This window comes from Equus asinus, chromosome 25, assembly GCF_041296235.1.
Source record: "Equus asinus isolate D_3611 breed Donkey chromosome 25, EquAss-T2T_v2, whole genome shotgun sequence".
Classification (NCBI taxonomy): Eukaryota; Metazoa; Chordata; class Mammalia; order Perissodactyla; family Equidae; genus Equus; species Equus asinus.
In genome coordinates this window covers 27,637,698-27,781,558 of record NC_091814.1, presented here as the reverse complement: position 1 = coordinate 27,781,558, position 143,861 = coordinate 27,637,698, and the positions used below count along the sequence as shown (strand labels likewise).

The window sequence follows — 143,861 nt, the reverse complement described above, 5'->3', positions numbered from 1 at the left end:
GGAAAGCCATAGCTCTGTACCATATTTTTTAACAAGGAACCCTATTATAATCACGTTTGTACTTCTAGCACTTAGCACAACATCAGGCATATAGACATTCACAAATATTGCTTGAACTAAATGGAGTCATCCAGGCTCTGCCATTTACTGGCTGCATAAACACCAGCAAATGAATTAATCCAAGTGATGGAACACTTGGTGTTTATAGAAATATGAACACTGTTTTCGACTATTGAATCTCATAGTGGGAAGATAAAACTAGCAGTGGAGACTCCTTGGGGCAAGAGCCTAAATTACTGTTTGATATCCAAGGGGCCTTGAGGAGAGAACACTATGGAAAAAAACCAAATTAATGTAGAGCAGTTGAGGGTCATGTCTTGGCCAAGGCTGAAGATCAAAGCAGGTTTCTGACTGTCCCAAAAGAGTTCATATGATGGGTGAAGTATCAAAGAATCAAAATTTTGCCAATCATACTAAAAGATGGGCTAGAACCCAAAATGCAAATAAATACAAAATGTAACAGAAATAAATATTAATCCAGCATATATTTGCTTTCAAAAACTTCATTAGGGTGGGATAGCCAGAGAGCATGTAAAAGAGCCTGCTCATTGTTTTAGTCAGAGATTTATTATAAGGAATTGGCTCATGTTGATACTGAACCTCTTAGTCTCCAGTTCATGTGCCCGGTGTGCAGTAAGCCAATCACTGAGACATGGGTGATTGGAGGTAGAGAAAGTTTTATTCGAATTGGCCAAAATGAGAAGGCAGGAGGATAAGTTCTCTCAAATCCACCTTGACAAAAGAAGAAAGCAGGGTTTTTTCAATAGAGCTAAGGGTCTTGGGAGGAGGAGTTTCAGAGAAACAAAGGGGAAGTCCGTGTTTCTTTCACTCCAGATAAGCCCCTGGGCAACCAGACTTCTGGGTGTCAGTGGCAGCTGGGGGCTGGTTATCTGGTGGTCGTGACTTCCTTAACGACATTCTTTTCTTCTGCAAAACAAGCTCATCAATCCTTGTGACCTTTGAGTCACCCCTCTGGTTAATTAAGAAAATAGCAAATAACAAGCTTATAATGATGCATGAGTTAACTTCTTTTCATCTGTGTGTTGGGAACAAAGTTGAAGGGAAACCATGTTCTTATTGAATATTTACAGTAACTCTCACGTACCCGGTTCAGCATGCTTATGGAGGCTGGGAAGTTCCAAGATCGGCAGTCAGCCAGTTGGTGGCCCAGGAGAGTCAATGGTATACAGTTCCAGTCCAAAGTCTTGAAAAGCAGAACTGATGGCATGAATTCCAGTCTGAGCCAAAATCTGAAGGCAGAAGAAGACCCATGTCCCATGAAGACAGTCAGGCAGAAAAAGAGAATGAGTTCGCCCTTCTTCAGCCTTTCTGTTCTATTCAGGCCTTCAATGGTTGGAAAAGGCCCACTCACATTGGGGATGGCAATCAGCCTTACTGAGTCTACCAATTCAATTGTTAATCTCATCCAGAAATACCCTGATGGCCATACCTGGAATAATGTTTAAGCAAGCATCTGGGGACCCTGTGGCCTGGCCAAGTGAACACATAAAATTAACCAAACTCATGTAAAATAAATTTGAAGTTCTTTTTAAAGTACACTGAACTATTTTTTCTCCTCTCTCTCCCAAACATCCTTCAAAATGATAGGAAAAGTATGAGAAAGGTATAAAGCTATAACGACATAGAGAAAGGGAAATAGCGCATCACATTCTGAGTGGTTTCAATCTCCTTATGAAAGGTGAAAGGAGTAGTCAGGAGTGGTAACTAAAGAAGCAAGCTAACACCCCAAAGAGCTATCTATCTGCCTTGCAGGATGCTGCAGGAGTTCAGACTCCAAAATGCTAGTTACTACAGGGGGCAGGAATGAGCTATGGAGCTGGAAGTAGTGGAAGCAATGGAAAGTTTTCATCAGATGAAAGGGTCCCCTGCTCACATAGCTCTCTCCACACTCTCTGACCCCCTACAACTGCTCTGATTCATTTCTTTCTTTTTTTTTTTTTAAGATTGGCCCTGAGCTAACATCTATCGCTAATCATTTTTTTCTTCTTCTTCTTCTCCCCACAGCCCCCCAGTACATAGTTGTATATTCTAGTTGTAAGTCCTTCTAGTTCTGTTATGTGGGATGCCACCTCAGCATGGCCTGACCAGTGGCGCTAGGTCTGTGCCCAGGATCTGAACCAGCGAAACCCTGGGCTGCCGAAGCAGTGCATATGAACTTAACCACTCAGCCACGGGGGCCGGCCCTGCTCTGATTCATTTCCAATACATTTTCTTAACTAAACCATGTATCAACTTTTTAAACTATTATTAACACCACATTTATTGAGATGCATTTTACAACCAGTGACAGCACACCATGGGGAGAACCTCCGATCTGGGGACCTCTGGGACTGTGTGGTTGATGGCGAACAGACATCCACCTACTGTTTAATCTCCCTTACTGCTAAAGATTTCCACCCGAAGGCCAGCTAGGAGCACTCAGAATAAACAAGGACATGCCTTCACCTTACATGTTGCTTCATTTCTTTCTTTCTGATAATTTTTTAAAGTTATGTACAAGTTCAATTTATAATTCCACCATCCAGAAGCATAAACTGTCAACAAGTTGTGATATTTGCTTCAAGGCTTTATTTTCTTTAAATAAAGAGGGAATAGACAGAACTAAAATCTTTTAAAATGACCGTTTTCATTTCTATTCTTTTCGCATTTTCAGCACATACAATCCCTATTCAGATTTTGGTATGTGGTTTATTTCCAGATCTTTTTTTAATAGATTCGCATACACTGGATTCATAAAAAGTATATAGTAATTATTCATATATGTTTTGATTTATATATATGGTAATATAATCTCCATCTTACTTTTTTATTCAAAATTATGAATTTTTTGTTTTTGATTTTAGATTACAGTGACAGCCAGTACTAATAGAATGTTTTCTATGTACTAGGAACTTTTAAAAACATGTTTCATACATTTTCATATTTAATTCTCACAATAAATCTATAAGTGGCATAATTATCAGCATTTTAAAAATGAGGGAACACTGAGATCTTTTAAATGGAGATGAAATTGTTGAGGGTTGAAAAATATCAATACTAACACAGCAAGTGTGGAGCCTACACTCTACTTCTAGCTTATGTTTTTTAATTGCTGGAGAGAATTTATCATAGGCACAGATAAGTGCATTTCTCTATAGACCAACTGTTGACTATTTAGGTCACTTTCATTTTTTTGCTTCTGGAGTAGTTTCTCTATAATGTGTTTTACAAAGTGAAATTACTAGATCTTGAGATATAATACTACAAAATTATAAAGTGGTCAGACCAATTTAGATCGCTAGCTGAAATGTATGAAAGCATCATTTTCCTCTCATTTTTCCCAATACGTAATGTTTGCCAAGCTTTAATTTTTGCCACTGCCAGGCAACAAATATCATGCCACTTAAATTAATTAACTAATTTATTTAGTATCTTTCTGATTACTAGTGAATTTGAGCTTCTATTTACATTTGTGTTGGCCATCACATTTTTTTTCTTCCACTAGTTGTGTATTCTTTTTTTTTAGAGGAAGATTAGCCCTGAGCTAACATCCGTGCTCATCTTCCTCTATTGTATATGTGGGAGGCCTGTCACAGCATGGCTTGATAAGTGGTGCATGGGTTCACACCTGGGATCTGAACTGGTGAACCCCAGGCCACCAGAGCAAAAGGTGCACACTTCACCGCTGTGCCACCGGCCTGACCTCTAGTTGTGTATTTTTAGTTTTTAAACAATCTTACTATTTTGCTGATTGTTTTTTCAATATTGATGTGAGAGAAATATTTATATAAATAATGAAACTGAAAATGAGAGAAGGGAGAAGAAAGAGAAAAGTAGAATTAGATCATTGATTGTTGTATAGACAATGGGTTACAGTTAAAAGACACCAATAAAATCTGATAAACCAGATATTAACAGGTTAAATAAGAAAGAAGGAGATGAGAAGCACTAAGAACAGTATACATACAAAGGTAACCATTAGGGCAAAACTACAAGCCCTCCTAAATACTAAAATTAAAGAAAAATTATAGATTAAAGAGTGAAAAATACACATTTCGTGGAGAACAAAATACAGGAAATATCACAAAATATACATAATTATACAATATTGTGACAGAGTTGAGACCAAATCTATAAGTCATATCAAAAATTGAATAAGTGTAGGGGCCGGCTCTGTGGTGCAGTGGTCAAGTGTATACTTTCTGCTTCAGCGGGCCAGGGTTCGCTGGTTCGGATCCTGGGTGCAGACCTACACACTGCTTATCAAGCCATACTGTGGCAGGCTTCCCAGGTGTAAAATAGAGGAAGATGAGCACAGATGTTAGCTCAGGGCCAATCTTCCTCAGCAAAAAGAGGAAGATTGGTGGCAGATGTTAGCTCAGGCCTAATCTTCCTCCAAAATAAAAACCTGAATGAGTATAAATCACCTATTAAACGTAAAGTTTTCATTAAGCTCACAAAGTAAGACTCAACTGTATTCATTATACAAGGAATACACCTAAAATGAAGTTATTTAGAAAGGTTAAAAATAAAGAGATGGACAAGGGTACAGTGGACATACAAAAAGAACAAGAAAGTAAGAGAAGTAATTCTTATATAAGACAAAGAATTCAAGCCAGAAAGTATTAAACATGACTTTTTAAAGCTTAAAATCCACAATAATTCACAAAGAAAATATTAAGATTATAAATATTTTTCCACCAAATAACACAGCAACTACCTTTCTGACAGATAGAAATGCACTAGTAAGCAGAGACTAACACCCCACTCTTAGTACGAGAGATAGGACAAAAAATAAATGTGGAGATAGAAGTCCAAGAACACAAAAACAAAAATGTAGTTCTTATGGATATCTATCAAACTCTACACACTGACGACAGAGAATATATCTTCTTCTCGAATGCCTACATAATATACTCCAAAGAATACATTATCATCTCAGAAATAGTTTACAAAGAAAATTAGTACATTCTATTAAATAGAAATATTACAATACTCTGTGATTACAATGAAATAAAATTAGAAGTGATTAACAAAAACACAAAGGCCCTTCCACCTGGAAATTCAAAAATCTTCAATTAAGACACTTCTGAATGAAAAGAAGAAATACAAATTGAAATTATGGAATGTCTGAAAAGTAATGATTATGATAACACTACATTATTCTAAAAACTATGAGATACATTTAAAGTAGTGGTCAGAAAAAAACCACAGAACCAAATATTTTCAATGGTTAAAATGAAAATAAATTAATTAAATACCCAGCCCAGAAAACTACCAAAAGGAACAATGAAAGAAACAAAAAGCTCAGAAAAGAAATAATAAAGATAAAGGCAGAAGTTAATGAGGTGGTGAGAGAAAAATAGGACACGATTTACAAACAAATTCCTGCTTTTAAAAAAAATGAACAAAAAAGCCACTAGCAAACTTAATCAAGAAAAAGGGAGCAATCCCACACAAATTAAGAACTGACAGGGAGGAAAGAACCGATTAAAGAGGAGAAATTTTTTAATGAGTTTTTTTTCAGACCTCTGTACAAATAACTTAAAAATCCTAGATGAAACGGATAATTTTCAATGGAAACATTATTAAAATGGACCCCATTTAAGGCATAAATCTTAAACAGCCTAATCTCCATAGGAAAAAGTGGCAAAAGTGGGCACAAGGCCCAGATTATTTCACAGGGGAATTCAAACAAACTTTCAGAAAATCAGATACCCCCAATGCTGGCTATAAATTGTTCCAGCACATTGAAAATGAAGGAAAACTTTCTAATTCCTTTTATGAAGTACGTTTAATATTAATATCTAAATATAATAAAGACAGTGCAAAAAAGGAAATTGCAGACAAGTATCACTCATAACTATAAATACAAAATACTAGATAAAATACTAGCAGAATCAACATTAAGAAAATCATACACTATATCAAGTGAATTTATTCCAGGAATGCAAGGTTGGTTTCATATTAGTAATCCATTAATATCATATACCATATTAATAAATCTAAATGGCAAAATTCATATGATTACCTCTATGGATGCTGAAAACAACTTTAACAAAATTTAACATTCTTTTTTTCTTTCTTTAATTTTTTTTTGCTTGAGGAAGATTGGCTCTGCCCTAACATCTATGGCAATCTTCCTTGATTTTGTATGCGTAATGCCAGAGGCTAAACCCCAGGCTATTGAAGTTGAGCACACAAACTTAACCAGTATGCCACCAGGCTGGCCCCCAAAATCCAACATTCTTCATAAAAATTAAGAGTTAACTGACATTTCCTTAACAAAGATATATATGTACATTTTTACATATTTTTATATATTTATATAAATTTATACATATATGTATTTGAAAAAGACATACTAAAAAAGGAAATTAGAGATCAAATCTGACTACAGATCTAGTGTTTCCAATGCAGAAAATAAGGAATAAGGCAAAAGGATGCCCTTTTCAATATTGTACTTGAAGTATTTGATAATGTAATCAAGAGAAATTAATTAGAGGCATAAGAATTGATAAAGAAAAAGAAAAATCATCTCTGTTTGTGGAAGACATGATAGTAGACCTCAAATACACTATAGAATCAATGATAAAACAAACTCAAGCAATAAAAAATTCAGTAAGTTCTCATAATATACAATTAACAAGAAGTTGATCAGAGGATATAATGGTATAGAGAGAATCCGCTTACAATAGGAGCAAAGAAAATTAAAATTTAGGAACAAACTTAACAAGAAATGTATAAAACCAATACAAGGAAAATTTTACAATGTTCCTGGCAGACCCAAAAGTTGATTCAAACAAGTGGAAAGACATCCCTCTCCTTGAATAGGATGACTCAACACTATAAAGATGTCAGTTCTCCTTAAGTTAAATTCTAAATTTAACACAGTCCTCATAAAAATTCCAAAACACTTTTTTAAATGGAGTTAGACAACTTGATACCAATGTTCAGTTTGACAAGAGTAAACATGCATGAATAACAAGACATTAAACGTACTACAGAGCCTATATAATTAACGCAGTTGAGTACTGCCATATGAATAGACAAGTATACTGGCAAAATAGAACAGCTCAGAAAAAGGCTCAAGTACATATGAAATTTCAGTGCATAATAAAGATTTCTCAAAACACTGAAACCAAAATAGACTTATAATAAATGGCACGGGGACAATTGGCTTGCTATTTGGAAAAAGGTAAAATTAGATCCATACCTGGTATTTAAGAATACACTTAAAAAGGATTAAGGATCTAATAGTACAAAAGGAAACCCGGAATACTAGAAGAAAACATGGGTGGATTTCTCTTTAACCTCATTGTAGGGAAAGGCTTTCCAACTATGGCTCAAAATCAGAAGACAATAAAGGAAAAGATTGGTAAATTTGACTACACACAAAAAAAGTCATGACAAAAATCCCTAAACTTAAATCAAAAGAAAACTGACAAACTGGGAGAAAACTTTAGCACATATCACTGTCATAGGGCTAATAGCCCTAATTTATAACGATCTTTAAAAATTGAGGTCAAAAGGACCAACATCCAATAGAAGAAATTGGGAAATGACATACTGACCAATGGTTTTCAAAAGGATCAAAGTCATGAAATACAAAGAAAATTGAGATACAGTCATAGATTGGAGGAGGCTAAAGACACATGATGACTAAAGGCAACATGGAATCCTGGATTGGATCCTGGATTAGAAAAAGGACATCAGTGGAACAACTGGAAAAATTCAAATAAGATCCATAGATTAGTTAATAGTGTATTACTGATGTTAAATTCCTAGTTTTGATCATTGTACTTTGGTTAGGTAAGTTTAACATTAAGGGAAGTTGGGTGAAGGGTATATAGGAACTCTACAATTTTGCAACTTTTTCATAAGTCTGAAAGAATTTCAAAATTAAAATTTTTTAAAAATAATTATTTATATATTCTGATGCTAATCCATTGTTTTACAAATATATTCTCCCATTTCGTAGCTTATCATTTTACCTTCTTTATGGGATATTTTGATATGGTATACTTTGTTGGTCTTATATAAAAAGCTTTCACTATAACAAACTCATAAAGATATTCTCCTAAATTTTTGTTTAATAATTTGATTTTTGCTGTTTACAATTAGGTCTTTAATCCTCTTGAAGTCAATTTTTCTTTCTAGAATAAGACAGACTAATGATAGTCTATTTTTTCCATATGGAGAATTATTTTCCCAGCCCCATTTATGTTAGACTATTTTTAACCCATTGATCTGTAATACCGGCTTTATCACAAATCATGTTTCTATGTATACTTGGTCTATTCTTGTCTATTGCACCAATTTAGTTGCTCCTATTCCTATACCAATACCACACAATTTTATTTATTACATATTTGTAATATCTTGAAAATAGTAGGGTAAGTATATCTTTGGATCTTTTTAGGAATTATCCTGACTACCCTTGTACATAATTTACCTTTCATTTTATAAATTTAAGGATCAGCTTTTGAAGTTCTCCTAACAATCTTGTTGAGATTTTGATTAAAATCATATTGACTTAGTAGATTACCTTGTGGAGGATTGATAGTAATAAGTTAAATTGATATATCAAGGTTTGTCAATTTCTATGCTGCCAACTCCCAACAGTAAAGTTACAATAACTCTCCATTATTTCAATCTTCTTTTTGCCCTTCAGTAAAATTCAATAAATTCTCCCTTATAGTCACACGTCCATAATTTTGGTGAGGTTTGTCCCTTGATACAACGCATTTTTTTTATTGCTATTTTAAGTAGATCAAAGAAAAAAAACTCTGATGGAAATAAGAAAATATTTTTAATGGATAAAGTAAGGAGTAACTTTTCCTCTCTTTCTATTCCCTAGTATAGTTTATATAAACGAGAGATTACCTGTTCTGTAAAATTTTAGTAAATAAAACTTGAAAAACTAATTGGGTCTGGTGTTTTTGGAAATAGTATATTTTATACCACCACTTTAGTTCCACTAACAGATACAAATTTAATTTAGTCTTAGACTTCGTCTTGGGCCAATTTGCGTTTTTCTGAAAAATTGTCAATTTCTTCTAGGTGTCCAAGTTTATTTGTATATCTCTTGAATTTTTAAAAAAATTCTACTTTGTATTTTTATGCCTCTTTACTCCTAGTATTGTTTATTTCTTTTAAATTCTTTTCATCTTGATCAGTCTTTTCGGAAGTTTATTCTACCTTGTTAGCCTTTTCAAAGAACTAATATTTGTTAGTGGTGACCATCTCTTTTGTTTTGTTTTCTACTTTTTACTTTGTGTTTGTATGTTTATTGTTTCCTACCTTCTATGTTCTTAGTCTTTGTCCTATTGTGATATTTTTTAAATTAGCTTGTAATTTAAACACTTGGATAATTTCTATTCAGTTTTTCTTTGATTTGAAGCCATAAATTGTCCTCTAAATATTATTTTATCTGCTTTATATGTGTTGACATATTACTGTGTAAATATTTTATAATTTTCATTGGAGTATCATTTTAACCTATGATTGCTAAGAAATGTGGGTTTTTAGCTTTTTTTTATGGTGGACTTGTAATTTAATTGCATTGTAGTTGAGATAATGTGTTCTGTAGATTTTAAACTCTGTTGAAATTTGTTGTCTACTAGTCAATTTTTGGTAAATAATCCTCAATGCTTGGGAAAATGTATGTTTTCCTTTTGATGGGTACAGGCAAGTTTCTATACATCTCTATTACTGTAATTATTCATTTTATTCAAACCTCTCGATGCTTGTTTATTTTGTCTATTTATCTAGCAATTCTTGATGGAGATATTTTAATACTTCCCAAGATGACACAGATTTTTCAACTTCTTCTAGTAACTGAGACAGCATTTGCTTTGTACATTATGAAGCTAAATTGTTAGATGCCTACAGGGTCGTGATCATTATACCTTTTAATTGAGCAGGGTGTTTTTGAAATCTGTAGATAATATCTGTCATTGTCTCCTTCAAAGAAATTCCTCATGATTTTTAATTCCTGCCTGAGATTTCATCTTTGGTGGAATTACCTCCTGTGGGAGTTTTCTCCCAAGAGTGTCCTGGGTTTTATAGACTACAAAATGGTCAGAGATCTACATTGTCTGCCAGGCTCCACTGGATGCACTGGTTTTAAACCAGGTCCTGCGTTGGTGTGTTGGCTGGAACCTGGAGGATGGGGTGTGGGAATGAGTAGTTTAAATCTGGATGGTGTGTGTGGAAGACCCACACTAAACGCACTAGGATTCCTGAATTGAGCCAGGAGGGTATACTTTGTTTCAAGTTTTATCCCAGCTAGCTGACTGGGAGAATAAGTTGAAGATCACAATTTCAGAGAAGTTGTGGGTGTGGTACTCCAATTTTAAGAAATTTGCTTGTGAAGGGGTATTGAGGAAGTTGAAGCAATGAGTAAAGGCTATTCTTTCAAGAAGTTTGGGGGTGACTGGAAGAAGAGACATGATATGATAACTTGAGCAGCAATAACATTAAGAATTATTTTTAAAAGGATGAATGAGATGTGAACATGTCTACAGGGTGAATAGAATGGATAAGCTAAGATTTGGAAAGGGGTAAGTCTATTTTGACACCAAGTGGAAGGAAAATGAAAAGATATTTCAAAGAAAATTTATGGTGAAGGGAACAGAAGATGAGGAGGCTGCTTTGGTGGCCTCAGTCCTCTCAACTGAGGAGGTGAAGGCTTAGAAGCCTTGGAACGATTCTCACGCACTCTTTCCATTCTGTTCATGGAAGAAGTGTAACCAGAAACCCCATATTTTATTAAACTATTAAGTATTTTGATAGATGGAATTCTCTTTTAAGGATGGCCTCACTGTATGTAACTCAGCTGCAGAACAAGATGGTTCCCCTGGAAATTCCAGGAGTCTTTCACTATGTATGTTAAATCAGAAGTAGGATGGAGTTGCATCTACACTCCATGTTTTTTGCCTCTAGAAGATGCTGAAAACAAGGAGTCCTACCCTGTCTCTAAAGGGAACAGACAGCCAACATAGTTCTGTGAGAGCTGTTTTTCTGGTATAATTACCCTAACGTCGTATTTATCCTCAAGGTCAGTAGTGGCTGTTAAAAAGGCTGTCCCTTTCCCTGGAGAACAGCATCCTCCCCTCACAAATAATTTCTGCTGGAAGAACATTCTGTAAGTCCTGTTCTCACTACAAATATTATCCAAGTTAGCACTGGAGGACATTTTAAAAACAAAGCTTTTCTTGATCTTTCTGAGCCAAAATGCCTTGGACTTCATTCCCTTTCCACAAAATAAGCAGAATCATTTGGATGGAGGATTTGTCTTTCAATGCTTAATCTCCATCTTCTTCACAAGTGTTTTAGTTTTGGTTCTCACATATGAAGGATGGATTTGGATAGACGACCTCCAAGTTCCCTTCCATTTCTAATGTGCTGGGGCTCTTTGAACCTGGGAGATCACAGCAATTTGTGTCTTATGTCCATAGTATAGTCTATGCTTCTTGAGGCTAAATAGGGAACACGCTCCATCCCTGGCTCCCCCGAAGTGTGTAGGATGGCGTGCTTGTATCAGTAAATCTCTGTTAGTGAAAATATAAATGAGTTAATTAAATAAATGGCAATACCTCCAAATATCATAGCATTGCCCACGGATACCACCTTCATGAGAATTAGAAAAGACAGGCCATTCCAGGTGGATGAAACATCTAATTGCATGGCTTAATTGGTGGAGCACTGGCTGAGTTTCACCCCCAGCCTCTTCTCTTGGTCACATGCTCTTGTGCAGTGTACAACCTCTACAGCTGTACTGAGCAGCCCTGCTGCTGCCATACATCACCTTACCTCCTGTGAAGCCTGAAGAGCAGACTCCCTCATAGCTCCCCAATAGGTCTACATGTAACCTGAGGGGACCGCTGTCCTGGGAAGCACCATGCCACTAACCCAAGCATCTAGACCACAGCCACAAATAATACACACCCTCCTCTGAGATACTATTAGGGATCAACATCATCATGCCGCATGTCCCTGTTTACCTTAGGCACCTGCAGAAGTAAAGCCTTGCTGTTCATCAACTCTTAACCTCATACTATTCTGACCCAATCCCTTTTCCTCTCACAACCATCACTAGCCCTTCTCTTGCTCTGTCTTTACAAACTAACTTACTTTCCTTATCTTTAGCTTCTTCTCTTATCATTCCCACTGTTTCATGGTCTTAATTGAAATTAAGCTGCTCCTCAAAATTGCAATTTTTTTTTTTTTTTGCCAATTTTCTTTTGTTTTGTTTCCTTATCTCCAGTGGATTTCAGGATCAAGAGGCAATTTAGTTTTCTTCCCTGCTATACATTGTGACTTCAGGATTCATCAGCCTCCTTGCTCTCACAAAATCAACTTGTCCTCTAGCACTCACATCCCCTGGATATGGACACGGTAGATACTACTAGTTGCCTATGCATTACTCATTCTCTTTTTCTTTTCAAAATAGAAACCGGATTCTGCATGGAGCAGCAATATGCCCAGCTTTATAAAAAAAAATTAAAAATTAAATTTCCCTTGCAGCTAAAATTACCCAATTACATAGTTTTATCTAATGTGGTGGAAGCAGACATCACTGGATGGAATTTGCAGGAACTCATTTGAAAGGGAGGCTGACTCAGCTGACTCTGCTTTGGTCCCTCTCCTTTCCCTTCTGACTATAACGACAACTTGATGATGTATGTAGCATTAGGTTGGCATTATGTCTTGGTAACAATGAGGCAGCGGGCATGAGGGCAAAAGACACAAGCTAAAGATGCTTTAGAGGAAAGAACAAAGGATCTTGTTGGTATAAGCCTGAAAAGCCTACATCCAGACTTCTGGTTATGCCAGAAAAATAGAACTTCTCACTTTTTGTTTTTAATAGTTTTTTTTTTTTTTTGAGGAAGATTAGCCCTGAGCTAACATCTGCTGCCAATCTTCCTCTTTTTGCTGAGGAAGACTGGCCCTGAGCTAACATCCGTGCCCATCTTCCTTTACTTTTTTATGTGGGACGTCTACCACAGCATGGCTTGTCAAGCATTGCCATGTCCACACCCGGGATCGGAACTGGCGAACCCTGGGCCGCCAAAGTGGACCGTGTGCACTTAACCACTGCACCACCGGGCTGGCCCCTGAAGAACTTCTCATTTATTTAAGCCACATTTGAAGCTGCATAAAACATCTAACTTCTCCTTATTCTCCAAGGACTTTGGGTGTGAGCTCACAATCTTCCTCTAGCACTCTGTACCTTGATTCCTGTCATCATTCATTGTGATATCAGGATGTGGGCGGTAACCCAATCAACATTTGCACCTATGGATTCTTTTTAAAACTCTTTTCTAACCAGCTTTTTCTCACTCTACCAAGGACTCACTCAGGATTTCATCATAACCAGAAACTGCACCAGCTCCAAAATCTCAAATCCAAACTTTCCATTTTCAGACACCATCTCCTGTTCCTCAAGATTGTTGATCAAGTAACCCCATTAAAATAATCTTTTGACCTTATCAGATGATCAGTCTAGTGAACTCTCCACTTTATATATAAATACACATCTATATATCTACATCTATACGTATATATGTATAAGCAATCTAAATCTAGTTTTGTATATTTGTATATTTAAAACATATATAAAATGGAATGATTTGGAAACTTTCTTTTTTCCTCAACTTTAGACTTTTGAGATCTCTCCATGATGATTCATATTTACCTACATCATTCATTGTAAATTTTGTATTGTATTCCATAGTGTGTATTCAAAATCATTAATCTGAGAGTCTGCATTGTATGCTGATTAGAAGCAGGGGCTCCGGAGCTAGGCTGCTCGGGTTTAATGCAAGCCCCTGTCATTTACTAGCTGTGTGAATTTAGGCAAGTTATTTAAACTCTCCAATGTCAGTCGCTTCATCTATAAAATGTAGTTCATAAATGTAGCTCCATTTTTGGATTAAACGAATTAACCTACGTGAAGCACCCAGAACCTTCCTGGCCTACTGTAAGCACACAGTACTAGTGTGTCAGTAGGAAAACAGATGGCACACTCAAATTAGGATAGTTGGAAGAGGGCTTACTTATAAAAGGACTAATTACAAAAGTGTAGGCAGAGAGTAGGGAAACCACAAGGAATAGTACAGTAACCCATGGCAGCAGGAGAGAAAGGGGGCTCTTAACACTTTCAGGCAAGAACAAAAACAAATATATGATTAGGAAACAATAAATCATTGCAAATAAATTCAGATCTGCTCTGTTCCCCTTCCCAATCTCCTTCCCCTCCTTTTCCCAAGAAAACCATTATTAGGCATTTGGTTTGTATCCAAACTATATTTTAAAACTTTTATACATACACATATGCAGACTCTTAAACCTCTTCAAAGAAACAGGTTACTGGAACCCAGAGTAGAGTCATGCAAGGGAGGCCTCCTCTAAGAGGAGCAGTGTCCTTCCATCGAAGGACACAGCCAGCTTGACGTGCCTTCAAAGAAAGGGAACCAGGAGACTATATACTCCCATCTCTTTCTTTTCTCTTCCATCAATCTCCTTCCAGGGCTCTCTATCTGCCAAACCCAACCAGAAGCCAGAGGGCAAGGAACCTCTTCTTACTGGCCAATCTCCCTGGACAGACAGTGTTTGGAAAGAGAGCAGAATAATTGAACAGCTTACTACATTTGTCCTCCCTTCCCTTCTCCCTGCTTATAATGTCCATCTGATGCTGGAAGTAGCGCAGCATTGAGCAACCTTGAAGCAACCAACATGAGTACAAAAGCCACAAGCTAAAGATGGTTTAGTGGAAAGGAAAAGAGTCCCTGTTGCTGTTGGTGTCACACTGCCATTGAAACAGTCCAGAGAGCTTACGTTCAAAACTTCTTGTTATGTAAGAAAGACAAAACTCCTAATTTATCTAAGCCACATTTTGAAATTAAATGGAATAACTTCCTTCACCCTCACCCTCCTGGTTTCTCCTCCTCAATCTCAAAATTCTTTGTAGAGAAGGAAGGCATATTCCTCTGCCATCTAGGTTCTTCTGGTTGGTCTAAGAATTAAGTTGACGTGAGAAAGAATAACAGGAGACAAATCAAACAAATTTAATGATAGGTATACATGAGAGAAACCCAGGAAAACTGAGTAACTTGCCAAAATGGCGAAAGCCTCACCTTAAATACCAACTTCAGTTAAAGACAAAGGAGGATGTTAGGGGTAGTAGTTTTGGAATTCAAAGGGGAGGAAGGCAATTCAGATGGAGAAGAAAAAGCAAGTGTTTGGCAAGTGAATGGTTGCCATAACTTGCAAAGACAGTGAGACCTGGGGAGGACTTTGATTAAAAGGGCCTTGCTAGCTTCCTCCCTGTCTATCATTATACTTATTTATGATGATAGCTCCTTCCTGAAATAGGCTTTTTGTCTTAAATTTTTTTAGGCAGTTAGGGGAAAGGTCAATGTTTCTTTCTGAGTCTTTTCTTCTTAAAAATAATAAAGCCGAAGAGAGACATTTGGGGTGGTAAATTCTGATCCTTCTCTCCTTTAACTCCTGGCTCACAATCTTCTGCAAGAATTCTGTAATTGGTTCTTGTCATCATTCACTGTGGCCTCAATATTCATGTGGAGTTCCCAGCTAGCATTCAGACCTATGAATGTTTTTTGAGAAGAGTGGAAAGTGAATCTGGAGGGGAAAATATAAGATATCAAATGCAGTCTGTCCCTCTTACTCTTCTGTGTTCACTCTTGTCCTTTGTCTAGGGGAGAATTTGCAAGCTGAACACAAAGTACAAAGTCCTATCAGCTAGCATATTGTGGGGACTGGATTTGGCCACCCCAAGATATGTCTCTTTGGCATGAGGATTATTTGAGGCTGATTGCTTTTGATAAACTGGGACAGGGAAGGAGGCTCTGAGGAGTGGAACTTGCTTGCCCTTTGTTAGGAGACATTTACATTGTAAAGGAAATCTCTATCTGTAAATGTGCCTCCCTCTCTGTACCAGGAAGAAGAAAGGGAATGACCTTCTCTCTAGAAACTCTTAATCAATGCCAAAGGCAAGGACTTAAATCTGTATTTTGTTTACTGTACTTGTGTGGTAATCTCCTATGATCAACTCCCCCTCCCAACGTTGGCATTTCTTTAAGGATTAAGCATCTTTCCTTAGGCTAGGAACTGATTGCTGCACTCACCTGTGACCACCCAGCTCAAGACAATAGACTTGCCTCCTGCTGTGTCCATCAATCGCTGTGCTGACAGGGCAATCTTGTGACTATTGTGGGAGGGACATTTCAATCATATGTGAAATATCCTGTTTGGGGGTATATAACCACTCTGTACACCCCACTTCTTCGGTGCCCTTTCTTCCTTCAGGAAGAAAGGCCCCGGGCCATGGTCCTCATAAAGCTTTGTTTAATTTTCTCTTGCTATTCTGTCTCATGTGAATTTAATTCGTTCTCCAGCCAGACGAACCCACATTATGTAGAGGAAAAGTCTTCCTCCCCTACAGTATCATCATGGGGAGAGACCAATTCATTCGTATGGTGACCTAAAACAAAAAATGTTATTTGACATTGATATATTTCAAATGAGGAACCAGAGAGAAAAGGAAGAGAAAAAAATTGTTTAACATAAAACATAGCAGCTACGAACTCTGATCTAAGTTTGCATCATAGCTGCCTTCTACAACACGTTATATCTCGGACAAGAGAGTAATAAAGCATGTCCTAATGGATGCCCTGGGTTCCAATTATAGTCCTTTCTGCCACCTTTGTAACAACTGAATTTTTTGCTGGTCATTAAGATCGATCACTCAGGCCAGTAAAGTAACTCCCTCTCTGCCTATTGGCTTAGCAGCATGAAAAGCCCAAAATGACCAGAAGGCAGTCTCCACTTCCAATTTCTTGGAGACTTGGAGATATTTTCCAGTGAAACTATTCTTTGGCACTAGGATTTCCAAACCCACTAAGCCTAAGGTCAAAGGGCAGAAAACAAAAATTGATTAACTGAGATGGTAAGTGTAACGGTGAGTGGAGTCATTTCTGCCTTCACTTCTTGGTTCCTGAACCCATGCATTATATTTATGGTGGGGCTGGCCCTATGGATAGTCTGCTGGTTAAGAGATACACTGCATCTACCAGCACAGTATTCCAGCATTCAATGAATCAAGCTCCAGCTGATGCTGTAACTATGCCCTCACCATCCCATTTAGCTGCTCTATCAAGCCAGCTGCTTCTGTGAAGTGAATTTCATGGGTGTGAGCCATTATCACACTCCTCTTTTGTCATACAATGTAATCTTTGATTGGAGGCAATGCTGAATGGGATGTTATGGTGATAAATAAGGTATTTTGTAAGATTGAAAATGGTAGTGCTGGCAGAAGTTCTGCAGGCAGTGAAAGTAAACTCATATCTGGAATACAGATCTATCTCTGTGAGTCAAAGTGCCCCCCTCTCTCTCACTTTCGCCAGTTGTGGTAATGACCGTAACAGGACCTCAGTATTGGCCTCTGCTGTGGGCAGGTTGAATATTTTCACCCGGTGTCTGGAGAAGGTAATATACTTCAAAATGCACACTCAGAAATACCATTTCACCTTCTACATTCCTGTGAACTGTAAACTCTTCATAGACAAATTTTTAAAAAGAAAGAATTGACGAATTATACCATTTGGATCTTCTGACTAGAGTAAGCATAATGATCTTTTTAAAAGTCATACGATCCCTTCTCTCTATATGTAGGCCCATCTTTTTCTTCTTTTCTTTAGCTTATCCATCAGTGGAGGAGAAGATACTAATCTGATTGGCTAAATCCCAAGGAATGGATCAGCATGGGTACTAGTGGTCAGGGGACCTCACATGTGGCCTGCCTTCATGTGGTGACCTGACTTAAGCAAGACATGATCGTTCAGTGTATGCTGGCCTTCATCTCTCATCTCTTTTCCGCCTCAGGCCTGCATGCAGGGTGTATTGAATCAGGGCCTCTCTTAGGCCTGAGGTTTCTTCCCTTGCCTTCCCTTCCTTTTCCTCTCTTCTCTTTTCTTCTCATCTCTTCTTTCTGCTCTCTCTTCTCTTCTCTCTTCTTTTCTCCTCTTCTCCTCTTATTCCTTCTCGTATCTCCCTCTCTTGATGGGATTCAGAACATACTACCCCCAAATGTGGAACCTTGGCATACTGAGTATTTTCAGCCAAAGAATTTGAGGAAATGACAGAAGCAGGAAGGTCTCTCTGAACTTCCCCCACCCTTCACCCATGAAGCAGATCATAAGATGTTCATGTGAGAGGTGTCCTTCCTACACCTGGAGGAAGGGAACACCCTTATGTCCAAGATGGAGGGACACCAAGAAGAACTCAAAGGAACAGGTCTTGCAAATTTTCCCTCACTTTACTACACTTAGCTTATACTCTTTGTCCTCCCATATTTCTCCACAACTTTCCACTCTTCATCAAACCTAAGGTAAAAACACTCAGGTTTAACCATCTCTTCAGATCTTCATTTCCTTATGAGGGCTCCCATGTCACATAAAACTTATATTAAATAAATTTCTATGCTGCCCTCCTGTTAATCTGTTTTTGTAGGTTTAATTTTCAGACCCAGCCAGGGACTGTAAGAGAGTTGAGGAAAACTTTTTCCTCCTCTACACACTTTATTCTCATCCATCTCTTCCTCTCTCCTTCTCCTCTGACCTCAGGATAGATGGTGTCACCTACAATACGTCAAGTCCTCAGGACACCCTGCCGACAGCTTCTCTTCCTGTTCTTTCCCCTCTGCTATATATCTGTGTGGATAAGATTTTTAAAAATCCAATTCTTTCTTCTTAACTTACTTTCTCTGTATGGCCAGCCAAAGAATGGTAAGATCCCAATATTTAAAATGTTCTTAACCAGACCTTTAACAAAGTTTTCGTTGGGGGACCAAGAGCTAGCAGAGTTATCAACAAAATAATACTCCTGGTTTCCTTTCTGCTGGTGATTCTTCAAAACCTGGCCAGAGTAGGAATATTCACTAGAGTATTTTTCTGGCCATCCTGGGTCTTCTGACTATAATAGTCCTAACTTTCCATTCTAACCCCACATAATTTTCAACAAGCACCAATAGTATAAAATACACTATATCTTTTTTTTAAAAGATTTTATTTTTTTCCTTTTACTCCCGAAAGCCCCCACAGTACATAGTTGTATATTCTTCGTTGTGGGTCCTTCTAGTTGTGGCATGTGGGATGTAGCCTCAGCGTGGTTTGATGAGCAGTCCCATGTCCGCTGCCCAGGATTCGAACCAACGAAACACTGGGCCGCCCGCAGCAGAGCGCGCGAACTTAACCACTCGGCCACGAGGCCAGCCCCCGCTATATCTTAATTTAGGTGTAAGTACAGGTTTCCTTTTTCACTGTGTTTATATTTTAAACCCACTCTCTAATTATTTTGTGAGAGATTTATATTTCTGCTAAATAATTCATACATTAGCAAACACACAAGAAGATTTCTGATAATGACATAATAAATAAATGAGGTAGGGCTACCCATTTCATCCTCGATGGATGTCAGGTATATTCTTCACTGACACTACCTGGAAAACATTTCTCTAACAAAGGCCACTGAATTTTACCTTGATCCTACCTGCAGTTCTTCAGTGATACCACCGTCTCCTACCCAATCCACTGGGCTCGGAACATATAACTGTTTTGAGGAAACAACTTAGTTTTACTATAATGCAGGAGCATTTCAAAGTCAAACTATACACAAGTGAGGGAAATCATAAATTTTACCCGGTTTAGTTCTCTTAAGTCAGTTGGGAACATTGTGCTCTCATCAGATGTCCCAGAAATCATGCCAGGCAGATCTCTGTCCCGTGGCCTGTCGGCCATGCAGCTAATCAATTCTTTAAAAGGCCATACAGAATTCAAGTAAGGAATTAACAGATAATTCAAGCCATTAAGAAAGCTTCATTCTCAGAAAGGCAGGCGGCTTGGATCGAATCCAAGGCAGTTCCTGAAACTACTGTTCTTCCCAGCAGGCCAGGTAGCATGGTGGTTAAGGAACACAAGATCCACTCCTGGCTCCAGAACTATAAAATTAGAATAATAATACTTCCTACCTCACAGGGTTCTTGTGAGGCTTAAATACAATAATGCATGTTAAATATAACATAATGCCTGGCACATAATAACGGCTCATTAAATGTTCATAATTGTTATTCACAGCTTTGTACAAAATCAGAACCAATTACCTTAGTCTCCAATAAAACTTAAGTATCATAGAAACCCTTCATTTTAATACTTTAGAGGCCTCCATACACACTTATATATACATTCAAAATAACTTGAAACTTTACATGGAGTTTTGGACCCTAACAAGAATTTGGCTCTTGATCGACCTCTGTCTCGCTCAGCAGACAAAGTTAAGAAAATCAAAGCGTCATTAAAACAGAAATGCCAGGATGTTTATACCTTTTCTGTTTAGCATTTCAATCCTTTATTTATTTATTTTAACCTGCTTTTTCCACTCCCAAATCTCTCACTCCAGATTTCCACAGAGAGAATTTAGTCCTCTCAATCTTCTGGGAAAATTTCAAAAAAAGTTATCAATATAACTTAAATCTTTTAGAGAAAAAACAGAGTCATGAACAACTAATGATCCAATAAATGCCAGGATTGTCATGGGGGTGAAAGGAAATTAGCATTTATAGTAGTACCAACTCACAATAAAGGGGACATTGGCCCCTTTTCTCTTCCTGAAAAGATCAAGAATATGGAGGTCAGGTGATCTTTCCTTGTCCTTAGATTCAGTAAAGATTTAATAAGTCCTCAATGCATGCCAAACCTTTCCTCCAAATTGTTTAAAGTTTTTTTTAAAAAACAAGACAATTTAGGTGATACAAACAAACTTTATTTAACACTTCATGAAGCAGGCAGTTTGCATTCTCAAGAGCCCAGAGAACCGTGAGGCAGGGGAGAAAACAGCAAGTTTTTATAGAAAATGAATAAGGAATAAAAAAATAAAAAATGAACAAAGAACAAGGAAAACATTCAAGTTACTCGGCTGTCAGGAATTGGTAGCTTGGATGGCGCGACTTCTGAGCAGATGGAATCCTTACAAAAACATGAAGCTTTAAATGTGTTCTGGTTTGCTGACACAATCTCCCAGAATCAGTTAACACTCAGCTTACTGAGGAAAGGTCATTGTTAGGTTAATTAGAGATTTCAACACAAGGCAGAAAAGACTTGCCCAGCGAGCTGAAGGCAGAGTTTAATACCTGTTTCCACCAGCGTTTCCAAAAGTGTGTTCAGTGGAGCATTGGTTCTGTAGCATGTTAGTGGGTTTCTTGTCAAAGAAGTTTAGGAACAGCATTTAAAACTAAATTAAGCAACTCTTTTCACCAGGACTTCTTAGAGTTTTAACTGTGCTAACGTGGGAGTCAGGGAAGGGTCCACAAACTCACATGGGGATGGGCTGGTTATATCAAGTGTCAGGGCTAGAGACAACACCTTCAGATTGAAACATTGTTCAATGCTCGCATGCCATTTCTTGTAACTGCTTTGACCACTGCACCTATTACCAACCACCTTGACATTACTTGCATGACCAACAGGTGTCTGAGTTCCACATCAAAGACAAGCTCCTTACAGATAAAACCAGGACAGACAGAAATGGGGCTCATCGTGTCTGGCTTTATTTTTTTTTAATCTCAAAAACCTATGCAAATAAAAACCTCTTAAAACAACAGTAAGAAAACAAACATTGCATTTTAAAAATGGGCAAAAGATGGTGAACAGGCACCTCACCAAAGATTATATAGATGAGCAATAAGCATATGAAAAGATGATCTACATCGTACAAAAAAATGAGATACCAACACGTCCTTCAGTAGGTAAATGGATAAATACATAAACTGTGGTAAACCCAGACAATGGAATATTATTTGGTGCTGAAAAGAAATAAGCTATTGGCGACGAAAATAATCCATAACCAATCTATCAATGAAAATTTGGGTGAGTTTATTCTGAGCTTAAGTCTGAGGATTATAACCTGGGGCCTTTCTTCCCGAAGGAAGAAAGGGCACCAAAGAAGTGGGGTGCACAGAGTGGTTATATACCCCCAGAGAGGATGTTTCACATAGGATTGAAATGTCCCTTTTACAACAGTCGTGAGACTGCTCTGTCGGCACAGCAATTGATGGAAACAGCAGGTAGGTCTTCTGTCTCAGTGAACACAGCAGGGTGGCAGTCTGTTGTCTCCAGCTGACTGGTCACAGGTGAGCTGGCTGGTCAAAGGTGAGTGCAGCAATCCGTTCCTAGCCTAAGGAAAGATGCTTATCCCTAAGGAAATGCTAATGTGGGGGGAAGTTGCACCTTTATCTCAAGGGCCTTTGTTCTGGCCGTAGGAAATGTCTAAGCAGATATATAATGCGTGCTCAATAGCCACAGTCAGGCCCTTTTGGAAAAAACAAAGTCAGGCCGAGTTAGGTTTATACCAAACGGCTTCCTCATATATTCCAATATATCCTATTGCTTGCCATTTTTATTTGTCACTATCAAGCCACACAATAGACATGGAAACTTTAAATGTATATTACTAAGTGAAAGAAGCCAATCCGAAAAGGCGACATACTATATGATTCCAACTATATGACATTTGGGAAAAGGCAAACTACAGAGACAGTAAAAGGATCAGCGTTTGCCAGAGGGCTGGGGAGAGAAAGAGACAAATAGGCAGAGCACACAGGACTTTTAGGGCAGTGAAACTCTTCGCTATGATACTATAATGATGAATACTTGTCTTTATACATTTGGTCAAGACCTATAGAAAGTACAACATGAGAAATAAACCCTAATGTAAACTATGAACTTGAATTGTTAATGTTTCTGTGTAGGTTCATTGATGTAACTAATGTACCACACAGGGGAGAAGTATGTGGGACCTCTCTCTACTTTCCACTCAAATTCTCTAAAAAATAAAGTCTATTAATTAAAAACATTATACACAGCTTTTTAAAAAATGACATTGATCTAGTCAGCCATGTTTGCTGTCATAAAGAAGTCTATGCAATTACAAAATATTTCACATATTGTGTGAACATTATTATAGACCAACATCATCATTAAATATGCATCTGTGTAAGGCTCCCTGCTAAGTACAATGCAAAGGATTTTAATTAAAACAAGTATAATCCCTACACTTTGGGAATCAAGTTCACTCAAATAATACTCTCTTAAAAAGAAAATTCCCTGATACTTTGTTTTAAATATAGAGAATACATTGAACAGCTGGATCCCATTCAATTGACATTTTCATTAACCCTCACGAATTATCAACTGTACAAGGTGAATCCTAAAGAAAATTGAGTTAATCATCTTATATTTGTCATCTGTTAATTTAAACCAGGTCTGAGTTTTTTGTTTTTTTTTCCCCCCCGAGGAAGATTAGCCCTGAGCTAACATCTGCCAATCCTCCTTTTTTTTCCTGAGGAAGACTGGCCCTGAGCTAATATCTGTGCCCTTCTTCCTTTACTTATATGTGGGATGCCTACAACAGCATGGCTTGCCATTCGGTGCCATGTCCGCACCCGGGATCTGGTTTTGTTGATAATGATTCTTTTTTTTAAGGATTGGCACCTGAGCTAAGATCTGTTGCCAATCTTTTTTTTCCTTCTTCTTCTCCTCCCCAGCCCCCACCCCACCCCGGCCGCCCGTACAGAGTTGTACATTCTGGTTGTAAATGCCTCTGGTTGTGTTATAATGATTTTTAGATATTGTTTATATATGATGACTGAACACATTGTCATGGATTTCAATTGTATTTCTACATTTATCATTTGATTTTTAACCTTATTTATGGGGTCTTTTTCTCCAAATAATTTCGTGAGTCACAGTTTTTCGTCTTTTTATTATAGTTTCTGTCTTGGTGTAATGCTGTATTTTCTTTTAGTTCCTTATATGGTTTACTATTTTAAATTTCTATCTTCAGTTCATCTGGAATTTATTTATTTTTGGATGGTATTTAAAAAGTGTTTTGCCAATTATCTTCACTACACAGCTTTTTTTTGTAAAAAATCTATACATAGTTTTTTTTCTGCAACATTGACAAGGTGCTGCCTCTGTCAGATGATAAGACTCAACTATTCAATCCACCTTCCCTGTGGAACAGAAGAAAAAACACTCATGCCTTTACTGTGGGTCTTTTGGCTGAAGGAACGAACACTGGTTGCCATAGAATGTCTCCTGGAGGACATCATCACTTGGCACTTATATCACTTGAAAGAGGAGAAATTTGGGGCATAAAACAGAGAGCACTATTGGTGTCCTTCCGTATGTTCTTTCCTACTTTGAAATTTTAGTAGACCCACTGCTAGATATTGAATTAATTTTGAGTATTTTAAATATTAATTTTCACGAATTAATAAACATCTATAATATCAGAATTATGTTTTTAATATTTTCACAACTGTATTTCAATCTAATTTTTCCTGCAACCCTATGCATTTTATTTTATGCACTTAAAAACATTATTCTGTGTCTACAAGCTTCACCAAAGTTCCAAGGGGGTTTGTGGCATAAAAAAGATTAAGAACGTTTGTTTATCTCCAGTAAAGTCAGTGAGAGAGGAGATGGGGAGACAGGAGATTTAGGAACGGGATTGTGATAAAAGAGAAACATTGCCTCAGGCCAATCCCTAGTAAGTGTTTTCCACCCTACAAAAGGGACAAAGGTTTTTCTTGTGAAGATGCATCTGGGAAACAGCTGGGGACCAACAAGTAGATTATGGTGGTGCCTCCACACTCAGAACTATTGTTTAAAATCGCCTCAAACTGAGGTCATTAATGTGAGGGCCAGAGAGGGGTGGGCTGAAGTCAGAAAGCTTGTTGCTGGAAGCCTGGAATTCTCAGACTCAAAGACTCTTTCTGGACAGAATTTGTGGCTCTGAGTAGAAATACATAGATTAGCAGCTCACTAAGTTTTTAGAATATTTTTATTTGTTTTACTCTTTATTGAAGTGTAATACGTATACAGAAAAGCATTATAAAAGTACAGATCTGTAAGTTTCCACAAACAGAACACACCTTAGAACCAGCACCCAGATTAAGAAATGGAGCATTAAGAGCTCCTCAAAGGATCCCCTTGTGCTCCCTTCCAGTCATACTCTTCTATTCTGACTCCTAACAGCATAGTTTGGTTTTGCCTGTTCCTGGACTTTTTATATAAACGATATCATATGGTGTGTACTCTTTTGCATCAGGCTTCATTAAGTTTTGGAAATTAATCCATATTTTTGCATGTTTGTTCAATTGCATCATTGTATAAGTAGAAGTTCTCAAAGTAGGACTGAGGGACTCCTGGGGTTCCTGGGATCTTTTCAGTGTCCACAAGGTTTGGACCTTTTTCATAGTAACACTAAGAGGTCGTTTGCCTTTTCACCCTGATTCTGTCATGAGCGTCCAGTGGAGTTTTCCAGAGGCTACATGATATGTGATGATGGATGTATTCCTGTTTAAAAAAATTTCTCAGTTTTAATTTCCAGTAAATGTTAATAGGTATAACCCACATAAACAAAAGCTCCTCGGATTCTGCAATAATTTTTAGAATGTAAAGAGGTCCCGAGACCAAAAAGGTTGAGAATCAGGACTGTAATTGCGGGACTATACCACAACTTATTTTTCCATTCCATTGTTGATGAGCATTTGGGTTGTTTCCAGTTTTTGGCTGTTATGAATACTGCTTCTACAAACATGTCTTTTGGTAAACACATGGACTCATTTCTGTAGGGTATATATACCTAGGAGTGGGGTTGCCGGAACAGAGTATATATTTAGTTTCTAGTAGATACCACCAAATAGTTTTCTAGAATGTCTGTAGCAATTTACACTCCCACCAACAATTTATGAGTTTCAGTTGGTCTACATTCTCACTAACATAAGGTATTGTTTATCTTTATCATTTTAGCTATCCTGGTGGTTGTGTGGTGGTATTATATCAAGGTTTTATTTTGCATTTCTCTAGTGACAAATGAAGTTGAGAACCTTTATATATATATATATATATATATATATATATATATATATATATATATACATACACACACCATTTAAATATTCTTTTGTGAATTATTCAGCTATCCTACATAGTTTTCTACTGGGTTGTGTATCTTTCTTTTTGATTTCTAGGAGTTCTTTTCCCTTTTAAATATTTTTATTGCATCTATTGAAATGATGATGTTTTCTCCCTTTTTTTTTTTGTCAATGTGTATTACATTGATTGATTTTTAAAAATTAAATCACCTTTGGGGCTGGCCCCGTGGCCGAGTGGTTAAGTTTGCGCGCTCCGCTGCAGGTGGCCCAGTGTTTCGTCGGTTCGAATCCCGGGCACGGACATGGCACTGCTCGTCAGACCACGCTGAGGCAGCGTCCCACATGCCACAACTAGAAGGACCCACAACGAAGAATATACAACTATGTACTGGGGGGCTTTGGGGAGAAAAAGGAAAAAATAAAAAAATCTTTAAAAAAAAAACAAAATTAAATCACCTTTGAAAATCTGGATTAACCCTACTTGGTCATGATGTGTATCCATTCTTTGTAGAGTGCTGAATTTGATTTGCTAATTCTTCAAAAGGCTTTTGCATCTATGCTCATGAGAGAAATTAGTCTATAATTTTCCTTTTCTTGCAAATGTCCTTTGCAACAAGGTTATGCTGGCTTCTTAAAATGAGCTGTAAAATGTTCCTCCTTTTCCTGTTCTCAGGAAAATGTTGTGCAACATTGGTATTATATCTTCCTTAAACATCAGAAAGAATTTACCCATTACGTCATCCAGGTTTGGGATTCTCCTTTTTACCCCTAGCTTTACTGAGATACAACTGATGTGTAACATTGTATAAGTTTCAGGAGTACAAGATAATTATTTGATATATGTACGTATTGTGAAATGATCATGATAAGTTTAGTTAACATTCATCACCTCACATAGTTACAATTTTTTTCTCGCCATGAGAACTTTTAAGATGTACTGTCTTAGCAAGTTTAAAATATACAGTTATCATGCTGTACATTACATCCCCAGAACTTATTTATCTTAGAACCAGAAGTTTTTCCCTTTTATCCATCTTCTTCCATTTTTTCCACCCCTCCCCACCCATTCCCACCTGTGGCAACCATCAGTGTGCTCTCTGTTTTACAAGTTCAGTTTTTTAGATTCCACATATCAGTGAGCTCATACAGTATTTTTCTTTCTCTTACTTAATTCACTTAGCATAATGCCCTCAAGGTCCATCCATATTGTTGCAAAGGACAAGATTTCTTTCTTTTTTATGGCTGAATAATATTCCATTGTATATGTATATCACATTTTCTTTATCTATTCATCTGTCAATGAATACTCAGGTTGTTTCTATGTCTTGGCTATTGTAAATAATGCTGCTATCAACATGGGGGTGCAAATATCCCTTGGAGATAGTGATTTCATTTCCTTTGGATAAATACCCAGAAGTAGAATTGCTAGATCATATGGTAGATCTGTTTTTAATTCTTTAAGGAACATCCATAGTGTTTTTCATAGTGGCTGCACCCATTTACGTTCGTACCAGCCGTGCACAGTGTTTCCTTTTCTCCACATCCTCACCAACACTTGTTTTTTTGATGATAACCATTCTAACAGGTGTGAGATGACATCTCATTGTGGTTTCGATTTGCATTTCCCTGATGATTAGTGATACTGAGCACCTTTTCCTGTACCAGTTGGCTTTCTGTACATCTTCTTTGGAAAAATGTCTATTCAGAGTCTCTGCCTATTTTTTAAATTGGATTGTTTGTTCTTTTTTTGTGTTGCATTGTATGAGTTCTTTATATATTTTGGATATTAACCCCTTATCAGATATATGATTTGCAAATATTTTCTCCCATTCTGTGGTTTTCTTTATAGGAAGATTTTAAATAACAGATTCAACATGTTGGCAGATGTGAGACTATTATGATTCTACTTCTTCATCTGTCTGTTTTAATCAATTGTCTTTTTGAGGAAATTATGTTATCAAAATTATCAACTGTATAAAGTTCTTATAATATCCTCTTTTAGTCTTTTTGCTGTTCATAGGATCTATATGGATGTCTTTTTTAAATTACTGATACTGATAATTTGTATTTTTTACCTTAATATATTTTTATTTCATAAGTTTCAAGCCTACAAAAAATTACTATAATAATTAAAGAATTTCCATATCTTCTTTACTCAGATTCCCTAATTGTTATTTTTCCACATTTGCTCTCTGCTTCCCTACACACACACACACACACACACACACAATTTCTGAAATGATGCCCCATCAATGTAAATACTTCAGGATGAGACTACACAAAATGAGGACGGTTTCCTACTTTACCACCGTACCATCCTCCCAATCAGGAAGTCAATATTAATATAACACTATTACTCAATCCACAAACCCCTTCAAATTTTACCTACTATCCAAACAACGTCTTTTTTTCTTTCTATTCCAGAATCCTGTGTGTGGGTGTTGCACTTAGTTATCATGTTTATCAACCTCCTTCAATCTTCAACAGTTCCTCTTTCCTCTCTTCATGTCTTTGACAGTCTTAAAGAGTTCAGCTCTTTCATTCTGTACGGTGGCTTTCAAACTTAGCCTATCTCACATTTTCACATGGCCAATTCAATGGAAAACCATAGAATTAATGCTGTGGTCTTGTGGTAGTCTGAATAATGCACCCCAAAGACATCTATATCCCAATCCTCAGAATGTGTGAACATGTAACTTGACGTGGGTCTTTGCAGATGTGAGACACTTGATACCCTGAGGCACTTGCTTCAGTAGGCACATCAATGCAATCAATCACAGGTAATAATTTGATTCAGTGTGACACTACTGCACTCCATAAATTACTAGTATGCCATTGACCACGGTCAGAAGCTTGGCACTGAGTTCAAGCCCAAGGATGCAACCAAACCAATCTCAAATTCCATCTTAGAGGGCTTGTTTCTTGCGACGGTCTTGGTTTCAATTTCTGATTCAATCAGGGTCCAGTTAGGAGGTAAATATCACAAGTAATTTTAAAAGTAAAAAATATAATATGAATAACTGTTAATTAAGTATAAAAATTGTTCACTAGGTATAGGGCAAAAAATGGGTACAGGAAATTATTACTGAGGTAGAAACTACAGGAAGCAGCTACCACCTCTAGGGATGGGAGAAGTGATAAGGTTGAATGATTAAATTTAAAAGCTTGGATAAGCTGCCCCATGGAGCTGTAACCCACACTTCTGAGGAGCAAACACTGTTCAATTGGTGCTAGCATCTCTGGGTTCCATGGAGGGGCACTTAGGGCTGGGAACAAGACCTCTGAGGAGCAAGGCTGTCCTCACGAATCTATCGCAGTTTCTGAGATGTACCCTACCCTACTAAATATGCTCAATATGCTGGCCACAGAATGTTCTGTGACTTGAATTTGCCCGTGAAACAAATGCCAATCATGTGTACAAAGAACAGCTAAACTGGGGAATTACTGTCTTCTAGTCAAGAATAGAAAAATGATGACAGATGAGGCTGAGTTTTACGAGATCTGTGAGTCTTTTAAGTGATTGCTGTCACATCTAGCTGAAAATAGGGTTTCAAGCAATTAGGATTTTATTATCTGTGCTTAATTTTCCCAAGAGAGAAACTAAATAAGCTGTTTGCTTACTCCATAACTGCCCTTCAAGGCCAAAAGTTGTTTTGCTTTCTTGTCTACTTTAGTTTTTTTTTAAAAAATCATCTTTATAAACATCGGGCATTTATCTAAGTGATGTGAGTGACAAGACAGCAGGAGTGACAGTCCTAAGGCTTAACCAGAATATACCACTTGCACTCCCTCCACTGCTAGAAGCCTGGTCCAAGCTACCAGCATCTCTCACTCGAATTAATGATTTAGCATCCTAAATGTTCTCCATTTCTACACACTTTGAGTGTACTTAATTTGTTCTTAATATGGTCACCAGAGTGATCACATCATGTTAAAAGCTATGGTCACATCTCTGCTCAAAGCATCCTGATGACTTCCCATCTTACTGAATAAAAGGCAAAGCTGCGGTGATAGCCTTCAAGGCCTCAGAAGACTTACGTATATCCCCTCCATCCTCAGGCCCAATGACTGCTATCTTTCTGACCTCACTTTCAACTTTTTTCCCCTCACTCACCCAGTCACAGCCACACTAAACTTGCTGTACGTCCACCAAGCCAGGCACGTTTGCACCTAGAATAACTGACCACACAGTTCCCTCTTCTGGAATGCTCTCCCTAGATATCTGCATGGCTTCCCCCACCCCCAACCTCCTTCAGAGTGTTACTCAAATATCTTTTCAGTGAGACTTCCTCTGTGATTCTAATTAAAATTTCAATATGCACACAGACACCCTGTCCTTAGCCCCTTGCTGCTTTATTGTCTGATTCCTCCCACTAACATTTGAGTTCCAGAAGGGCAGGGATTTCCATCTCTTTTGTTCATTGCTGACTTCCCAGGATCTTCCAGATACCTGGCTCATAGTAGGTCATTAACAAACATTTATCAAATTAATAATTAGATGAATGAATGATATATAATAAACCCGGGCATTATAGCTACTCATTGGTTGATTGGAAGCAAGCCTCTTCATGTCTTTGGACCTGAATTCATTCCTCTGTAAAATAAAGGTCATGATATTCCCATCTAACTCACTGCCTTTTCACCATTGACAGTGAATTCATGTTTAAAAGGTCTTTGACTTTCTGAATAAAAAGCACTGAAATATGAGATGCTCATATTTATAGGTAAAATTGAAAACAGATTTGGTCTGGGAGTCAGAAGACCTGGTTTAAGGCATGGATGAGTCATCTTGAAGATCGCTCCCTACTTCAGATTAATAGAACAATGACCTCCCTTCCTACCTCACAGGATTGCTGTGAATTTTGACAGTGAACATGAAACATAATAGGTATACAAACATGTTTCCTTTCTCTTTATTTCCCTGTCAGGCCAAAACAAAAGTTACAATAGTTAACTTTTTGTAACTTTAGTTAATGCTAAGAACATCAATAGGAGCTACTATTGCTTTGTCTCTGAGTGGTTAACTTAATTCTAAAATACCAAAGTTTTAGTTCCACATGGGTTAATTAGTTTAACTCAGTTTTGTCACTACTGACTCCAACCACACCTTGGCCATACATGGCTATCAATAAAGGCTGTCTCAACCCAGACCTTTGTTACACTATTTTAAAAGGAGTTTAAAGGTTCAGGTTTTGATGATAATTGGTTCAATGACACTATACTGCCACTAAATTACTTTTGCTATTAATTATCTCTGTAAGTGTTAAAAGACTTATTCGACTTATAAGACCTTATCATTGACTTTCAGGAGCTCATGGTATATTAGACTTATATAAAAAGAAGCGCACAGTACATAGACTAGTTAGAACAAAGTCCTTTTAAAGCAGTTTGTCTGATTATTTGATTCTTTCTAGACGGGGTTCCCTGTGTCACATAGCAGTCTATAGGGGATCTGTTCATCAGGAGTCCTCTGGAGAAATCCATACAGACTCACACATCACAAGAAATTCAACCCCATTTATAATCATTTTTCCCATTATTGATTATAAGATGGCACTCTGCACTTTATATAGACTTTATACAAGTTATCGACATTTTTTTCACTGGCAGATCAAGTCAGGAAACATTTTCTGGCAATATAGCAGGGTGGAGGGGTGAGAGAAACTGCATGCATGTCAGGAGCTGCAAATGACCAGAGGGATAGGCCAAAAGTATAAAGATGTCATTTAGAGAAATCTTTCCAATATCTTTCTCTCGCTCTCTCTTTAATATTAAATCATAACAGGTAGTATTGAAGAAATCTAGCTCTTAGGGGGCTCTGATAACCATAATGATCTTATGCATTTGTTCAGTATTTAAAATTTATAAAATGCCTCTACATATATTTATGTAATTAGAGCTGCACAAGACTTGTGCAATAACTAGAGCGGTTATTGTTACTCTTCCCATTTTACAGGTGAGAAGATAGAGGCATAGGGGCGAGAGATGGCTTGCTGAAGATAGTGTATGGCTAAACGACAGGGCCTATGTTCAGATTATGAGGGGCTGGGAGGGAAGGGTGTGTTGCAGGAGTAAGTCCAGGAAAACCTGAGCTTTTGTGAGCCCCAAATGTGATCTCTTGGGAAAAACGACTTTGCCCGGAGAATTTAACAATAGTAAAGCAAACAATGTTCCAGGAATAAACACTGGGTCTATTTTTAGTCCAATGGTATGCACAAGGCTACAGTAAGTCTGAAGGAATGTGTTTTGTATGATGAAGAATAAACTGAACTTATTTGGTACTGTTTCCTTTTAGCAGCTCCCTCTCCCTAGAGTCCCTAGGACCATTTGTATGTATTAGGGCTCTGTTACCTTGCACACCGGGAAGAAACAAATGGTAAAACCAAAGGCTAAATGGGAAATGTCTTCTCTTTGGGGTTAAAATTGGTGCCTTAAAGCTCTTGGAGAATATCAGGCCTTCCACCTTTCCTTGCAGTTGCCACATGTGCAGAAGTAGAATGCTTCCACAGCCACAGTAGCTGCTATAACCTAACAGATGTAGTTTTCACACTGAAGGGTGAAATCTGAGAGGTTGAAATGCAGCAAAAATTTTAAAAAATAAGTTATGAGACCTAGATTCTCGACCCATCTTTCCCGCTAATTGTGTACGCTTGAGTGATTAATTTATTCTCACTATTCCTCCACGTGTTTTGTTTTGTTTTGTTTTCCTACAAAATGAGGTGGAGGACCTGGGGTTGAGGGAGGGAGGACAGTGAACCAAGCAGTTGCTTGATTCGGTTTAAGATGTACCACTATAATTCTGTGATAGGTTGTTTTGTGGAAAAACTATGGGATGGAGACTGGTCCGTTTGTCTAAAATTTAAAGTAGGAACAATTTTCTGAGTTGCCTGTTTGCGATGAGCAGAGATACAGTCTTGATATCTCTTCATTCACTGTTCATACTCAATGAAAACTGCCTGTGCCTTCTGAGGAAAAGAATATATGTCTGATATGTTTCTGGTATGGTCTTCCCAGATTGTTAAAGATGAGTACAAACTAGTTATGGGAGCCCTAGTTTTATACTTAGTAAGTCTGGGAACAATAATGACTGGTTTGAAATTTGCCATGTATGTTAGTGTAGAAATATACTACACTTCTTGAGAGACTGGGGATCAGCTGGCAAAGTCTATCTGAACAAAGAGGAGCATCAGGTAAAAGAGAAAGTCATTAAACAGAAGACGTGCCCAGGCACGGCATCCTGCCTCTTCAGTCTGCTGAGACGCTGTGACCTCTATTTGATCAACTAATCAATCAATACAATAGTGTGTTGCACACCATAAATACATCGGAGTTCTGAGGAAGAGGCCATGATTATGGACAGGCATCATTAGAAAAGATTTCAGAGAAGAGGTGGAATTTAAGAAGGAACTTGAAGAATAGGAGAAAATGCATAGATGGAGAAAATGAGAATGCTTCCAAGGTGAAGGACGGCATGAGCCCAGATGTGAAGAACAGAATGTCTCTGGGAGCACTGGGGCAGAGCAGGTTAGCCAGCATCAAAGACTGAGTGGAGAGCAGTGGAAGGCATGTCTGGAAAGACAAATTAGGTTGAGACTGAGGATGGTTGAGGAAAGAAATTTGAACTTGAGATTATACAGTTCAGGAGGTTGCAACCTGGTGACCCATGAGTTGGAAGTGACCTGCTGGTCTTTTTTTTTGGTCCAGAGGATTTTTTTAAAACTGGATTTGAATGCAGTAGGCTGGGCATCTGTTATTCTGTTTATCACAGTTTCCATCACTTTTTTTTAAATTTTATTTTTTTAAGATTGGCACCTGAGCTAACAACTGTTGCCAATCTTCTTTTTTTTTCTTCTTCTTCTCCCCAAAGCCCCCTAGTACACAGCTGTATAACCTAGCTGTAGGTCCCCCTGCTTGTGCTATGTAGGGCACCGCCTCAGCACAGCTTGATGAGCGGTGCCATGTCAGCGCCCTGGATCCTAACCAGAGAAACCCCGGGCTGCCAAAGTGGAGCACACAAACTCAACCACTCTGCCACGGGGCTGGCCCCACCATCACTTTTTAAAAACTTTTTATTTTGAAATTATTTGAAAAGAGTTGCAGGGTCAATAAAGTACTCCTTCATATCCTTCATCTAGACACACATACAGAGACATCTATTTTTTTTATAAATCATTTGAGAGTACATTGCAAATATAATGGCGCTTTACTTCCTAATAATTCAATATATATTTCCTAAAAACAAGGACATCCTCCTACAAAACCATTATACATTGATCAAATTCAGAGAATTTAGCATCAATATAATAATATTTACTATACTGCCTATATTCAAATTTTATGTCCTCTATATCATTTTTTCCCCTACTTCAGGATCCAATACAAGATCTCTTATTCATTTAGTTGTCTTGACTCTAATTCTTCAGATTTTTATGACCTTGACATTTTTAGGGAGTAAGGGTCAGTTTTTAGAATGTCCCTGACTTTGGATTTTTAAAATAGTTCTTCATGGTTAGATTCAGGCGATGCATCTTGGGCAGGAATACAACATGGGTGATGTTTTGTCTTTTTCAGTGCATCATATCAAGAGGCACATGATTGGTGACATTAACTTTGTCCCATTATTGGTGACATTAACTTTGATCACTTGATTAAAATGCTGTCTGTGAGGTTTTTCCATAGTAAATAACTATTTTTTCTCTTTGTAGTGAATAAGTGATATGTGGAGAGATGTTTTGAAATTCTATAAGGATCCTATTCCTCACTCAAGTTTTGCCAAATAGCTTTACCATCTATTGATAATTCACCAGCAGGCTATTTCTTTGCTTTAAAAATTCCCAATGGGAGCAGGATTCTTTGGAAATCTCTATGTGAATAATCCTACTACTTGAAAATAAATATTTAAATCAATCAATCAATATTTATTTCCAGTCTCTAAATCTTTTATTTATGTTTCTTGACCTACTGCTGGCTAGGACTCAAGTACAATGTTGAATAGAAGGAATAAAAGTAAATATCCTTGCCTTATTTTGGATCTTAGGGAGAAAGCATTCTGTCTGTTCACTGTAGGATTTTAATAGATGTTCTTTATCAGAGGAAATTTCTTTCTATTCCTACTTTCAGAGTATTTAATAATCATAAATGGGCATTAAAATTTCAAAATTTTATGCCTCTACTGAGATGACCATATTTTCTCCTTTATTCTATTAAGATAGCAAATTAATGGTTGATTATTAGTAGACCAACCTTGCATTACTGGGATAAAACTCACTTGGCATTGATATGTTTTGCATTTTATATATTGCGTGATTCAATTTTCCAATATTATCTTAGGGATATTTACACCTATGTTCATGAGGAATATCGATCTAACACTTTCTTTCCTTGTAATAAATATACTTGGTTATTTACATCACAGTTTTGCCGACCTCAAAAAACTAGATATGAAATATTACTTCTTCCTTTATTTTAGGAAGTGTTTGTGCAGAATGGCTTTATTTCTTCCAAAAATATTATAGAATTCACTTATGAAGCCATCTGAGTCAGAGGTTTTCTTTGGGAGAAGATTTTTGATAACAAAGTCAATTTCTGCTTCAGTTATCTATTGCTGTGTAATAAAGTACACAAAAATTTAGAGGTTTAAAACAGTAACAATTTATTATTTCTCACATCTCTGTGAATTGGCTGGCTTGGTATGGGCTCACTGATAGGGTTGCGTTTACCAAGAGGGTTCGCTGAGCTGGGAGTCCCAAGATGGCCTCACTCCCAAGTCTGTCCGTTGGTGCTGGTTGATGGATTAGTCTTGCCTTCCATGTTTTCTTTCATCCTGGGAAGTCTCAGAAGAGTGTTGCAAAAGATTAAAGGTAGAAGCTGCAAGGTTTCACAATGTCAGGCCTCAGAAGCTGCACACCATCATTTCTGCCACATTTTATTGATCAAAGCAAGTCACAGGGCCATTCCAGATTCAGGAGAAGGGAAAGAGACTCTGTTTCTAAATGGGAAGAGTAAAGGGACATGCAGAATGTAATGAATTGCTGCAGCCAGCTTTGCAAACAATCTACTGCAGTCAATTCAGGACAGAACAATTCATATCCCTTCCACATGCAAAATATACTCACTCCTCTTTCAGACCCCCAAATTCTCATCCAATCAGAGCATCAGGCTTAAAGTCCATGATCTCCTAATATAAATCTGGTCCAGATATTGGTGAAGTATCTTGGATGTAGTTCTCTTAGCACAGAGAACTGTGACCTAAAATGACATTATCTCTGCCCAAACATACAAGACAAATGTTGAAAATGGGTAGGATATTTGCTATAGGAATTCCTATTCAAAGGGAAAGGACAAGAAACTCATGGAAACACTGGTGTGTAGCAGTTCTCACCTCCAACCATGCGCCTGTTGTTAATTCCATCTTCTACAGGTGTACAGAATGTTCCTTGATTAGGGCCCAGTACTAATCCCTGAGAGGAGTTCCCTAACCTATGGTTCTTCTTATCTCTTGGTCTTTCCCTCTGAGTGTTGATCTTGCCCTCTGAGATACCTTTCTTTATTCATAAGAAATGATGACTGTGTTTGCAGCTGAGTAAGTTTTTCAGTGTACTTTCAGCCTGTAGAAAGTTAGGGGTTCAGAGAGCTCTTGCATTTTGTGTTGTCTTTGACCCTTCTTAATTTAATCTAGTACCTCTTCCTTAAAAACTGTGTGGGCTTTCTATGTATCAGGTTATATCAGGACAACGCCTTTACGATTCTTAGAAGGTCTTTTGCCTAGTTAAGAGAGTCTAGCTAGTATCACCTTAAATACTTCAAAGGATTCAAACAAAGAGTTTTACAGTCTTGACCTTAATTTTATCTATAACATGAGGCCATTTCTTACTTTGAGAATCTTATGCTAGTTTGAGACTAGACATGTGAAAAAGTTTCATTTTCCAATCTAATACATCCTGGGTCCTTCATATTTCCTTTAAATTCTGTTTGGAAACTGTTACTGCTTTAGATTGTCTCTCTCTTCTCACATCTTATGCAGCTTAAAACAAACAAACAAACAAAAAAATCAATTGATACTTTCAAGCTTCTACTTAGAAAACTTCTTATCCTTGCTTTGTTACAGTCAATTCTTCACACAAAAGACAGAACGATCCTCGTAAAAGTTCATGGCGGTGGTCCATCACTAACTCAAACGGTGTTTTGAGAGAGTTAAAAAAAGCTGTCTCTTCCTTAAGACATTTGCTGACATCTAATGGAGAATTATAACAAATATTCCTATCTATGATGGCTACAAATGTGAACGGCAGTTCCTAAAGTTGTGCACTGCAAAATTTGCATAACTATACTACTGGCTTTGCGTTATTCCATGCTCAAAATCTTCTGATGGCTTCCCTTCACAGTTAGACAACAATAATATTAGAAGTCCTTACCTTCCTGTATGCAGAATATATAAATAGTTCCTACAAACTAATAATATAATGGGCAAAACACTTGAATAGACCCTCTAAAAAGAAGGATATAAAAATGGACAAGAAGCATGTGAAAAAGTATTCAACATCATCATATGTCAGAAAAATGCACATTAAAACTACAATGAGATCTACGAACCCACTAGAATGGCTAAAATGAAAAAAGACTCGGTTACGTGGGTGAATGTATTTATCAAAATTTATCTAATTCTCTACATAAAATCTGTGTATTTCACCGTATATAAATTTTGCCTCAATTAAAAAAGAATCTGCCTGGGTCCAACATGATCTTTCTCCTGACTGCCTCTCTGATCTCATCTCCTAGCTCACAGTGCCCCAAGCAACATGCCCTTCTTCTTCCTCAAACCCACCATATATACTCACCCATTCTTTGCATCCACTCTTTGCCTGAAACACTCTTCCCAAGATAGTTTCATGGCTTGCATCCTAGCTTTTTTCAGGTTTCTGCTCACCCGTCATCAGGTGAGAGATCTCTGACCACTCTCTCAGAAATTACATCTATTCCTCCACTTATCCTTGGATGCTATATGACTTTAACTTCTTTTTCTTCTATAATGTCTGAATTATGTGTTATTTGTTTATTTTCTTCTCAAACTAGATTGTATGTTTAATGATGGCAGGGATTTTTGTTGTTGTTCATCACTGTATCCTCAGTTTTTAAAACAATGTCTGGCATAGAATAGGCCCTCAGTAAATACTTGTTGAATGACTATCTCTAATGTACTTCAAAGTACATTATCTCCTGGTCTAAACATTGCCAGCAGACTCTCTCCCATTTCTTTAAAATCTTTTCCTTGACAAACTGAAATGGCAAGCAATAGGATATATTGGAGTATATGAGGAAGCTATTTGGTGTAAACCTAATTTGGCCTGACTTTGTTTTTTCCAAAAGGGCCTGACTGTGGCCATTGAGCAGGCATTGCATATCTGCTTTAAAACATTTCCTATGGCAAGAACAAATGGCCTTAAGATAAAGGTGCAACTTCCCCCGACACTGGCATTTCCTTAAGGATAAGCATCTTTCCTTAGGCTAGGAACTGATTGCTGCATTCACCTTTGACCACCCAGCTCACCTGTGACCACCCAGCTTGAGACAACAGACCTGCCACCCTGCTGTGTTCACCGAGACAGCAGACCTACCTGCTGTGTCCATCAATCGCTGTGCCGACAGAGCAGTCTCACAACTATTGTAAAAGGGACATTTCAATCATACGTGAAACATCTTGTTTGGGGGTATATAACCACTTTGTGCACCCCACTTCTTCAGTGCCCTTTCTTCCTTCAGGAAGAAAGGCCCCGGGCCATGATGCTCAGATTTTAGCTCAGAATAAACTCTCCCAAATTTTCATTTATAGATTGGTTATGGATTATTTTCGTCGACACCTATAAGACTGCATCTTATCTCTCTCTACAAGTGCCTCCCTTGCCTGCAGCACCTAGGAGGAAATTGTTTTCCTGTGATAAAGTTGTTCCTCTAACCCATGTTTCAGACTATAGTTTTGCTGGTTAACTGTGTCCTTCCAGGCAGGTATGGGTCACACATATGCAACTCAAGACCCGTAGATCATGTCCACTCTCATTATCTGAATTCCAATTCAGCTGTGTAGCTCAAATCAGCTCGTTAAGCTGTTGATCAAATTCACTTGTTAAATTAAAATGACTGAAATTATCAGGCTGACCAGGCTTTGGTATGGCCACTCAATTCTTATCTGTTCAGTTTAAGATAGAAAAGACGGACAGAAACAGACATTCACATATAAAAATAAGTTAAAATATTTGAAATAGAAAAGGACCCAATATTTTCACTGGAGATGGAGAATTGGCCAGTGGCTATAATTGATGGAGAACTCTGGTTGACCTTCTGGGGGTATGATTAGTCATGATTAGGAAAATGAATGGCTGCATAAGTACAGTACTTGTATTAAGTATTTTATGCTCAAGATTAAACAAGAGGAATTGTCCATAGAGTATTAATCTCAAGCACCTCAGGCTACTTCTCATTTCATAACTGGCTCTGGGATCAAGGAAGTGGGACATCAAATTGAATCTCTTTGTTTTGACCTAAACACCTAAGTTAGTGGCTCCATAAAGACAGATAATGGATCAAACATGGCACATTGTTTAAATAAATCAGAAAAATATTTACATTTGTTCATTTCATGGCATAAGTACATTCTGTGCAGTGCTGAAACGAAGTAGTTATAGTAATGGATAACATTAGTGAATATTTGATTCAACTTACCAACATTTTCTGAGCATGTGTTAAGCATTAGGCAAGACATTGTAGATACAAAATGAACCAGATGTTGTTCCCAAGCTTGACAGGAACACAGGTGGAAGAGAGCTGTGACATAAGACAGATACGTACACAAATGAGTATTACACTTGAAGTCAAACTTTGAAATACACCATAATCAAATTTAGTGTACAATTAGAAAATGCAAAGGCAGATTCCGTCTTAAATGTTTTCAGGTGGGAATTTCAGGCAGAAGGGATATCATCATGCAAAAGGGTGTACAGACAGGAACTTGCATGTATATTGGTGGGATGCTGGTGTCCTACTTCAAGAAAAACTTAGAATTGGAAGGAAGATATAACGAGAAGTAAGTTTGGAAAATTAAGCAGAGGGAAAGTTGATGGAGGGCTGAGGAGTTTAGACTTTATCACATTTTCCACAGAGAACTCCAAAAGTTTTCTGAGGGCAGTAATGACATGGTCAAATCTGTATAATAAAAAGTTACCTCCATAAATGTGTGTTGGTTGGACTATGGGTAGGAGAGAATAAAGGCAGTGTCTATAATTAGCTGCAGATCACCTAGAATGGTGATAGATCTATTACGTGTTAGCAAATATTCTATACTCAAAAGAGCAGAGATACGTTTACATGGGTGTCTTTATACACAGGAGGAGGCATTTACACACACACACACGCACACACGCACACACGCGCATGCGCACGCACACACATACATACATTGGTTTGGCAGAGAATAAGCGAATCTGAGAGGTAGAATATTACAATGCTTAAGGATATGGGCTTTAGAATCAGATGAAAGAAAAGCCTGGCTCCTTCAATAGCTGTATAAATTTGCCTAAGGTATTTAAACTCTCTAATATAAAATTTAAAAATACTGACTTTACAGTTTTGTTAAGCAATAAATGTAATAACTTACATGAAGGATTGAATATAGTTCTGGTCTATTGTAAGAATAGCTGAGAGCTAACATTACCACTGTTGCCATTTTCACTGTTGTTGCCAGTTTGAGACCTATCCCAAGTCAATGAGTAATTTGGTAAAAGCATTTACCAGAAGCAGCGTGGGGTCTACAGAGTCAGGAAGATAAAGCCCGACTCTCCATGACAATAGTTTTGCCGACACAGAACACAGAATCCTCCAAAGACTGTTCCAAGTTTCATTCCCAGAAATTACTTCGATGAGTAAACACTTGCTGTCTCTCTTGCAGCTTCTCTATGTATCTACTAATTCATTAGGCTGCTCTTGCTCAGGAACGATCCTCAAAGCACTGAACACAGCAAAGTTTATCAAACAGATTGTTCCCAAGTTTATACCGTAACAGCTTCTATGACTCAGAGAAAGCAGGCTACAGGGATTACAAGGGATATTTTTATTTTTTTAAAACAAAATTTTAAAAACAACTTTAGCAGAAACAATAATATTTACAACAAATGAAAAACAAAATAAAGAACTCAGAAAAGATGATGTGGGGACTTTGTCGTCAGCTCTGGTTGTTGACTCACTGCATGCTTGGTTCCAAAGAGAGAGTAAACGAACCAACATATTCCCTGAAAACAGGGATCCATGAGAGCAAGACTGAAGACTGAAGAATCACACACTCAGCACAACACAGCATCATCCGAGGGTTTAATGAGTCAGAAAGCTTTCATTAGAACAGCCAATCTCTCACAAATCCAATGACATGGATATTGAAGAGAGCATTATCCCGGGCTCCACTGTCACTGGAAAGGCCTGGTTCCATAATGGACATCTAGAGGTCTGCCTCCCAACTATCTCCCTCTTTACATGCCCCATAAAGGTACACAGATCTTGGATTCATTTCCTTCTCCCTGACTCCCATATTATCTAGGTAGACAGAGGTGAGGGGGTACTAGAGAGAGAGGACCTGAGAAATAAAGCCTTAGATTACATTATTGAATGTACTCTGCTGAATAAATTTCCTCAGAATAGCAACAGTGAAATATAGACTTTTATCCACTGATAAATCGTGAAATACGTGAGAACTTTTGTAGCTTTAAAACTCTTCCAATTATTTTTCTTGGGAAATAGGCTGTGGCCTTGCTCCTTTCACCCGTCTCCACTTTTCGAGCCTCCTGCTCTTCAACAGTCCCTCACGCGTCGGGAACTCCATTCAGCCATCTATCCACTGACTTCCAAGCATACCCAATATACTTGTTCAAGCACCCTTGCCCAGAATTCTCTTTTTCCTCATGATAACCTGTAGAAATAATTCTTTTGACGTTTCACCAAGTTCCCTTCTCCTCCAAGAAGCCTTCCCAGTTGCCTCTTTTGCCTTTTAAACATTGTTATAAGACTTTGCTTCTAACATATTAGCTTGACATCACTTTGCTTTCCTAAATATCTAATTCCCCAAGCATATTGTAAGACCCCAGGAATCAGAACCATGACTTTGATGTTGCTGCATCTTCTGAAATGCCTTATTGCATCAGAGTTGAGAATGCAAAAGCAAATCCTAGCTTTACTATGTACCACCTGTGTAAATTTAGGTATATTATTTTTTATTATTTTACCTCTGATTCCTCGTTCGTAAAAATGGATGTAATATCAATTTCAAAGCGTTGTTATGAGGATCAACTATGACAATATACGTAAAATACTTAAAATGACACTTGACCCATTGTGTGTGTTCAACAAATGGCAGCTTAAACAACTTCTGTGTTCTATACAGATGAGGTGTAATAATTATCTTCTCCAGATAACTCACTCAGATTATGCCCTCGATTTGGCCTGCAATTAAAAGCAGAATAGCCATTTGAGAGAAAGCACACCTAAGCACTTAATGACAACTCTAATCTACAGGAAGAATAGCTCTTAATGTGACATATTGTTACCAAACCCACTTGTCTCTGTGAGCAATTTATGCTATGCGGCTAGTATTACCTGCTGATTCCTATGGAATTTATTGCGATGAAAAACGTTCCAAAAACTGGAAAGTCTTTCCAAGACACATTAAATAGTCATCTGAATAACTTAAAGAAAATCTTTAAGAGGAATGTGAGTTTTGTTTCAGTCAGGTGAATTAGTGAGCTTTCAGGGTTCTTCCCAGCCTTGCGATATTGCACCATTCTTAGGTCACGTCTTCCTAACCATATTATCTGTGACCTGGGTGAACTTCTATTTTAGATCACTTTGGTATGTAATCAGTAACTATTAAGATTGACCATCGGGCAAACAAATCCAATTAAAGTGCATTTAACTCCACCAAAACATTTTCAAATTATCCATATACCCCTTTAGTTACAGAAATTATATCGCATATTGCAATTGCATTGACTAAAAGTTGATTATTTTATATATATATATATATATATACATAAAAAGGATATATATCTTCTTTTCTGAAAAAATGGTCACTCCTTCCTGAGTGATCCCATTGCATATTATACAAAGTTCTTTTACAGCGCCATCAATAGTTTATTGCTCCTGGGGGGCAGGCAACAATTAGTATTTATTCATCTTTTAATCCTACTCTTAGAGCCCAGCACAATGCTGGCCTATGGTAGATGGTCAATGTCTGTTCTTTCAATCAATTAATACATTTTCTTAGTTGTTCCTACTCCATCACTTCCTTGCTCTACGACTTTGAGCAAATCATCAGTCTCTCTGGGCTGCACTTCTGTTTCTTCCATGCAAAAGGAAGGATTTGAATCTCTGAAATTCTATAATTTTATGAAAATAATGAAACAGCATGAAAAGAGACATTAGATACAATGGGTTTGTCCTTAGGGGCACTCCTAGATATGTGTACAGGACAATGCTGGTGCTCAGCTTTCCAGATCTCACTTTCTTCTTGCCCAGATTATCTCCCTCAGTACAGAGAGTGACAGTGTTAGTAAGAGCAGAGATAAAACCACCTTCTTTATTAGATCTGGGTGAGGGCAACAGGCCCCTGAAACATGCAGAAAGTCAGATCTGCCTTGGCTTTAATATGGTTAGAGAGCGTTACTGGACCTCACCCTCTATTTTTTTAATGGACTGATTACCAGGCCCAAGGATCAAAGACAACATCCTGTTGTTTATCTTTACTCTTTTACTTTAATGACTTCTGACACTCCATCAGGGTGTCTTGGAGATCCAGATGGAGTTTTGATTGCCATAAAAGATGAAATGATAGAAAACTCATCAGGCTCTATAATGTCCTACACTATGAATCTAATGGGGGATGGAGAATAGCATTACCCTTGTTTAAAATGAACTCTCCCTAATGCTTATTTTACAGATAAGGAACCTAAGACTTAGACAGACAAACTGATTTCCTTGTCCTGGGGACTGGTCAAGCAGAAAAGCAGAGTTTCCTCAAAATATCAGGAATGAGCGTTTCCTCGGAAAAACACTGCTTGGTGAACATGAACCTTTGAATTCCATCCCCAGTGGTGCTCCTCGTGCAATCTCAGGTACTAATAACCATTCCTTTCCTTAGAATCCTAACAGGTATAGAGGGATAAAAGGTAGAAAGAATCAGCTTTACTAATGGCTGTTCAGTAAAACACGAAATACAGAGCTTCTTGGTAAAGCTGGATTTGAGATTGCAGCCAGGATCTTGGGCCAACCTGGGACCATCTTAACACTTTGCCCTAAATGTGGACATCGGCATCAGTGGGAAGAGTAGGGTCCAATTTATTCGTTCACATGACAAAGAAGAAGCTGGAAAATGGTCCCCCTTCACCAAATGGAGGAACATTTGCCTCGGTTCGTCTGCTTCATGCTGGGTGGGAGATGTGAGAAAGCTCTGTGCCCTCTTATAAGACAAGGAGCAGAAAGTACAAAAGGGAAGGAGAATAAGAAAAGCACTCATAATGCCATTCAATTTAATAAACACATTGCCAAGTGAAGTTACCCCACAGGGCATGAAGCTCTCAACTTTCAAATCCTCCACTCCTGTTCCCTGAGTTGGAACAAACATGGGTGGAAAGAGACAGGAAGTGTCCACTCCAATACTCTGCTTTAAGGGGAGTAGAGTAAAAATGTCTCTCCCATGATATTGTAAAGAAGGAAGAATCAGCTCCTCCTTCTACAAGCTTTTAGTTTAGGTTTTCATTTCTCACCTGCACTATGGCAACAGGCCTCTTAATTAGTATGTTCGTCATCATTCTTCTCATTTGTGTTTTTCACAACGTCGAGGAAGATTTTCCTTTTAGAAGATTAAATCATGCTACCAACATTCTACCAAACCTTCAATGTTTCCTTGAAAAAGTCACTAGTTCTTTCTGTGCCTCAGTTTCCTCTTTTATAAAATGGGGAATGATGGTAATTGCTGTGTAAGGTTTTTAAGGAGGTTAAATGAATTTATATCATAAAGCACTAATAGGTGCTAGCTATTATTCTCCTCATTAGATTTATCTTCTTCTGCCTTGGCTCAGCTACTCCTGGTTCAGTACATGGCATTCCTGTCAGTTGGTACTATACTGCCACAGTTCCTAGAGTAATATGGGTTTGAGGCTGGAAGTACTTAGCCCATTCATTTAATTTAACACCACCTAATAGATCTTGTTGACCCAGGACACAAGAGCCCAGAGATGACCATTGGGTTTTCCAGTTGAGCCCTGTCTTTCTGCAAATGTGGCTTAGGCTACAGTGCTGCAGAGTGAACTCCTGATCATCTAAAACTGAGGCGCTAGAGAGAGAGCGTGACTAGAGACACAAGTTGCAGCTTTAACCTTTTAGAAACAATCATAGCAGCCATGAAATTATCATAAATGAGTGCAAAGAAAAAAAGAAAGCCAAAGACAAATATGTAAAGAATATATTACGGGCAGTGGCCTTTAACCACCTATATGTCTTGAACCAATCGTGAATATTGTCTTACGTGTTCCCACAGTAAACTGAAGAGGCAGTGAAAGTGAGGTAGTGGTATAGCATTATAATTGAGTCATTGCAGCTTCGAGATTAAAAGACTTGTCCAAGGTCACACAGCTAGTTAGCTGCATAGCTACAAATAGAACCCAGGTTCCCTACAGCTTTGCTAAAGAAAACCTGTTGAAGTGAGCTGTGATGGGACTAGAGAAAGCCTTACTGTGGCTGATGCAAGGGTGAAATTTCAAGCTTTGGTCTTTGGGAAGGCAATGCCTTTTTCTGCTCATCTCACCTCACGACTTTTAAGCTCTTGGCAGAGAGACCCTGAAAAAATAGAAAATATTATTAGTGTTAGAAAAGTGCCAATTCCAGCTAAGCTCTGTTGAGCCAGTAATTCAATGTCAGAGGATCGGTAGAAAGGGTAAGAATAAATAGCTTCTAAGGTTCTCTGAGCATTTGAATTTATGATCTATAAAACTCCATCCATAAAAGGGAAAAAAATTTGGCCATGTAAAAATTACAGACAAGTTCTGCCCAGGACTTAGTCATTAGCAAAGGAGTTTCTCATAAATGTAAAGTTAAGGGTATTTCTGGGTTTTTAACAGACCTAAATGTTTTAGATGTTATGGAACCTTACTAAGTGGAAGTGACCATGTAAAAAAACTAGACTGTTACTATCCCTCACCTTATGAAGCTTAGAATCTAGAGGAAGGGAAATGTAAGTCTGGAAGTTGTCTAGTAATACAATTTAGATTTTTCTTCCCTGAGTTACCTTTACGTAAGACAATAAAATGTATACCAGATGAACTTAATCTTCTATCATGCCTATCAAACACCTTAGCTAATGTGTTCCTTGAATTAACAAAATCTTTCTCTGTGAGGTATGTGGGTTTCTCAGTGGAGCTGGAGTACGTAAAGAGATCCCAGAGCAAGCAATAGAAAATTTGCTTTGTCTTCAAGGAGTTTGCAATCATATCAAAAAAGGTTTGAGCTGGGTTTTTTTTTTCCTTTTTAAAGTAATAAAATTTCAATGGGGAAAATATGAAAAGAAAAACCATCATCCCAAATCCCACCACTCTTACACTCTCTGGCCAAATCTTAGTTTCTTTTGCTTATCCCTCCTTCTCTTGTGGATTCTTAAATATATCCGACCCAGGGCTTGCACTTGGACTTTTCGTCTTTTCTGTCTTCACTTTCTCCAAAGTGCATCTAATCTCCTGGCTTTAAGTGCCATCTGTATGGTGATGGCTCCCAAATTTATAACTCCAGCCTGGATAACTAGCTACCCCTTCACAGTGTGACTCATTGCCCTCCTCAGCCTCCAGCAACCACTAATATGTTCTCCAACTCCATAATTGGTCATTTTGAGAATTTTTTGTAAACGGAACCATACACAATATAATCTTTTGAGATTAGTTTTTTTTCATTCAGCATAATTCCCTTGAGATCCGTCCAAGTTGCCGCATGTATCAATTGTTGTTTCCATGCTATGTATATAGCACTATTTATTTAAACATTCACCCATAGAAAGGTATTTGAATTGTTTTCCATTTTTGGCTGTTACAAATAAAGTTTCTATGAACATTCACATATGCGTTTTTGTGTGGACATATATTTCCACTTCTCTGGGATAAATGACCAGAAATGTGATTGTTGGGCTGTATGTTAAGTTTCCTAGGAAACTGCCTAATTATTTTCCAGAGTAGCTATACCATTTGACATTCCCATCAGCAATATGTGAGAGACCTAGTTTCTTCCAGTATTTTTCAATTGATTTAACCAAGGTTACTTTTTTGGCCCATATTTAGCATCTTACATCTGTAAGATGAGTTTTCTACAAAACATTGAGTTTTCCACAAAACACAGACTTAGAAATGTCATTCCAGCCATTTCCTTTCTTCCACTCCCAACAGCCAAGTGTGCCTGTCTGATGCACCCAAATCCCTCAGGGTCCTACTTTCTACCAGGGGTCAGGAGCTAATCTGAAAACCAAATTTATAGCAGGAAGTGCTATGAGAATGCACCATGCTCCCCAGTAACATACTGGTATTTTGTCCGGGGATTTCTGGAGACAAACTTAAATAAGAAGAGATTTGAAAGGTGGGAATTTTAGTCTCCAAGGAAGCTAATTGGAAAAAGACTCTCTCTTGCTAAAAGAGAAGCACTAGACATGGACGCTAATTCTAGGTTTGCCACTAATTGTCTGAGTTTGGATAAGCCGCTCCATTCTGGGCCTGAGTTTCCTCACCCGTAAAAATGAAAGAGGCAGAGCAAATTTAATGTTCTATAATTCTAAACCACACCAATGCACCATCTGATTGAAAAATGTGAATCTCATCTATGATGAAATTCTTGCATGACTCTGATTGGAAGCGCTCAAAGATAGGGATAATTTGAGCATTGAGCGTATTTAAATGACGCCTAAGAGCCCTCTGGGGTGAGCCAATTTTCTGAGCACCTTTCTAATAAAGACATAAGGTGTTTTCACTGTTTCTTCCGAGAGCACAGTGTTGAAGAAATCCTCCACTTCTACAGGTTTCCTGTATCAGGATACTCTAAAATCTACACTCTGATTCTCTGATTGTTTTATTTCTAATCTAAATCAACATTGAAAATCAGTGATCAGGAATAAATCAGGACAGAATGAGACCAGCTTTTCTAAGGTTAAATGGAGCTTGGGGGTAGGGAGGGAGCAGGAATGAGAGAGGAGGAGGAGGAAGCTGGTGAATAGGCCTGAGATGATTAATTAGCCAGTAGGCAGATACACATCCATCCAATAAGAACAGTATCATTAAGATTGGTTTATAACTAATTGCAAAAGCATCCTTGCTTAAAAGGAACTTCACACAAAAAAGTACATCACCTAAGCAATTTGGAAATCTGTTTCAAAAGATGCTTTTCTCCCAACCTGTCATCCCAAGACAAAGGAGCAAAGAATACTGTGTATACATGGAGGAAAGAGAAGGATGAAAGTAATATTCAGCCTAAGAATGCTGACATTCTGGTGCTGGAGGAGGGACAGGCAGAAATGTAGGTCCAAGAAATAGGTAAGTAGAAGTCTAAGAAAACAAATAGTGAGGAGTGATAAGGAAGAGCATTGTCAGAAAATCATGTTGACATTCAGAAAACTACTTGGTTAATTGGATCAATAAAAGTTTTACAATCTTGGATTTGAAAGGATTTGAAAGGTCATATTGCCAGCCACCTTCCTCTTTTTCCTTTGCTCAAATTTCTTTTTCAAGGCAATCGTTTATTTATTCTCCCATTTACTCAGCACATACTTTTTGAGGTCTTACTATGGACCAAGTACTGCCATAGATCCTAACACCAAAGTGATTAAGACACAGTGCTTTTCATCAAGGAGTTGTCACTCTGGTCCGGTCTAGTCTAGGATGGACATCCAAAGAAATATTTACAAAATAACGAGATGTGTTTTTTTTGAGATACGTACTGGGGGCTATTGAAAACAAAAAGGAAGAACGCTTATTTTTGCCTGGGTGAGTGGGAAACCCACAGGAAGGGGATTTGTGGTCTGGGTGGGTAAGACTAGAAAAGGCTTCTTAGTTAGAGGATTATTTAAATCCAGCATTCCCCTTGGGAGTCTAACAGCACCAGTTTTGTTGTCTGAGGCACAGAGCTGGGGTGGGGGTTAGGGTGTGTGGATCCTCAAGCTCTTAGACTGTCATCAAATGGCAAAACATCCCCCTCTTTCTTTTTGTGTTCTTACTTTCCACACATTCAAAATTACTGTTGTTTTATGTTCTGTTTCATGTCTATTTTGCTTTTTAGCCAGGGGATTTACTTGAAAGCAGCACCATAGAATTTCAGCGCTAGCAAGTATCTCACAGAATGTAACTGGAAGTGACATTTCCAGTGAGGAAACTGAGGCCCAGAAAAAGATGGCAACACACACACTGGAATATTCTAACACGGTTGGGACTAAACTTCTAATTGAGTTTTCTTTCCATTACCCCTCTCTCCCCACCTCACTCCCTTTTTTTTCTGTTTCAGGCTCTGCTTATAACCTCCCAAGGGTGCTACATAATACTTGTACACTCAGGCTATTTTCATTCTCGCATAATTTTCCCATGAAGATTTTGTTGTTTCCTCTTTCAGACATGACCCGAGGACCCCGGGCTGGCCTCTTTAACTGATCCCTATGGCACCTTAAAAGTCAGTCCTCCCCAGGGAGACACATGGCTCAGGATTGCTTGTCCCAGTTACTGCATTCCCACCAGCCCTGGCCCTCTCAGCAGAGTGAAAATGCAAATGACTTGCAATCCATGTTGAGGAAAATGTTTAACGCATGCAGCTAGTTTGGCTTCCTTCAATGCCATTTACAAACTTTGCGGTTTGAATCCTTTCATTGAAGAATTAATTGATGGTTTTGAATGTTATTGGAGAAGAAACCCAACTAGTTTCTCAGGATATCCTTCTGGGAAATTTTCAGCTTCCGGAAGATTGTACTTCAGACGGTGTCAAAAAAATATAAATTCATGCCCTTGAAAGAATTCAGCTGTGGGTGGGCGGGAGATGGATATAAATTCCAAGTAAACAGAGATGGCTTAATAATGGAAAAGCGGGGCTGGCCCGGTGGCGCAGCGGTTAGGTTCACACATTCCACATCTCAGCGGCCTGGGGTTCACCGGTTCGGATCCCAGGTGTGGACATGGCACCGCTTGGCACGCCATGCTGTGGTAGGCGTCTCACATATAAAGTAGAGGAAGATGGGCACGGATGTTAGCTCAGGGCCAGGCTTCCTCAGCAAAAAGAGAAGGACTGGCAGTAGTTAGCTCAGGGCTAATCTTCCTCGAAAAAAAAATAATAATAATGGAAAAGCCCCTTCCCCTTCTGTATCCTTGTCTTTCTCCAGTGACTTATTCAGAATTCTAAAGCCACAGCTGGTATTACACAGAGGCAGGAAAGTGTGGCTACGTTTACATGTGATCTGGGAAAGCCAAAAGTCCTCATCTGCTAAAAGTTTCTCTCTCCGTTGAACTTCCATCTGGTTTGGCCTGGTAAGTGTCTCTTTTAGATGTACATACCCTGAATTATGTAACCAGAACTCACAGGAGGAGAATACTAAAATGTACATTTGAATACAGGTAAAATCACTAGCACAATGCTAGGCACAGAGCCAAGGTGTTTTGTGTATTTGATGATGATGGTTTATTCATTCATTTGCTGAATTAAATATCTGAACTCCCAGTTTACATCCAGCACTGCAGTTAAAAGATAAAGTAAGACACGGTCTCAGCCTTAAAGAGCTCACAGCCCCAGCAGAGGGAGAGCTTTAAAAACAGATGGTTTCAATACAGTGCAGCGAGCGATTATAATGGAGGGAACCACAAGTATGATGGGAAAACACCGGCACAGCTGGGACAGGAAGGAGCCTGTGATATCTGACTCCTAAATGCCAGTGGGAGTTATTATCATACAATTCCTGGGAGCTGCAGAAGTTCTTCATCACTTAGAGTTATATAATTTTCTAGGAATCTATGGAGAAGCCACACATACCTGATTAGAAAGAGGAATATTTTGGAAAGGAAAGTTCCAGGAGCTGGAAAGGAGGAGAGAACATGGCATCAGCAAATCCAGAGTGGCTAGCAGGGGGCACAGAGGATTGCTTGGGAGGAGTGCAGGTGCCGCAGGAGCTCTGAGCACTGGTACTCAGGTAACAAACTGACTATATCCTCTGCAGGAAGGGAAGACACCTAGACAGATGCTGGGGAATGGAGGTCAAGTGCAAATTCCAAAAGAGAACACTGAAGGCACCCTCTAATTGCTTTAAAATGTCCCATGTTCCATTCTGCTCATAAAGCAGTGATATATTATCACTACACATTATTTCCATTTCCACTCCTGCATGTAATCCATGCATACCTGTGAGGGGTTACGTGGAAGGGAGCTAACATTTTTTAATAATTGCCATTTATTGAGCACTTACATTATCATAATATTTTTTATCATAACATTATCATATTTTAAAATTATCACTTGTTAAATATATCTTCTCAACAGCAAACCAGTGAGATTGGAATTACTAATCTCCTTTTATGTATGAGAAGACTGAAGCTCAAAAAAGTTAAGAAAAGTTAAGCAACTTGCCCAAGGTAACATAACTAGAAAGATCTGAAAGAGGAATTCAGATCCAAAGCCTACAGTTTTTTTGTGTGTGTGATGCCATAACACTTTGCAAGTTTTGGAATCAGACATATTTGGATTTAAATTAATAAAAATAAATTTTTTTCTTGTCCTGTGTGATTTCTGTTTTTATCTCTCTTTCTTTACAGTCTATATGAGGTCTTTGGCTCGTTTGTTTTATTTATGAATCCTATATAAATACTTGCTTCTCTCATTTGCTATTTTCGCTTTCTTGAGAAAATGTTAGTGAAATTATTGCCAGTGCTTCAAAGAGCATGAGTTCCAGTCAATTCAGTTCAATGGTTTCACCGAGCAAATATCACGTATTCAAAATTAGTGCACACTCTCAAAATAAGCCAGACAGAGAAAGACGAACTCTGTATGACTCCACTCATAGGTGGTAGTTAACATATAGACAAAGAGAACTGATCGGTGGTTACCAGGGGAATGGGGGGCTGGGGGGAGGGCACAAAGGGTGAAGTGGTGTGCCTACAACATGACTAATGTACAACTGTAATTTCACAAGGTTGTTAACTATCATAATCTTAATAAAAAAAAAATTAGTGCACACTCTTGATAACCCTTAGGCCCTGAGTCATAATTTTCACTGGGCTTGTCACCATCTAACGTGTCATGTATCTGTTCATTGAATATTGTCCATCTCCTGCACTAGACTGTGAGCTCCATGAAACCAGGAAGATCCTCAGTTTTGTTCCAAGACGTATCCTCAGAAACTAAGTAGTCCTGGAGACTCAGAGATGCTCTCCAAGTATCTGTTAAATGACCGAGTGACCATTAAATACTGAAGGAATGTAGGACAAGCTCTGGGGGAGATGCTGTCTGGACTTCATTCGTCTATCCACACTGGTCATCATTGTGATGACCTTTGGTCCCCTCTCTGTGGTTCCTCCAGGACTGGCAGTTCTTTCTGCCCCTTCTTTCTTATGCATAAAGGCATGGGAATTCTCGTGCTGCTTTTCAGCCATCACTTAAAGACTGCTTTTGGATCTCTCTGCCTAGATACTGTAAGCATCACACCATCTCTGAGGTCTTGTCACCTTTCCTAAACTCTGTCTACAAATCTGGGTCTATTTTCTGCCCTTGAGAGCACCACAGACCTTATACCGCCCTCCCAGGACTACGTTAGAGAAGAAAGGTACAAGGCCTTTCTCTCTGTCAGGTTCACAGAACTCTGCTCTCATCACCTTCCCTCTATTGCTCTCTCCCTTCCCAAACCTGGAGGAGTATTTTTCTAGTGTGGGATTCGAGACATCTCACTCTTCTCAATCCATATTTTGGCTCTCCTCTAATCCTTTCCTGCAAGGCTCTCGGAAAACAAAGCCAGGATTAAGAGACTCACGAGCTTTGTGCCTTTCCCTGGAATGAGGAACACAGCTAATATCTTGTATAGAAAGAAAGGAAATGGGGAAATATCAGGGAAAAAGGTTAATATTTCAAAAATGTTATTCTACTATATTCTTTTCCTAGTAAATCGTTGCATTACTATGAAGACAATGTATTTCTCATCCAGTTTTACCTCTACTCCCTCCCTAAAAGGGTCGGACCTACGTCTATCCTAAATTGGGCTCTCCAGGGCAATAATATCATTGATCAAAGCAATCCACACAAAAAGTAAATGACCTAGTCTGTATAATGGAGCTAACAATCTACAGGTCATGAATCAGTAGCCAAACTGGCTTACATGATTAATACTGGAATAGAGACGCCAGTTCATGTTCTGGGGAAAGAGCTGAGCACTCTGTGATTAATTAGATTTTACTCAAGTCCACTGGCTCCTTCTCACAAGGCATTTACTCAGCATATGCGTGTAATGTCAATATTTCCGTAGTTATTTTAGTAATAGGACACGAGTTCTTGAAGGTCAGCCTGCCTGTCAGTGTCCATTCTTGATCTTACATGGCACATTGCCAGAAAGTCTAAGATGATATCTGTTGAAATGGCTCCACACAGCATCAGTATTCTCGGATTCTTTCTTTGTTATCAAGCAGTTTTCTCTGCTGCAGACACCATGGAGATGGCTTGGTAAGAAATGGACCTCTGATGGTTACCACACTACTCTATGCTGCCATCACCATCATTTTCTACATCCTCTGCTGTGTGGGAGGTATCCCCACTCCACGCCTCATCGTTTAGAGTGTCCCCTGCCTCTTCATTCAGTCCTCCAGCGATTGCTCCCCCTGCAGCTAGAAGCCCTCTCTCTGAGTCACACAGATTGAGACTTTTTCTATCACTGCCACTGACATCACATTCTTTCTCACTGTAAGTATCTCCACGGGCTGACTCCCGTGTCTCTGAGTAGTGGTAAATTCCCTACTGGGCAGGGAGAACTTGATCCCACAAACTGATCTAGGTGGCATCTAACTGCAGCTCGCCTCTCTCAACTCGTCCCCACCCCAACCCAAACTGACACTTGATGTAATAAACAACCTCAGGAACTTCACTACCTGAATTTTACATCCTAAGCCCTTGTCATAAAGTCTCAACAGGAAAGAGCTTGCTTAGCATTTTTGCATCTTACTATTTTCAGTAATTCTAATTTGCTTCTGTTTTGCCATCTGTAGGCTCACTCCATTCAAATTCATGGCAATCTGCCCATTCAGCATTTCCCTAAAAGAGGGCCCTTTCTCCAATATTCACCTGTATCTGTATTCAGGAAGGAGATTGCTTCCTCAGATTCTTGAAGTCACTTCTTTTCCCTTTTTAACCTCTCTAAAAATGGTTTTGGGTACCTGCATCTCCCACTGTCAGGCTGTTACCGTTTCTTGAGGGCCTGCCATATTCCAGGCACTACTGTTGGGTAGGGAAGGAGCCCAAGACTCACAAAGACCTCATTCCTGGGAAAACTATGCAAAAATTAGAGGAAAGTGGGAAAGAAGAATTAATTCTCCTTTTCTTTTTTAGTTTCCTGCCTTAATAGTTACAGTGAGTCAAATAGAAGAAATAAATGACCATAACGTCTAATAGTAGGGATTATGCTACTCAGGTTAGCGTTTCAGAAACATTTTGTTTAAATAATTATCAGTCCTCTTATCTTTAAAAGGAAATGAGAGTCCTTAGAAAGAGGTGAACAATAAGAGCTGAAGCATCCAGTTCTTTATAGGTTGTTGCTTTTAAGTAGAAATACTTGAAGTAGCATACTAAATCTTCCATCCCTTAGTTCCTGACCCCTTCACCTGACATTTTATCCAGGTGTAACAGAGTTAAACTGAAAGTCAAGAAGCATCGATGGTGTGGTGGAGGGTCACTTCTGCTCTTTATTTTGAGGCAGCTGAGGAGGGGTTATTACTGAGGCATTGTACATAAGCCTTTCATTTTCTTTGGCACAAACTCGGAGAAACACTTTTTCTTCAACCAGCGGCTTCTGGGAAAGCACCGCTTACCTACTAATGGGTCTTAATTTTATATTTTTATTTTCTTTTGTTTGGAATAAGACATTACATGTTTAGAGAACCTCTGTGAAAAGTGTGACCTAAGGGGTAAAATTTTATCTTCACAAAGACAGCGTGTTATCCTGGAAAGAACAAGAGAACTACAGTCAGAAAATGTGGGCTTGAATTCCAGCTTTGTCACTTACTGGCTGAGTGATTTTTGTTTGGCAAATCCCAACTTAACTGTTTCTTTATCTGTAAAATGAGACTAATAGTCATGTCTACGTCATAGGTTGTGAAGATTAAGTAAATTAATATCTGTGAATAACACTTTGTAAGCTCTGAGTTGAATAAAAGCTCATCTGTTCATTATTTACCCGATAATGCATCCCACACTTCTTATTATTAAGCATTCTGGTATGACTCAGTTTTCATATTTGCCCCAACTCCTGCCAAGATCACCTATGATTGCATCATGCATATGGATGCCCATTCAACAACCTGATCTTCAGCTCCTTGACCCCAGAGTACTTCTATTTCAATAACCCAATCACACGGCTGAACCCAGACCTTGGAATATCCTCATATCTGGAATGTTAAATTCCAACATTTCAAACTCTGACTATCATCTCCTATCCTATAGCCATTATATTCCCCTATGTCCACCTATTCTTCAACCTCCTTGAGACTTTGTTCCTTTTTTCCCTTTTATCTCAATTTATCACTTTCCTGATGGTTTGCCTTCTTTTCCTACTCAATCTAAATCTATAGTGAATCTCTCAAATTACTCTCACCAGCAATTCAGCATCTACAGATCCTTACCCCTCTGTATGCACCCTGTCAATTACAACCATTGATAAACAAGGACATGTGCCTTTTCTGCTCATACATATGGAATGCTGAGCATCACGAAAGGATATTACATACCTGTGTGTATTGTTGCCACTAGAAATTTGTGGACTCTAACTCAGTGGTACCCCCTGTACTGTCTGACAAACCTTCTACCTGTCCCTGCTCAGCTCTCTTTTCTGTCCCTCACAGGGGCTAGTTCATACTTTCTCCGTACTTCACAGATCCTTATTCCATCTCTCCAGCAATTTCAGCAGATGATCATATCCCTTAAGTTTATAGGAAAAAAAATTTAGGCTATCAGACATGAACTCCCTTACCATCTTATCTCTGACGTTACAACTTACGACTTCTTTAAATGTATATTCATCCTCACTATTTCTGCTTCTATATCAAAGGAAGAGGTTTCTTTTCTCAAGTTTAATGCTAATTTCTTCACGTGCTTTCTCCATCAGATCTCCTATTCCTACAAGGGAGCTTATGTCTTCACTATCCTCTTCTAACCTGTATTTACTGTCTTTTCCTTTTCTAACTCCTTTCAAGTAGGCTAAAAATATGGTTAAGACCCTTTAATAATAATTTTAAAACATCTTCTCCTTCAAACTTGCACGCTATATTTCTCCTTCCTTTTACAATTAAACTTATGGCAAGGCTCAGTCATCAAAATCAGAAAACTGGGAGTCATTCTAGTCTTCTCCCTTTCACTTATCCCCTCACATTTATTCATCCATTGAATCATCTACATATTCCCTAGTTAATATTTCTCGTATTCATCTCCACATCCATCTCGCTGCTATCTACTTAGTTTGGGCTTTCATCATCTCTTTTTTCATTGCTGTAGTTTTCACCTAACTTGCCTCTATTACGCTGGACTCACATCTCTCAAATCACCACCAGAATGATGTTTCTGAAGCATAGTATTTTTCTTTAATGGCTCTCTACTTTTTATAGGCTAAAGTTCAAATCCTTTAGAAGGTCATAGAGAGCTTCCAATGACCTATTTCCATGCCTGCCTCAATGTTTTAATGTCCATACCCCTCAAATCTGCGTACCAAATGCTTATTCATTCTTCAAGATTCAATTCAAAACTTACTTTTCTCTGTGAATTCTTACTCTACTCCCTCCACCTCAAAACCTCTCTCAGCTCCTTCTGGTAGAATGATTCATTTTCTTTTTTGTACTACTAATTTCCTCATTTGTACTTATACCACTGCATCTTTTATACTTTATTACATTTAGCGTTTATCTCCTCCTCTGGATTGCAGGGAAAGAGAAAGCAGGGGCATATCTTACTCATTTTCCCAATACCTACATCAATGCCTGGAAAATACCTAGTTCTTAATAAATATTTTTAAAGAAATAAGTAGATGAGTTGGAACCCTAAGTGGGCCTTAGAAGAGAGTGGAATAAAATGATATAGTAAAAAACAAAGTTGAAGGATGCTCCAGAAAGAAAGAGACAATAGCTGTGAAAATTGTGTGCTTTATATTTCTAGGAAGTGCCATTCACATGGTATTATGGAATGAAGTTTTGTGTTCCCACAAAATGCGTATGTTGAAGTCCTATCCTCCAGTGTCGTGGTATTGGAAAGTGAGGGCTTTGGGAGACACTTACGGTTAAATGAGGTCATAGGGTGGAGCTCTCATGATGGGAATAGTGTCCTTATAGGAAGAGACACCAGAGAGAGCTTCTTCTCACTCTCCCTTTCTCTCTCCTATGTGAGAACATAGACAGAAGTCAGCCATCTGAAAGCCAGGGAGGAAACTCTCAATAGGAACTGAATCAGCCAGCACCTTGATGTTAGACTTCTCAGCCTCCAGAACCATGAGAAAATAAATTTCTGTTGTTTAGGCCATCCAGTCTAGGATATTTTGTTATGGCAGCTTGAGCAGACTAAGACACACAGTGCTTATTGTTAGAACCTAGAGCTTCTTTGGTTATCCCAACCAGAAGGTATTTATCTATTCTATGCAACCCAGAATGCCTCTCCCTTGACACTATTCTTACATTTACATATTGCAGGGTGTATGTCTTATCTAAATTGAAAGCATCTGGAGGACCGGGATTGAGTCTGATTATGAGTCACGCCCCCTAGTGTTGTACAGTCTATCTGCATGAGCACACATGGCACTCCTATTCTAAATCTGTTTAAAAGTTATAATATATGCAGCCAGGTTAGCATCATTGGGAGGTCATTTGAGTTACATAAGGGTTAGAGAGGGAGAATGAAGATTTAAGAGCATGATCTCTTTTTCTATGAGTTCAGTTTTTTTTTAGATTCCACTTATAAGTGAGATCATACAACATTTGTCTTTCTCTGTCTGACATTTCACTTAGCATTAACACCCTCAAGGTCCATCCATTTTGTCATTTTGTCCCAAATGGCAGGATTTCCTTCTTTTTTAAGGCTAAATAGTATTCCACATTTTCTTTATCCACTCATCTATCAACAGACACTTATTTTCTCTATTTTTGATGCTTTGGAAAATGAGGCCTTGATCCTGGAGAGACTGCCCCTCCTAGGGTTAGCTAATTCCTAGAGACAGCAAATGACTCTCCTGTGCATCCACCTTTGATATGGAAACCTACCAATCTAGAGCCCCCAAACCCCAATTGTCTCTTCTATGAAACTCTCACACACCAAGACAAAATACCCCTTGCCCTAAATCATCCCATGGCACTGGACAACTAGGAACCACCCCTATAGCCCAAAGCTCTCTGAAATTATTCAAACTACCCAATCCTAAATTTACCTAATGTACCTATGCTGCTACACTAACTCTTTCCCACAAGAACCCCAATAAAGGCTCTGAGCCGTGCTCTCCCCTCTCTCTCTTCTGCCTCCTGACCAACCTGGCTGTTTCCCCACATGGCCCTGCATAGCATGCTGTGCCTCCTGTTTCTAGGAATCTGTGAGTATAAACTTCTTCCTTCATAACAATCCTTTCCATATCTCCTGTTTTATCATACCTGAGTAAAACAAATCCCAGTACATTTCTAGGAAAAGGTCACATAGATTAGTAGTAAAAGATTTGTGACTAAGACCTGAGTCTCCAGACTGTCAGACCTCTGGGTTTTGCTCTAACCTGCTAGAGCATCTTCTCTTGGAGTTCTGAAAGGGATGAACACCAGAGATGTATCCCTGGAGAGGACCAAAAGAGATCACAAAGATAATGTCCTTCTGGAAAATAAAAAAATTTTAAAAAGTTTTACACAAATGTACTGTATTACTAGTTTCTGGGAATAACCAAAGAAATCTAGGAACTACTTATGTCCACGCATAACTTCGATTACATGTGGAAAGGGTTACTATGAAATTGGGCTGGTGCTAGAGAAGTGTACCTAAGTTTGCAGATCTGTGTTTATTCCTTAGCTAATGGGTATCTGTGCAAGGCACAGTGCTAAGCATGGTGGCAGCTTAGAAGATCAATGGGCCAAATCCTTGCCTCCAGTTGCTTTTAGTCTGGATAATACATATACATCCCTTCAACTCATCAGGGCCGGAGGGATGCAAGAGAAAAGGCATGCCAGGATTGCACAGGAAGGAGAAATCAATTCTGGTTGGGATAATTAAAGAAGGTCTAAACAATAAATTCACCTATTTCATATAAACATTTTGTTTATCATGTGACAGGATCACATCTGAACTAGAAATCAATTTGGTTGTTTTATATACATATGGGAATGAAGATACCCAGGTATCCAACTGCATGTGGAGATATGCACGGGGTAAGAGAACCTTGAAGTGAAGTTTCTGCTCACCACATCTGAGGAAATTAAGAGATGGTGTCTATTTCATAACCAGGTCCAGGAAGATCTGACACCCTTTAGAGATAAAGGACTACGAAAAGCACCAACAAGCCATCTTCATGAGAAACACTGTGGAATTTGAGGCCCATAAAGTGCTGCTCTAGGGCCCAGATAGCCATGTGATGCAGAGATGGGAAAAGAAGTTCTCATCGCTCTGAAAAAGTCAGCATGTTTCTAGGAAGACCAAGAAAACTAAAGAGAACAGAGCTTTCAAGCACTTGAAGGATTTGCATTGTTGAAACCAGTAGTCAAGGAAATAATGAGGGTCCCTCTCAAGTGACAGACAAGAAGGAGGTGAGAACAGAAAAAGGTGAATAAATTTATTCCTGAGCATTCATGAGACCAAGATTCCTTGACAGGGTTTGGAAGATTATGGTCCTGAATTATTTTAGGACTTTAAGGCAGGGAAATTTGGGTCATTAATATTAATATCACTTCATTTGTACATATCCTAGGGTTATATAGGACCTGGAAACATGTTGGTTAAGATTACCAATTAATCTTAAAATTATAACCAAAATAACCAAAAAATTAGTTTTCTCATTTTATCATCACAGCAGCACCATGCACCTATTGTTATTAACAACTCCATTTAATATATGGAGAAAAAAGAGAATTGAGGATTGTAAATGTCTATAATTGTAGTTATTAGTAACAAAACAGAAAGTAACCTCACAGTTTTCTGACTTCTGCTCTACCACTGCCCCTGTTTTGTGTTGTTTCTGCACCACTGTTTGGAAGATGAAAATGCTATTTAATCACTAATCTGCATGTGTACAAAACTGACTTGACTGTCTTACTTCCCTAGAATGATCTCTTTCCCTTAATTGAATCATTTATTTTGACATTATATGGACTCTGTCAAATCCACTTGGAAAAGGGGACACAAACTCAAATATAGCAATTAAATAGGAGATCTATATTATTAAACTCTAAAGAGCAAATATTTACCAGTATTTAACTACTTACAATTCTGTGAATGCATAAAGTCCGCACATATATCCTGGGGGTCACTCCCTTTAATTATTCAGAGATCTCTGAATTCTTGACACAGTTCTTTTTCTTCATCTCAAGAGTTCACAAGGATATTATACCCTGCTATGGACTGAATGTTTGTGTCCACCTCAAATTCATATGCTGACTTCTTAAGCCCTGATGTGATGGTATTTGGAGATGTGGCCTTTGGGAGTTAATTAGGTCATGAAGGAGCCCTCATGAATGGGATTGGTGTCCTTATCAGAAGAGATACCAGAAAGCTGATCTCTCTCTTCCCTGTGATGATACAGCAAGAAGATGGCCATCTGCAAACCAGGAAGGAGACTCTCACCAGGAACCAAATCGGCTAGCACCCTGACCTTGGACTCAGCCTCCAGAACAGTGAGAAATAAATGTTTGTTGTTTAAGTCCCCCAGTCTATGGTGTTTCCTATAGCAGCCCAGATCAGCTAAGACAGAGCCCTATAGTTGATTTAGTCTGTGGGGGCTTCACAAAGTGAATTTACCTGTTGAGAAGAGAGATTATTGGGCAAATAAACAGGACTACTGGCAATCTGTCTTGAAAAAACATTAAAAAAAAATCTCAGAGTCTTTATCATTAATGAAATTCAAGCATCTGTTATTTGGATGTTTCTCCTCTGAGGACAAGAGAAAAGTCAAAAGTCCTCTAGGGAATCAAGCATTTAACGTTCCCATAAACTTTTACTACTGAAAGCACAGTTAATCAAGTCAAACAATGCGAAAGAGAAACAATCACTGCTCAACTCAGTCTTTGTCTAAATACACAAGCCATACTTGACCAGAAACCTTGGTCTTTTCCATTCCTTGTGGCTTTTTAAGCCTCGTTAAAAAAGGATTTATTGAGGTTTAATTTAAATACTATAAAATTCACTGACTGTATGTATACAATTCAATGATCTTTAGTAAATTTATAAAGTTTTGCAACCATCACCACTAATCAGCTTTTGGACTTTTTTAATCACCCCCCAAATTTTCCCTCAAGCCCATTTGCAGTCAATCTACTCTCTCATTACCATTCTCACTAGCCCCAGATAACCACTGCTTTCTCTCTCTGTAAATTTGCCTTTTCTGGCCACTTCATATAAAAAGAACCATAAAATATGTAGTTTTTTGTCTGTGGCTTCTTTTAAATTTAATCCATGTGGTAGCATGTATTATTATCAGTCTAAGGCTTGTCTTCATGTTGTCTTAATGGTGTCTTTTGAAGCACAAAACCTTTTAATTTTAATGAAATCAAACATCATTTTTTTAATTTTATGACTAGGCCTTTATTACCTTATCTAAGAACTTTTTGGCTAACTCAAAGTCACAAAGATGTTCTCCTATGTTTTCGTCTAGAATGTTATAGATTTAGCTTCCATATTTAGGTCTATGATCGATTTTGAGGTAATTTTTGCGTAGGCTCTGAAGTCTGAGTCTATGCTTTTTTTTTGCATATGGATATACAATTATTCCATTACCATTTGTTGAAAAGACTGTCTTTTTCCTTTGAGTTGTCTTGGCACTATTGTTGAAAATCAACTGACCATAGATATGTAGGTTTATTTCTGGGTTCTCAATTCTGTTCACTCATCTCAATTCTTTTCCATCAATCTACATACCTATCCTCATGCCAGCACCACATTATCTGGATTACTGTAGCTTTTGGATAAATTTTGGAATTTGGTAGTTTAGTTCCCAGCTTTTTTAGTTTTTAAAATTGTTGTGGCTTTTCTAGGTGTTTTGTATTTCCATATAAATTTTAGAATCAGCCAGAAATTTACTACAAAATGTCTTCTGGTATTTTCTAAGGGATTGTGTTAAATCTGTAGATCAGTCTAGGGAGAATGGCCATTTTAACAATATTGAGTTTTCAATCCTTAAGGCAGAATGTCTCTCCACTTATATAGATCTCCTTTAATTTCTCTCACTAATGTTTTGTAGCTTTTATTGCACAAATATTGCACTTTTTTTGTTAAATTTGTTCCTAAGTATTTTATTGTTTCTGATGCAATTGTAAATAGATTTGTTTTTTTAAAATTAATTTGCAGATTTATTTTGCTAGTACATAGAAATGTAACTGATTTTTCAAATAAACCTTGTATCCCGCAACCTTGCTAAACTTGTTAATTAGTTCTAGTAGTTTGTGTGTGTGTGTGTGTGTGTGTGTGTGTGTGTATTCCTTAGGACTTTGTACATGCAGTATCCTGTCATCATTGAGGACAGCAGTTTCTACCTCTTCCTTTCCATTCTGATGTTCTGGACGCCCCTCCTTGCCTCTCTTTTTGGCACCTTATTGCACTGGCTAGAACCTGCAGTACACCTGTGAAAAGAAGTGGTGATGCTTGACACCTTATCTTGTTCTCTATCTTGGGGGAAAGCACTAAGTTCAAACTAACACAGAACAGTACAGATAAGATAGCAAAAAATCATCCCGTATCCCACAACCTAGAAATAATCAAAGTTAACATTAGTAGAACATCATTCCATAAATAGCTTCAGTGAAAACAGACCAATAGTTACACAGAAAGATAAATCATTCAGCTGATCAACTGCTATATAGCAAATAAATTGATAGACCAAGGGACCCTAGTATTCATGTTATTTTAAAATAAAAAAAATTAAAGTGCATTTCATTTGAATAAAAAAATAGAAAAGAGACAAGTAAACCAAGAAATCGTTAAACCTATGATAAATATTTCTTTAACAAACAAGTTATTAATTCTTAAAAATCCCTATCAGTTTAAGAAAAAAGATCATGATCAATATTAAGAAGGTGAGTTCAATTTTTGTTTAACAATCTCATGTATCAATTTTAGATTATTATATATTATATATTACTGCTATAAAGAAATGCTATTTTATTGAAAAGCATCTCCAGCAAAATTATGATTGATTGTGATAACAGAGTACATCCTTGTCTTGCTCCTTACTTTGTTGGGAATCCTTCGAAGTTTTACTATAAAGTGAGTCAAATATTTGAGGTACAAGAAAGTTTCTTTATATTCCTAGTAGCTAGAGATATTATCATAAAGAGGATACAAATTTTATGAAAAGCATTCTCTGGATCTAATGGGATAATAATGGAGTTTTCTCTTTTAACTTTTTTAATATGATCGACTATATAAAAAGATTTTCTGACGTTGAAGTATCTATGCATTCCTAGAATACCAATTTTTAGTAAGCTCTTGAATTTCATTTACTATTTTTTTTGTATGATTGAATAGTATGTTTGAATTTCTGCTTTAAGAGAGTCTGAATTACAATTCTCTTGTTTTGTTGCTGCTACATATTGGATAAAATCCTTGGTCCAATCTTTCACTTACTAGTTTGCTCTTCAACTGAGTCCATTAGATTATTTAGTCCACTATTAAGTTTATTATTCAACAATTGTATACTCATTCACAAGATCTCTTTGATTCTTTCATAACCATCTATTAATGCCTCATGACTGCAATATCTCCTATCCTATCTCTTAAACCACTGTTCAATCACTACTGTTTACGGAGATGTACATTTTCAATGTTTGTTGTTTCTGTTTCATGGTGCTGACACTACACAAATATCTTTTGCGGGCCAGCCCCAGTGGCCTAGTAGTTAAGTTCAGCATGCTCCGCTTTGGCAGCCTGGGTTCAGTTCCTGGGTGTGGACCTATACCACTCGTCTGTCAGTGGCCATGCTGTGACGGCAGCTCATATAGAAAACAGAGGAAGATTGGAAACAGATGTTAGCTCAGGGTGAATCTTCCTTAGCAAAAAAAAAAAAAAAAAGTGTTTTGATTTTCATTCTACGTATATGTTTGCCATTGAGAGTACCTGGACACAAAATTCTAGTCATAGTTTCATGCTCTCAGACCTTTACAGACTGCTATATTAAGTTCTGGTAATGACTGTAGTTTAGAGAAGCCTGGGGCCAACACCATTTTTCTGCTTTGCAGGTAACTTTTGCTTTCCTGCTTAGATGCAAATAGGATTCATCATCCCTACGTCCTGAAGAAGAACTACACAACGTCAACACAGACAATGAAGACACCGAAATTCTTAAAGATTGTGTTTACCTTGGTTCAGTCATCACATTAAATGAAGCCTGAAGCCAAGAAATCAAGAGAAGATGAGACTTGGAACGGCAGCAAGGAAAGAATTAGGAAAGATCATCAAGTGTAAGAAAGTGTCCTTAGAGACTAAGGCCAAGATTCTCCACAAACTCATTTTTCCAATTATTATGCACAGGTGTGAAAGCTGGACAGTAAAGGCGGCTGACAGGAAAAATAATTGATTTATTTGAAATATGGTGCTGGAGGAGAGCTCTACAGATGTCCTGGACTGTCAGAAAGGTGGACAAATGGGTCCTAGAGCAAATTAAACCTGAACTATCAAGGGAGGCAAAAATGTTAAAACTGAGGCTGTCCTACTTTGGGCACATCATGAGAAGGCAGGATTCTTTGGAAAAGACAATAATGCTGGGAAAAGTAGAAGGCTGCAGGAAAAGAGGAAGACCAAACACGAGATGGATAGAATCCACAAAGGAAGCCACAGATGTGAGTCTACAGAAGCTGAGTAGGGCTGTTGTGGACAGGACGTTGTGCACAGCACCCATTCATAGGGCTGCCAGAGTCAGAGTCGACTTGATGGCACATAACAACGTTCCTTCCCTCTCTCTTCCTCTTCCCATCCCTCTATCTCCGTTCCCCTCTCTTCCCCTCTTTGTTTCTCTTTCCTCTCTTTCGTTCTTTCCTTCAAGTTCAGTTATTTCACTAGGCTATGTCCCATTGTTGAATATTCTGTATTAGCTTCTCTTTGGACATTGTACACCCTTTTAAACTATTTATTTCTCTCTATATAAATTCTCCCACTATATTTTTCCTTGTTTTCTCTTTTCCTCTTATTATTTGTATTGGATATCATTTATCTGTTCTCCAAAATTATCATCTCCCTGATCACACTTCCCTTTTATTCTTTCCTATTTTATGGTATTTTATCAAGGATGCCCTCTCTATCACTTATCGTATTTTCAAAAATGACTCCAATACATTTTGATGCTTCTTATTTGACTTTCTTTTCAGTAGTGTTTTATTTTTATCCTTCATTTTTTCTCTAATCTCTGCAAGCTCAACTTTTATTGTCTTTAATCTCCTGTTTTTATTTTTAGCTCATATTCAGAGTTATATGAAAATTTCTTTGAACAATTGGAAAAGATTTCTTGTGAAGTTTCTGTTTCTTTGAGCAGGGAGTTTCTTACTCTACCTTTTACTTTCATTCCTCTTGGTAGTAAATATAAGTATCCCCTGCACTGTTTATAACTTATCTTTGAAGAGGAAATCCAATATGCGTGGAAGCAGAGTGTGGGGTGTGAGGTTAATCTGGGGAAGGTAAAAATTTAAATTTAGGTATTATCTCAGAACACTTTTCCACAAAATCTTTGTTATTCCTCTACTCTTGGGATAGATCTCTCAGTTTTCTTTTTTTTTTTGTCTGAGATAAGTAAAAAATTGACGTGGTTCATAGTGAAACCATGTATGCCACAGGTTCCCTGGGGAGAGATTTACTGATTTTGGTCAACCACCACAAAGTTGTTTGCTGTTTCTCTTCTCACCTTTTCTCTGCCTCACCTCCAGGCAGTTTCTCTGTGTAGAAGGCTATGTCAAAGAAAATATAAGGATGGTAGCCCTTTCAGCCTTATTCTCCCTATAGTCTTTATCTGGACCCTGATCTTTATAGAGACATTCCCAACCTCCACCTATCTCTCCATCCCCACTTTCATAGCACCCATACTTCTGGATCTCATTAGTTCAATTAAAGAATCAGGATGAGCTTTCAGGACCATGCCATTTACTTTTTAAGTAGATTTATACTCCAGCAGATATCTACAATAAGGTTATCCACTCCTGGCCTCTGAAATGGACCTGTTTGGTCCATGCCATTGAATTACGTGTTATATCTGGTGGCTACAAGCATGAGGTTTTTGAGAGGTCCTTATGGACCAAAGATCCACCCACGAAATTCCTTCCATATTGCCTTCTGGAAGGCAAGACATCATGTGTCTCTTTAATAGGCCTCTCCAATATATTCTCAAGTTCGTGAACCTCTTTACATTCCACCATAGCTTTCTCATTAATTTGTCCAAATGTTAGCCCAAAAGCAGATTGCCTTCATATTTTAACGCTTCCTTATATGCTTTTCTTCAGTTTATTGAAAGTGGAGTTTTATTCTAAATTTTTGGTTGTTTGCTACATTCACTGCATTTCCTGAAGGGAAACCTTCAGTGTGTCACTGTAACTGAAAGTCCCAAAACTGATTTTTAATTCTTCCTGATCATTCTGATAATTGAGAATATTGTAAATCATAAAGCCAGAAAATAGATTAAAATTTTTCTTTAAAAATTAGACACATTTAAAGGCACAGATAGTTTCTATAAGCCCTTCTCTGGCCCTAATACTTTTCAGTTTCTTTTCAAGTAATAGACACATTAGAACCTATGCGTTTAGATCCAAGAAAGGACTAACTGAACCCACAGCTCTGAAGTTACATTCAACAGTTCTCTACTACTTAGACAAACAAAAAAATAATAATCTGCAAATGGACGTTGAATACTGGGGAGAGAGTAGAGATGAGAGAGAGTTTAAAGTTTTATGACAGTGTGGTACAGTGAGAAGAGCTCCAGACTGGGAGTCACCTCAGCCATTTGTCCTTCCACTGTGCAGTATGATTTCCAGCATGTGGTTTTGCCAAAGATTACCAAACATGACCCTATGACCAAATCCAGTGAAGCTTTCTTTCTAGACCTCAATGTCGCATTTGAGATTGTTGAACTCACTTCCTGAGATTGAACTCTCCTTAGCATCTCCAACAATTGATTCTCCTTGTTTCTTCTCTGATTATTTCTTGATAGTTGTGTTGTGTGTGTCTTAACAGGTTTTTAATCAGCATCCAAAAGTCTTCATTATTTATGCAGTCTCTTTAGTTGTCTCATTCCTTCTCATCATTTAAACTAAGACCTATATGTTGATGACTTTCCCATATATCACCCTAATCTGACTCCATCCTGAACTGGAGATTCACATATCCTTTTGGACATATCCACTTGGATGTCCCACAGTCATCTCAAACTCACTGTGTTCAAAACTGAATTCACTTATTATTCCAAACTCAAATTTCTTAGTACTTAGGCACCAGTACTGAGGCACCATCATCTCTACAGCCACTCAAATAAACAACCTGAAAGCTACTCCTCACCCACGACAATCCCACCTCCTCATATTTCTTGAACCTGTAGCTCCTTGGCATTCCTATGTTGGCATATTCCAGTTTGATCCCTGTTCTAGATCACAGCCTCCTTACTTCTTGCTTGGGTTGCTCTAACCACTTCTGAACTGGTCACTTTTCCTCCACATCACAACAAGAACTGCAAGTAAATTCATGTTCAGAATATTCTTAGGCTTAAAGCTCTTTGAATACCCCATAATTATTGTTCTAAAGGATGAACTCCACGTGTCTGCCATTGTCACCCTACAAGACGTTGCCCCTATGCAGCAAAGCTCTCGCCACCTGCTGCCTGCACACTTTTCTGCTCATCAGTTCCTACACGTACAATCCTCTTATGCTTGTCCTCCTGCAGTCACCTTTCCCTGAAATGTCCCTCCTACCTTTCTTAGCTTGGCTAACTCATGTGTCAAGTTCTCCAGAAAGGCTTTCAGAAACTCTAAGTCAGGCACTTTGTACACCTCTGTGATAGTACTTACGATACTATACTCAATCTTTAAATCTAGGGAACACGTGGCTCTTCAAGCAGATATTAAGTAATTAGATCAAAGGTAGGCTTTGGGTTTTTTAAAATCTTTGTTCCCTGAGCTTCTAAGTACTTGACACATAGTAAGTGCTTAATATAATTCTGCTGTATTAAACTTAATTGTGATATTGACTCTGACCTTGGAAAAGTCCACCTTTCTGAACCATATTTTTCATACTTTAAAATGCTAGGGCTGGGTTCATTGATCTTTTAGGTCCCTTCCTGATCCAAAATTATGATGATATAATTCCATTACCTTCTGGCTTAGTACTATAGCCCGTCTCACATTTAATCTCACAAACAACATCTAACCATTATCTCATTCTGTATAACACTTGTGAGAACAACTGCATAAAATTTCTTCATTGTTTACTAAGCCATCCCAATGTATTTACAGAGATGTCTCTTTAGAATAATCTAATTATGCCTTTATTTTTCACCAGCAGAGGTTTTTTTATTCTCTTGTAATAAATACCATATTAATTTTATATTCTTCTTTCTCATGGCAATAAATCCATATTCACATAGCTTGTCCAGAAGACACCTGCAGCTCATATAGTGAAAAATAAATGAAGCTTTCAAAGATCTCAGAATTCAGGGCTTCCATAGTTGGAAGAGAAAAAGATAGGCTTTCAAATATCAGAAAAGGTGCTTCTCTTGATTCTTCTTTCATATCTTCACTAAATAAAGGGGACATTTGACATTCTGTGAGATCAACCCAATCTAAAACCTTCAATTTACAATTAAATACACTCCTAAAAACGGCTGTTATAATAAGAAGTATCACCTGAATAGAATTCTTTAGGTTTAGGATTAGGGAAGAAACAGGTCACAGTTATGCTGGTAAGTGGCAATCACAGGAATTTAACAATTTAAAATAAAAGAAGAATTCAGTCAAATTGTTCACCCACCCCACAGATTTTCCTGGCTTAGCCAACTGAATCACAAGATTCTTTCAATACCATATTGATCCCCAGTGCTGCAGAGAGTTTCAGGGCATCCATTCTGAGAAAGAAACCAGGCCATTTAAAAAAATAGGGTCCTCTGTTGAATCAAAAAACTGTCTGCTACCTCATGTCGAATTTCTAGTGTATCTTCATTATTTTATGTGCTATGAATTCCAAGGATAAAAGGTATAGATGTACCAATAAAATTATTTTTCAAACCCAAACAGAAATTATTTTCATGTTATATGACATTTCAGATTGGACTCATTTCTACTTCCTCCTCCCTCATTATTCTGAAAAATTTGGAATTTTCAGTAGGCCCAGTGTGGAATAACCATCTTATTTGTAGGACTGATATATAGATTCTTTGTGATGCGGACTAAATGGTATTACGGAAAGAGAAAATACCATGTATTCAGGTTCCATTGGCCAGGTTATTCTGACAAAGCAACATTCGAAATATATTGGTATCATCTATTTTTACTATTTAATCCCAGGTTGGCAGTAAAATCATTGGCATTAGTAATCTGGAGAATATAGTCTGAGGGAAATTAGGCACTTCTTTTTAGTTTCATTTCTCCGTTTATAATTTACTCTGGATAATTTTCCTCTGTTTCAAATAACATTTTGAAGGGAACACAAACATTTTAAATAATGTTTTAACTATTTCTCAAAGTAATCTAAGCATATTAAGGTAATTTACAAAATATACAAGAGTGTAAAGAAGTATACAAACGTTGCCCATAATATTATGTCTGGAGGCATCCACAATAAACAACTGGGGTTAACCTGTGCATATAGTGCTATGTTCTGCCTTTTAAAAAATTTAATAGTATATTGTTAGCATTTGCTTTAATGGCACTTTGAATAAAAAATGAAACATAAATTCATGTAAAAAATGACTAAATACTAAAAACAGGAAAATAACCTGTTCCATTAGTGAATCTATTTCAAGAAATAAACAAATTACATAGGTTTGAAAAAAAGGGGAGAGCTTGAGCCATTTCCTTAAAAAGAACCATAGAATCAACAGAGACGGTGATAATCTCCTGGTAGTGGAAAAACCAAAGGCATTACTGTGCTACGTAGGGAATTTGGAAACCAAATGAAAAGGATTGTCACTTAGGACCATTATAACTGAAATTTTTGTTAGTTGACCCAATATACACATGTAGTCCAGGAGGGGGTCAAAATATTTGCACACTTTGCCCATCAAAACACCCACCAATTCTACAGACTGACTCAGAAAATAATGGCTAACATTTATAATTACTACTTCTCAGACACTGTTTTAAGCAATTTACATGGATCGACTCATTTTATTCTTAAAATAATTCTTTAAAGTCAGAATTGTTACCCTCCTCACTACCAAGGTTACAGACTGAACCTTGGCCATCCGGTTCCAGAGAATCTGACATTAACCGCCATACTAGACTGCTTCCCAGATCGGGATATGCAAGTTGCTCCCTCTCTCCCTCTGGTCTTCCTCCCCATTTTTCTCTTTCTTTTCTGTCCATCCCCATCTCCATCCCAGGTACTCAAATCCATTCTGGAGGAGCACCTTCTAGGCATCAAGGTCTTAAGCAAATATCCGGGCTCTATCCTTGATGGCTGACATCAGATTGATACTATAAATCTTCAGAGGAGGTTTTTGGTCCTTAAATTCTTCAAAGCATGACATTTATAAGACAAAAAAATTCTTTCTCTTGATAATGTTGACTGCCACTTGTTATTATGCTAGCCAAGTCTTAATGATTTTTTTTTTTAAGCAGATCTCCCTTTTCACAAAAATGGGCAGAGTAGAGAACAAGGAATAAGAGAGAAAGAGAATTCTATCCTGCTACAAGTGTAATTGAGAACAAGGAGGAATATGAAATATATTTCGAATAGTTTCATAAAAACACAATTCAATCATAACTGAATTTATGATGAACAAATTACTCTGAAGACAAATGTAACAACAAAAGTAATGTTTGTTTCATCTTATTTTACTTTTCGAGCTGGGAACTGTTGATCGGCAAGTCATTATGGAACATCTCCAAGATTGCTTTTGCTTGGGAACTTGATTTGTTTCTCTGAGAGAAAAATACTGCCACTACTGTTTACTACTGATAGGTTTGTAGATAGGCCTTTTATTTCTTTCATTTCATTTCATTTCTGATTTACTTGACAAATATTTTATTAAGCACTAACAATATACACGGCCCAATGCAAGGGACGAAGGAGAAACAGGACATAGAAACATGAAATACATATTATATATATCTGTATATCACTTCATTTGCAGTGACAGAACATTTATCTGCATATGTTTTATATATATATATATGCATATATGTGTACATATACATATAACAATTAGTCAAATTCCAAATTACCTGTCCTTTCCAAACTTGGAGGGCTCTGCAATACCCTGACAGAGTGACACTGAAGAACTCGGAGAGGCCACTGAATGTACATGGAGGAGGTCTGTGGCAGGGATTTTTGGTTTTGCCTCATTCTGCCAGTACAAGGTAAGCATGTTATGGAGGTCCCTTAACCTCTCTGTGTCTCAGTTGCCTCATTTGTAGCATGAGGACAGTAATACTGGCACAGGGTTATTACTGTAATACACAATTAAGGAGCACATGTGAAAATGCTGAGAAAAGCTAGAAGCACATTATATGCACAAGGTACTGTTCCTTCTTGATGGAGACTAAAACACACACTGGGGTATCTTCTCATGGACGGAAACTACATGGATCATGGGGATGAAAATATTGAGAAATAACAGTTTGGACTGTGTTTTCTAGTGGACAGTACCATGACTTCTGAGTAAACATCATTACACTATCATTTTGATCTACTGGTGTTATTCTTTCCTAACTGAAAGACAAGAAAAGAGTTTTCTTCCATCAATCGTGTCTTTAGTGCTTTAAGTTACAATTTTACTATGTCATTGTTCTTGGAATATTTTGGAGAGGTGGCAGAAATTTACCTTTCTAAGATGACTCATGTGTTTTCTTTTAAAAAAGAGCACATATTACTCTAGAGTATTAGGTCCCACTTTCAACTACATAACATCCAATGCTGGCTTCACCTACCATTTATATCTATTATGTTTAATTTTCATGTTTCCCAAGGCAAGCAATAAAACTGTCCCTTTTCTAGAGAGGCAGGAAGACAAGTAGAAAGGAGGGGATCACAAGGATATCTCATTTCCAAAGTGTGACTGACATTAGAGAATCCTACAGGGATTAAGGCTTGGTGAATAGACGAGATGGAGGGCAGTGGTTTTGTAATCTCACCTCAGCCTTAGCTGGATGGGAGAGTGTTCTCTTGTATGTGGAGAGCACCCAGACAAATGAGACCCAAGTTCTAAAGCAGTCTAATCTGCTCAGTGTTCCCAGACACTGAGCCCAAGATGCGTCAATCCCGAATATGATTGATCCGAATTCCATGCTCAGTGATTTCGCTTCCTTCAGGTTCTCCAACTGACGTTAAATTCAAAACGTCTCTCAATGCTCCAGCAGTAACCAGGTTTTCAAGTCCTAAACCAAATAACTTAATACAAATGTTGTGTGTGCTTGACCATTCTGTTCTTCCTTCCTGTTGCAGTCTTATTTTTATGTCAGCTATTTTAAGACTAAAGGTGCTCTAATAGTTAATGAATGACAGCTGTGAAAGGCCTCAAGTGGATTCACGAGTCTCACGGGAGATTCAGCTTGGACTAGGGGAAGGTCACCTTTATCTAATTGGAAATAAATTTGAATGTCTCACAAACACGACCCCAGAACATTATTAAAAACAAAGGAACATGCACTGCCAAAAACATTACCCAAGCAAACCACTCAAGGGCTAGTCTTCTGGGACTGATAAAATCACGTACATTTGCTTGAAGTCTGTAGGAATCCTACTGTGTCACAGCTGCATACTTACCAAGTTTATCAACCCCGAATACAAAGTATGAGAATAAACCTAAGACACAGCTCACATTGTGCTGTGCATAGGAATAAACTTGAAAGCAAACTGTAGGCCTGGCGGACAAAGACAAGGGAATGGGCAGTTGTTCTTCAGCTGCAAATCTATTTTAGATACTCAGCGATGGGGACAGGAATGAGGTTGAGGAGAAAAGATATAAATAAAGGTAGCTACTGGTGATAACTCATTTTTGAAAGAAAAATGCCAAAATGGGAAGGCATTATCCGTAAACACACAATTTCCGCAGTGGTGGCTATTTCAGACTTTGACAGGGCACTTGGGATAACTGTTCCTCTAGGTGCTATTCTCAGAGAACAAATCATCAATCTTTGGGGCCCATTTTACATAAACAACTAAGATAGACTTCAGGGGAAAAAAACAGACACCAGAGGAATTATCCAGGCTGAGTCTTTACAAGGAACAAACTATCCTGTTACTGCTCAAGTCTCCCCTTCACTCTGGCTTTCATGGGCCACGAGCGCAAGTGCTCTGTTATTCCATCAAGCACAGAGCATCCGTGAAACTCCCTGGTTCACCAGCTGAGCTGTAACTCCCACATTGTTTGGTCAGGCCATAGATAATTAAGTAGAAATGCCTGCATTCACTTAATAATTACCCAAAGACACTCAAGATCTTCCCAGGATACTGTTCTAACCATGTGATATTTCAGTTTAGAAGGAAATCTAGCTTTACTTTGATATTGAGGGAATCAATTTAAAACAAGTATCTCACCCAAATATTCCAAATATTGGCTTCTTGGTTCTTCCTGTTTTTTTCAGTTCAGATAGATAAGGCTGTTTATTTAAAAAGATTTATTTCTTTATAAAGGGAAAAAAATGAATATTTTGAAAGTTTTCTATCTGTTGATAGCACCTTCATCTGTTACAATGAAATAAAATACTCTAGAGGCTAGAGGGGAATAAATAATAAGTAAAATAATAACTTACTGAGTAATTAGCATCTAGTGAGCTCCTACTATGTTCCAGGTATATGTTGGTACTTACTCATAACCTCCAAGCATAACAAGAGCATTGTTTGTCCCTTTTATAGATAAGGAAACCATGCTTCAGAGATAGGAAACAACTTAAGATCATACAGAGGGAGAATGTGGATTTGAATTCAGAATGTTTTCACACCAAAGCTTGTGATTTTCCCACTTTACCATGTTTCTTCTCCACTTAATACATTTGTTAAGATATGAGTTTTCCTTTGTGAATAAAGACAACATTAATGGGCACATTTTCTTGAAGGTGATTGGTTTGGGATGATCCTTCACACTGTCCTTTGTCTCTCTGGTGTGCAGAGTCCCCTGGATCAAAAACCTTCAACCATCAACTCAAACTTCTTAACCTATTCAGACTTCTAGCCTCCATCCCTCACATCTCCAGCCAGGTTCCCATAGGATAGCCTGAGCTTACCTCTCCAACCTTTTCTGCCATTATTTCCCTTCACACACCCAGGGCATAGTCCAACTGCATGACTGGTTATCCTCTCTTATTCTGTGCTCTCCCACCTCCAAAACTTTACTCAGGCCATTAATGCCCTTAACGCCCAGGAATGCCCTTCTCCCCCTCCCCTACCACAGTCACGTGCCTTAGTCCTACTATCTCGCTCAGTCTAGCTCAGATCCTTCCCTTGCTTCTCATGACTGGAAGTAATTTCTTCCTCTTGTGAACTTTTATGGTATTCTCTCGGTATATTTCTTATAAACACCACTTTCCACCTTGTAACACGGTTATTTATATTTGAGTCTCCTTCGACTCGAGGGCAGGATCTATACTTGATTCACTGTTTACCTTCCACAGAGCCTAGCTTCCAATAGTAAGGATGCCAGAGTTAGAAAAAAGACTTTTAAAGGCCATTTAATTAAATTTGAATTTCAAATAAAGAATAATTTTTAAGTATAATATTTGAGTATTTTGCATATTCAAATATTACATGGAACATACTTATATTTTAAAAGTCTTCCTTCCTTATCTGAAATTCAAATTTAACTAGGTGTCCTGCATTTTAAGTGTCAAACTTACTAATAGATACTCACCAAATAGTTTTTAAATGAGTTTCATCTAAGTGCTGCAAATTTGACTATGGTATCACTAGTGCTGATTGAAATATCCTCAAATAGTCATATACTATCGACAGCTTCAGAAAGGATCATAGTGGTAATTTAGTCCAACCTTCTAGTTTTAGGATTATTTTAAAAAGTGGGATCTCTCCAAGACTTGCTCCAAATCACACATTTAGCTGGTGTTCTAGAATACACTTCACTGAAACTGGAACTGGTAAAAATATAAAGTAGATCATTAGAGCTTTACAGGGCTTTAAGGCTGAAGGGAATGTGAACTGCACTTCTGTACGTGCTCATTCACTCATTTGAGGCTGGCATTTGCAGCTATTTCAGCCTTTGTTTTATTGCTCTCTCTCTCTCTCTCTCCACATTGCCCACACTGTTTCAAACTATAAAGTCTTAGAGTCAGCAACTGTCCTATTTGGTCACTGATCATTCCTGCATGCTAAATTAAATATAATTATAGAAAGAACACCCGAAATACATCTATCAATAGACTCAGGACAGACCTAAGTAAAACGACCTAGGCCACAATGTTTTTTCCCCCCAGGTCTAGGAGCGCTTTTCTTCCCTATGGCCCTGCTACTGCCCTAGAAGACAGAGTGAACCCTGCCCACCAGGCTTCTTGCCTTGCAGAGCCTTCTCTCTCTGGCCCTTCTCTTTCCTTGCATGAGAGCTTTCCTGCCCTGCTTGCATCTAACTGCCAGGTGGGAAAACAACCTGATAACTATCTGAGCAAGGCGATAAAGGCTGACATGTTTAATAGGCTCAATGTGCACCTCCTCCAAGAGCCAGCTGCAATGTCCTACTTTTTGTAAAGACTCTATTGATTTCCCCAGGAGGTTAACTGCTTCCTCCTGGGAGCTACCACCACACTTCTATCAACTCTCTAGTACAGCACTTCTCTGGCTGAGGTGTAATTAGCTGTTTATAAACATACACACACACACACACAACAACCTCTTCAAGGACAGGGACGATACCTTCTTCATATTTATACTGCCAACACCTAATATAGTTTCTGCCTAATACTAGGCAATCAATATATATTTGTTAAATAAATGATTTTGTTAAAAGTATTTACACAGGGGATTCCTAGATATATAACAGCCAATACAGTGACTTCTTAATGATTAGAGGGTCAAACACTGAGAATAGCCAAAAAAGAAAGATTTTTTTTTAAGTCTTGTGGTCTAACAAGTAGTCTTCAAACATGTCAGCCCTGAAGATCCCTTCTTAAGAATAGGATTATTACTGATTCAGAAGTGTTTACAATGCAGAGCATCATAAACTTTAAACCATTTTGTCTCCTCTAATTATTACCTCTAATTATAACTATGCTATCTTGAATCTTTCTTTCGTTTCTTTAATAGTATCTTTGATAGATTCCCTAACTCTCTGGTCACTTTTAATTATTAAAACATAGACTTGCCAGTTGAAAACAGGAGGAGAGAGGGTGAAGCCTAGCCTGCTCTTCCACTGCTCCCTCTCCTCTTTCTATGTCTGTGTTCCCAAAAGTTGGGGGCAAAGGGTCAGGAGAATCAGAGCTCATCTTACAAAAGCATTAATATACCAGACCAAGGTGTAAGGCATTTCTGGAATCTCTCTGACTTGGAAGGGCTCTGTCCTTTGCTGGTGGCTTCAGCTGATGTGGTGGTCTCTGTAGGATGGAGTGTGTATTTTCTTGGAGGTGTTCAGTTGTCCTAAGGTGAGTCTCCCTCCAGCCCTGCTGCAGTATTTCTTGCAGGTGGAGGCTCCCTTCCTTGGCTCTGCAGCTGCCAAAGCTCCTCTAGAGCCTGGCCTCCCCCTACCAACCATTGTATCCTTTCACATGGAGCCTCGGAAACATGGGTTGCCTTCCCAAGCACTCTTGCCTTTGGTACCCTAAGCCCTACAGGCTACACTAGTATTCTTTCTGCTTTCAGGAAATCTAAGTAAGAGATAGGCACTTTCCTCTACGTTTACAAACATGCTCTTCCTTTGAATTCTTTGTCAAGCTTTCCCTACCTTACTACCTTTTCCTTACCACACTCCACACCACGTTCCAACGGGAGCTCTAAAGCAGGCTCACAGGTTCTACAGATCAGCAAGGAAGAGGAGTTCTCCCCTTTGTTGGCATCTCTGTCTCTACCCGTAACTCTCTTGCAGCATGTCCCCCTGACTTAACTCTCCTGTCAGCTGGCTTTTCTTAAGTAGGGTCACTGCTCCTTAGCTGGACAGCTGTAAGTAACACTACAACACTGTTGCACCGGGGTGCCCCTCTTGATGCTGGTATATAACTACCTTCGGAACCGATAGGGACTCTGTAACATGGGTCACTGAAAGCTGACTAGTCATCTTAAGACAAACTTTTTTACTGTTAGCAAACTAGTATGTTATTAGCAGTTACGGGCTTGGGCACATTTTTAAAGTTGTTTCTAAAGTGATATTCTGTCATGCTCCTTTCAATTTTATCTTGGTGTATTCACTAAGTGGACAGCTTTAGAATTCAGACACTCTCAGTCCTGGGTAAATCAGGATAATCCTCTACGCTCTGTTGAATAAAATGTTACTTTTCTCTGTGACATAGACTCAAAGTGTCACCAATTCAATTAACTTTCCATTTGTTCCCTCAGAAAATATCCAGGCAGGGCTTTTTAAGAGTTCTGTTTCTAAGAAAAAGAAAATATACTGAGCATGTTGCCCTCAAAGTGCATTAGTAATATAAAAATAATAAGTAATTAGTACTCAATCTAAAAAGGAGGTACAAATTCAGGGATTGTATTCTACTCTGAGTGGAGCTGGCAAATTTATCCTGGCTTGAGCCTTCAGGCTATTTATAGATCCTGTTCAGTGAGGTTTTTAGTCCAGGATATTGTACACCATGTTTTATGGGTTGAATTGTGTCCTCCGAAAGAGATATGTTGAAGTCCTAATCTCTAAAACCTGAGAATGTGACTTTATTTGGAAACAGGGTCTTTATAGAGGTCATTAAGTTAAAATGAGGTCATTACGGGGGACTTGAATCCAGTATGACTTGTGTCCTTATAAGAATGAGAAATTTGGACCCAGACACACACAACAGGGAGAATGTCACGTGAAGATGAAGGCACAGATCGGGGCGGTACAGGGACAAGCCAAAGAACACCAAAGATTGCCAGCAAACCACCAGAAGCTAGGGGAAGGGCACGGAACAGATTCTTCTTCACAGTCCTTAGAAGGAACCAGCCCTGCTGACACCTTGCTCTTGTACTTCTAGCCTCCAGAACCATGAGACAATGAATTTCTATTGTTGAAACCAGCCAGTTTGTGGAACTTGTTATGGCAGCCTCGGCAAACTAATACAATAATGCCTTTTTTCTAATCTCATAATTTCTGAATTCCTATACAAAAGCCTCATCTCACACTTGGGAGCAACTCCTCTATGGGATGAGACTAAAACAGAGGGAAGAGCAACTGGGATTCTGATATGACCAGGCTACTCAACGTGTGGTTTTCTCTCTCTTACCTCTCCAGCCCCTGCGAGCTCTCTTTACTTCATCCCCTTCCTGAGCCAGAGATGTCACCATCCAGGAAAAATCAATTCTACTATATCCTTTACTTGCACTTTTCTCTAAAATGAAATAGTTTTCTCCAATGTAAGATTCTACATTAGCAAAGTGGTAAATAGTTGGAGAACTTAATAAAGTCTTCTCAATTTTTATTTGTGAAATAAAAATGAGAACCTTTTTGTCCTTTTTCTTTTTTTTTTAAACAGGAAGGACCTATCAAATCATCTAGAAAAAGCCTCTATTTTACTAAGCAGGACACTGAAATAATAGAAACAATATATTGGTCTCTGCCTTTGGTTCCTGGAACAGAACAGAACTCGTAAAACCCTTGTAATTTAAGGGTTTCCCAAGTGACAGGAGCACTACGAGCATCTTTTGTTCTAACACTCAGTCTTTGACCCTGGTTCCTGACACAGAGCTCCTAAATCCCTTGGAACTTTCTGAGAGATAGGAGTGTCTTTTGTTCCAATGAGGTGACTCCGACTGGGCTCCTGGAAAGCTTCAGGATGGAGGCTGGATGGCAGAGAGACCAAGGCATGACTAGAAGCTTGGAACTTTCAGTCCCGACCCCCTTCCTCTGGAGTGTTGGAAATTGTCTTAATAAGCAATCATGCTGTGGGGGCCTGGAATTGGCCACCCCAAGATATGTCTCTTTGGCATGATGATTATTTGAGGCTGGTTCCTTTGCAGACAGGAAAGCAATTGAAAAGGAGAATTTACTTACCCTTTGTAAGAGACATTTACATTGTAAAGGAACTCTCCATCTGTAAAGATATCTCCCTCAACCAGGAAGAAAGGGGGATGACCTTATCTCTAGAAACCCTTAATCAATGGGGAAGGCAAGGACTTAAATCTGCATTTGTTTATTGTGGTTGTCTGGTAACCTCCTGTAACCGACTCCCCCCACCTCCAACATCCTCCTTTGTCTTCAGCTGGATATGGTATTTCAGCTGCGGTGGTTTCGGCCATTTTGGCGAGTTGCTCGGCTTGCCTGAGGCAATGTATAGATATACATTGACAGATAGAAATGGCAATCAATGGGATGTGTTGGAGTACATGAAGAAGCCATTTGGTGTAAACCTAATTCGGCCTGACCTTGTCTTTCCAAAAGGGCCTGACCGAGGCCGTTGAGCATGCGTTGTATATCTGCTTTAGATATTCCCTATGGCAAGAACAAAGGCCCTTGAGATAAAGGTGCAACTTCCCTCCCGCTCCCAACGTTGGCATTTCTTAAGGATTAAGCATCTTTCCTTAGGCTAGGAACTGATTGCTGTGCTCACCTGTGACCGCCCAGCTTCAGACAATAGACTTGCCTCCTGCTTCGCCCTCTGAGATAGCTGACTACCACCTGCTGGGTCCATCAAGCACTGTGCCAGACAGGGCAATCTTGTGACTATTGTGGGAGGGACATTTCAATCATATGTGAAACATCCTGTTTGGGGGTATATAACCACTCTGAGCACCCCACTTCTTTGGTGCCCTTTCTTCCTTCAGGAAGAAAGGCCCCAGGCCATGGTCCTCATAAAGCTTTGTTTAATTTTCTCCTGCTATTCTGTCTCATGTGAATTTAATTTGTTCTCCGGCCAGATGAACCCAGAGAAGGTAGAGGAAATGTCTTCCTCCCCTACAACGCCTACCTGACAAAACTTCCATAAAAATCTCTGAAGTACCCGTTTTGAAGGTTTCTGGGGTGGTCAACACATCCATGTGCCAGGAGAGTGAGGCATACCAACTCCATGGGGACAGAAGCTCCTATGCTAGGGACCCTTCCAGATCTTGCCCTATGTATCTCACATCTAGCTGTTCACTGGTATCTTCTACTATATAATAAACTGGTACATACAAGGGATTCCCTGAGTTCTGTCCGCCATTCTGGCAAATTACTGAACCCAAGGGGGAGGGGTGGGAACTCCAATTTACAGGCAGTCAGTCAGAAGTACAGGTGACAACTTAAGACTTATAATTGGCCTCTGAAGTGGGTGCAGTCTTGTGGAACTGAGACCTTAACTTGTGGGATCTGACACTAACTTCGGGCAGTGTCAGAAATGAATTGAATTGTAGGACACCCAGCTGGTGTTGCAGAATTGTTCACTGTGGGAAAAACCCCACACATTTGGTGACCAGAGGTGAAATAAAGTTTTGAGAGGAGAAACAGAGTTTTTCCTTTTCACTCCTCTAGAGAAGAATACAAAGTTAAAACATTATTTTGCACTGATAGGTAATCTGTCCTAATTTTAGGTATTGAAAATATGGTGTCTGACACATACAAGTATTCAATGAGTTGCTGTTGACAGCATGATGGCCATTATGTTTGTAACCTATACAAAATCTTTGCAATTTTGTCAAGTCTGATTTATCTTGGGGTTAGAATCTTAGCTCAAATTTCTATCCCCCACTTCGTCACCCCCCTGCATGGTTTGCCACTCTGCTTTCTATCTTCAAGCCTAAAAGGAAAACATAACAAGAGTGAAATAAAATGTCCTCAGCCCCCCCACAAAACTACAGCTCTGCTGTGGTTAAAGGAGAAATAAAGTGATTTTGAGATAAATAATTCACTGTCATGCAGGGTAGGAATGATCTCTTAGCATAATTATAGTCTGGTTCATTCCTAAGAAATAAGGTCAAAATTATGTTAATACTATGATTATGAATTTCTCATTTAGAGCAAATAGTCTGGTTCATTCCTAAGAAATAAGGTCAAAATTATGTTAATACTATGATTATGAATTTCTCATTTAGAGCAAATAGTGGTTTTCTTAAAGAAATTAATCCTCGGGGTGGAGTAAATGTGTTTTGTTTTAGTTAATATTAACTCCAGGAAAAACCCTTTAGAGGAGCCTGAGTCACTGAGCAGAACCAGAAGCAACTGACAATCAACAGATGGGCAAAGCTGTGAAATTTCTCTTTAAGACAAAGGAAGAAATGGAAAGAGCCTAGGACTTTATTCTTTCTCTTTGGAGTGATGGTAGGCCTTAGCGAAATAGGAGCTGGGAGGAACCCTGGAAGCTGCCAAATTGTGGGAAAAGAGGGTTAGGATTGAGAGAATACCTACATAAGACCCAGAAGGCCTAGAACATGCTTGTGAGACTGTCAGCCCACCCAAAGCCTGCAGAGGGACACACTTCCTTGAATAACACAGAGAGCAAAGCAGTTACGACAAAGAATCCAATCAACTAAATCCTTCCCAAAAGAACTGCTTAATGCTCCAGAGGTCTCTTTTCATGGGTATTCTGTGTGTGTGTGTTATAGGGAGGCGGTAGAAGGTATGGAGAGATCCATTCCTTAGAAGGGATACAACCTGCGGAACTTAAAGAGAAGGCGTCTACTGCACAGGTTACAAAAATCAACACTGCCCCCACCAGTATGCCATAAGGGTTCAAGATTAGGTAGCACAGTAGAGTAGCTAAGGATAGGGTTTCTCCCCGTAGATTACTTGGGTTCAGATTTTGGCTCCCTGGTTTCCTAGATGCATGACTATGAGCAAATCATTAAAGTTTTCTCATGTGATTTATGTTTTGATTTTTCATCTGAAAAATGGAAATAGAAACTATTCATGCAGTTGTGGTGAGACTTAACGGGGCAATACATGGAGAGGACCTAGAACCTAGTGTGTCTCCCATGAATGTGAGTAGTTACTCAGTATCACATGCAAAAAGTACAGGAATGGAAATTACCATACGGGTTATCCTAGGAACAATAGTCATGTATCAATTTTGAATTTATATAATCAACCTGTTTACCAGGTTGAATCTATTTAATAGATACTGGGTGAAAACTGACAGGTGATTGTTTTTCAAATACTAAGGATGAAATTAGATACTATTACTTGATACTTCTACAGAAATATTTTGATAAAACACTCAGATACAGTCTCCTTTTTGAGAGAGAACAGGATTAGGGACTACAAAAAGAAGACACTGAGAACCTAGAAGTGATTTCCTTCTAAGGGATCACTAAATAGAGTCCATACTAGATATACTCCAGATACAGAAATCATTAGCATAAAAGAATCCATAGGAATGATGACACTAGAACTGTGACAAAAAAAGCTAGTTATCCTGCGTTTTCTGATTTGTGATACTCTGTCATTACTGGTTTCCTTTTTTTAAACTTCCTTTTCCAAAATTTACATTACAAATAATTAATTTTAACATTAGTGTTCATTAATATTAATATTTTTTCCTGAGAATCTCGTTAACTTCCTTGAAATAATTGGAAACACCACAGGATAATACCAACGTAGGAAATATTTAGTGTATAAAAATGTATTTAAAATGTCATACGGGACAAATAATTTTTATCAATATCCAATTTGTTTGGGCTATCAATTCCTAAGGTTTTCTATACTAACTATGTTAAAACAATATAGGCTGGTATGAAAGTTGGGGAGAGGATAATAAGGGAGTAGAGTATAACATATCAAATTTTGCTTCTGTGGATCTGGTTCAGAGTTCATCACAAATTAGCCAAGGACATGTATCTTACAGTTCCAAACTAAAAATTCCATTTGAGTCCATAAGAAAGATACTGTTTAAAATATTGCAAATGTATACCTCAGTTTCCAAATTCACTAATAAAGAGGCACACAGCTGAAGAATGAAGTAGAATAACAGGTCTGGAATGATTAAAAGGTAATAAAAAGCAGATACCTACTTTGAATTCAATGCTGTTCTCTTAAGCCTGAACTCTAAACATGTATTTGAAAGCCAATAAATTTAGAATCTAATTTTTTCCATCTAGAACATTGTGTTTGATGTCTATCACTGTAATTCTGTTTACTTACGTAAAAGAAAATGAAATCAACTTTCAAAGTGTGTAAGATTAACATTAATACAACAGCGCCACCCAGTGAACATGCTGTGAATATAAAAATTTTACTAGAATTTACCATTTTCTTTAAATATGAGTGCATTTTCAGTATTTATAGGCCCAACCTTTTATATGAAATTATACACTAAAATACTAATTCAAAAATATACAAAAGCATTATACATTTTTAACTATTCATTCAAAATTAACCACAGTTAAGATGTGCGAAGGGTATTCCAAAATTTGTGAAGAAAGGGGTTTGCATATTAGATGTTACCTGTAAGGTCAGCAAGCAATAAACGTTAGCTGATACGTGAAAGAGACAGTTTCCCTCATATGAAAAGTCAGGCAAGTATAAAACTATGACACTCCTTTGCTTTGAGAGGTTTTACCCATACCTCACAATACACAGTTTCAAAGATTTTCTGTCTGATGTCCTCAGTATAAGTATGTGTTCATAACTTCACTTCAGCCTGCTATTCGTGGCTGTCATTTCTAAGACATGAATAAATTATTCACGATTTGCATAAGTGAAATGAATAATGGCATCAATCATACAACTATAGAATCTGTAAGTCAATCAAAAATATGATGTGGTCAAAAATGCTAGTATGAGCTCAGATAGCATTAATAGCCTAGTGTATACCAAACAGACAAAAGTTGGAGTGTTGTTTTCAGTTTTAAGTTCATACAAATTGAATCAAACACTTTTTGCCATCTTTTTATTTTTCATAGGAACAATAAGCACATGGGGGGGAAAGCATAAAGAATCAAAGTACATACAATAAAAAGTAAATTTTCTTTTCTCTCTGACACTCAATTTCCCTCCTCAGAGCCTACTATTATTACTAATTTCTCCTGTTAGATGCACCATGTTTAAAAAGGAGTGTTTCAGTTCAACAACAAACACTGACTGGGTGCCCAGTTTGTGCCACATCAGTGTTAGGTGCTAGGGGATCAAGTCACTAAGAATCAGCCCTGTGTAGCAATGGAGACAGTCACAGAACAGATCATTTCAATATAAGATAAACTTTTATTTCATTTTTTTTGGTGAGGAAGATTGGCCCTGAGTGAACATCTATTGCCAGGGCCCTGAGCTAACATCTATTGCCAATCTTCCTCTTTTTGCTTACTCTGGGCTGCCAAAGCAGAGGGTACGAACTTCACTACTACACCACTGGGCCAGCCCCTAAACTTTTATTTTTTTTAAGTACACAAAGAATCCACTTCAGACCTCTCTTCCCACTGCCATGTATCTGGACATTTTCACATGTATGTCTCACAGGCATCTTGAGCTAGAGATGTCCAAAACTCAATGACCAGTCACCTCCCAAAAGGAGTTTGCCTCTATGTTACCTAAATCAGAGAATGACACCCCATTTATCTAGATGCTCAAGCCAGAAAACTCTCATTCATTCAACAGATGTTTACCAAGCATCTACAATGTCTAAGGATTTGTGTTGGGCTGTAGATATACGATAGCAAATTGAGTAGTCCCTGTCTTCACCAAAACTTGTTTATGGAACTCCATTTCCTTGATTTCTCTCACTTCTGCCCTCCCAGTTCCATCAGCCATCAAGTCCTGCCACTTCTACCTCCTAAAATCCTTGGGGATGTATTTCTAGCCACACTGGCAATACCCTAGCATAGCCTGCCATCTTCTCCCTGGATTACTACAGTGATGTCCTAACTGGTCCCCTCCCTCTAGTCTTGCGGCTCTTCAATTCCATTTTCTCACGTAGCCACATTCATCATCTAAAATATAAACCCACGGGCTAGCCCAGTGGTGTAGTGGCTAAGTTCTTGCACTCTGCTTTGGTGGCCTGGGGTTCGCAGGTTCAGATCCTGGCTGCCGGCTTAGCACCGCTCATCAAGCCATGCTGTGGAGGCATCCCACATAAAATAGAGGAAGACTGGCACAGACGTTAGCTCAGCGACAATCTTCCTCACAAAAATAAAAATAACATAAAATAAAATACAAACCTAAATATGTTGAAACCCTTCAAACTTACAATTACCTTTAGGAGGAAGTCCCAACTCCTTAACACGACTAGTAATGCTCTTCATGATCTGGTCCCTATTTACCTCTCTCGCCCTCTGTCCAGAATCTCTTCCTAGACTGTGCTCTCCTCTCATGTCTGAGCCTTCTCAAGAGTCATTACCTCTCTCTGGAACACATGCCCTTCACCCTTTAACCTAGCCAATTCCTAGCTGTTCTCACACATCAAGACAATCAGACTGAACTAATTTTTTTTTTGAGGAAGATTAGCCCTGAGCTAACATCTGCTGCCAATACTCCTCTTTTGCTGAGGAAGACTGTCCCTGAGCTCACATCAGTGCCCATCTTCCTCTACTTTATATGTGAGACACCTGCCACAGCATGGCTTGACAAGTGGTGTGTAGGTCTGCACCTGGGATCCGAACCAGTGAACCCCAGGCCGGTGAAGCTGCTGCACCACCAGGCCGGTCCCTGACCCAGTTTTTTAAAACATTACTTGTTTCCCTTCCCTATGAGAATATAAGCTCTGTCAGGTCAATTATCAGATTGGTTATTACCACATCTGCTTGTTCACAATTGTATTTCCAGTATCTAGCTCAGTGTCTGGCAGAAAATGAGGGGCTCAATAAATATTTTTTGAATGAATGCCAAGAAAGCCAGGAGGAAAGTCAGCTAATTTAGATTATGGCACAGGGAAAGACTTCTTGGAAGACCTCTGAAGAATAAGGAAAATCAAAACAGTCTAGAGAAAAGGTCATGAGAAAAGGTCTCAAAGTATAAAACAGCCTCATAAATGGGAAGTGGGTGTGATCAGAAACGAGATTGTTAGCATAAACTATGGCAAGATCATGGAGGTCCCAGCATGCCAGGCTATGGAGGTGGACTTCATCTTAAGAGATGCTGGGGGGAAGGGTTGTAGAAATTTAAGCAGACAAGTGAAATGGTCAGATTTACATTTGAGATTGATCATTCTGGCTGCTACTTCTTACAAGATGAATTTAGGGGTGTAGGTGGGAGTGGTAATGCTGGACAGCAGCAGTGAGATAGACTGGTAGCTTAAATGAAAGGGAGACAAATCAGAGCTGGAAGGGCTCATGAGTCCTCCCGCACGGATCTATCCTGAAGGCAAGAAAATAAGTCTGAATCTCGAGGGAGAAGTCAGATAGAGCAGTAGTTTTAGGATCCACGTAAAACAAGTGGAGGATATTCCCAAGGGGAAGATACAGACAAAAAAACAAGGTTGGAAGTTACACTATTTAAAGGGCGGGCAGAGAAAAAGCCCCCTAAGAAGTGTGAGGCAGGTAGAAGAAAAAGGAGAGAAGCGAAGGGAGTTAGGCTGCCAGGAGGGTCTAATCAATGGTATCAAATGCAGCTGAGAGGTCTAGAAAGAGAAGCACTCATCAATTGCATACGTGGAAGAGTCATATTTCATCTTCTGAGACAGCTAAGAGAGAGGTAGATAAATGTGGCGAGGGAAATGGGGAGGCGGGAAGTTAAGGTATATGTTGCATGACGGCTTGAATTTTCTCAGTTAACTGGGAACAAGGTTACTGGAAATGTCTGTGGCCCCTAGAGAATCTGTACTCAAATGAGTGGGTGCTTGATGGCAAGTCAGGAGTAGGACTCTGTCTTGGTATTTCACACCACACCAGACCAAGTGAATCAACTTTTCGCCCTTATTTATCTGCTAGAAACAAAGCAGAAACAACAATTTGGAACCCCTATCACTTAAAAAAAGACATTTTTTTTTTTTAACCAAAAGTACTAGCTACGGCAGGAAAACCACTTGCATTAAAGATAAAGTCCCAGTTGCATGCTGGCATGGTCTCACTGAGCAGCCCCATCTTGTCACTCAAAGGTCTGCTCAGTCCTTACAGCTCTGTCATCCAGCCTCTAAAGTGTAATCTAGAAAGGGAACATGGAATGAAAATTAGAAAAGGAACAGGCATAAAAATTGCAGGTGTGTGTGAATGTCTTAAGTGCTTGAAAAATAATTTTTAGACTACTCTGGCCACCTTCTAATAAAGAGAGGAGTTGAAGCTAGGAAGGGGGTTGAGCAAAGTGGTAGTTGGTGAGAAATCACTGAAAATTATTTGACTGGGAATTGATGAATGATAAAGGATTGTCAAGAATCAGGGGGTGAGCTGAAGCTGAAGACCAAGAATCTGTTGTATGTCACTTTGTGTTATTTTCTCCAGGGTAACCAGCTGGGGACTTATGGGATGGGTTCAGGGTTAAGGTTTTGACAGGCCCCTAAGTCAGAGGCGTCAGACACAGGGACTTCAGATGCCGATAAACTGCACAGTCTAGGTTGGAAACGGAGGTAATGGCAGGAGGGCTGACAAGGAAGATGAAATAGAAGAGTATATATATGGAGCAGGTGAGGGTATATAGGTGCAGAAAAAAAAACACTACAGTCATAAAGAATACTGGAGTCTCATTTTCTGCTGTAGTTAGTGTCTTTATGGATAAGGACAAAGCTCTAGAAAGTCTAGATAGAGATTTCTGATGCTCTGCCCTCCACTTCACACTGACCAGTAACACGCAAATGAATTCTGAAAAAGTCAGATTTACCCTTGTAACTGAGATAATTTGAATAAATATCCATTCATTTTTTCATAAATAATTTTAATTCTGATATAACTATCAGCTTGCCATTTCTATAGCAAAATTATCCCTCCTATAAACAAGCATTATTTTGTAGATACAGTTGTCCTGCTCTTCTTTCACTTCCTTTTTCTCTCTCCACATGGTTCATCCTATTCTTGGCTTACATAAAGCTCTCTTTTCTTGTCTGGACTCGCAACAACAGTTCAGACATTTGTTGAGCACTTAGCATTTGCAAGATATTTTACTAGGGACAATGTATAAATAATAGCCAAAATAATGGCTTGTACTCAGCGAGTGCTCACAATTCTGCCAAGCATGGTACATGAACCAATCCATTTAATGTTTATGACACCCTATAAGTCCGATAAGATTATCATTGTTATTTTAAAGATGGGGAAACCAGTTTAGTTAGATTAAACGACTTGCCTAAGTCCACACAGATAGTAAATAGTGTGATGAGGGATTTAAACCCAGCTCTTGCCGACTTCAGAGCTGTGCTCTCAGCCACTATGCCATACTCCTTTGCTCCACCTCTAAGGACACAGGGCCTAGAAGAGGATGGGCAGGCACAAGTAATCAACTTGATTTTAAGAGCCAATGAGAAGGGTCTTTTTTCTCTCCTTTCCTGACTCTGATATTTTTTAAAGTCTATTTCCTAGCCTACTTTTGAATTTTATTAGATTTTAACCTTGAGAATTACATCAGTAAATGGACATAAAAAGGGAAAAAGCCCTAAACTACTAAATATGAAACGTACTTTTATTTAGAATAGGTATAAAATTCTATATCAATAGGCAGTCTTTCGTCTCCCACAACAAAGCACCAGAATTTGCCTTTACTTTCAACACGATCTTTCTAGCATTATTTTCACTTCATTCAGTCCAGACTCCCCATCCAAAATACGACCCTCACCTCACCGGATAATACTGTACCCTGCAATCAGAAGCAAGTCCTATAGGGCCCCAAACCGCAATAAAACTAAATGGCTTTCCCCCCTGACAACTAGCCCAGTCACGTCTCCGCTGCAAGAACCTGACTGGACATCATGTATGAAGTGCCCTTCCTTCACGCTCCTTATCTGAAGAATCCAACTCACGCAGGGACGGGCGAGTCTGGGGACTAGCTCAGTGCTGGGAAGCATCGGAGTGCCCGGCTCCCGGGGAGGGATGAATGGATGGAGGGTGAAGCTAAGATCAGGAGACCTGGGTTCTACTCTAGACAGTGCCACTTACTGTAGAGTTTGGAACAAAGCACTTCTGAGCTCCAGTTTTTCTGTCTGTAAAAGTGCTTACCAACGCAGAATCAGAGGATCTGTGTCCAAATACTGGTTACGCTACTTGTGAGAGCTACCTGCGCATCGCTTCAGGCCAGGTGCATAACCTCCCTGGTTTAGATCCCTTATTTGATCACAGTATCTATTTGCCGCCTCCCCCCTCCCCTCTTTTAACGATGCCTAAGTAAGATAATGCCTCTAATACAGAGCCCAGTGGCTCATAATCAATGCTCAGAAAATATCAGTATTATTATTACTCTGGGCCTCCATAACTTACCCGGCCCCATTGAGAGCCCCATGTCCTCTCCCTCGTCACCTTGAGCTTAGTTCAAGTTTCCAGAACCCTCCATTCGCTTTCGCTCTTCACCTGGGACCCTGAACATGCTCGACTGTCTGGAAGAGCGAGGCGGCCACGTGGCTGACGGTGCAGCCCCAAACTCCTCCTCCAAACCCGGCGCTCCGACTTCCTGCGGAATGCCGGTCCGTCTCGACCCCAACTCCGCGAGAAGTGGTTCCACGTGGAGCCCGACGCGCTCCCTTGCAGCTCGAATCTTTTCAGCGCTCACCCGCCTTGAGTCTTTTGAGCCCTACCGGCACCCGGCGCAGCCGGAGCGCAGGAAGTGGGCGGGGCGGAACGGGGCGGGACTTCCACTAGGAGGCGGCAGGTTTGAAAAGGCACAACGGCTGATTGCTGATTTTTGCCTTTGCTTGTGGCTGCTCCACGAACTCGCCGCCTTCCTGTGGGCTGCTGGTGCGGTAGGTGACCGCGAACGGACACGGGAGGACGGAGGAAGGGAGACTGAGGGCGCCCTCTCACCTCTGGGAGGCGCGGGCAGGAGCCAGGACGCGGGGCCCGGCCGTGTTGTTGCGCGCAGCGCTGGGGAGGAGGCTGGAGAAGCCAGCCCCTGGGAGGTGGGACGAGCGCACAGGTCCTTTTTATTTGGTTTTAGTCCCAGAAACAACCTGAACTCAGTTCATACACGAGTGAATGAATTGGAACCAAAGTTGTACTATCAAGGAAAGAGAAAATTGGATATGGGAGGTGATTCCAAAAGGAAGCGTTGGAAGTTTGGGAAAGTTTAGGAATCCTGGAGGAGACAACCTTGGAACAGAAAATCCTTAGGTTATTAAATTGTGGAAGGTTTTAGAAACCAAGCAGAAAAATTTGAATTTGATGTGGTGTGTAGGATAAGTAATTGAAGTATTTTTGTAAAGATGTTACATGATGCATTAAGTGTTTTGTAAGGATTAGTCTGAAAGCAGAGTGTGCAAAACATATTAAAGAGAAGAGAGCGATGTGCCATAATAATTATGAAGATATTTTACACCTACTCTTTCTCTCTTGTGATAATCTCCAAACCAGATATAGCTTGTTTCAGAAAAGTGACTTTTTATGTGGTCTTTCTTTGACCAAGTCTTTTTTATCATCCATTTTTAAATAGGACTTAGATGAAAATGTAGAATGTACATTTATGCTGAAAAGGACATCTAATATGTGAGGTGTCAGAATCTGGATTCAAAAAGATGCTGGCTATAGAATGAAAGCTTGAAATTATGAAATTCAATAATAGGAAATGCAAATGCTTGCTGAAGGTTCAAATAATCGATTATGTAAGAAGAACATGGCGAAGTCCTGGCTTAATATAAGTGTGTTACATGAAGAAGTTCTGGGAGTTTCAGTGGACCTCATATATATATATATATGTATTTGTCAGCAAGTGTTACAGTTGCCAGACTAGACTAGATGAGAGTCACTATTGCCAGTTGTATTAATACTCTGCGCTAGGCAGACCATGTCTGGAGTACTGTGTTAAGTTTGAGCGTTGCATTTTAAGAAGACATTGACAAAATAGTTTGTTTTAGAGGAAAGTGAGTAGAATGGTAAAGTTTCTAAAACAATATCATATAAGGGGTGGCTATACTTAAAATATACTTACTTTAGACAAGAGAGGGCTAAGCAGAGACATGATAGCATTCTTTACATTTTTGAAAGTGAAGTCATATAAACGGATTAGTATATTCTGTGTAGTTGCAGTGACTAGAAATAGGACCAGTAGGTAAAAGTTAACTAACAGATTTCTACACAGTTGGAGGAAGAGTTATCTAATTGTTAGAGCCATACTAAGGTGGAAAAAAGTTGAGAATTCACAGTGAATTCTGTGATGTTCGCAGGTGTTGAAGTGGAACTGGGAATTTGTCAGTCATCTTTTAGAATGGCTTCCTACATTTATCAGAGGTTAGGCAAGTTGCCAAAGCTTCTTTTTAAACCTAAGAAACATTAGGAGTCTAAGGAAATAGATTTCCAGAATTGTGGGTCATTTCAGTTTGTTTGCAAAGTTGAACATTTTCACATTGGATCTCTGGGATCATGCTGCTTCCTTTGAGAGTAGGGGATCTGTAGCTCGCCCCTTACTCCCCCATTCGGAAAGTAGAGCATTCCTATGAAACCTTTTGTGAGCCAAAATGATGGGAAGCAAAGAAGCAATTACCATTGATTTATATGGGAAAATTTTTTGAGCATCCTCAGACCCAAAAAATAGCGTACCAAAATAAATCGAGATGAAGCACAGATGTTCACAGACACAGTTCAAAGCGGTGGCAGCTTGATGCTGAGATGCTGAGTGTAGTTCCCAGGGAAGCAGCTTGGCGGCGCTACTATAGCTGCTCAGGGTGCCTGCTGCCTCTAAACAAAACAAACGCTGACCCATATTTTCGCCTTCTTTCCTAAAAGCAAAAGCTTCTCTTCGGATTTCTTGTGGTTATCCATACCTGTAGGTCTTTCGTCAAAGTGAAGTGGTGTAAAGCAAGCTGTCGGATAGCGGGGGAAAGCTATATTGTTAACTTGGGTGCCTGGGGCAGTGGCTTCTGTTGCTGCTGCTCCTCCTGCTATTGCTATTCTGCTAGGCACAGCTAGAGATTTGAAGAAAATGAAAGAGTCTTAGCTTACTGGGAGGTCACGATGCAGTGCCAGAGTTCTATAAATATTATGATATAGTGCCAGAGTTCTATAAATATAATCACAATACACCTTGGCAAGTATTGTAACAGGGTTCAATGCGAGGCTCCAGGGCAGGATTTCTTAACTTCAGCATTACTGCCATTTTGGATTGAATACTTCCATGCTGTGGGACTGTCTTATGCATAGTAGGATGTTTAGCAGCATGCTAGGCCTCTTCCCTCTAGATTCCAGTAGCACGACCACTCCAGTCTTGACAACCAAAAATGTTTCCAAACATTGCGAGATGTCCCTTGGGGTGCAAAATTGTGAGAACTACTGCTCTAGGTGGGAATGTCTCATTATCAGAGGACAGTAGGGGAAGAGGGCTTTTTGTGTTGTTAAAGTTTTCACCCTGGTGATTTGAATTTCTGCCAATTACACCATTGTATTCTTATTCTTTTTTCTCTTTTCCTACTTGGATCTTAAACTTTATTATCCATCTCACTATGTGTCCATTGCATAGGATGTCAAATCAGAGCACAGTTTTATTATCTACCCTATGTTGCTATTGTTTATATATAGATTCTGCCAATAATGTTGCCTATATATCTTGCTTTGCGGATTAATTCTCAGGTTTGGTCTTGTTAAACCCTGTACCCCCCAAAATTTGAAAAAGGAAAACATAGTTTCTCACCTGTCTCTTCAACTAAATTCCTCTTTCCCATATAAAAAAGAACAACATTAGGAACATTAGAAAATGACTATATCACTTTAGAATAAAAATTATTTTGGGAGATAGGTATATAGTTTGTGTTACCTTACTAGATGATTGATGATAGTTAATACCATTATGAAATGTTCAACCTTGACTTGTTAATTTTGTCCTTATATTTATCAGCTTCTGGATACTGAGAACTGCTGGTTGTGTCATGTTTCTGATCTTTGCTTTTATTTCCTTCAGGCTAGCAGGAGACTCCCAAGATGGAAACTTTGTCTTTCCCCAGATACAATGTGGCTGAGATTGTGATTCATATTCGAAACAAAATCTTAACAGGAACTGATGGTAAAAACCTCTCCAAGAATGATCTTTATCCAAATCCGAAGGTAAAATGTGGTTGTGTTTGTGTTTGGCTAATGGTATTTGAAAACAAATTAAACTACCAGATCTATAGTGGGTGGAGAAGGGCATGTACCCAACTATTTGATGTAGGTTAGTCATTTTAATCCAGAAAAAAATTTCTCACCTAGTGTAATTTTAAAATAACGTTTAGTTTATATGGGAGACAACTTCTACATTCCCATCAGGAACTCAGTTCTTTAATATAGTTGTTTTCTTCAAAAAAAAAGCTTCTAAGCCATAGATATATTAAAGTATATTAAATTTTTTATTATTATTGTGTTGGAGTGGTAGTCTGAGGGTATCATTTATTGGTAGGCTTGAAGGAACTTGCTCCAAGTGGTTTCCAACCACAAAAGTACTTAGAAACAATCCTCTTTGGGAGCTTACAAATTAATTTTCTTGCATTATGCCCTAAAGGGGAATTGACTTGTTTTGACAGACATTGTTTTTTATATCTTTAGTTATTGAATGCAAAAATGAACTATTTGTGTATGTGTCACAGAAAATCCCACAGTCTTCTTCCAGTTTCCTGTGTTGGTCTTGAAGGGATAATACAATAAAACCTAGTTAATGATGTGGAACTCAAACTTTTTGATTGCAGTGCCCCTTTAATTTTTTAAAATGGATGAAGTAATGTCAGAATAAATGAACATGTGTATAGATTGGAACAGGTTCTGCAGGCCAGCATTGGGGAGCTGCTGATTTAGAGGATAAAAGTTTTAAAAATCCCATGCTATCCTATTAGATTTATACCCCCTGGACCAAAGTGTTCGCTTAAATGTCAACATCTAAGGGATCCTTAACACCTAAGGCATTAAACAAAGTTTCTGATGACCTTTTTAAAAAGAAATACAGCCTCAATGTGTCATTTTTGCCACATGCCTAATAACCTGTTTTGAAAGACTAACCCTTCTTCCATTCCCTAATGTGGTGGATTGCTCTAATTGGATTTGGATATACTTGTTCTCATTCTGTAAATAAGCTTAAACAACTGATCTTACTGATCACTTATTACATGAGGAAACTGATGAGTATATAAGGTGTTTTATTTTATTTTTTTTTTTAAAGATTTTTTATTTTTTCCTTTTTCTCCCCAAAGCCCCCCGGTACATAGTTGTGTGTTCTTCGTTGTGGGTTCCTCTAGTTGTGGCATGTGGGACGCTGCCTCAGCGTGGTCTGACAAGCAGTGCCATGTCCGCGCCCAGGATTCGAACCGACGAAACACTGGGCCGCCTGCAGCGGAGCGCGCGAACTTAACCACTCGGCCACGGGGCCAGCCCCTATAAGGTGTTTTAAAACTTGGAAAAATTAAGAAATATTTCAAGGGAAATAGAATAATTTTGTCATTCTTTTCTTCTTTGTATGCATTACCTACAATTTTGGGCAGTAATGATAGTGATACAGCTTTAGAGTCTGGCATCAGAGTATTAAAAGTTGTTTTTCTATTGTAGCCTGAAGTCTTGCACATGATCTACATGAGAGCCTTACAAATAGTATATGGAATTCGACTGGAGCATTTTTACATGGTGGGTTTAGGATGAGTCAAAATTATGTTCTGTTGCTGCATTTCTCCTCACAGTACATATAGGTTTTCAGGATGGAGAGTTCTTGACTTTATTTTTAATAAATTAAAAAAGGCTTATATAAAATTATTGTCACTTACAAAGAAATCTTAGGCATAATAATGGTTTATATCGGTAGCTTTAGTAAGATGAAAACTATAGTAAAAGACTTAATGACACAAATTATTGAAGCTGCGCAGTTTTTCACAGATTTATGGATTTGTGTTCAGAGACTATGATAAACAACAGCAAAGTCTTCACAGATAGTGTTCTCTCCTCAGGAAGGACTCCCAAATTAGAGTAGAAGATATGCCCTAAGACTGAAAACATTGAAATAAGACAACTGAGCTTTTATCAAATTGAGTATTTCTAGTAGGAAGATCATTTTCCTTAATCTTTTATTGTCCTTGTTAAACCATCAGGGCATCATCTGAAGGTGCACTAAAAACTGTAATATCTGTAGAATCTCACCAGTATTATTGCATTTTGTTTAAAAATCAAAGGCTTTGCCACTTATTTGCTTTGAAACCTTGCTAAGGCTTAGTTTCTTTGTCTGTAAAATACGGATAGCACTCTGTCCTAGGGTTGTTATAAAAATTAAGAGAGAATATATGTACAATGCTTAGCATAGTACCTGATATTTAGTAAATGTTAATCATTACCCCTTCATTTTTTCATTCATTTAGAAAATCTTTATTGAGCACCCACTGTGAATCTAGTATTATTAGCATTAATGCAGCTATAATTTTGTGCTAGGATCTGTATTATCTAAGTTCTTTTTAAATTTAATGAAAATAAGTTAATATATTTTCATCTATGATTAAGCTTTCTCGAGGCTGAAGATTTTTCTCCTTTTGTCTAATCAATGTGTTACTTAGATTTTGTGATTTCTTACATTTAGATGCCAGTGAACTCTGAAGTCATGTATCCACATATAATGGAAGGCTTCTTACCAGTCAGCAATTTATTTATTCATCTGTGAGTAGAGTCATTTTATTTTCATTTCCATTCATATTTGCATTACATTAAGCTTTCTTAATGACATGATTTTCTTTGGGAAGGCCTTTCTACCATCCTCCTCTCTGCTCCATCCCATATATATTCGAAATTGTGGACTTTCAAAGCAAACAAACTGCCTCCACCTGTGACACTTTCTACTGAAGTTTTAAGATGTTGTGACTCTAAAGTTGTTGGAGGATTTTGCATTCTTAGAGTTCTAGTACCCCCAAGAGTGTGTGTTGTTTATTAGAATCTATAACTATATCTTGGTATTGCATGCATACTTATGCCGTGTACAGAAAAAGTAGATTTCAGTGCTATGGGATTATGTATTGTAGTAGACTTCTGACTTGGTTCTTTGACATTGAGAAATATATCCAGAAATTCTTTTTTGAAAATAAGATGTCTATATCCTCTTGCTTAGTATATAATTTACATTATACTTTTTAATATTCTTTCTCCACTTCATCTTCAAGGGACTCATTTATGCCCATCTGTCGGGTGAATGACTTTGAAATTGCTGATATTCTGTATCCAAGTAAGTGAGAATTGAAAACAATTTTTAATGTCTAGCTTCAATCTAACATTGTCCTTTCCATCAATAAATGTTAAAAAAAAGAAAAAGAAAAGGAAATTGGCTTTAAAAAGTATATCCCCTTCTTAAGGATGAATTTTTTTATATCCTTTACGGGAATTTTTTCCTTTGTAGGGCCACAGAAAAGCTCTTTTTCTGATTAGTTTTTCCTAACTCTTTACATTTGAAAAATGTTCTGTAAATTTGAGAATGTGAATACAATAATATGCAAGCTATGATGTTGCATAGTGGGTCCATCATACCAATTTTATCCAATGTAACAATTACTTTTTACCATGAATAAAATCCTTTTTAGCATTGATGAGAATAGTCATGATATTATATTAGAATGTAAAATTCTCCTATTCATGTCCCTTAATTCATTTGACTCTTTGATATTTATACATCATTATTTTATGTTGCAAGAGATTCAGTATGCTATTTAAAAATTTGTTTTCTATCCTCTTTCTTGAGTGAGCTTTGGTAGTTTTCCATTTTCAGGGAATTTATCCATTTCACTTAAGCTGGCAAATTTATTAACAAAAGTTGTTCATAGTTTTTCTGTATCGTTTTTACGGTCTTTGGGGTCAACAGTGATCTCCCCTCCCTCGTTCTGACATTACTCATTTGTTTCTTCACTCTTTTATATTTCCCTGACCAGTCTGACTAGAGGTGTATCAATTTTGTTGATCTTTTCAAGGCACTAGCTTTTGGTTTCATTGATTTCTCTGTATTTTATTTCTGTTTTCTGTTTTCTTGGTTTCTGTGCTTATTGTTATTTCTTCTTTCCTCATGCTTATTTTGGGTTTGCTCTTTTTTCCCCCTAGTTTCTTTAAGATAGAAGCTTGGGCCGTTAATTTGAGACCTTTCTTTTTTCCTAATATAGGTGTTTAGTGTTATAAATTTCCCTTTAGCCCTGCTTTAGCTGCATCCCACAAACCAATGATGGATTGTTTCTTCTATATGTGTGTGTGCACACATGAATTTTGGATTATAAATTTGAGCCTGTGTCCAGCAGGGTAGTCCTGTGGTCATCTTATGCTTCTGGACATGTGACCACATCCCTCCTGAGATATTTTTTGCTTTGGCAGTTATTTCAGGGTTGTCATTGGCTAAAGACCACTTTTTATCTTGATTTCTAATTTTGACAGTTCTTGGACCACATGTATAATTTAAGTCAAACTAAAAACCTACGTGGGGGAAGGCCCAAGGTTTAGAATTCTCAGAGGAGATTATTTTCTCACCAGAGACAAGGCTAAGACAAACTAAGTAACTGTCATTTCTCTGCACTGGTATGAGAGATTTTTGGTTTCTTAATCAGCCTTTTCACTAAAGAAGTAGCCTTTCTAATATCCTACATCTTGTAGGAATCTCAGCTCCAATTGCCTGTGTCATGTGGGTCCAGAGCATCATCATCTGTTCCTACCTGAAAGTTAGTGATCCAGGCCTCTTGCGTACTCATCCTGGAGTTATTCTCTCTTGGTTCTCCTCCTGTCTCTGGCTGCTTTTAAGATTTTCTTTATATTACGAGTTTTCAACAATTTCATTATAATGTGCCTTTTTGGGGTTTTCTTTCCGTTTCTTGTTTTCCCTACTTAGATTTGCTGACTTCCTTGGATGTTTATAGTTTCTATTAAATTTGTAAAATATTCAGCTTATTTTATGTTTTTTCTGCCACTCCTTTTTGTGTGACTCCAATTACACATTTGTTATGCTGTTTAAGATTGTCCCTCAGCTCATAGGTCCCCTTTTCCCTTTTTTCTCTCTTGCCTTCATTTTAGATAATTGTTATTGTTGTGTCTTCAGTTTCATTAATCCTTTCATCTGTAGGTTTGATCTGCTGTCAGTCCTATCTAGTGTATTTTTCACTTCAGATATTTATATTTTTCAAGTATAAAAGTTTGATTTAAGTCTTTAAAAAATGTTCCCTTTTTTCCCTTATGGTACTTACGCTTTTCCCTACCTTCTTGAACAAATGGGATATATTTATAGGACATATTTATAAAGGCTGAGTCATGAAGATGAGTTTAGTTTGGAGAGGCCAAGGCAACTAGAATTCATGAATTCATAAATTCTAGTTGTCTTTGCTTCTCTGAACTCTAAAAATTCTCCAAACTCTGAACTCTATCTTCATGACTCAGCACAGCCCAAGAGTTCTGTTTGTTCTCTCTCCCTGGGGTACAACCTGAAAACTCTCTTAGGAGTGGGCTGGTGCATTAACAGGGTTCACCTCATTTGTTTCTTTTTGGGCTTGCTGTCCTCTATTGCCTGTTGTCTGGTATCTAAAATTTGTTGCTTTGCATATTTTGTCTAGTTTGCTAGTTGTTTAAGATTGGAGAGTAAATCTGGTCTCTGTTATTCTCTCCTGGCCAAAAATGGTGTGCCTTTTTTTTTTAGTTATCAATGCAAAGATCATTCTGGTCTTGAAGTTAGAGCAGATTTTCTGCATTTTGGTTAATTATAGCATACACACAGCTTTATTCTATATGCTATGAGCAGCGTAGGTGGTGGGGAAGGATGAATTTTCATTTTTACATTATCTTGTTTCCAAGATTTACTTAAGGACTCTTGCTTTCTATTTTAGAAGCAAAACGGACAAGTCGGTTTTTAAGTGGCATTATCAACTTTATCCACTTCAGAGAAGCATGCCGTGAGACCTATATGGAGTTTCTTTGGCAATATGTAAGATTTAAATGTATTTTGGGGTCACATACCAAATCAGTAACATCATTTATGAACTAATGATCTGTTTTGAAATGGTTGTCACAGATATCTAATTGTTGTACGGCCGTTAGAATCAAATTTATTTTTATATTTACGTGAAGTTGCAGACTTTAGTTATTGGAAAGCATATCTCAGAGTGAGATTTTTCTTTGATGTTTGTTAACAGTAGGGAGAGGCTGGGTGTTTTTTGTTTGTTTTAATCTTGTAACTGAGGCCCCTTTTCCTATATTAGGAAATGTAAAGGAAGAGAATAGTGATAAATTTACATTTTTTCCTTTAAAATTTAGTAGATAGCGTAGTGGTTTTTAAAAATAATTGAGATATTTGAGATTTATATTTTCTTTCTAAATAATGGCCTAATTGGGTGTTGTGTTTATCATGGTTGCCCAGCACTGCATCATAAGATGCATTCCAAGCTAAACACTTTGACAGATAGAAACTCATTTCATCAACAATTTAGAGAATTTGGAAAGATTATGGGTCATCTGTGTGATTTATTTTGGGGTACCAGACACTTAGAAAAGCACCAGAGTAACACTAGACAATTGGAACTTAAGCTCCAGCTACGCTGAGCTATATAGATGCACAAATCATGCTAAGCTTATACCTCCTAATCATCACACACTCTCCATAGCTTACACATGTATGTGCCAACACTCACAGACACCAATTTTGCTTGACTAATTTCTCACTTTTAGGACACAGCTCAAACATCTTCTGTCATTGCCACAAATCCCTCTGTGACCTTCCTCCTCAGCCATTTACCCACGTTGGGTTGGATGTCACTCTTCTTGGTTCTCATTATATTCAGTACTGTAACAAGTTGTTTTGTAGTTGTATATTCATGTGTCTGACTCTTCGAGGAGACTGAGCTCCATCAGTCCGGGAGCTATAAGTTAGTCTTCTTGGGTATTCCCAGCACCTAGCACAGTGCTTAACTATGGTAAGAACTCAACATTTATGTGTTGAATAAAGAAATTTCTAACTCCTTTGTAAAGAATGCCTAATTCTATCTTAAATTTCTTATTTCTGAGGGTGAAAGCTGTAGAGCGACTAAGCATTTGCAGTCTGTACTGGTAGATATTGTTTTAACCACATCACTGACTATTTGGAAAGCACTAATATGAAATTATTAAAATTGCTTTAATAGAAATCTTCTCTGGACAAAATGCAGCAGTTAAATATCGCACACCAGGAGGCATTAATGAAATTAGAGCGACTTGAGTAAGTCGTAGATTTCAAGTAAAATAAAGGCAATTTCAAAATGCAAAATGAACTGTAAGTAGTATTTTACAACCCTACTGTCCACATGAAGTCTCGTCTCTTCTTTACTAAATAGCAGAGTTTTTAAGTTTACCTTTTCTAAAAAAGAAAAACTAGTTTTTCTTCTTTCTAACTCTTAGTACCTAATATATTCTTTTCCTTCTTTTTTCTTGTTAGTGCATTAGCCTGCCTTGTGTAAAGCCATTAACTTACTGTCCTGAATTCTTTCTGGGAGTCTTTGTCTCATGCAGATGAGCAATAACTAACTGGACTCCTTTCTTCCTTCACAACAGTTCGCTCTGTTAAAATTTTTACTCCTTCAATAGAGGTTTGTGTTGTTTTGACTCATAGGTCAGGAGAATCATTCAAGAGTTAGGATTTCTTGGCCTTATATATATTGATTTTGAACAGAAAGATTTTTTATCTCTTTTAATTTGTTAATATATTGAGTTTAGGGTAGTTGTGGTTGCCTATGAGTCCATACATAGATTTGGAGGTAGAAAGTTGGAGGCCATTTGATTTTTGTTTTCTCTCTGTAGCAGAGGCCAGGTCCTCTATTTTAAATTGTTGTCATATGGAAGGAGGATAATTCAGAAACATGAAAGCAGATCGTTTTTTCACTTAAGTTATTCGAAGGCAGAGATTTCATTTTGGCTTTTCAAAGGTAAGAACTCAATATGTACTATTTTAATCTATTTTGCTGTGTTTAGTTCTGTTCCAGTTGAAGAGCAAGCAGAGTTCAAGCAACTTTCAGATGATATTCAGGAGCTGCAGCAATCGCTGAATCAGGAGTTTCGTCAAAAAACGGTATCTGTTGTTAGACACCTTAAAATTAAAAAAAAAAATTTGTTTTGTAGATGTAGAGGGAGTAAGAGCATGTTACATCCCATTAACTAAAGAAATAGGCTGTCCTGCTGTGCCCATTTGTGGCCCTTGTAGTGGATGTATACTTCTGTTAACCATGCCAAACCATGCTTCTTTATTTGTGTTGTCAAAGTTATATGCTGTCTTGCTGATAGAATTTTTTAGGATTTTCCTATGTCTAATTCTGCTGTTCTCAAACTTGTGCACTGAGGCACCCTGGAAACTGCAGCAAATTCTCAAAGTTGCTTCAGCGTATTTTAAGTTTTCAAGGGAAAACGGTATTCAGCATCTGTCATACACTGCTTGCACTACTAGCTTAAGGTAGTTCACAGTTTCAACATTAACTCACATTACCTTCCTTTCACATCTTTGAGAACCTGGGCTTTTAGCATTTGCTGTGATAAACAAATACCACATGAAAATCGTCATGGAACAGGAAATGAGAATAGCTGTGTCCAATCTGATTCGAAGGTGTGTGAATTTGTGCAATGTCCAACAGGTACACATGTCCAACTTGGAAGCAGTTGTGGTTATTTAAGACTAAAATAAAAATACTATTTTTCTTTCAATTTGTATGCTTACCTTTTCAAGGGGCTGCTTAGTTGTTAGGGCGTAAATACTCAGGCAGTTATGGAATTAACTGCTTCAGAAAGGAACTGTCAGAAATTTCTTTTGGCTTAGGGTCATTGTGAACAGAGAAAGTTTGAAAATATCAGGTCTAATCTATTTAACTTTTCTCCTTTCTTGCCTTTTTTTTAAAATAAAGCTTTGAGTGGCTAAATTTAAATCTGTTTTGAATCATTATAAAACAGTTGTTTGCTTTTTTCTTTAGATAGTCCTGCAAGAGGGAAATTCCCAAAAGAAGTCAGATATTTCAGGGAAAACCAAGCGTTTGGTAAGCATCCTTTCATTTAACCAGCATTTCAGGTTTAAATATGTGTGGAGGAGTATTTTAACTGTGTATGTTATTTATTTTTTTTTAAAGATTGGCCCTGAGCTAACATCTGTTGCCAATCTTCCTTTTTTTTTCTTTTTCTTCTTTTCCCCAAAGCCCTCCAGTACATAGTTTTATAGTCTAGTTGTAGGTCCCTCTGGTTCTGCTATGTGGGATGCTGCGCCAGCATAGCTTGATGTGTATTGCTAGGTCTGTGCCCAGGATCTGAACCGGTGAAACCCTGGGCCACCAAAGTGGAGTGGGTGAACTTAACCGCTCGGCCATGGGGCCAGTCTCTGGGTGTATTATTAAAGTCATATGTTTCTCCCTTATCTTGGTTCCCTTAAAATGAAAGTAACTTTTTAAAATTTAAATATAATAGATGACTATTGTTTTAAAAAATATGGAAGCATGGAAGTGTATGACAAAAGTGAAAATCACCTGAAAACTCACCACAAAATCTGATATATATCATACATTACATTTCTCTCTGCAAATATATATGTATAATTGTACATAAATGATATTACACTGATGTCTCAAATTTGCTTTTTTTTGACTTAACAGTATAAGTAGTTATCACATCAATAAAGATGCTCATTATTTTAACAGCTGCATATTGTTATGCATTCTGTGTATGTACCATAATATAGATCCTTTTAGTGTCCTATTGATAGACATTCACATTACTTCTAATTTTTTTATTTTATTGAACAATAGCATATGTGTGCTACACACCTACATGTATGTATATGTTTGTGCACCAGCCTGCTTTTTATCTTAGAATAAATTCCTAAATATAGGATTTCTGGGTTAAAGGAATATACATTTAAATTTGGCCCACATTGCCAAACTGACCTCTAAAAAGATATAAATTTACATTCCTACCAATAGAATGTGAAAGTATTCCTTTCCCTACATTCTTAGCAAAGTTGGATGTTTTTAGTTAGTTTGTTTTTAATCTTTGTCATATAAAGATATTTTATATCTTTTTATAAAGGGAAGAAAAGTGACCAAAGTGCTAATGTTAGGGAAATGATCTCTAATTTTATAGGACATTAAAAGAGTAGATAATGTGGTGGCTTGCTAAATTCTAAGAATAATATAACAGAAATATATTGTTTCAGACATTCACTTTTGGCCTCTGAGTTAATTGATCAAAAGGTAAGAACTTCTGTTTTTTAGTTAAAAAAAATTTAGGCAAATTACGTAAGTCACATGGTAATACCTTTCTGTTGTAAAATATTCAAATGATATATATGTGTGTATATACATTATTATATGTGTTACTGTATGTATATATAATTATTAAATGTGTGTGTGTGTGTGTGTATATATACACACATATAAGAGAGAGAGTGTCAAATGTGAAAGGCCCTCCTCTCAGCCCACTTTACCTAGAGGTTACACCCTTCTAGTCCTTTCTATGTACTATTGCGTGCACATTTATAGATGCAGATAGTCATTTGTCACTATGTTGTTGGTTTTCATAGAAATTGGTTTATGTTATGTGTTGATCTGTGAATTGATTCTTTCACTTAATATTTCTTGGAAATCTTTCTATGTTAGTACCTAGAGTCATAGAGTATCCCAAAACAATGTAAACATAATTTATCAATTTTTAATTGGGAAAGAAGTTCATATAAATTTTTTGTTTTAATGTAATTTTAGACTTGCAGAAAAGTTTTAAGAGAATTCTCAGATACTTTCACTGCAATTCCCCAAATGGTTTGGGATTCAGGAGAGAAGGAAATTTGTTTTAACTCCACAAGCATGTATAGAGCACCTTCTCACTGCTGTTACTATGTTTGGGTTCTGGGAGAACAAAGATAACTGTTCACAGCCCTAGGTTGTTCAGGCCTTTTAGAAACATGTATTAAATGCATACGTATAGTGTTGCATGTACAATAATTGTACTGTTTATAGAAGGAACATAGAGGAAGTGGGAGCAGGATTTTCAGTGATTAATAGAAACTCCCAGGCAGTACAGGAGTGAGATGATAATATTCAGGAGGACCATACTGATCAAAGAGAGATCACTTATAATTGTCCAAACATAAGACTGGTATTACCAGGTTGTACAGGATAGTAGGAAGCTGGTGGAAGATGAGGCTGGAAAGGAGGGTAAGAGCTACAGAATGAAAGACTTTGAATGTCATGCCAAGGAGCCTTAGCTTTGGCCTGTAGACACCTGTGAGCAATTAAGAAGGGGAGTGATATGGTCATAATTTAGTTTTAACCCCACTACAACGAACAGGGACCCAGTTTCTTTGTTCTTTTCCATTACTATAATGGGAAATCACCAATTTCATTATTATATCTAATATATAAAAATGTTTTGTCAACAGAATGAACTAAAATTGTCAGTGGTTTCTTTGAAAGAAGTACAAGAGAGTTTGAAAACAAAAATTGTGGATTCTCCAGAGAAGGTTAAGAATTATAAAGAAAAAATGAAAGATACAGTCCAGAAGCTTAAAAATTCCAGGGTGAGTTTCCTATTTATTTCAATGCTTTTCTTTCTTTTTTCTTTTTACCAACTCTTATTTAATTGTGTGTTAATTTTTTGATTTCCAGGTTATCTATATTCTCTTCCTCTTAAGCTTTTTGCCCTTGTCTCTCATTTATAGTCCTTCCCTAAAGTGGATATAGGGAAAAGAAGTATAATTTCAGGACATTTGTTCAATTATGCAACAGGGGCTGGCCTGGTTGCACAGTGGTTAGGTTTGCACATTCCGCTTTGGTGGCCTGGGGTTCGCCAGTTCGGATCCCGGCTGTAGACCTGCACACCGCTTGTCAAGCCATGCTGTGGCAGGTGTCCCACATATAAAGTAGAGGAAGATGGGCACGAATGTTAGCTCAGGGCCAGTCTTCCTCAGCAAAAAGAGGATTGGTGGCAGATGTTAGCTCAGGGCTAATGTTCCTCAACAAAGAAAAAAAGAAAGCACCAAAAAGAGAAACAAAAAATACCATAGGGTGCTTTGAAATAATACCATGAGAGCAGCCCAATTTAGTATCGTGGAAATCAGGGTTGGAGGCAGGAAGGAGGTGAAAATTTATGCTGACATCGGAAGGCTGAACAGAGGTTATTCTAGTAAATTTGTGCCTAGATGAGTATTCAAGGCAGAGGGAACAGCATATGCAAAATCTTAGAGGTAGTAGGGAGCAAGGTATGTTGAAGGAACAAAGCATGATAAGGATAAGAAGGAGAGTGGCATGAGGCGATGATGGGAAAATTGGCAACAAGCAGATTTTTCAGGGTGCTCGATTTTACCTTGAGATCAAGGGCATACCACTGACTAATTTAAAAGGTGTGTATTGGAATATGGCATGATTTATGTTTACAAAGATTACGGGTTATTGTGGGAGATGGATTGAGGTAGAGCGGGACAAAAGTAGAAGTGGGTAGACGATTTAGCATCCTTTATGATGCAAGGTTTTTAAACTGTCAATTAAAAAAATTTTTCTGGTTTATCTCTGAGTTTCTTATTCACGTCATTCCTGATAATTAAGACTTAGCACACAGGAATGGACAAAGATTACCTGAACAGAAATGGGAGCCCAGAAATAGATCTGAGTATTTATGATAAAAGAGTGGTTTATTTAGTAAATAATTCTGGTTCAATTGGCTATTCATCTAGAAGAAAAGGGTGTTGGGTCTACACCTTGCACCATTTACAAAAACATATTCTATGTGAATGAAAGAATTTAAATTTAACAATTTAACAATTTTAGGAATTTTAGGAGAACGTTTGTATCATCTTGGACTGAGATGGATTTTTTAAATTAAGATTGGAAACCTAAAATCTACAGAGGAAAGTAGACCTATGGAACATATTTATATTGCCTATAACAGGTAAAGGGATTATGTCCATGATATGCAAAGATGCAAAGGGTGTTTACAAATTAGTAGTAAAAAGACAACAGAAAAATAAACACTATGTGATTAAGCATTTCCCTGAAGATAGAATCCAGCTGGTTAATAAGGTGGGAGGAGGGGTAGGCTAGTGGGGAGAAGGAGAGAAGTCTTTGCATTGTGACAGTGGCTGTGGTAAACATATGTTCATTTTCCAATTCTGCAAAAGGAATTAATCTTTTTAAAAGAATTAGCTGTAGTAATACATAGCTGTGGTAATTATACAAATGAATAGAAGATTATAATTGGTAATACAATTGCCCAGGAGTAATCAGGAATAGTTTGAGTATTAGCGGAAATCAACTCTTTTAAAATCATCATGAATAACCTTTAGAAGGTACTTCAATGAGTGATTTAGTAAAATTATGGCAGTTTTCCTTTGTTCGCGGATATTTGGCAATTGAGAGGCATAATTATATGTGCTTAGACACATGTCAGTAATAGTGCTGCGTTACTCACCTAGAAACTTAATTGTTCTCTGCTCCTAAGCTTTCAGTATTAAGTGCAGAAATTATTTAAGAGCAAACAAATTGACGTTGCTGCACTGTCATGAAGGACAATATCAAACTGATTTCTGTGATTTTTTTCTTTCAAAGCAAGAAGTGATGGAAAAGTATGAAATCTATCGAGACTCGGTTGACTCCCTGCCTTCATGTCAGCTGGAGGTGCAGTTATATCAAAAGAAAATACAGGAACTTGCAGATAATAGGGAAAAATTAACCAATATCTTAAAGGAGGTTTGTATTGTGGGGAAATTGTATGTCTTTGTTATGTCGTTGTTTACTATATTTCCTTGGATTTGCTTGTACTTTTTGTTACTAATTCCCTGAGGAAAAGCAGGATCATTCTACAGTATAATAAATATGGCAAGGTATGCTGAGAAATAAAACTTTTCTTTTTAAGCATAGCAGTAGTAAGACCCATTTTAACCTTCAGATGAAATGAATAATAAATTCACTAACATAGCATATTGCCATGTATATTTTGGGAAAAAAGTAATGGAATTTTAAATTTGCTCAGACAGTGGAAGTGATCTCAACAGTAAGCATAAAGTTCCAACTTACTGTCTGACAGTGTACGTGGGATCTGTGAAGAGATTTAAAGCTTGTGACATAGTCCCTGCCCTGAAGATGGAGACCTAATGCCGATGTTATTTAAGATTCTCAGGCTAGAAACTTGAAGATGTTTGTCACTTAACTTTATCATCCAATCCAGACTGTCCCCAGGATTATTAACACTGCATTTGATAAAAGATTTCTTTTTTGTGGGAAGAAGGGGCTAGAAGGTGAGATTGCCTGAGGTCTTCTTTCCCAACTACGTGCTCTCCTTATCGGCCATCGAGTCAGCAAAAAAGATTGAGATTCACGACTTTTAATTGTTTCTAGAGTCTACCCTTTTCTTCAGCCTCAACTTAGCCTCTTGGCTGATCTTATTAATTGATGCCTCTTTTCTGATCCTTGCTGATAAAATGAAATGATAAAAACACCTCTCTCAGCATCATGTCTTTCTCAGTATTTCTAGGACCTTCCTGTTCTCTTTGTTTAGTCTGCATTCTTTTGCTGGGCTTTCAGGGTTTAAACAATTTTATCTCATTTTAAAGTTGTATTTTATTATAGCTCATGCTGGAAAATAGTCGTTTGTTTTGTTTATAAAAATCCTAATTGGTTGTATTGACTTTAAATGCTTCTTGTAAAATACAGAGCCTGAACTTGGAGGACCAAATTGAGAGTGATGAGTCAGAATTGAAGAAATCGAAGACTGAAGAAAATTCTTTCAAAAGACTGATAATTGTGAAGAAGGAAAAACTTGCCACAGCACAATTCAGAATAAATAAGAAGCATGAGGACGTCAAACAGTACAAACGCACAGTGATTGAGTATGAAGTTATTTTCCTTTTAATGTATTAGAAAGTAATTAGGAAAAGCTGATACAGTCATGCGTCGCTTAATGATGGGATGGCTTCTGAGAAATGGGTTGTTAGGTGATTTCATCATTGTGTGAACACCCTAGAGTGTACTTAGACACACCTGGATGGTATAGCCTACTGCACACAGAGGCTACATGGTCCTAATCTTATGGGACCACTGCCATAAATGTAGTCCGTCATTCACCAAAATGTTATGCAGTGCATGACTGTACATTTTTTCTCTGTTTCCAAAACTCCTATAATTTCAAAAAGGTATCCTACCTGTAGATGACTAAAACAGATGAGTTAATTATGAATCTTATAATGCTTTGTCTAGATTTAGAGATGTTTTAGGTGGTAGTTTTTTTTCTTTTCTGGATATTACACTTCCAGTTCCTTTGCATAATTCTTCAAAAGGGGTCTGGTGCCACTGCCTATTTCAGTGCACTTTAGACACAGTGGTCTAGAGTTGCATTAGGATGAATCAGCTGTTCACCTTATAGTCTAACTGGTCTGGAGCATTATAGCATCCATGTTTTGAGAAAAATTCTTATTTTTTTATTCAGGTAAGAATGCCTCGCTAAGCATTTTTGTTCTTATTTTGTTGTTAGCCAGTATGTTCAGGTATTTTCTTGGTAGACTCTTCTTCCCATCAGTTCTAAGAATGTGTTTTTAGAATAAATGCCCCAGATATGTCTATGAGATATCACTGTTTCAGCCTCTAAAAGGTGCATTAGAGATCGGTTGAAGATTTCCTCTGCTCTTCTCGTGCAGGTGAAGGAAAAGGGCAGAACCTGTGGATTTTCTATTTGTTGCCGTACTGCCTTGCAGAAAACGTGTACTGATTTACATTCCCACCAGCAGTACATGAGTGAGCACAACCAGGGAAATGTAACTTAAAATCTCCATTTTAAAGAATAGCTTTCGTGGGAAAGAGCTTGCTGTGCTGTGCCGTGAGCACAGCGCCACATGGGGGTTTTCATCTGTTTGCTCTCACATCTTGAGAAGAGTTTTAAGTTCATCAGACATATAAATGGACACTTTTGAATCATAATTAGAGTTAAATGTTTGCCTTTTTAGATACTTAAGAGGAATTATAATTTAGGCATCTCTATTTTCCTTTAGAGATTGCAATAAAGTTCAAGAAAAAAGAGGTGCGGTCTATGAGCGAGTAACCACGATTAATCAAGAAATCCAAAAAATTAAATTTGGAATTCAGCAACTAAAAGATGCCACTGAAAGGGAGAAACTGAAGTCCCAGGTGAGTATGTGTTCATAAGGAATTAATTTCAGACAATCTCACAAGTTTAAAATGTAAATTATGTCGCCTTCATTTTGAAGATTTTGTTGGTTCTCTGTAGTAGAAATTGACCTCCCAGGTCCTTTGCTTTTATTTCCATTTATAGCATCTTTTCCATTAAGTTTGCATATCTGTCTCCTTCATACCTTTTTTCTTACTTGCCTTTTTCCCCTGACAACACCTGGCAGGATATTGTGCTTTGCAGTAAGAGTAGGTGCTCCATAAAGCTTCTGAATTTTTTTGATAAATGAACTTGGATATCAATTTTAAGTAATTCCCTCCAAAAAGTTTCTGCAGTTTTTTTCCTGAAAAAAGGATCTCAGGTGGGGCCAGCCCTGTGACCTACTGGTTAAGTTCAGTGTGCTCTGCTTCAGCTGCTCGGGCTCGTTCCTGGGTGCAGACCTACACCACTCATCTATTGGGGCTATGCTGTGGTGACAACCATCATACAAAGTAGAGGAGGATTGGCAACAGATGTTAGCTCAGAGCGAATCTTCCTCAGGGGGAAAAAAAAAATGGAACTCAGGAGTATTTCTTAGCATTAAATGTTTGAGTTGTTACCTGCAACAAAGTGGCTCAGATTGGTCCCTGTGTGTTATGAGACTTTTAATATCTTTATCATGATTACCTAAAATTACTTAGTACTTTTATGCTTTGCTTGTTTTGAGTGTATTTATTTTATCCTTTCATAAACAGTGCTAAGTCTAATGAGAACAGGCATCTTGTCTTCTCCGTTTTTATCTTCCAGAATGTCAGTACATTGCCAGATTTAAAATGTTTACCTGTTTCTATCCTTCTCTTAAGTGCCGGTGTCTCAGACAGGCACCCTGTTCCTGATGCACTGATTATGTCTCCTTCTCTCCTTGACTTGTGAAGTGTGACCTGTGTCCTCGACGTTCTTCCCAGCTGCTCTACCAGAAGTCCCTGAAAGCAGCCCTTTATTATGTAAAATCCCTTGGCCTCTTTTTTATTTTCTCCTTCTTCTTCACCTTGCCTACACTGACATATTAGGTCGAGGTTTCCTAAACCCTGATACCTGAAAAATATTTAAACACTTGCTGTTACTATCTTCCACCGCCCACATCCAATTTGTAAAGATTCGTAATACTAAAAGAGCCACGCAAGACAGTCCCCTCACCAGTTCTCAGGAGCTTTTTCTCCTCTGAAAGACGAGATAGCGAGCGTATGCCCATGTCAGTGTATATATACATAGTGAGGATTATCGCACGGCTACTTCAAAAGGAAGAAAAGAAGAAAGGAACAGAAGAAAGAAAAAGAAAAGACAATGATTGTTTGTCCCTTTCTGTGGACTACCCAGTACGCTGTCCTGATTTTTTTCTGTTCTTCCTTTTCTTTCTACATTCCAACTACTATTTTTTTCTGCCCCTTCACTGGATAGTCACCAAGATTTCAGCCTTTGGCCCTCTGTTTATCTCCAGAATGGGGGTTAGAAAGACCTTGGGAGATAATCAATCCTACTTCTTAACCAAGTCAAATGAATAAGTATTTATTTGTTATCACGTGGTCAGGTGCAGTTAATGGACCAGTTAGTAGTGTAATCACCCTTTGCCTGTCAGTTGTGAAAGGTGCCCATGCCTGCCTTCAGTTAACTGTTAGTTTTGTGCATCCCACTAATAACATTTTAATTTTCTCAACAATACCATTCATGTATTTTTTGTCTTAGTATGTCATGTCAAATCATGCCTAGAATGGTACCTTGTATATAGCATGCTTTCCATAGATATTTGTAAAATAGGAAGGTCATCTAGCCTGGGGTTTCTTAAAACTGGCTGTGTATTAGAATTCAATGAGGAATTAAAAAATGAACAAACCCTCACCCAAATACATAGATTTAGAATCACCAGCAACGGGGCCCATGAGCCTGAATTTTTTAGGATGGCTTTTGGGAACCACTGACATGTCCTGCCTCATTGTTTTCAGTATTATGGAGCTCATAACTACCTAGGCTGTCTGCTAGGACAGCTTTACTTGTTAAATTGTTATTTCTTATTTGGGGTCTAAAATATTTCTGTACTCTGATGAACCAGGATCTCTCTGGAACAAATCTATACCCTCTTCTACTTAACTTCAGATATTTGAGGATAATGATCGTGGGTTCTTTTAACCTTCTCATGTGGGTTAATTAGCCCCAGTTTTCCAGCCATTGTTTATATAGCTTAATTTTCAGATTCATTACTATCTTGTTTACTGTCCTCTCTACTGTCTCCTGCTTGTCATTATTCTATTTGAAATATAGAACCCAGGTCTAAACATAGTCTTCCAAATACTGATGTGACCAGCCCCAGAGCACAATGCTTCTGCTAATGAAGCATCATATTGGGTTGGATTTTTAGCAGCAGCATCTTGCCCTTGTCTCATATTGAGCTTGTGATCAGTTAAAGGACCCCTATCTTTTTCACATGCAGTTCTGCCAAGTTAAAATTTTTTCACAGTACTTTAAAGCAACTGTTGTTTTGAACTTTTAATTTAGGGTTTTACTATTATTTCTTTTAGGTTTCATTTATTTCAACCTAGATTTCCAAAATATCAAGATCAGTTTAAATCCATGTATCATTCACATTAACTATTTCTCATGGCTTAGTGTCACTTGGAAATTTGCTCAGCATGCCTTTTTCTCCAAAATAAAAATGTTGAGTAGACCCAGGCCCTTTGCTGCATTGTATTTCTTCCTTCAGAGTGGCATAGAACTGTTCATCAAAACCTCAGATATAGTTGTTCAACTTGCTAAGTTGTTCTGACCATTCTTTCATCAGTCTACATTGTAATATCTGTTTTCTCCAAAGCAGCCCGGGGAGTCTCTAAACCTAAGGTGAAACCAGGACAGGTTTTGTCAGAGAACTCCCTTTAGCATACTTTATGATCATCTTCCGTGAAAAGGAAAGAAGGATGTGTTAAGATTGCCAAATTGTTCTTTATGCGATTTTCTTGGCTCCTAGTGATCATCATATCCCTTTTCTCATTAAATATCCTTTCCCATAGATATTACATCTCTTCTAGTTTCAATTATCACCTTTATTTAGTAGATAGCTTTCAAAAATCTGTGTTTCCTGTTCTGTCCATTCACCTCAACTTTACTTATTCTAACTGCCTGATGGATATTTCCAACGGACTAGCTTATCACAACAAAAATAACATTTATAAAATTACACTCAACATCTTCCAGCATCTTTCCTCTCTCTCACTTTCTCCTTCCCCACTCTAGCTCTTTCTCTCTTTTCCTTTCCCTCTCTTTCACTCAGTTTCTTCATATGCCTCAATGGCCTTATCATTTTCAAAATATCTCAAGGAGTGAAAATTTTGGATTTTCTTTAGATAATCCTGACATCCAGACAATCACCAAGTTAATGCCATGATTTTTTTAAAACTCATCGGTACTGTTCATAACAACCCTTTCTATTCATACTATCATGTAATTTTGTAATAATACTCATGGATTGCAGCAAAAACTTACTAAATTTCTTTCTTGACTTAAGATTGTCCATCAAACCTGTCCTGAGTACTAAGCACTGCCAGATTTATCCTGCTGAATCATCACTCTTATTACTACACTTCCTTATTTAAGACAGGAGCTCCCTGTTTTCCTGCAACTTGTTCATTCATTGAGTTAGTCATTCAACAAATGACCTCTGCACCGACTGGGTGCTGGGCATTATACTTGGTTCAGGGAATACATTGTGAACAAGGAAGGCATGATCCCTGCCTGCTGGAATTTTTAAAGTTTCATATCTGAACTATTCATTTCTCTTATTTAAGGGTTAATAGAAAGTGTATCCTCCATATAACTTTCTCTGGCTCCTTTCAGATAGCTTTTATTTCTCTCCTCTCTCAAATACCATAGGATTTTTACCCTGTTCTGATCTGTGCTGTCCAATGAGGTAGTTACTAGCAACACGTGGCTATTTACATTTAAGTTTAAATTAATTAAAATGAAGTAAAGTTAAAAGTTTCGTTCCTCATTTGTACTAGCCATATTTCAAGTGGTCAGTATCCAGTCTGGTCTGGGTTGTATGTTCCTTTAGGGTGGAAAGCATAACTGCACCTTTCATCATACTGTTGTACTATTTACAGTGATACTTGTGGAAGGTACCCAGTAATATATTTGGTCGATGAATTAAAACATACTTCATGGATACCTGGCTACACTGGCTATAAAACTTTATGGATACTATATAATCTTAAATTTCTCTGATTTGAAAAGTGAAATAATTACCTAGACCAATGCTATCCAATAGAACTTTCTGCAATAATGGGGATGTTCTCCTGTACTGTTAGGTACAGTAGCCATTAGATACATGTGGCTATTGAGCACTTGAAGTGTGGCTAGTGCAACTGAGGAACTTGTAGCTATTTAAAAGTAAATTTAAATAATCACATGTGGCTGGTGGTTGTCATATTAGACACTGTAGAACTAGAGTTTGAGTTTAAAAATATTTAACTTCAGTGAAGCCATCACAGTACGATTTACTTATTATGTGAATTACATCTGAATCAATATTATAAAGTTCCTCTTGGATACAGGATTTAATTGGAAACTAAAATATATAGCTTTTGTGAGGACTGTGATCCATTGCTGTTAACATCCTGTGAGGGTTAGCTTTGAACTTCCCATGTTTGTTTCCCTCTGTGGACGTGCCACTGGAATTGGGCTGTAATGCTCCGTCCGTTTCTTGTGGCTCTACCTGCAGGATTTGTTCCTCCTTCAGAGTATAGTTGTTCTCAGGAGAAAATTCCTCCTCTGGGCGTATTGAAATGGTTGGTTCAGATATTTACAGATTATATATCTTTAGCCACACTTAGTTTTACTAGTTTCTCATGAGTAGTATCTTTCCACCAAATTTATTCAGCTTTCTTTTTAGTATGAATAAGTACATACCCCTATAGAACTAGGAAGTTAAATTGATCTGTAGCTGCTGAATGTGCTGATTTTTTTTTTATTAAGGTTATGAAAGTTAACATCCTTGTGAAATTACAGTTGTACATTATTATTAGTCATGTTGTAGGTACACCACTTCACCCCTAGTGCCCTCCCCCCACCCCCCTTTCCCCTGGCAACCACCAATCAGTTCTCTTTGTCCATACATTAACTACCACCTATGAGTGGAGTCATGCCGAGTTCATCTTTCTCTGTCTGGCTTATTTCACTCAACATAATACTCTCAAGGTCTATCCATGTTGTTGTGAATGGGACAACTTTGTCCTTTTTTATGGCTGAGTAGTATTCCATTGTATAAATATACCACAACTTCTTTATCCAATCATCAGTTGCTGGGCACTTAGGTTGGTTCCATGACTTGGCTATTGTGAATAATGCTGCAATGAAGATAGGGGTGCATAGAGCTTCTGAATTGCTGATTTCAGGTTCTTAGGATATATACCCAGTAGTGGGATGGCTGGGTCATAAGGTATTTCTATTCTTAACTTTTTGAGGAATCTCCATACTGTTTTCCATAGTGGCTGCACCAGTTTGCATTCCCACCAACAGTGTATGAGGGTTCCCTTTTCTCCACAGCCTCTCCAACATTTGTCACTCTTGGTTTTGGATATTTTTGCCATTCTAACAGGTGTAAGGTGATATCTTAGTGTAGTTTTGATTTGCATTTCCCTGATGATTAGTGATGATGAGCACCTTTTCATGTGTCTATTGGCCATCCGTATATCTTCTTTGGAGAAATGTCTGTTCATATCCCCTGCCCATTTCGTAATTGGGTTGTTTGATTTTTTATTGTTGAGTTGTGTGAGTTCTTTGTATATTATGGAGATTAACCCTTTGTCAGATAAATAACTTGTGAATATTTTTTCCCACTTAGTGGGCTGTTTTTTTGTTTCAATCCTGTTTTCCCTTGCCTTGAAGAAGCTCTTTAGCCTGATGAAGTCCCATTTGTTTATCCTTTCTATTGTTTCCCTCATGTGAGGGGTTATGGTGTCCGAAATGTGCTGATTTTTTTTTTTAAATGTTGTTTACATGCGTTAGCAACTAATTCACCGTATTTCTCCTACAAGATTTAAGAAATGGAGCTTTCAAAATTTTTTATTTTCCCAATGATTCATATTCCATGATAATTGTAGTACAAATTTGATGCCTGATTAGATCTTGGAAATCTCAATACACTTTTCTATTTTTGTGTTAGGATTTAGTAACTGTCTGTGTTTGAATTTTTGGAAAGTGTTTAGCCTTAAGCATCTGTTTATATTCACTTAATCTAGAACAGTCGCTTTCAGACCTGCAGAGGTAGCCATCTCTGGAAACAGTGTTCTTCTTTTTCTGAACACTATGAATTCATACTATATTAAATTATAATCTAGATAATCTGTTCACAATTAAATAGTATCTGCACTAGAATTTAAACTAAGTGGTAGCCAAACTATAGGTTTAAGAAAAATTAAATGGGAGCAACACTTAAAATTGAGAACATTATATCCATTATACTCATTTACTGCGTTTTCTTCCCACTGGAAAAGGTCTGCTGTTTTATCTCAGTGGTGAAACACCTCTCATAACTATTCAGAGTACTGCTTTTTCTTGTATCATGGTTTGAGAATTGTTTAAGAAAAATGAATACTAAAAGAGAATCAACATTGCATTTCATCAGTATGAGATAGAAGAAAATGTATGTAGGCTTATCTGCTTTTATTATTTTATTCAATCTATAAAAATTATTCTGTACTCATTTTTTCTTAATTCTTAGCACATCCACATAGGTTTATGTGAAAACTCATCATTGCTTATAGTAGAACTGTCTGATCAGTTTATTAAAATGACTCTGAAAGGTATCAATATATTTTTCAGTCCTATAGATGACTTATTAAATCCATTCACATATCTTTTAAATGATGATCAGGGTCAAATGCAGAAGTTATAACTGTTTACAGTAATCTAGGTATTTGTCTACATGGAAAGCTCCAAAGTAATAAATTTTTCCTTGATAATTAAAAATATGTCCTTAATGTCTTGGAGTCCAAGCCATTGTTACATGTCTCTGCTTTGTTCTTTCCAAGTAGCAGTCTTTTTTGATGTGTCTGTACTGCTTGCAGAATGAACTTTTAAAAAGAGTAGGCACACGGGTGTATGTGTATGTGCCTAGGGTAGTTTAGGCTTTAAAATATTATTAATAAATATGAAGAAGATTGTTGGAATTCTTGTAACATTTTAATTTAGGTTGTTGTGTGGAATAATTCTTATTCTATTTCATTTTCCACATAGGAAATATTTCTAAACTTGAAAGCTGCTTTGGAGAAATACCATGAAGGCATTGAAAAGGCCGCAGAGGACTGTTATGCTAAAATAGATGGGAAAACAGCTGAACTGAAGAAGAAGATGTTCAGAATGTCAACCTGATTAATACAGTCACATGGCTTTTTGTAAATAGCTTTCCCTCGTTTAATTTTATGTTTGGAAAGGGAATAGTTAAGTTGAAGTTAATGAAAGTATTAGAAGTACCAAATAATATTGGCTCAATCATTTTTTATATACTCTTAGAGCATATTATTCTGTAAGACAATGCATTCACTGTAGACTTTTATTAACTTACAATTAACATAACTTGTGCAGCTATTCACATCTCTGCCCCTTGTTATAAGTAGTTGGAATAAAACAAAAATAGTTGCATTTGAAATAAATAATTTTTCTGTTATTATCAGGCTGTTGTTGCTTTGTTTGTTGACATATAGAGGTGTAGCATTAGTGAGCCTCGACTGTGCACTAAACACTGTGGTTGGGATCTCATTTGATCCTCACTCAAGCAACTCTAGAGATAGATGTTTATTAGTACTTCATAGGTGAAGTAACTATGAAGGTCCCGAATGATGAAATACCTGGATCCAAGTCTAAACTGTGCTCTTTTGATACTGAAGTCTGGAAAGTTTCTCCTGTACCACACTTTCTAATGTAATTGTTCGAAAGAGAAAGTCTGAGTGTGGTAATCCAGTTGCTCACTGGCGCCGTGACATTTTTATGAGGAAAATGTGCAAAGTGCTTCGAACAGTGCCATGGTAGACACTCGGTGCAGATTAAATCTTAGTATTGAAAGTCATGGGCATTCCAGGTACTTTTCTCTTTGTCCGAGATGATAAAATGTTGTTGTAGGTAGAGACCAGGCTTTCAGTGAGAGGAAAAGTCCTGGAATAGGAGGAGCAGAAAAATCGAGGTGTCCAGGGAGGGATAGTCAGGGAACAAAATGGAGCTATTGCCCTGTCCCTTCCTTGCTTCTCTGTAAACAGTCAGAATTTTAATCCATAGAAAGCTTCTGTTTATGAGGCTAGGTGACAGGTATAAACTTGACCATATCTCTCTTATATTTAAAAATTGTAATCTCCCTGGACCTATCTCCACTTTTAGCTACTACTCCGTTTTTCACAACCAGATTTCCAGGAAACCTAGTCTATACCTGTGAATCTATTTCATTCTCTGTCCATCGTGACAATGTTACTTCTATCTACACTAATTCACTGAACTTTCTAAGATCACCAATTCATTACCAGTTAGCAAAAGTCCCTGGACACTTTTTAATCTTTATTTTCCTTACATTCTACCCATCGGATACTTTTTTCCCTTTGTCTCAGTAACACCACTCCCTTAGTTCTCTTAATTCTCTGTCTGCTCCTTTGAAATGTTTTCCCACAAGGGCCTCATCTCTGAAGTGTTGTGTTCTTTAGGCATCTGCTCTTGACCTTCCTTCTCTTCTCAACCTCTGTCCTCCTCGAAAATGTCTATATCCATGCTTCAATCACGAATTAAACAGCCACACAACTTTTACTACATTATGTATATTTGGCTACATTTTTCATATTTCTCCTGAATTTCAGACTTGCATATCCAATAGCCAGTAGATGTTTTTAACCTCTTGGCATTCTGGTGAAGCCAAATGGACCCTTCCAGAATAAGGTTTTTCATGCATGAAATAAAATAGTCTTGCAAGGGAAACCAATGAGATTCAAGTATGATTATTAAAATACTTAAAAACATATTATGCTAAATATATAGTATCACTAACTATACTTTTGCTCATGTTGGAAAAGGAACTCATCCATTTTCCCTCTTCTGCCACTGCAGATCACCTCTTTATATCCGTTCAGTTAGTAAGAACTATGGATTGATTTAGCCAAATCTTCCTCCTCCCACATCTTTGCCCATGTTGCAATTTGAATCGTCATCATTTCTCACCTGGTGTACTTGCAATATCTCTCTACCAGCTCCCAGTCTCTAACCCACCTCTACGGAGGCATTAGAATATTCTAAACGTGCAAAGTAGATTATGTCAGTGATTTGAACAAAGGGTTTTGGATTTTCAAACTGTGCTGCCAGGGTGCCACAGTGAACTCACAGGAGAACCAAAGACTATTTTAAATTTGCAAAGGAAGCATAGTGATAGTTGCTATCTATTGGACATCACTGCCAACCACTAGCGCAAGGCACTTCACAGTTTCAATGTTGGATCACACTACATTCCTCTCAACGGTATCTCTAGGAAGCTAGGTTCTTGGTGTTTGCTGTGATAATAAGCAAGGATCACATGAAAATCATGGAATAAGAAATGAGAGTGGCAATGTCCAATTTGATTCCAAGGTTTGAGAATTTGTATGGTGCCCAATAGGCACACATATCCAGTGAACAACTGGTTATTTAAGAGCAGAATAAAAATTTCAGTTTACATGTTATTCTTTTTAAATACACAGTTTGGACATAAATGCCTATTAAGTTGTTTGAGCCTTACTATTTAATAATGGAACTGTCAAGTATTTATTTTTTTGGCCAAGGGGCGCAGTTTTCACTGAATTTCTCATACACCAAGGGCTTCGTGAACTGAGAAAGTCTTGGGACTTAGAGGATAAAGTAAATTTGCATGGGTTTCAAGACCCTTCATAATCTACATTCTCTTGCCTTACTCTTGCCACTTCTCCTTCAAATTTTATCCCCAAGCAATACTGAACTATTTCAGTTGCCTGTGTGCCTCACACTTCCATGTGTTTGCATGTTTCTTCTTTTATGGTTTTCCTTTGTGTGTTCAACTGGAAAATAGTCATTTTTCAAGTCTTAATCCCAACTTGAGCTGTGATACCCTTTTTTGTATGTGTGAGGAAGATTCGCCCTGAGTTATAACATCCGTTGCCAATCTTCCTCTTTTTTGGCTTGAGGAAGATTCGCCCTGAGTTATAACATCCGTTGCCAATCTTCCTCTTTTTTGGCTTGAGGAAGATTAACCCTGAGCTAGCATTTGCACCAATCTTCCTCTACTTTGTATGTGGGATGCCTCCACAGCATAGCTGATGAGTGCCTGGGATGCCAACCTGCAAACCCTGGGCCGCCAAAGTGGAGCTCATGGAACTTTAACTACTCACCCACAGGGCCAGCCTCTAAACTAGAGCTGTGATACCTTTTAAAACTTTGTTAGGTATTCCTTTTGTTATGTTATTATTTTCACTATAATTTGTATCATTATATCATAATTTTTTATATGTCTTCCGCTTGGCTAGACTCAATGTTTCATAAGACCAGGGCCCTGGTCTCCCTTTTTTACTACTTCCAGTATAGCACAGACCCAGGCACCTAGTAGTCACTTGTTGTGTTAACTTAAGGACTATTTTTCTCTCCTGTGACCAAATAATATAGCCATTGAGGCCAGGGTTATCTTAATCCATCAGGAAACACTTATCTTTCATGTATTTTTTTCACGCCAAACATCAACATACATTCCAGTAGTTCGATATCTTCACTGTCATCTTTTTTTGCCCCCAAACAGATAAAAAGCCTTATTCAAGAAGCCCTTAGTATACTGTTTTGATTGAAGAATAAATTACAAAATTTAGAATTTTTTTCCTAAGCCTTCTGGAAAATGACTATTTGGGCTATGTAAGCCTTTAAAGTGAATTAATATAAGGAAATTAATGCTCTGAAAGAAGGAAATGGCCTCATGTATATGTGACATATGCTGAGGCCTGATCTCGAAGGAAATTCTGTGCATATATAGACTTTAGTTATCTTTTATGAGTCCAGCTACTTAGCTATATGTAGAGCAAATATTTAATTTCAAGTTCAACTGACGTATTTCAAGAAGCTAATCCATTTTATGACAAAGCAAGGGAAATTGAAATATGCACCTTGCAGGCTGAAATTAATACATGTGATTTTAGTTTAACGGGACGTTTCCTATTTTTAGTAAGACCAGAAAAGTTTTATATGAAATTCCATTTCAAATTCAGGTCCTGCCACCTATTTCAATTAAGCTGGCTCTCTCCCTTTGATTGAAATGCACTTTTCATCTTCCTATCCATATTGCCACCAGGGGGCATAACACAGCTTGCATAACCAATGCTGGAATAACTCGATTTTAAGATTTCAAACATCAAAGCTGAAAAATTTAAAGTGATACTAACAACTCAAAAAAAGTGTCAGAGAGAACTTAGAGGCAATCTATTTAGAGTCAAAATAGGTTTTAAATAGTATCTTAAAATTATTTTAAAATTTTGCTAAAAGGATGAATTATGCCAAAGCTCCATGTTTTGTTGGAGGCAGTATAGAGTACTACAGTAGTTCTCAAACTGTAGTGTCTGTGTAATTTGCCTGGGGTACTTGTTAAACATGCCTTGATTTGGTGGGTCTCTGGGAATCTACACTTGAAACAAGCACAGTAAATGACTCTAATAGCAATGATCCTTGGGGATCACTTTAAGAAGTGCTGCTGTGTGATTAAGAGCATGAACTTTAGAATCAGTACTTACATTACTCTTCTTTTTATAAAATGAGAATAATAAATAACATCTTTATCTCATAAGGATTGAGTTTTTGAAAACAATTAGCACAGTGCCTGCCACATGGCAAATATTCAAATGGTGGCTAGTGGTGTTAGAAATATAACTGTGAGTAGATTACTCCGGGGACCAATCTGCTATGCTTTGTATCTTCTGCGCTACCTCTACTGCAAGCCTTTACACCTACTTAGTGATGAGTGCATAAATGTTTGCTAAATTAAAGAATCTAGTCTGCTTGCTTGACCAAAATGGACACAGGATTCTAAAGCAAATAGTTTATACGGAAAGAAGCCAACTTTGTATTTGTAGCGCAAAGATCATGACAGTTGTATCCTACCAGGGGAAGAAAAGCAGGTATTCTCATAGAAAAGGTGCAAACTTCCCTTGGCTCCACAGGGTGTCACTGCTGACTCCACTTTCCGGGTTGAGCATAGGCATAAGCAGTGCATGGCCTTAGGAGGGTTCTCAAACCTCAGGGTTCATCAGAATCACCTGCAGAGCTAAAACAGGTTACTGCCCCAGAGTTTCTGATTCAATATATCAGGGGGCTGCTCTAGAATGTACATTTCAATCAAGTTCCCAGGTGAAGCTGATGCTGTTTGTTTGGGGATCCCACTTAGAGAACCACTGCATTAGAGAAATCCACACAGAGCTGGGGGTAGGTTTTTTTCACGGGTCTTCTATAGTAGTGCTTCTCAAACACTGATGTGCTTGCAAGTCACCTAGAGATTGTGCTAAGATAAAGATTCTCGTTCAGTTGGTTTGAGTGGGACCTGCGGTCCCGCATTTCTAAAAACCTCCTAGGTGATACTGATGCTGCTGGACCACAGACCACACTTTGAATACCAAAGTCGATAGCCCTACCTGCCTCCCGTCATTGATTCTACCTTCATATCTCCAAGTTCTTTGCCCTTCAAGGCTGGGATGATATATGTAAAATGCTTGGTGCAGCACCCAGCACATAGCCAAGGATTTTATATGTGTTGGCAATTATGATGATGAAGTATTTAGTGCACTGGTTAAGAATGTGGGTTTTGGAGAGAGCTTTGGATTCCATGTTTGCAATTTACCAGCTGTGTGAACTGGGGCGTGCTACCAAATGGCATCGAGCCTTGGGTTCCTCATTTGTAAATTAGGGATTATAATGATCTTTACTTTACAAAGTTGCTGTAAGGATTAAATCCGATAATAAATGTGAACTACTTAGTACTCTTGGTATATGGTGATTATTACTAGTAAAACCCAAGAAATAAAGGCTACAGGTGGTGCTTGGTGAGCTTTTACAGTTGAAAAGAAATAGAATCTAATCAGAAAAAAAAAACTGTACTCACAGTTATGACCTACCTGCTACTAATGTTTATTTCTTGTTATCAGATATATTACCAGGCAAAGGAGAAAGGATTCAGAAAATAGTGAGATCCTGAAAGCCATCTTTTAAACTGGATTTGAAGAAAAAAAAATTATAGAAACATTAATAGCGTTTAAAAAGTTCTCAGAAATCAATTGCATTTTATCTGGGAGGGCAAATTTGTCCTTACGTAATGAGGGCAACTTTATATCAGTGCTCTTTCAAGCCAGACATTGAGTGATTGATTTTTTTCTATAGATCTTAGCACATAATAGAAGCAAAACAATATTTGGTGAACAAATGAGTGAAGAAGCCGTACTGTATTCAAAGGTGTAATAGAATAAGCTGTCTCTTACTAGGTTCTCCTATTAATTTTCTGTTTTTCTTAGAAGCATTCCTTTAGTTCTCTCATTGTCCCAGTTTTTGCACTGAATGTTCCACATTCCAGGAAATCTTTCAGTTCTGGGCAAACCAGGGTAGTTAGTCTCCCTGAATATATATTCTCCATGAAGCCCTGTTTGCCCCTGTCTTCTAATACCCATCACTGATCTTCCTTTATTTTCACAGAATTTAGGTCCCCACCTCTTTTTGTTGTTGTTGAGGAAGATTGGCCCTGAGCTAACATCCACTGCCAGTCTTTCTCTTTTTGTTTGAGGAAGATTGTCCCTGAGCTAACATCTGTGCCAATCTTGCTCTATTTTGTATGTGGGAGCCCCAATAGCATGGCTTGATGAGTAGGGTGTAGGTCGGTGCCCAGATCTGCCCGTGAACCCTGGCCTCCAAAGCAGAGCAGGAACTTAACCACTATGCCACCAGGCTAGCTCCAGGGTCCCCTTTTCTTCACTCAATAACTCAACAGACATTTACTCAGAGTCCACTATATACCAGGTCTAATCTGAGTACATTGGAGGAAGTCAAGGTGAAAAAGATAATTTCTGCTCTCAACAAGTATCCGTGGACATTGTCAACTCTTAAAGACTTTCTTTCCACCCAACGTTATTAGTTTTCCTTTTTGACCAAATCCTTGTATTAGTTGTCTATTGCTGTGTAACATGTTGGATCATCAAACCCCAAACTCTGCAGGAGAAAGCGCTCACCCTCCTCTGCCAGCACAGAGAAGCCTGCCTTTCTTTTGCTTAGCTTTCATGCTCAGGATGAAGGAAACTGCCTAACTTCTTATAAGTAAAAACTATTTTCCAACTGCTCAGACAGGCTGGTGGGGAACAAAGGTCAGAACTCCACATGCCCTCCCCAGCCCCGGGAGCATCTACCCGGAGGCACCCCTCTCTCCCTCACACCCCGTCCATCTGCAGAAACCAGACATCCCAGGGGAAAAGCTACTCTCTACACGCTCAGCCACAAAGTTACCCCCAATCCCGCACTGCATCCCAGCTCCCCCTTTTGTAAGTACAGTCGTCCCTCAGTATCCACGGGGGATTGGTTCCAGGATCCTCCGCGGATACCAAAATCTGCGGAAGTTCAAGTCCCTTAGTCAGCCCTCTGTTTTCGCGCGTTCCGCATGCACAGATTGAGTCAAGATCGGGGCTGCTTGAATCCGCGGAACCCGCGGCTGCGGAACCCGCGGCTGCAGAGAAGGCCAGCTGTGTACAAAATGGAAAAAAATACGAACCTTGGGGATTTGTCTGGAGCTCTTCCCTCCAGCTGTGACTTTCAACTATGTAATAATGTACCAAGAAAGTTGTTGGTGTTCTAAGACTTGTGTGACTATAATATCTCTGCATTTGCAATTAGAAATACGAAAGATTTATTCAGATATTTAAAAAAAATTTTTGCTTCCAAATAGGATCTGACTTTCTTTTAACTTTTAAGAAAAGCAATCAGATCTTTATTAGCCATATTTCCAGGATTTAGGAACCCATAGCCTGAACTCTACATGCCCGGTGCAATTCCAGAGATTTAGAGCTGAAAACTTTGGAAGCCCAGTTTGGCCCCTCAGCTGGGGCTCCTACATAAGAAACACAGAGAGGAATCTTTTCTGTTGTGGCAGTCTGGGATGACCACCCACCCCTTGCCCCATATATGTCTTGGTTCACTGAGATTTTTTTTGAGGACTCAAGATCAGCCTCTTCTACGCTAATCCCAGTGATTTGACAGCTACACAGCGTGCCTAAAACAGTTGGCTTTCTTTCCAAAGGTGGGTGCAGAGTAAAGCAGGCCTTTCAAGGTAGTCTTGCTTCCATCAACTCCAGGAGACGTGTCCCTTCAAAGTCTTTTAAATAGATCATTCATTGGCACGCGAGTTTAGGCGGCACTGCTGTAGTCGTCGAAGTCTAGGAATCCGGGTCAGACTTGTAAATACCCACTGAGAAGTTCTCTCTAATTCTCCCAGATAAAATGACTCCTCGTTTTCTATTTTCCCTAGGGCCACCATCTTTTTTTTTTTCTTTGCTGGTTAAAGTGAATTTCTGCTAAGGAATTATAAAGATCTGACATGGGGTACTAGACCAGAAACCCTGAACCAACAGGCTGTGTTTTGATATTCTACCAAATCACAGTAACCAGCACTGTTTTCAATGTAATGAAAACTCTATAACGTGCTTAATTTGTCATGAGCTACTTGAATCTATTCTGGGTATTCAGAATGTCAAGCAGACTCTTCAGTTTTCTTTTTTTAATTTGGTTGTAACATTTAATAGTAAAAATCTTTACATAATGATTGAACATGAAGACGTTTCTGTTCTCCTTTAAGAAAGGTATTATATTTCAGAAAGATACAAGGCTACTCCATTATGAATAATAATGAACCTCCATGTACTATCATCTAACTTAGAAAAGAAAATATTAGCAATACAATCGAAGCCCTTTCTGTAGCCCTCAGTGATGACAAGCCCCCTTGGTGCTCTCAGGTAACCATTATCCTGAAATGGAAGTTTACTATTTCCATGAATTTCTTTATATTTTTACTGCTGATGTGAAGCATCCCTAACGATATGTAGGAACAACGTCGAATGGGATACTTTAGATATTTTTCTGCCGCTTGACTTTTCACTTAATGGAAACAGTTTACTATGACTATTTTGTCCACTGTTGTGTCAGTTACATCTAGAACAGTGCCTGACACATAGGAGGTGCTCAAATATTCCTTAAGAATAACCATTATATTTCTGAACTATTTCCATATTTATATGTGTAGCTCTTTTTAGTTCATTTTCGCTTCTGTATAGTATTTCATTGCTGTACCGTTGAAAGACATTTAGATTTCTCCCTTTTTTTTTATTGTTTGCTATTGTAACTGTGCTCTGCACTCTGAAAATTTGTTTATATATATCTTTATGCACACTCAGAGAAATTTTTCTGGAATATAGACCAAAGGGTAGAATTATGGAATCTCCAAAGTGGCTTGCCATTTTACATCAGCACCAGTGGCATTTGTGGGTTCCAGAGATTTCCTATCTTCTTATCCTTGGGTATCATCAGACTGCTTCATGTTTGCCAGTGTGATAAGTGTGAAATGACATTTCACTGTGGTTTTCACCTTTTATTTTCCTGTTTCCCAGTGGGATAAACATCTTTTCATATGTTTATTGACTGTTCATGTTTCCTCTTTGGTGAATTACCTGTTCCTATATTTTGGTCATTTTTCTATTTGGTTACCTATTTTTTCCCTTATTGCTTTCAAGGATACATTTTTTAAAATTCTGGATACTATCCTTTATTCAGTTGTAGACTTTGCAAATGTCCTCTTCCATCTGTGGTTTGTCTTTTTACTTTTTTCTCCCCAGAGCACTTTTTAAAAACTTTCATTGTCATACTCATTCCCCTGAATTGTAATTTTTAAATCTAAAGCATCCACTAAATCCATTAAAAAGTTTAATCCACTAGATTATGAGGTCTTTGAAGGCAAACTACTTATCATTTATGTTGAGGGCCTAGCACCATGCCTTGTACTTATTGGGGCTCAATAAATGGGTTTTGATTTTGATTTTTTGGGGGAGGGGGTGAAGAAGATTGGCCCTGAGCTAACATCTGTTGCCAATCTTCCTCTTTTTGCTTGAGGAAGATTGTCACTGAACTGACATGTGCACCAGTCTTCCTTTACTTTGTACGTGGGACACTGCCACAGCATGGCTTGATGAGCAGTGCGTAGATCTGTACCTAGGATCTGAACCTGCAAACCCCATCTACCGAAGCAGAGCACGCCAACTTAACCACTATGCCACTGGGCCAGCCCCTTGATTTTGATTTTTGATTTTTGAAATGGATGGGCTCTTTTTCCTCAGACAAGGTGAAAAGTGCTAGTGGGAAGTGGTGCAGGAGTTGGTAAAGCATAGCTCCCCAGCCAAACCAGCCTCATTCCCTGCTTTTGTAAATAAAGTTTTATTGGAATACAGTCATGTTCATTTGCTTACATCTGTCCATGTATCATGCAACAATAGCAGAGTTCAGTAGTTGTGACAAAGACCTTATGACCCACAGGTCCAAAAATATTTACTATCTGGCCTTTTACAGAGGAAGGTTGAGACCCCTGACCTAGTAGATAAAGGTGAATGACCAGGAAACACACTACTATCACGTATTTATGGCTTTAAAAGAAAGAGTGCACCTAATCTCTTTTCTGTCATTTTCTCAACATTGCCAGCCTATGTATTTTGCAACTCATCACCTCATCTTAATAGAAGGAATAATAAAATATATAGACTATTTTAAAATAATCTTTATTAATGTAGGCTCCAAATAATGGCATCATTCTATCTTTAATCCACCAATACAGAAATGGATCTTATTTCATAAGAGTTTCCATCAAAAGTTGCCTCCTGGATCATCAACTGCTTAAGGACAGAGGGAATGTGTTTGAATTCCTTTGTAATCTACCCTCCCATGGCCCTCTCCTCCGGCACCTCATTCAGTGTTCTGCTCACTGAGGTCACTCCATAAATGTTGACTTATGGCTGGTGATATTTTAGTGCATTATTTACCTGGTTGCACTTTGTAGGAAATAATTGGGGCCTGGGATGGGTGGGGGGAAGGCAAAGGGACAGAGGGAAACAATGGAGAAAGATGGTCTTAAAAGCATTTGCTAATTTACAACTTCTGGGGCTGCTGAAACCGCTTTCAAATTTTTCAGCCTTTGACATTTTTGTAATTTTTCCATGTCTTTGCTGCTGCTCCAGTACCACAGATAAGAAACCCTCAGACCTTGCTCTGTTCTGGAATAATGAGATTGGAAAGAAAAGATCTTTTTCATCTTTTTAACATTAAAAAAAAAAGAGAAACTAGTCAAAGCCCAGCAGTTCAACAAATATTACTCATGTCGTTGGCAAGAAGAAAAGGGAACTTTTGAATATAAAAAAAAAAGTGGAAAAGACGGACACAAGAGGCATTGTTTGCATATCAGAAAAATTAATCTACATAGGAAAGTGTAAGAGCCTGCAATTCAGAAAACTAAGAATTAGGACAGCCCAGCTGAGAATAATTTTCTAGCCAGTTAATTTAATTGCATAAATCATTCCTTTGTTAGCAATAAAGAGATATAATTAAAATGAGATTGCCTCTAGTTTCTATTCTCTAGAAACTAAAGGAATTGATTTTGGGCAAAGCGTTCTTCCAAATACCAGATCGGCAAATTACATTTACCTTTTTAGAAAAGCTAAATTATTTTGCCGTAATATCATGGTGGGTTTAATTAATTATAGATCTGCCATATGATCTTAAAGAAATAGTTTATTTAATGTCCTTAGAACAGAAGTTTGCAATCACATGTGTATCCCTTTGGTAGATGATGTGCAGAGTTTTACAAACAGGTCAGAAGTTTAACAGGCAGCTGTCAGGAGGAATTGGAGGCAGCGTAACGATTGTTTGGGGTTTTGGTTTGCTGTCCTCGTTTAAAATAAAAAACGCCACCACTCAGTATTGCATAATTTAACTGAACTCATTTAGATTGGCTTTATTCTAAAATTGCTACTGGTAATTATTTGCTGTCTCTGAAACTTTGGGATTTAAAGAGCCTATAATTGTCTATTAAATAGGGGGAAATCAGATCAAAGAGGAATGCAAAAAGGCTCTTACTATAAAGCACAGGTCTGCTGATCAGTCAGTTGAATGTCAGGGAGAATTGCATGCTGTGGCAGAGAGGAGGCTCATTTTTATGGTAATGAATTTGAATTTTTTAAAATGTACTCAACTACCCTTGCTTGCTCCAGAGTTTTGAAGTTCATTGGCATTACTTGGCAACAGGGATTTGCTCCGTGGTGGGAGGGAATCCCACCAGCCTTCAGAAGGCCTTGGGATCAGGGAAAACCATGCCCCTGCACCATGGCTGCCACCAAAGTTTTCACACCATGTCAGAGCCTCCCAGGGGCCCGTGACTCTCCTTTCATTTTAAACTTCAATTTCAGAATAATGGTTACCTGAGAGCAGTGAGGGGGCTTGTCATCATGGAGGCCTATGGAAAGGGGTTGATTGTATCCCTAATGTTCTCTTTTTTAAGTTAGGTGATGGAACATGAATGTTCATTATTATTCACAAAGTAGTAGCCTTGTATATTTCTGAAACATAATACCTTTCTTAAAGGAAAACAGATTCATGTTTGTTTTGCTGTTGAAGGTTTACATTACTGACCTGTTAGAACAAGAAGTACGTGCTACCATTCACCCAAATCCTTATAGCTCATGAGAAGGCTTCCAGAGGAGAAAATTAGCCCAGTACTTAGGAGAACTGAGATCTTCCCGCACGATTTCCGCTGCTTAGTGAAGATCTCCCGCCAAAGGAGCTGGACAGTGAGGAAGGCTGTTCAGACCCTTCCTAACTCCACATTCACTCTATGGGACAGAACAGATGGATCTGAGCTCCCTCTGCTTAAAAAGTGGCAGCAGATGCCTGTCTCTGCTGGGGAGATTTCTGCCGTGGGCGTCTTCTAGGTAGGTACTGCTAGAGCAGGGTCCAGCCCTTAGATCCCAAATGCTTTGTAGACTTTTCACCTAATGCCACGACTTTGAGTCTTACCTTCCTTCTCTTGGCTCACTGCCTGACACCAAGACTGACTGACTGGTCCTTTGTCAAAGCTGGCATTATCTTCTTCCCTATGCCTAATCCTTTGTGACTAAGACCATTGACTTGAACAGGCTATTAACGCAACTAAAATAACTTAAAATTAATATTGAGGTTAATTAACAAATGTTACAATTCATTTGGAAAATCTGGACTGGAATATTAATGTGGAGGGCATATTTAGAGTTAAAATGATGGCTTCACCCAGAATCATCATGGACTCTAAATAATATTATATTGTTAGGATTGGAAACAGCTATTTACCCTCAAGTAGTGTTACCGGCACATGGGTTCTTGTTATCCCCCAAGATGGAAATCAAGAGAGACAACAAACGAGAGTAGAAAAGTAAAAGTTGATTGGCTTGTGCACATGAGAGGCACAAGGGAGCGGGTGCTGGAAGGAAAGGAGCAAGTGACTTGGTCGTTATGGAGCGGGATTGTGGGGCTTTTACTAGGCAAAGGCTGGGGAGGAGGGCCTTGTCATGGCGTGTAGAAGTGGGGTTGTGCTTGCGCCTGCGCTGTCACGTAGCATGCTACTGATACATGCAACGCATGCAACACATGTATCAGTAGCATGCTGGCTGTCTGCTCCTGGGTGTGATTTTTACTATGCTAATGGGATTAGGGTCCCCTTCAGTGGACTCCTGGGTGCTAGGGTGCATGTGTAAGTCCAGGAAAGTCCAGAAACTGCAGAATGTTGATGTTGGTGGTCTCTGTCTGATTCTCCTAGCTTGCCAATGGGTTAGGGACCTTATTTTGTTAGGCCAGGGTCCTTGCTGATGGCCCTGTCTGGTTAGGGTGGTTCCTGTCTCAGTTTCAACCTTATCACCTCATTCTGGATAATCTCTGCTAATTAATCCCAACTTTAGCCTATTTAGATCTTGCTTTTATATATTGTTTTAATCCACAATCCTTAATCCACATCAATCAGATGGGGATTCTGACTTGCTCCACCAATAATGTGGTTTTGTTCATAATAAACTTTCTGTTCAGTAAGTTTATTATGGGTGGTACAGATAATATTGCTAATTGACTGGGTATATCATGGGACATCCCCAAATGCAAAGCCCAGTCCCATTTACTTCGAATGTAATGCCTGTCCTGCTGATACATCTAAAACCACGTATTAGTGTCATCAGGTGTAACAAGAATACTTAGGATATCCTGGGCTGTCTCCTGAAAGCCTGGTCTGCTTCTGGGACATCATGACATTCATCCTCATAACATGGAGAGGGTCATATGCCATTAACCTAGATTATAGCCCAGGGAACTGAGGCTCAGAGAAGTTTAATGTTACATGTTTAGCCCAGATAAAAGGAGCAAGTTATCAACAGTTCCTGGCTTTCCTGCCTTAAAGCTTAGACTCTGTTCAGTTACCTGGTCTGGACCAGGTAATAGTGAGTTGATATTTAAACAAATTATTTTGCATCAGTATCATATAGAGCCTTCTTTATTAAAGTGTTTGAAAATAGATTCAAAATACCCACAATTTTATGAACCATAACCAGTTATAAGGTCTTTATCTTAGTGAGTACTGATAAGAGTTAGTACAGTTACTTGATAGGACCTGTCTCTGTCCTAGATTGAGGCGTTTGGCCTGCAACCTCGGATCAAGCACATCATCTCCTTTCTGTAGGGGTCCAGACCATTACTACCTCCTCTCTCTTCTATGTCCCCACAGTATCTTCTACCTATCTCTTCATGTATCACAGGAGTTTATTATTATTTCTCTATTTGAATAACTCCTCCACCATCTGTGAGGTTTTGGGCTTATTCGATATTTGATCTTCAACATCCAGCACAGTGCATGGCATAGAGACACCAGTCACTATTTATTGTTGTTATTAACCAATATGGAGGAGGGGGAGGAACTCCACATTCTTGGCCTCCGTGGCATCCTATTCACGTCCTTTGCGTCCTAGACACGATTCTTATCGAAGGTATGTTTAATGCGTTATTCCACACCTAACACCAGCCCTTTCTCATGCTAGGTATTTAATACATTTTGTAGAATGAAAGTCATCCTTTGCTGTGACAGGCCTTTTAACAACTGCCGGGAAATGTATTCAGAGGACATTGAGCATGCATAATGTTGGACATGGAAAGCCATCACGCTCCTGAGCAGCTGCAGCCTGACATGCCTCAGGGCTGGTCTGAGGCCCCCTTTTCATGCTCCACACTTTCCCTAGGCTTTATCTGCTCTTCTGATAACTCCCAGTTCCACACGTGCAACCCAGACTTTCCTCTGAGCCTAGACCCATGTATGCAACTTCCTTCTGGACACCCCCACTTGAATGTACCATAGTGACCTCAATTCAATACATCCAAAATATAACTTAGCATTTTCATCTTCCCTTCTTAGCAAATGGTACCACCAGCCACCAAGCTGGATAAGACAAAAAAGAAAAAAGTCTTCCCTTTTTCTTCTCTCTCCCTCATGCCCCACAACGACCCAATCAACAAGCTAACCAACTCTATTTTTCTAAACGTTTCTGGACCCAGTCATTTTTTCCTGTTGCTTGGACCCACCTGCTACATTCTACCTTGCTCCTCTTCAATAAAGTAAAGCCAAAGTATTATTTTTTTAAAATATTACTCATCTGCTTCAAAGGCTAAAGTATTTTCCCATTGCCCTTGGGATAAAGCCTAAACTCCTGAACGTGGCTTTCAGGGCCCTTGATGATCTTCTTTGTCCCATGACATTCTTGCCTCTCCAAACCTTAACACGACTGCTTCCTCTCAAGATGAGGACCTCAATGCAAATGTCACCTCCTCAAATACATGCTCCCTGACCACCTGAGCTAAAGCATTCCTACCGCTAACCCACTCAAACTCTATCTCATTACTGTATTTTTTTCCTTTGATTAACTTATCAATATATGAGGTTATCTTATTAATGTTTCCCTATTTGTTGTCTGTCTTCCTTTACTAGGATTTAAGCTCCTCTCAATATCTGTCATGTTCAAAGCTGTAGTTTCAGATTCTGGAACAGCGCCTGGCACATAGTAGACACTCCATAAATATCTGTGTATCTACTGAAGCTGCCTTTATATTTTGGTCATTTATACAATACATCGTTCTCTCTTCCTCTCTTTAGCAGACTTTACACATGGTGTTGCACACACACTTTATTTTTTTTTTTTTTGGTGAGGAAGATTGGCCCTGAGCTAACATCTGTTGCCAATCTTCCTCTTTTTACCTGAGGAAGATTGTCACTGAGCTAACATCTGTGCCAATCTTCCTCTAATTTTGCGTGTGGGATGCTGCCACAGCATGGCGTGATGCATAGGTCCGTGCCCGGGATCTGAACTCCTGAACACCAGGCCACTGAAGCAGAGCATGCGAATTCAACAACTGCACCACCACCACCAGGCCAGCCTCTTCACATACACACACTTTTAAGTTTGCTAACTACTACTCAGCTCAAACATCATTTCCTCCAGGAAGTCTCTCCTAAGCTAGGTTAATCCTCTACTGTGGCATCCTCACATTATACACTTTTCCTATCAAAGACGTTCAACACTCTTGAAATTATTCAATCAATAGCTGCCTTCCACACCAGACCATAGGGAGCATATTTCTTTTGCTCACCATTATATTCCCAGGACCTAGTATAGTGCCTGGCACATAATTGGTGCTCAGTAATAATTTGTGGAAGAATGTATGAATGAAATCAATGTTTCTGCTCAGTGGGGAATTTATTTTCAGATCAGACCCCAAACAGAAAACAGCACTTCCTCCCAAGAGGGTGGATAAACATCCTCTTTTCACCCCAGCATGCAGACAATCCAGTGGGACAGAATGCTGATGGCATATGGACCTCAGATTAGAAAACTGAGCTGCAGCACCAAGCAGACAGAGAAGCTATTCCTAGGGTAGTAAGCAATTAGTGCACATTTGGCAGCGTGTATTGGAAGGAGCAAACATCCTTAGCGGTACTGTTGGAAAACACTCAGGACTTATAGCTGCAAACAAACAACGATCAATTGCAGACAGCTCCTAAGAAAAATCTTCACATGGTAACAAAGACCTTGCTATTTGGAGGCGTCATCCTAGAGGCCAATGAACAGAGTATAATATATGGTAGAATCTCCAAAATTAGGAGTGGACAGAAGAGGAATCTGGTTATCTCTAGAACAGAGATATTTTTTCTCTTGGCCACACCAAGCTAAGGAATTTTTTTTCTAATTTCTTAATGAGGATGGAATTGAAGAGGAAAGTCCAAATCCGATTTTATGGTTGCTCTAGTTGATGTATAGGATGTTCTTGCTAAGTTAGTCATATTCCTTCAAGTGAATATTTTCATTTGCGGTTCATACTTTTGTGTTTTCATAAAGTCTTAGTATTTTTTTAAACTCCAATATCATTCTACATTTGGACCGGTGCGACTGTGACACTAGCAGTTGGCTCTCAAATTAGCAAATAAAGTAATTTGTAATTTTCCTTAAACAAGCTTATTTTTCTCTGGGTTAACTACCTAAAATTCAATGAGATCATTTGGAGATAATGAAATCCATCAAATGACTTGCCCAACCAAAGCGTAGTAGGGTGTTCTGATGAAAGAGAAGCTAGCCGGGGCTCAGGAGAAGGAGTTATTCATAATTGTGCATGATTCAGACACATCACCTCACCTCTGCGTTCTCCCGTGCCCATTACTAGTCTTGTAGTTTCTCTAAAGAATGGCCTTTGCCATCCCAGTAAAGCCTTAAAATTAGGGTTGGCGGATTTGACTTTCAGATAAACAATGAGTAATTTTTTAGCATCAGTATGTCCCATATTTATATTTGTTGTTTATCTGAAATTCAAATTCAACTGGGCATCCTGTATTTTTTATTTGCTAAATCTAGCAATCCTAATTAAAATTCATTCATTCATCATTAAAAGAAAAATACTGTTTCTCTCAATTCTCTCTACTCATCATCACATAAAATCGTGGAAATTTAGAGAAGGAAGGAAATGAATATTCCTTGAGTTCTTGCTAAGGGCTAGTTGCTTTCACATGCAATATGTATGTTACATTACTTGGACTTCTTAAGAAGGGAAAGGAGTTAAGAGTCTGCTGAGGGAGGTGGCACTTGTGAAAGTGGCGATTGGATTTCCACGCATGATCTTGTGTTGTTCACATCTCGGTTAGCATAGCAATTTGCTGTGTTTGCTGCATTGATCTCCTTTGATAAAAGTCAGGGACCGATGAGGCTATGAACTCAATTTTCAGAGTATACATTAACTCTCTTAGTTCAGGGACCACAGTCGACATTACATTAGGAACAAGAGGGACTCTTTGATAAATCATAAACAACCAGCTGATTGATTAGTTCCAGAAATTTAAATATCTAGGCATTCATTTTAATTAAGCACTTCATTGGAAAACACATAACATAGACTACTGTCACCAGAACTGTGACAGCTATATTGCAATTTTATAGTCCCGAATTTAATCAGCAGGTGCTGATTAATCCTGCTCTAAAAATCTTCCATAGCAAGGCAGTCGCCCAGATTCTCTGTGCTTCAAAGGGGAGGGGGGTGGGGGGGGCGCCTGGCGCTGCTGAGAAAATAGATCGTCAGCCTTTTACTTTTGCTCCCTAGTTTTGATCTCAGCTGAAAGCGAACATATCTCATCTCATTCTATTTTTATTTTTTATAAGTGAACTTGGATTGGTGTTCTTTTTTTATTAGCTATTTGTATTTAGTTTTTTGTGAGTGATCTCTTCATGCCCGTTGTTCAGTTTTCTTTCTCTTTTTTTAAACTAGTTGTGCATTGAGTTGTATCTTTCATATATTAATAGCATATATTACTAATGGCTACTACTTATTTAATGACTACTAAGAATCTAGCACCTTACATAAAGTATCTGATCTAAATTCTCACAAAATGTTTTCAAGGTAAATCGTAGTATTCTCCCTTTACAGATGGGACAACTGAGGCCTGGAGAAATTCAGCATCTTGCCCAAGGTTATAGACGGAAGGCCCAGGTTCTACAGTCTGGTTTTAACCTTTATATACTGCTATTTTATATTGCTCATCACAATTTTTCGCAATGATTTTTTTTGTCCTACCTTCTAAGTTACTACATTACAGAGAGATGATCTCTTTACAAGTTGATATGTCTTTCCCACTGGACTGTGAACTTCTTACGGTTTGGAATCATATCCTTATGCCTCCTGCACCTAATGTGGTCCCTGGACATAATATACATTTCATAAATATGTGTTAAACTGAATTCTTTACTCTCACATTGGCACTGATACCTTGACGGCCAAAGTCTTTGTCTGATGGACTGTTACATATATTATGAGTCCCCCTTCCCCAACCAGATGTTATAAAATAAGCAGGCTAAATACATTAGATCATTTTACTTTGTCGATTTATTTTTCCCAGAATCAGGTAGTGATTGATGCCAGATCCATGGTCTGTAATTATGATTGAAAACAAACATCGTTGCGTTCCCCCATCCCCCAAAAAGCTATGATCCTGGATGACCTGAGGTAGAAAATCATTCACAATACTGTGCAATCCTTTTCCATAGGACTGGAATTTGGCTGAAAGTACTTTGGTGGCCCCTTCCTCCCTCCCCTCAGAAACTGCTGGTAGTCAGTCCAACCATTTCTTGAAAAACAGTTCTGGAAAAAACTAAATTTAGTAACTGAAGACAAGACCTGCGTACAACTTTTATGATCTTTCTTATATATTGGTCACTTTGAAAATAAGATCCAAAGCTGTGTTTAGGAGAGAATAACATAATGATACATTGAACTAGTGATTCATTTTTTCGTACCAACTTAAAATCTGTGCATGATCCCCCTGCTTTTAAATTCACTCTAACTTGGTCCAATTTTGAACTTGGTATCTTCTAAGTGCCAGATTATACCTGTTATTTCTAGGTAAAGTTTTCAAAATCCTCGGTCAAAATAGAAAAAGTTCTGCTCAGATTCATAAAAGGGAGCTTTTCCAATCTGCATGTATTTTGTTTATGGGCACAGTTAAATCTTGGAAACAGGAAGGATGATGCCCATATGTATTTACAAGATGAAGGAGTTACTAGGTTAACAAATGAGTTCTCATAGGCGCTTACTAAAATTTGTGTGGATGTGCTTTCGAAAGCAAATCAAAATTAAATAAGCAAGACTCTTTCCTTTCCTGGGGGGACCTCTAGCTACCTCGGGGACAGACTGACAGAACTGCTGGCTTCAGCTTAGGAAAGTGTTGGAATAGTCTGGAAACGCTGAGCCATGCCTTTGTAGGAATGTGCAGCACCTGGCACTAGTGTTTTAAAACTCCCTGGAGAGAGTCACCAGTTTTTTAAAAGCTGAGCAACAACTTGCTGGCTTCCAAACTAGGTCAGTGAACATAGAAGGTGGGAACTTTCTGTTAAGATCAACTTCTCATTATACTATTTAATAACAGTTTCAAAAACAAGGTGGGGGGAGCATGCTGACAGTGAAGGAACTGACCTTCTTAGCAGCATGCACATAGGATTTCTCAAATGGAAAAGACCACCTGGCTCCAAAATTCTAAAGTCTGTTTAATGATAGTCCAATAATTTTTCTTTTATGCTTTACAGTAGGGCTTATCAACCAGTAGATTGGAATCCTCTAGCAAATATGTTTTTCTCTTAAAAATGAGTATAATATCAGGTCAGAAATATGCAAATAGATCAGCTGAGTGGCATAGCATAAATAGTCTAGAAAAAAAATTCAACTATATATGAATTTATTAGATAATCAATGTGATGTTTCAAAATGATGGGCAATAGAATGTGTAAATACCAGAGGCTACTTACCTATTTTGAGGAGACAAAAGCTAAATTCCATTTTGTACCTTGCATAAAAGTAAATGTCAAAAGAACCAAGCATAAATGTCAAATTTATAGAAATATTACAAGAGCTCTGTCTGTTCTTCATTAATACTGCATATTGCCCTACATATTTGTTTCTGGATACTTGATAGTTTTTCTGCTGATGTGTACAAATGGGATACTGTTTTCAATTATAGTTTTCATCTGATTTGTTAATATCAAAGAAAGCTGTTTAATATGAATCTTGTATCCAGCCACTTTTTCTTTTTATTGTGGTCACATTGGATTATAACACTATATAAATTTCGGGTGTACATCATTATATTTCAATTTCTGTGTAGATTACATCATGTTCACCACCCAAAGACTAGTTACCATCCATCACCACAGACACGCGCCTAATCACCTTTTTCACCTTCTTCCCACCCTGCTTCCACTCTGTAACCACCAATCCAATCTCTGTCTCTATTTGTTGTTGTTTTTATCTTCTACTTATGAGTGAGATTATATGGTATTTGACTTTCTCCCTCTGACTTATTTCACTTAGCCTAATACCCTCAAGGTCCATTCATGTTGTCACAAATGACAAGATTTCATCTTTTTTGTGGCTGAGTAGTATTCCATTGTGTATATATACCACATCTCCTTTATCCATTTGTCCCTTGATGGGCATCTAGGCTGCTTCCCAGTCTTGAGTATTGTGAATAATGCTGCAATGAACATACGGACACATATATCTTTATGCATTCATGTTTTCAGGTTTTTTGGATAAATATTCAGCAATAGAATAGCTGGATCATATGGTGGTTCTCTTCTTAATTTTTCGAGGACTCTCCATAGTGGTTTCCATAGTGGCTGCACCAGTTTGCACTCCAACCATCAGTGTACAAGCGTTCCCTTCTCTCCACATCCTCTCCAACTCTTGTTATTTCCTGTCTTGTTAATTATAGCCATTCTGACAGGCATGAAGTGCTATCTTATTGTAGTTTTGATTTGCATTTCCCTGATAATTAGTGATGTTGAACATCTTTTCATGTGCCCATTGGCCATCTGTATATCTTCTTTGGAAAAATGTCTGTTCAGATCTTTTGCCCATTTTTTAATTGGATTATTAGATTTTATTTTGTTGTTGAGATGTATGAGTTCTGTATATATTTTGGATATTCACCCCTTATCTCATACATGGGTTGCAAATATCTTCTCCCAATTGTTAGATTATCTTCTAGTTTTGTTGATGGTTTCCTTTGCTGTGCAGAAGCTTTTTAGTTTGACGTAGATTGTTTGTTTCTCCTATTGTTTCCCTTGCCTGGTCAGACATGATACTTGAAAATATGCTGCTAAAGCTGATGTTGAAGAGTGTCCTGCCTATGTTTTCTTCTAGAAGTTTCATGATTTTAGGTCTTACATGCAAGTCTTTAGTCCATTTTGAGTTGATTTTTGTGCATGGTGTGCTTTCGTTCTTTTGCATGTGGCTGTCCAGTTTTCCCAACACCATTTGTTGAAGAGACTTTCCTTTCTCCATTGTATGTTCTTGTCTCCCTTGTCGAAAATTAGTTGTCCATATATGCGTGGGTTTATTTCTGGGCTTTTGATTCTGTTCCATTGATTTGCATGTCTGTTTTTATGCCAGTACCATGCTGTTTTGGTTACTATAGCTTTGTAGTCTATTTTGAAATCAGGGAGTGTGATGCCTCCAGCTTTTCTCTTTTTTCTCAGGATTCCTTTGGCTATTTGGGTCTTTTGTTGTTCCATATAAATTTTAGGATTCTTTGTTCTATTTCTGTGAAAATCGTCATTAGAACTTTGATAGGGGTTGCATTGAATCTCTAGATTGCTTTAGGAAGTATGGTGTTTTAACTATGTTAATTCTTCCAGTCCAAGAGCATGGAATATCTCTTCATTTCTTTGTGTCTTCCTCAATTTCTTTCAACAATGTCTTATAGTTTCAGTTTACAAATCTTTCATCTCTTTGGTTAAATTTATTCCTAGGTATTTTATTCTTTTTGTTGCACTTGTATATGGGATTGTATTCTTAATTTCTCTTTCTACTGCTTCACTGTTAGTATATAGAAACACAAATGATTTTTGTATGTTGTTTTTGTATCCTGAAACTTTACCACATTCATTTATTATTTCTAAAAGTTTTTTGGTGGATTATTTAGGGTTTTCTTTATTTAAAATCACATCAGCTGCAAATAGTGACAGTTTCACTTCTTCCTTTCCAATTTGGATCAGCTTTATTTATTTTTCTTGCCTGATTGCTCTGGCTAGGACTTCCAAAACTATGTTAAATAAGAATGGTGACAGTGGGCATCCTTGTCTGGTTCCTGTTCTTAGAGGGATAGCTTTCAGATTTTCTCCATTGAGGAAGATATTATCTGTGTGTTTGTCACATACAGACTTTATAATGTTGAGGTACTTTCCTTCTATACCCATTTCATTCAAAATTTTTATCATAAATGGATGCTGTATCTTGTCAAATGATTTCTCTTCATCTATTGAGATGATCATATGGTTTTTATTCTTCATTTTGTTAATGTAGTATATCACGTTGATTGATTTGTGGATGTTGAACCATCTGTACATCCCTGGAATTAATCCCACTTGATCATGATGTATGATCTTTTCAATGTATTGTTGTATTTGATTTGCTACTATTTTGTTGAGGATTTTTGCATCAATGTTCACCAGTGATATTGGTCTGTAATTTTCTTTTTTTGTGTTGTCCTTGTCTGGTTTTGGTACCAGGGTAATGTTAGCTTTGTATAATGAGTTAGAAAGCTTCCCCTCCTCTTCAACTTTTTGGAAGAATTTGATAGATATTAAGTCTTCTTTGAATGTTTGGTAGGATTCACCAAGGAAGCCATCTGGTCCTGGACGTTTATTTTTTGGGAAGCTTTTGATTACTCTTTCAATCTTCTTACTGGTGATCTGTCTATTCAAATTCTCTATTTCTTCTTGATTCACTTTTGGGAGGTTGTATGATTCTAAGAATTTATCCATTTCTTCTAGATTACCCAGTTTGTTGGCATATAGCTTTTTGTGGTATTTTCTTATAATCTCTCATTTTCTGAGGTATCTGTTTTAATTTCTCCTCTTTAATTTTTGATTTTTATTGGAGGTTTCTCTCTTTTTTTCTTGGTGAGTTAAATTAAACGTTTGTCAATTTTACTTACGTTTTCAAAGAACCAGCTTTTAGTTTCATTGATTTTTTCATCTCTGTTTCATTATTTTTGCTCTGACTTTTATTATTTCCTTCCTTCTACTGATTTTGGGCTTTGTTTATTGTTTTTCCAGTTACTTTAGGTGCACTGTTAGATTGCTTATTTGAGATTTTTCTTGTTTCTTGAGGTAGGCCTGTATTACTATAAACTTCCCTTTTAGCTTTTGCTGTATCCTATAAATTTCAGCATGTCATAATTTGATTTTCATTTGTCTTCAGATATTTTTTGATTTCTCCTTTGATTTCTTCATTGACCCAGTCATTGTTCAGTAGCATTTTGTTTAATCTCCACATATTTGTGGCTTTTCCAATTTTCTTCTTGTAGTTGATTTCTAGTTTCATACTGTTGTGGTCAGAAGAGATGCTTTGTATTGTTTCAATCTTCTTCAATTTATTGAGACTCATTTTGTGGCCTAATATGTGATTTATCCTGAAGAGTGTTCCATGTGCATTTGAAAAGAATGTGTATTCTGTGGTTTTGGAAAGAATGTTGTTGTATACACCTACTAAGTCCATCTGGTCTAATGTGTCATTTAAGACCAATGTTTCCTTATTGATCTTCTGTTTGGATGATCTATCCATTGGTGTAAGTGGAGTGTTAAAGTCCTCTACTATTATTGTGTTACTATTTCTCCTTTTATATCTGTTAATAATTGCTTTGTATATTTAGGTGCTCCTATATTGGGTGCATAGATATTTATAAGTGTTCTATCCTCTTGTTGATTGTTGTCTTTATCATTATGTAGTGCCATTCTTTGTCCCTTGTTACAGTTTTTTGTTTTAAAGTCTATTTTGTCTGATATAAGTATTGCTACCCCAGCTTTCTTTTCATTGCCGTTTTCATGGAGTATCTTTTTCCATCCCTTCACTTTCAGTTTGTGAGTGTCATTAGGTCTGAAGTGTGTTTCTTGTATGCAGCATGTATAAGGGTCTTGTTTTTTATCCAATCGGCCACCCTATGCCTTTTGATTGGAGCATTTAGTCCATCGACATTTAAAGTAGCTACTGACAAGAATACTTATTGCCATTTTGTTACTTTTTTTCTGGGTGTTTTAGTAGTTCTTCTCTGTTCCTTTCTTCTTCTCTTGCTCTTGTCCGTTGTGGCTTGATGGCTTTCTTTAGTATTGTGTTTGGGTTCCTTTCTCTTAATTATTTTTGTATTTATTATAGGTTTCTGATTTGTGACTACCATGAGGTTCATATATAATAACCTATGTATATAGCAACCTATGTTAAGTTGATGGTCTCTTTAGTTTGTCCTATTGCTAAAAACTCTACTCTTTTACTCCCCTCCTCCCACATTTTATGTTTTTTAAGATTTTATTTTTTTCCTTTTTCTCCCCAAAGCCCCCGGGTACATAGTTGTATATTCTTCGTTGTGGGTCCTTCTAGTTGTGGTACGTGGGACACTGCCTCAGTGTGGCTTGATGAGCAGTGCCATGTCCACACCTGGGATTGGAACCAACGAAACACTGGGCAGCCTGCAGTGGAGTGCACAAACCCAACCACTTGGCCACAGGGCCAGCCCCCCACATTTTATGTTTTTGATACCATATCAAATCTCTTTTTGTGTGTGTGTATGTGTGTATCCATTACTGTCTTATCATGGAAATAGATAATTTTAGTACTTTTGTCTTTCGACCTTCATATTAGCTTCTTAAGTAGTTGATCTGCTACCTTTACTGTATATTTGCCTTTACCAGTGATTTTATTGTTTGTTTGGGTTTTTTTGATAATTTTCTTATTCTTATTTGTGGTCTCTTTTCCACTTAAATAATTCCCTTCGCATTTCTTTTAAGCCTAGTTTCTTGGTGATAAACTCCTTTAATTTTTGGTTGTCTGGAAAACTCTTTATCTCTCCTTCCATTTTGAATGATAATCTTGCCAGGTACAGTGTTCTTGGCTGTAGGTTTTTTTCCTTTAAGCACTTTAAATATATCATGCCACTCTGTTCTAGCCTGTAAGATTTCTGCTGAGAAGTCAGCTGATAGCCTTATGGGTTTTCTTTTATATGTAACTTGTTGCCTTTCTCTTGCAGGTTTTAGGATTCTCTCTTTATCTTTAATTCTTGACATTTTAATTGCAATGTGTCTTGGTGTGGGCCTCTTTGGGTTTATCTTGTTTGGTGCTCTCTGTGCTTCCTGTACCTGGATGTCTATTTCCTTCCTTATGTTAGGAAAGTTTTCAGCTGTTACTTCTTCACATAGGTTCTCTTCACCTTTGTCTCTGTCTTCTCCTTCTGGGACATCTATAAGACGGATGTTAGTGTGCTTGATGTTGTACCAGTAGTCTCTTGGACTGCACTCATTTTTTTAAATTCTTTTTTCTTTTATCTGTTCAGCTTGGGTGATTTCCTCTAGTCTTTTGTCCTGCTCACTGAGCCATTCTTCTGTACCGTCTACTCTGCTATCAAGTCCCTCTAGTGAATTTTAATTTCCAGTATTGTGTTCTTCATTTCTGATTGGTTCTTTTTTATATTTTCCAGTTCTTTGTTGAAATTCTCACTGAGTTCATCCATTCTTCTTCCAAGATCAGTGAGCATCCTTTGGCTATTAGTTTGTACTCTTTGTCAGGTAGATTGTTTATCTCTGTTTTGGTTTAGTACTTTTTCTGGGGTTTTGTCCTGTTCCCTTACTTAAGATGTATTCTTTTATCTCCTCATTTTGCCTCTTTCTCCATGCTTATATCTATGTATTGGGTAGGTCAGCTATGTCTCCTGATCTTAGAGAGATGGCCTTATGTAAGAGAGGCCTTATGAGACTCAACAGTGTGCTTCCCTCTTGTCACCAGTTCCAAATGTTCCAAGAGTGTCCCTTGTGGGCTACATGTG

The 143,861-nt window shown here is 38.1% G+C and overlaps 1 protein-coding gene and 1 long non-coding RNA gene across 2 annotated transcripts; one reads left to right on the top strand and one right to left on the bottom strand.

The window, feature by feature from the left end:
* Nucleotides 1–34,140: 34,140 nt before the first annotated feature.
* Nucleotides 34,141–90,412, bottom strand: LOC106831138 (uncharacterized). The gene is made up of 4 exons (XR_011498323.1): nt 90,071–90,412; nt 45,846–45,949; nt 39,797–39,898; nt 34,141–36,068 (listed from the first exon to the last, which is right to left on the bottom strand). It is a non-coding gene; the product is annotated as an uncharacterized lncRNA (long non-coding RNA).
* NUF2 (NUF2 component of NDC80 kinetochore complex) lies at nt 90,307–117,548 on the top strand. The gene is made up of 14 exons (XM_014841169.3): nt 90,307–90,549; nt 93,693–93,835; nt 95,303–95,377; nt 96,315–96,391; nt 96,889–96,950; nt 99,571–99,668; nt 100,861–100,934; nt 101,684–101,780; nt 102,670–102,732; nt 105,120–105,257; nt 107,281–107,421; nt 108,385–108,560; nt 109,716–109,851; nt 117,113–117,548. Exons 2-14 carry the CDS (start codon nt 93,713–93,715, stop codon nt 117,245–117,247), a joined length of 1,395 nt encoding a protein of 464 aa, XP_014696655.1. The 5' UTR covers nt 90,307–90,549; nt 93,693–93,712; the 3' UTR covers nt 117,248–117,548.
* The last annotated feature ends 26,313 nt before the right edge of the window (nt 117,549–143,861 follow it).

What these genes read in the sequence shown, in the direction of transcription:
- NUF2 (XM_014841169.3), top strand. Translation starts at nt 93,713, where the DNA reads ATGGAAACTTTGTCTTTCCCCAGATACAATGTGGCTGAGATTGTGATT. An exon ending in AGGAGTTTCGTCAAAAAACG is followed by an intron (nt 101,781 to 102,669) that starts GTATCTGTTGTT and finishes TTTTTTCTTTAG; the next exon opens with ATAGTCCTGCAAGAGGGAAA. An exon ending in CAGGGAAAACCAAGCGTTTG is followed by an intron (nt 102,733 to 105,119) that starts GTAAGCATCCTT and finishes TTTTGTCAACAG; the next exon opens with AATGAACTAAAATTGTCAGT.